Source organism: Crinia signifera, chromosome 3 (assembly GCF_055691185.1).
Source record: "Crinia signifera chromosome 3, ASM5569118v1, whole genome shotgun sequence".
NCBI lineage: Eukaryota > Metazoa > Chordata > Amphibia > Anura > Myobatrachidae > Crinia > Crinia signifera.
Genome location: NC_139219.1, coordinates 16,123,130 through 16,267,308, shown reverse-complemented (window position 1 = coordinate 16,267,308; position 144,179 = coordinate 16,123,130). Strand labels below are relative to the sequence as shown.

At 49.9% G+C, this 144,179-nt stretch overlaps 2 protein-coding genes and 1 pseudogene across 9 annotated transcripts; all 3 read right to left on the bottom strand.

Annotated features, from left to right (window-relative positions):
* Nucleotides 1–11,896: 11,896 nt before the first annotated feature.
* Nucleotides 11,897–12,116, bottom strand: LOC146066075 (U2 spliceosomal RNA; annotated as a pseudogene).
* Nucleotides 12,117–33,487: 21,371 nt separating this feature from the next.
* HSP90AB1 (heat shock protein 90 alpha family class B member 1) lies at nt 33,488–41,013 on the bottom strand. The gene is made up of 12 exons (XM_083175389.1): nt 40,860–41,013; nt 39,117–39,263; nt 38,828–39,034; nt 37,768–37,927; nt 37,447–37,580; nt 36,872–37,186; nt 36,629–36,794; nt 36,192–36,382; nt 35,255–35,402; nt 34,900–35,168; nt 34,445–34,778; nt 33,488–34,253 (listed from the first exon to the last, which is right to left on the bottom strand). Exons 2-12 carry the CDS (start codon nt 39,261–39,263, stop codon nt 34,141–34,143), a joined length of 2,184 nt encoding a protein of 727 aa, XP_083031515.1. The 5' UTR covers nt 40,860–41,013; the 3' UTR covers nt 33,488–34,140.
* A 19,564-nt stretch (nt 41,014–60,577) lies between these two features.
* SLC29A1 (solute carrier family 29 member 1 (Augustine blood group)) lies at nt 60,578–130,697 on the bottom strand. Of its 8 annotated transcripts, XM_083175381.1 has the most exons (14): nt 130,620–130,697; nt 129,117–129,240; nt 91,652–91,715; nt 87,378–87,459; nt 86,088–86,332; nt 85,483–85,622; nt 81,430–81,564; nt 77,568–77,665; nt 76,164–76,260; nt 75,619–75,671; nt 67,140–67,248; nt 66,456–66,541; nt 64,122–64,321; nt 60,578–61,485 (listed from the first exon to the last, which is right to left on the bottom strand). In XM_083175381.1, exons 3-14 carry the CDS (start codon nt 91,672–91,674, stop codon nt 61,374–61,376), a joined length of 1,380 nt encoding a protein of 459 aa, XP_083031507.1. In that variant the 5' UTR covers nt 91,675–91,715; nt 129,117–129,240; nt 130,620–130,697; the 3' UTR covers nt 60,578–61,373. The 8 variants fall into 8 exon arrangements, with proteins under 8 accessions (XP_083031507.1, XP_083031514.1, XP_083031506.1 ...); XM_083175388.1 differs by lacking the exons at nt 129,117–129,240; nt 130,620–130,697 and adding an exon at nt 118,583–118,855 and having other exon boundaries at nt 75,619–75,665; XM_083175380.1 differs by lacking the exons at nt 129,117–129,240; nt 130,620–130,697 and adding an exon at nt 118,583–118,853.
* Between the last annotated feature and the right edge of the window lie 13,482 nt (nt 130,698–144,179).

Genomic DNA, 144,179 nt, shown 5'->3' with positions numbered 1-144,179 from the left:
TGTAGAGGCATTGTATACAAGTATAGACCACGAAGTGGGAATACATGCAACGGAATATTTCCTAAGCATGGGAGTCCAAACAGAACACAATAATTTTTTGAGTGAACTACTGAGGTTCATCCTAACGAAGAACTTCTTCGTTTTTAACGGTCACTTCTTCCTACAGACCCGGGGTACAGCAATGGGCACTACGTGTGCACCAACATATGCCAACCTGTACCTCGGGTGGTGGGAGAAGGAGCATGTGTTCAGTGAACATCTGGAAAAATATACGAAACACATAAATGCATGGTACCGTTACATAGACGACCTACTAATATTGTGGGAAGGACCTCAGGCCCTTTTTAAGGAGTTCATCGAAATTCTGAACAACAATGCCTGGAACTTGAAATTAACTACAGAGATGAGCCAACGGAAAGTCACATTCCTGGATTTGACGATAGAAATTTCAGAGGAGGGGGATTTGAGAACTGACCTCTATAGAAAAAACACTGCCACAAACAGTATTCTCCATTTTAGTAGCTCGCACTTTCCAGCAACACGGAAAAATATCCCTAAAGGAGAGCTGCTCAGAATAAGAAGGAACTGCTCGAGTTTAGAAACATACGATCTAAGAGCAGAAGAGCTGGAGAAACGACTCCTACAGAGAGGTTACAGTAGGAATAACATCAGGAAAAGCAAAAAAGAGACTAGGAGGATTGACAGACAACAACTACTCACTCCAAAAACGAAAACTCCAAGAAGCGAGGATAATAAAGTCCGCTTCATTGGCACCTACTGCAACCAATGGGATGAAATCCAGACAATTTTACAAAGACACTGGAATGTACTACTTACAGATGAGAAACTGGCACCCATAATTGGGACAAAAGCCAATGTAAGCTGGAGAAAATCATCCAATCTGAAGGACAAACTGGTGAGCAGCCACTTCTCAAACAAACCAGAAAAAGATATAGCTGAGGGCAGCTACTCATGTGGGGATTGTCGAGCATGCAGATACATGGAGAAAACTAAAACCTACCAAGATAGGTATGGAAAGATCAATCAGATAAAAGGATACATCAACTGTAATACAGTTGGTGTCATATACTGTTTACAGTGCAGTTGTCAGAAGAAGTACATAGGAATGACTAGTAGGAAACTAAAGGTGCGCCTGTTGGAGCATGCCAACAACATCAGAAATGCCAAAAAGGATCGTTCGAATTTCAAACAATTGACGAGTGTAGCACGCCATTTCGAACAAAAACATGGATGTAACCCTGACCATCTGAAGGCATATGGCCTGGAGAAAATCAAGATGGGAATCAGGGGAGGCAACCTGAGCAAGGAATTGGCCAAAAGAGAAACAAGAATGATTTTCCAGATGGATACAGTAATACCCAGAGGCCTAAATGAAAACAACAACTTCATGACCTTTCTGGATGATTAACTTACCTTGAGAAAAAAAGGGAAAAAAACCAAAATCACGTTAAGAAGGAGAGATAAGAAGAACAATTCGGAAGAAGTGAGAAGACTAGGGAGCACAGTCTCACTGATACTTACCATGATATAGGATCTATCAGAGATGGAGGGCAAGAAGAACCTATGTCCACCTAGAAGGGAGAGTTAATACATACAAGACACCGGAATAATCTCTGTTGGAAAACAATCAAAAGATATCAAATGAAAATAATAGAACTAAGAATGAAAATAAAAAATAAATAAAAAATAAATAAAAAATAAAAAACAAAAAACAACTTAACAAAAATTCCAAAAATAGTTACTATGCAAAGTGTATGAAATTACATGCACAGTTGCATATGTTTAATACAGATTATGACGATACATGACCCACAAAGTGAATGCAGCAAGGGTACACTATATACCCTGGAGAAAACAAGAGTATTGAATAAATTACCATGCATGTGTACACCGAACTTATATTGATATAAGAACACAATGAACTATTGTAAATAGGCACATACAAATATACTGATCATTGAATTACACATAACCTATGTGAGTAGGTACGACAAATACGTACATTATAAATATACTGAATATTTAATCAATCAATAAGAAGCCAGTAAGGGTTTTTTTCACATGTTTTTTCACCTAAATATTACAGTTGCACTAATGATTTTTATTCACCATGAAAGGAAAGCAGTTTTTCCTCTCTCTTCATCACTGGACACGACCACACATAGGTCTTTATTAGTAGATCACATCAATGTAGCAAGTATAGATATTAATCTGATATCACTTGGATGTAATTTAGTATCACTACAATTATCACTATAAATATGCACACCTATACATCACTTATAATTCGCCTAATAAGTGAATTTTTCCCAGAGTAAAGATAAAATTTAAGATCTATTAAATCAATATGAGACGTATTCGAGAGTACAATAAATGAAATATTCAACAGAAATTGGCATAACACTTCATAAATCAAAGGAGATATTTCCCCGGAGGAAAGGGGGCACAGAAATTAATAAAATGATTCAAAAAGATTGGAATTGAACAAGAATAATTATGATAAACAGATAAAAAATACAGAAGAAAATATATATATAGCAAATGAAGATATATATATAAAAAACAAAAAACAAAAAATAGAAATAAGGAATATTATACAAACAACAAATAATAAATAAAGAATAAAAAATAAAAAATAAAAAATAATAAAAAATAATAAATAATAATAAATAATAAAAAATAAAAAATAAAGAACAAAAGGAAATTTATGCAAAAAAACCAACAGAGAATCATATATATATGTATGTACGATATTGCCCACAAACACTCACATATATAAAAAATAGGAATGAGGGCAATGTATGGCCATAGGAATAAGTGCCACCTTCCTTGTCATTAATAGCTATCGCTGAGACCAACTATAGAGAACATCGAACTGAAATCGATATAAATGATCATATAATAAATAGGAATAATAACTACAACCAAATTAATGGAACCAGCAATAATAACAAAAAAACAGGAGCAATAAAACACGCTACAAATGAATAAAGAACAATAAAACGGAGAATGACGACTAAGACCCACCCCATGACAACGGTAACTAAGGAAGCAGAATAAATACCTTGCAAGGAGAGTCACTCGGCTTGCCCTGAGGAAGCCGGCAAAGCCGGAGAAATGCGCATAGGCGCGTGATGTTGGATATTTAAATGTACCTGAATGTTCACCTAATGTCGCAAATGTTTTGAATGCACTTTAGAAACCCCCATGTTACGTGACACTATGTGATAGAGAGAAATATGAACCAGAACTAGCGTGCACTTACTAATACAAAGGAGCGCACGATCTCACTGCACGTGGCAGCAGACGCTGAATGCAGTTGAGAAATCATTAATACACAGTAACGCTGAAAATATCACCGGTCAGAGAGAGGTGTACAGCACTTGTAAGCAGCAGCATATATGTTGACTTAACAGGGGGTCCCAAGAGGTCATTGGAGATACCCCAGCGCTGCTTACATAGTGAGAACGAGCGTGCTCCCACGGCACAAGCCGGTGGATGCGCAGCTCTATAAGTAACACCACAGCACCTATTAAAAAACCTTTACCTCTATAACGACCATGTATTAATGATATTTCAGCGTTGTGACCTCTAATTAATATATGAAGGCAGCGATTCCTGAATATAAAAAACCCAGTAGTCGACACTCAACGTGTCAACCATAAAACAGTTGTTTGGGTGTGTGCCGATTGAGAGAGCACAATCTGGAAATATCCTAGTGTGTACCCAATAAAAGCAACTGTACCGCATCCTAAAGAGATAGCATAATAATAAAGACAATTGCATCTCGATTTGGAAAGAGACAGCGGCACACTCATTATATGATACTGGATTATTAAAACATTATATCAGGAAGTACAGGTGCAGCAACTGCCCATAATTATAATACTGTGATTTAGCACAGATTAATTATAGATCCTATCCTGACTATAGATGTTAACCCCTGGTGAACTAAATGTAAAATATCCATTACCCAGTCAGTAAAGAACATAAATATAACTGACAGCATTTAGTGAAAAATAAATGAATGTGTCATTAAATACATTTAATTGTATTTAAAACAAAAATATGAGTGGCACTCTTGGTACCAATGCCCGGCACCAGGGAGGACGCCAATGACAATATAGTACGGCAGTCCTATATAGTGAGGATACTCAACAGTTATCAATTATTCAGACATGAACCCACAATATAGGGACATGCACACAATTGATTGAACTGATTGTATAATTATTTGAGGTCACATACTGTGAAATTGAGAACAAGGAACTCTATCACACACTTCATATGACGGCATCACAACAGGTTAGAATATTAATTGAATGTTTATTGCATCAATGACCTTTATAAACCACCCCTAGAGGCTAGCAACAAATGTAACTACTCTGCAATATAGTAGATGGGAGCTGGCATATCGACACATTGTATTAAACAGAATACTCTGTGCCAAATAAATGATACATTGCTTGCAATAAAAAATGAATGGTGATGCACTGTAAATGAAGTTGTGTTCAGCGATATAAAAGCCTAGGGATATAATACAAATCCCACAGAACGAAACAGGGGTTTCACAGACATTAGAGTACAAAAATAGAAAAAATATTAGTATCCACATCCTGTTTTTAACCACATTTTCTTTTTCTTTATTTTGCACATCTTTACTATTGTCTTATATGAGAGGGTGTGAATTGCACACCTCTTTTTAAACGAACTAATAAAAGCTAAATTTTAGAAACTGTGGCAATATTCAGTTGGACGTCCCCTACAATATATTTCGGAGTGCACTCCACAAATCTCCTACCTTTACCCCCCTTTTTTCTCATAAATTGTCTACTATTATTAGGAGAGGGGTTGCACCACGCTCTTGACGAATATAAAAATCAGAGAAAGTACTCAGTGAAAAATAAAGAGTATTAGACAAGAATACAGAAATATAAAAGCAGGAGGACGAACAAATAAGAGCACCCAGTGCGGAATTAAAAAACTCTTTCTTTCAATTCACAATGTAGGTAAGACCTAAAATTTACATTAATTGCTAGTCTTGGGGATGGATTTGGGGCACGGATCCCCTTGGGTTCGTGTGGCTGAGTTTCCCTCGAGGTGGCACACCCTAACATTTATTTAGCACTATTTATTTTCCACTAATTTATTATACTTTCTAGCACTTCACTTTTTAACCTCTAGCTCCTGCTTCTTTCTTATTAATACACCTTTAGCTTAGTTTTTCACTTGTGTGCTGCCCTGGGGTGACTGGCCTATGCCAACCTTTTTGGGGTTCCGCGCCCCAGATTCAAACTTAGTATTAGGGACCCACCAGAAATTAGGTCACCGTTAAGCTACTTAATATACCAAGAACCTCTATTATTGATTAGTAATATGGAGTGTGCATCTGCACCATGTATTTTTCTGGTCATCGTATCTACCTGAGTATGATGGTTGGCAATGAAGGGAGTTATTATGTAACTATAATATTCTATAGCTTCTCTTATAACTATCCAAAGTATAAAGCTACATTCTAACCTGTATGACACCATAACAGCATTGCCAGAGGTATTAGGAAGAACGATAAATGAAGATCTGTAAATGAATCCAGAGGGATCCTGCGACCGTAACGCCCTTGCTAGGTTGGCACCAACTTACCATGCATCTGTAAAGTGCCACAGTGTTCAGCAGCGATGGACATCGGGGAAATATAAAATGATCATATTAGGTAGAAAATGTCAATTAAAGCACAGGGTGGGGAGGTACCTGCTCATGAGAGCTTGTATTTTATTTGGAAGAGGGCACAGGTGAAATAAGTGAGTGTGGCTCAGAGATATGATGCTATACCAGTTTTAGTGTGTACCAGTGTGAGTACTATAGGTGGGAGTAGGTTAGGTGTGAAGGGTGTATTAGTGGGGGTGGGGGAGGTGTGAGGGTGTAGCAGTGTGAGTAGAGTAGTATAGCTGGGAGTAGGGTAGGCTTGAGGGTGTATTAGTGGTGGTAGGGTAGGTGTGAGGGTGTATTAGTGGTGGTAGGGTAGGTGTGAGGGTGTAGCAGTGGGAGTAGTATAGTTGGGAGTAGGGTAGGCTTCAGGGTGTAGCAGTGTGGGTAGTACAGGTGTGAGTGGAGTAAGTGTGAGGGTGTACAAGTGTGTGTGCTATAGATTGGAGTAGGGTAGGTGTGAGGGTGTACCAGTGTGAATAGGATAGGTGTGTGTGTGTGTGTGTGTGTGTGTGTGTGTGTGTGTGGAGGGGGGGAGGTGGTAGGTGTGAGGGTTTACTAGTATGTGCTATAGATAAGAGTAGGGGAGTTGCGAGGGTGTACCAGTGTGAGTAGTGTAGGTGGGAGTAGGGGAGGTGTGAGGGTGTACCAGTGTGAGTAGTACAGGTGGGAGTAGGGGAGGTGTGAGGGTGTACCAGTGTGAGTAGTACAGGTGGGAGTAGGGGAGGTGTGAGGATGTACATGTGTGAGTAGGGCAGGTGTGAGGGTGTACCAGTGTGTGTAGTACAGGTGGGAGTAGGGGAGGTGTGAGGGTGTAGCAGTGTGAGTAGTACAGGTGGGAGTAGGGGAGGTGTGAGGGTGTACCAGTGTGAGTAGTACAGGTGGGAGTAGGGGAGGTGGGAGGGTGTACCAGTGTGTGTAGTACAGGTGGGAGTAGGGGAGGTGTGAGGGTGTACCAGTGTGAGTAGTACAGGTGGGAGTAGGGGAGGTGTGAGGGTGTACCAGTGTGAGTAGTACATGTGTGAGTAGGGCAGGTGTGAGGGTGTACCAGTGTGAGTAGTACAGGTGGGAGTAGGGGAGGTGTGAGGGTGTACCAGTGTGAGTAGTACAGGTGGGAGTAGGGGAGGTGTGAGGGTGTACCAGTGTGAGTAGTACAGGTGGGAGTAGGGGAGGTGTGAGGGTGTACCAGTGTGAGTAGTACAGGTGTGAGGGTGTACCAGTGTGAGTAGTACAGGTGGGAGTAGGGGAGGTGTGAGGGTGCACCGGTGTGAGTAGGGCAGGTGTGAGTGTGTACCAGTGTGAGTAGTACATGTGTGAGTGTGTACCAGTGTGAGTAGTACAGGTGGGAGTAGGGGAGGTGTGAGGGTGTACAAGTGTGAGTAGGGGAGGTGTGAGGGTGTACCAGTGTGAGTAATACAGGTGGGAGTAGGGGAGGTGTGAGGGTGTACCAGTGTGAGTAGTACAGGTGGGAGTAGGGGAGGTGTGAGGGTGTACCGGTGTGAGTAGGGCAGGTGTGAGTGTGTACCAGTGTGAGTAGTACATGTGTGAGTGTGTACCAGTGTGAGTAGTACAGGTGTGAGTAATACAGGTGGGAGTAGGGGAGGTGCGAGGGTGTACCAGTGTGAGTAGTACAGGTGGGAGTAGGGGAGGTGTGAGGGTGTACCAGTATGAGTAGGGGAGGTGTGAGGGTGTACCAGTGTGAGTAGTACAGGTGGGAGTAGGGGAGGTGTGAGGGTGTACCAGTGTGAGTAGTACAGGTGGGAGTAGGGGAGGTGTGAGGGTGTACCAGTGTGAGTAGTACAGGTGTGAGTAATACAGGTGGGAGTAGGGGAGGTGTGAGGGTGTACCAGTGTGAGTAGTACAGGTGGGAGTAGGGGAGGTGTGAGGATGTACCAGTGTGAGTAGTACAGGTGGGAGTCGGGGAGGTGTGAGGGTGTACCAGGGTGAGTAGTATAGGTGGGAGTAGGGGAGGTGTGAAGGGGTACTAGTGTGAATAGTATAGGTGTCCGTGTACCATGTGAGTAGTGTAGATGGGGTGAAGGTGGTGCATCACTTGGCAGTGAGGCAGGGACGGGGAGCAGCATGGCCCTCCTTACGATCTAGTAGAAATAGATTGTGCCATACATCGGTACTGCAAGCCCCTTACACAGTGCGATTATGGCTATTTTATCCTTACGATTCTGACTATACAGTCGAAATCTGCCATTGGGTAAATTAATAAGTGACACTTTTGAAAGCTGCCGCAGCTGGATTTAAAATAGAAATCATATTCAATTCCAAATCAGGTGTGTATTGTTACTAATGTTATTGCTCCAGCTGGTGGAGGTGGCGTGGCTTTGATAAATGTAGCTTGCTCCACCCCCTGCGGTGACATAGGCAACAGTAATGTTTTAGCTCTTCTATATAGTTACGGATCTCACAAGAATGTAACCAGATGCACTTGATCATTCGTAAGTAGGTGGGCAAGGATACTAGAACATGGGGTTTCCCGTATTGTTATAACTACAGTAATCATTTGCTACTGTAGAGGCCTCCATACCCTGGTGTGAGGTATCGCATGCAATACATTGTATGTGCTCACTTTGCATACGATGTATCACGTCTATCCCAATCCCTGCACCAGGGATACGATAAATCCTTGTCACAGCACTGACATCTTCCAGATCTGATGCATTTGGCAACCGCTCGTCGTCTCAAGTGATGTCCTAGGATTTGGCACTTTTTCACTTGATTTATTGGCTCATTGCATTAAAATTGTGTGAAAGAGGCCCAAATCACACTAGTATATAACGGGCCTTTAGTTTAGGTTTTTTTTCACAGTGCAATTGAGGTGATGTAGTGACCTCTTGTGGCCAAACATTAGTACTGCAGACTTATGTGAAATCCATTTACTGTGCATCCCAAATGTTTGAGATTTTAAATTGGAACAGGCTGTCTTGTTACATTTGTTAGCAACACCCCAATGTCAATGTCGACCTAGGGTACGTCAACCATTCTTGGGTGTTGACCATTAGTGGTTGACCTAGATTTTGTCTATCATTTATACTATAACCAAGCTGATGCTAGCTAGTTGCAGGGCCCATCACTATGAGACTCCACATGTGTGTGTGTCAGTATTATGAAAATCAACCATGGCTCCAGCATAATATGCGACTGCATCCGCCTGCAATGCAGAACCAGCCCCGGGCAGTTAAAACAAGCCTTGAATAGTTGAATATATAAATATATATTTTTTGTATCTGATGTGTGAAGTAGTAAATTACAGTTTCGCCACTGGCAGTATACAATATTTAATCACCCATACAAGGTAGCTGAATGAGGTGATGGGCCACCATGTTTATAGAGTGTCCCAGTGCCGTGCCACTAGTACTGGCTGCTGATGGGGCCATGATGTCCCAGAATAACCCATAAATGCTGGATTGGCGTCAGACTGGACAAGTTGCTCTGCTTCAGCGCTGCTTGGAGCATACAAATGATGTTCCAGGCATGCACCCTGCAGGGAGTGGCGCTGTCTTTAGTGTCCGTGCACCTCTCCACGGTCTCCTGTCGGTGTCCCTCTTGTGATGTCATTCGTTTGAAGGTGGCACAGGGTTACAAGATGTCGTGCTGACTGTCCTTGCCAGGAAAATGCGCTGACATCATTGCAGAACCTGGCACTGACGACCGCAGTTCTCCTTATGTTGGTCCTTATGATCACCTGTTTACTTTATATTTCGGGATATTTATATAGCGCACACATATTCAGCAGCGCTCTACAGACAATATTCCAGGCATTCAGTGAAGCTTACAATCAAAATGTCCAGTCAAACAAACTATGGTTAGTTTTGTCAGAAGCCAATTAACCCATCTATGTTTTTAGTTTGTGGGAATCATGGAGAGACAATACAAACTCCACACAGATAGGCACAAACATCTGATCATTGCGCCGCAGTGTTGTGCACACCCATCTGTGTGTTGGGATGGTGGATGTGACCGTATTGCCTTTCTCCACCAATCTCACAAATGCCTGGTGCGAGTTATTGGGGTACTGGCGTATGTTACCACTGACTGCTGTGGTCCTTTGGTGATGATGTTCTACTGTCCAGCTTCCATTTACACATCCTCTCCGGCATTGCTGCTAGGGAAGCGGGTGAGCTGTTCACTGAAGCCCCACACAGAATAATAATCTCCCCTCTCATAATAATAATAATCACAGGGCAGCATCTTATGTATAACCCTGAACCCGGACAGATTATATGTACAGAGGAGGGTGCACTCTGCCAAATAGGTAAATGTTAAAGCTCTCCCTCTTCTGCAAATTAAAAAACACATCCAGCCAGTGTATGCGCCTGAATCACCGTGCTAAATGAGCAAGGCAGGTCCAGGCAAGGCAGTGTATGCGCCCGCTTCACCGTGCTAAATGAGCGAAGCAAGTCCAGGCAGATGATAGTTAATCAAGTTCTACATCCACCCAAGAGCTATATTCCTCTAGGTGTCATAATTCAGTTGTGAAACTTTCCTCCCAAAGAGATCATTATTGTACTCAAATTGAGTGGTTTGCACAATTGTTCAACTCTACTCAGATGTCCTAAAGCAGTACTCTAAGGCTGGGGACACGCACAGTGCGATTTGGTCGCTGAGCTTCCTCAGTGACCAGCGATTTTGGCTGAGAATTGCAAGTTATTCTGTCCCAACCTCATTTTGACTAGAAATCGCTGGTCGCTGGTGTACAGTGCATTATGCACCAGTGACCAGCAATTTTTAGCCATAATCTGAGGAGCATGCTGCTGCGACCAGCAACCATGAAGGGCTGGCTGCGGGAGTGCGCTCCCGGCGATTTATCTCCCACAGAACATGAAATCCCTGGCAATATGGTCGCTCAGCGACCATAATGCCAGCGATATGTGCTGGAATCGCCCCCGTGTGTACACAGCTTAAGGCTGGGAACGCATTAAAAACCTTCTGCACAAAAAGGGGATTTTGTACTTACTGTTAAATCCTTTTCTCAGACTCCATAGGTGACACTGGAGAGTTACAGTGGGGAATAGAAAGGTGACCACAGGGAGCTTGGGCACTTTAGAATAAATTAAGTGACTAACTCCTCCCCTTCTACTTCCTCTCCTAGGCACTCTGAGTTTGAAAAAAAAAACTCAGGAGCCCGAGGTGTGCTCCCTACTACCAGTGCTGTGCCTAAACACGTGCAAAGGGGGCCGTGCGATCGAAGTGGGTCCATCTCCCGAAGGAGATAGGGCCCCGTTTTCCCCCTAACCCCTCTCAACCATAAGGCCGAAGAGGGGAAAATAGGGAACGGTGGGTCCTCCTCGCCGAAGCTTAGAGAGACCCTCATTCCTCAACCCCCGGAAGGGTTAGGACGGTGGGTCCTCCGCACCCGAAGGTTTGGAGAGACCCTCAGTAGACTTCCCTCCGCCTTGCGGCTTGGGATTGTCCTCGGGGGGCACGAAGCTCTCCCCAAAAGGCGAGAGCTTCGGCACATTGGGGAAATGGAAGGCCCGAAAGGGTCGACCACACTACCCAAAAAAAGTGACAAAACTACAAAAAACAAGGAACGTGAAAAGTGACGAACGTGAGAGGGGAAGAGAAATAAATAATAAAGGACCCTAGCCAGAAGGCCAGGGTGGGGGTGTGAAAAATTGTCCTACCCCATCCAAAAGGACAAGGTAAGGACGTGCAGCGCTAACCTAGAGGGAAGTGCGCAGTGCTAGTGCTTACTAGTGCATGGTGATTTTGGGATCACCCGTGCATGTTCGGCACCCCCGAGTTTCCCCGGGGGCACAGTGCAGCCTCGGACTCCAAGCAGCCAGCCAGTCAGTGTCCGACCAAGTGTTTCTCTGTCTCAACAGCAGGCACTTTCCAGCCCCTGGCATGGGAATGGGTACTCCACTGGGCTTTCCGAAAGACTCCCTTAGGGGCTGCACCCCCCTCGGAAGAGCAATCTACTCAGTCCCAGTGTTTCTCCGCTCCCAGGGTTAAGATACTAGGCTGAGCTTTTTGCTATGCCCAGGCCGGAGGCACGGTTCCCCCTGACCTGGACCAATCTACTCGGTCTCAGCTTTTCTCCGCTCCCTGGGAATGGATACTAGACTGAGTCTTTCGCTGTCTCATCCTTCGGGGGCTACGAACCCCGTCAAGAGAGTCAAACTACTAGGCCCAGTGTTTCTCCCCCCCTCTTACCAGTGGATTTACGGAAACAACACCTCCTACCAAAGGCAGAGGTGAAGGTACTCAGCCAGACTTTTCACCACTCCCAGGCAAAAAAGAGGGGTCCCACACCCTCCGCCCATCAGAGCAGCTACTCAGTCCAGCCTTTCTCTATTCTCTGCCAGAGGCCAGTCCATACCCACTGATAAGAACAGATACTACACTTGATCTTAGCCAAAAGGCCGAGAAGTGCTCTCCTAGGCACTCTAGGTATGTGCCCGGTGGGAGCTGGAAATAAGGAAAAACACACTTCCAAGAGGAGGTTAAACATAACATAAAAAGTCACACACACATTTACATAGAGTGAAAACATAGTTTGAAAAACATCACTCATAACAGAATGAACACAACATAATTGCTGAGAAAACTTAGAATTAAGGCTAAGTCCAAAAGTCTCATAACATCTGGTAACTGATCAAACCTGAAACAGCAATAAAAGAGAGACAGTGTCGGGTTGGCGTCCAGTGTCACCTATGGAGTCTGAAAAAAGGATTTAACAGTAAGTTCAAAATCTCTTTCCTCCACTAGGTGACACTGGAGAGTTACAGTGGGGATGTCCCAGAGCTCCCAACACGGGTGGGATGACGCTGAGAGCCCCTTAACACAGAACGGCCAAACCGCGAAGCAGTTTCCGCAAATGTGTCAAATTTGTAAAATCGGACAAAGGTCCTGCGGCCAGACCAAGTAGCCGTTCAAAAAGGAGTTTTTTTCTCGATTTAACAGCGCTAAACAAGACCGCCGCTGGGTCGCTAACCAGGAGCACCACTCCTAAAGATACAGACAAGAACAAATTATAGAGTAGCTTCCCAGCGCTGGTCTATTCTTCTAGGTGTTGTCCTGCAATCAATTTAGGATATATTCATGGGGTGTGTTGCCCATGGGACCACACTGACCTTGGTGTTGGTCCCTATATGCAAAACAAGGTTTCTTTTAAGCCTTCCTCAAATCCGATTCCTCTGTTATACAGTGAAGTGGAATGAGTTGTGAACCAACGTGACTGACCTGATAGTTATTCCCTATATGCACATCATGGTATCTTTTATATCTTCAAAAACCTTTCGTTTGTTCTGCTATCCACAATTAGTAAGTTAAAAACCGTACTGACCTGGCACCAAGGCCCTATGTTCCTATCAGGGTTTCTTTAGTGTGTCCCAGGATGCGAAGCAGGTATCCAACATCAAACGTCAAGAGGTTTCCAAGTATAAAGTGGTTTATTAAAACATGATATAAAAATTCCACAAAATCCAAAAAGTCCAAAGTCCAAAAAGAACTGATAAAAAGTCAGTATGGAGAGGGACGGAAAACTCCAAGACTATACCCAAAGACAACTCACTCTTCCGGATCAGAGGGGAATGTCCAGGGGTGGGACCGATGGAATAGGTCTTTAACAAGAAGTTGTCCGTACCTCACCCACACCACACCAACGCGTTTCAAAGTAAATTCTTCCTCAGGGTGTGTTAATAGCATCACTGTGCATGGTTTATATACCCTAACCACTCATTTGGGGGTGGGAACCATCCTGCCCCAATTCCGGGTGGGTGAAAAAACCAGGCTGGTACTACTTATTATGGATGCCAAAATAAATAATGTCTAAAATCCAAAATTCATCATAACAGCTTATACAGGGACAGTATAAAAATTGCATCAAGAATAACATATAAAACACATACAATCCAATAAAATACATATAATCCAATACAATAATGATGTGCAAACTTTATAACATGCAGGAGTCCACCGCGGATTTCTGTGTATACCCGATCATATCCTCCTCATTCCACTTCACTGTATAACAGAGGAATCGGATTTGAGGAAGACCAAGTAGCCGCTCTACATAGATCTTGAATAGAAACTCCACGGGCAGCTGCCCAGGAGGTACCCACCGACTGTGTAGAATGGGCAGAGATAGAAGACTGTGGCACTCTAGAGGAAGCCACATAAGCCTGACGAATTGTCAGCCTGATCCACCTGGCCAGGGCCTGCTTGGAGGCGGGCCATTCAGAACGCAGGGATTCATTAAGGTCAAAAAGTGCATCTGACTTACGCACAGACTCCGTTCTGGCAACGTATATGCGCAAGGCCCGGACCACGTCCAGCGCTCTAGACTCATCTGATTCCTCCCGAAAGGCCGGCACCACAATAGGTTGGTTAATGTGAAATGCCGAGACCACCTTTGGGAGAAAAACACTAGAGGTGCGCAGCTCCACTCTATCCTCGTGGAAACGCAAGAAGGGTGCCTTACAAGAGAGAGCACTCAGCTCTGACACCCTTCTGGGCTAGGCCAAAGCCAGCAGTAAGACTGTCTTCCAAGTGACAGATTTTAGGTCCACTTCCTCCATGGGTTCAAACAGGGAGGACTGGAGGAAGGTCAAGTCCCACGGTGCTGTGGGGGGCTTGAAGGGAGGTTGCAGCCGCAACACCCCTTGGAAGAAAGTCTGAACCTGAGGAAGAAGCACCAGCTTTCTCTGGAAAAAAGAGAGAGAGCGGATACCTGTACCTTCAAGGACCCCAGCCGGGGTCCTGAGGAAAGGCCCTTTTGTAAAAACAAAAGCAAACGGGCCAGTTTGAAATTCACAGGAGAGACCCTCCTGGTCTCGCACCAGGCCACACAGGCCCTCCATATGCGATGATAATGCACCGAGGTAACCTGTTTTCTGGCCCCTATCATGGTAGGGATCATTGCCTGCGGAATCCCTGCTTTTCTCAGAATGGACCTCTCAACAGCCATGCCGTCAAATGTAGATGTTGTAAGTTTGGACAGGTGAATGGACCCTGTGTTAGCAGGTCGTCGCAGAGTGGAAGAGGCCACGGCTCGTCTACTAACAGGCCTGTGTGTACCACGACCGGCGAGGCCAGTACGGGGCAATGAGCAGCACTGTTACTGACTCCCTGCGGATTCTCTGTAGAACCCGAGGGATGAGAGGCAATGGAGGGAAGATGTAGAGGTACTGATGCGTCCAAGGGGCGGTGAGAACGTCCACTGCCACTGCCTGAGGATCTCTTGTCCGAGCGCAGTACCGGGGCAACTGATGGTTGTGCCTGGAGGCCATCATGTCTATCTGAGGACATCCCCACCGACGAGTCAAGGTCTGGAAGACCTGGGGGTTCAGACACCACTCTCCGTGATGGACGTCTCATCGGCTGAGGTAGTCTGCCTCCCAATTTTCCACGCCTGGTATGAAAATGGCAGACACGGCCCCCGCGTGCTCCTGCACCCAGAGCAGAATACTCTTCACTTCTTTCATCGCTGCACGACTGCGAGTGCCTCCCTGTTTGTTTATGTAGGCCACAGCCGTGGCGTTGTCGGACTGCACTCTGATGTCCTTGTTCCGGAGAATGACTTCCGCTTGAAGGAGGCCGTAGTACACCGCTCGGAGTTCCAGCACATTGATGGACATCTGTGCTTCCTCCGGCGTCCACAGTCCCTGGAAGTGGAGACCCAGCGTGACAGCTCCCCAGCCCGAGGCTGGCGTCTGTGGTGAGGAGCGTCCAGTTGTGTATGGCGAACCTCCATCCCTCCTGCAGGTTGCTGGAGTCGAGCCACCACGCTAGTGATGCTCGAGCCTGATGGAAAAGGGTGATTCGCTGATGAAGAAAAAGATGCGAACCTGACCACTGGTGGAGCAGACACAGATGGAAGGGGCGAGATCGAAAACGGCCATACTGCACCGCCTCGAATGTGGCCACCATCTTTCCCAACAGCCTTGTGCAGAGTAGGACTGATACATTCCGATGCTGCAGCACCAGGCGAACCGATTCCTGCAAAGACAATATCTTGTCCCCTGGGAGGAAAACCCTTCTTTGGACGGTGCCAAGGTCATCCCCAGGAACAGAATCCTCTGCGAGGGGGGTCAGTTGCGACTTCTGGATATTGAGCATCCAGCCATGGGACTCCAGAGTCTGACATGTCAGCTGGATGTTGTGCAGCAGGATCTCCTTGGACGGAGCCTTCAACAGAAGGTCGTCCAAGTAAGGGACAATGGTAACTCCCTGAGCCCTGAGTATTTCCATCATGACTGCCATGACTTTGGTAAAGTGGCGCAGATGAGAGGCCAAAGGGAAGGGCTCTGAACTGTAGGTGACAGCTCTGAACGGCAAACCGCAGGTAGGCCTGGTGAGGCGGCCAGATGGGGATGTGCAGGTATGCATCTTTTATATCGATGGATACGAGAAACTCCCCCGGCTCCAGGCCTGCAATGACTGACTGCAGAGACTCCATCTTGAAGCGGGTGAACCGCAGAAACGGATTGAGCTGTTTCAAATTCAAGATGGGCCTTACCGAGCCGTCCGGTTAGGGAACCAGAATCAGGCTTGAATAGAATCCCTTTGACCTTTCCGAGTCTGGGATAACCACCCATATGTCCCTGAGTTTGTGAATGGCAGCCTGTAGTGCTCTGCGTGGCGAGCGCAGCGAGCCCGCAAGGGGGGGGGGGCGATCCAGGTCCCCCCTTGTCGGGATTTCGGCGTTTGGGATTCCGGCGTCGGGATTTTGAACGCCGGGATCCCGACCGCCGGTTTTTCATGCCGAATCCTTCTGTCAGATACATCCTTGAGGGTAGAGGCTCCTGGTATGGGCAGTACTGTCTTTTTAGACAAGCGTGATACCGAAGAGTCTACAGCAGGGGGTGTTTCACATGACTTCCTAGCATTCTTAGGAAAGGGATGGAAAGTGAAAAACCTTTGGGACACCTGAAACTTTTTGTCAGGGTGTAACCAAGCTTTTTGAAGGTGATCATCCAGCTCTTCTGAGGCTGGAAAGAATGCAGACTGTTTCTGCTTTTTAGCAAAAACTGAGGGACGCGCAGCAGGCCTCTCCTCTTCAGAGACATTGAGGGTTAAACGGACTGCTTGTATTAAGTTCTTTAAACCCTGAGAGGGGACATCAGTGTCCTGTAGAACTGGAGCCTCAGGCTCATTAAATTCGCCCTCCTCTAGATCTGGCATGTCATCATCTGTATCATCTAACAGAGGGACTTGAGGAAAAATCCTATTAGCAGGAGCCAGTCTAGGGGGAGGGGGTGCTGGGGTTTCTGCATGTAATGCTCTAGACAGACCCTCAACCCTGTTGATCCCTGGCTGCATCCCTGTCTTGTCTGGCTGCAGATAACTCAGAAGCCAGCTGAGAAATCACTTTGGACAATTGGGAAGCCCATACAGGAGTATCCTGCCCCGCTGTTGAAGGAGGGGGAACTGGGGCTGCAGCACATGGGGGACATAAAATGGTGCCCTCAGCGTGTGGGGTGAACTTGGTGCTGCACTTTTTGCAAGCAAACTTTTAGGAGCTCCACCAGCCATCATACACTCATCAATCATTCAATAGAGAGAGAGAGAGAGAGAGGTTAAGCACCGGACAGGAGAGGAGGTATACAAGGCAGAGTCTGCCACAAGCCAGAGATGCGCACTGTATATAAATATAACTTGCGCTGGCTAAGGGACCTTTTTGGACACTTTCCAAGCCGCCCTGACCGCCTATGTCCCGCTGTGACTCACTGTACCAGGGTCACCTGCACTTTTCAGCCGCCTGGAGAGAGCCGCGGATCACGCTGCTGTTTCAATGGCTGCCACACCTTGAAGAAGGAGGAAGCGGAAGTGCCCAGCATGCCGCGCGCCTATGCTCCGCTCCTCGTTTATGGCGCTGTATTTAAAAGTGCATGGCCGCATCTTTTCGCTGAATCCCCCGCTAACAGGGGATCAGCGTTATACTTACCCCTGCCTCGGCTGTTGGGTGCGGCGTGCTGACAGGTCCTGCAGCCGGGTACCGAGGCAAGCTGCATGCAGCTGCGACCGGACCTGCTGACAGCGCCCTCGTCGCAGGCAGGTAGGGACAGGGGGCTACCTGCCTGTCCTCCTGCTGATTGCAGATCAAGTAAATTTAAAAAAGCCCAGGAGTGAGCAATGAATGCACCCAGCTCCCGTAGGGCACATGCTAAGACTGCCTAGGAGAGGAAGTAGAAGGGGAGGAGTTAGTCACTGTTAATTTATTCTAAAGTGCCCAAGCTCCCTGTGGTCGTCCTTCTATTCCCCACTGTAACTCTCCAGTGTCACCTTGTGGAGGAAAGAGAAAGCAGAGTTCTCCAAAGCAAAAGTATCAAACGTATAAAACTGTAGAAATGGATGAGCAGATGACCATGTCGCCACCCTACAGAACTTTTCCACTGTAGCACCTCCATGAAGTATTTACTGATCTAGTAGAATATGCCCTCATTACAGTAGGATCCACGTAAGCATGGCGCATAGTGGAAGAGAGCTAGCGTGCAATCATCTGCTTGGGCACAGGCTGGCCCCACTTGTGGAAACCATATAGTACAAAGAAGGCATCCAACTTGCAAAATGTCCTAACACCTAGATCCACATTCAGAGGACTCCCCCGGAGAAGGGTCAGAACAGTGCCGAAATTAGACATTTTGGTGCCTTGTGCCAGAAATGGAATTGGTGCCCGACTTCCCCTAACATGAAAACCGGGATAGTGCATACCAAAATTTAGGGACATGGGGAAGGGTTTATTACATATTGTTCAAATTCACATTACACCAAACAGTAGTATCCTTTTATTCACATTACACCACACCGGTGCCAGGTAGACCCCCTAAGACACACTGCACCAGGTAAAGGTAGACAAAATGCCCAGAGGAGTAGCGCCCCTTACACACATAATGCCCACAGGACTTGGGCTGCTTATGCACACATTGCCCACAGGAGTAGCATCCCCCTTCCCCCAGTTATAGAATGTAGACAGAAAAACTGCACAGGTATTCGGGTTATTACTAGGGTTGCCACCTCAGCCATTATCGATTCCTGGAGACCCCCACCACCACCACAACAACAAGCGAGTGGGCGGAACCTAATTCAGTAAGAGGACGGGGCTACGATTGGAGTGCGCCCGCGATCAGACCAAAAAATGGCCATTATAATGCCACACACCATAATGCCCATTACACAGAACGCCACCTGGCTGGCATTAGCTATACATGGTGGAAATGGGGGTGGAACAATGCCGCTGGGTGTGAAAGAGTGTGTGTGTGTGTGTGTGTGTGTGTGTGTTGCAGATAGGTGGGGCTTTAGGGGTGGGTTATGGACGACGCCATCCAGTGTGAGAGCAGTGGGACAGAACAATGTAGCAGCCAGCTGGGGGGGGGGGGGGTTATGGTAATAGCACACACCTGGTGTTTTACTGCAGCTCCTATGTAAGTGCACTTATGGCTCACACCCAATCACTACTATGCTGTTACTATATAATACCTGGGGTTACATGGTGCCAGCTGCAGCACTCTACCTCCTGCCTGCCATGCACACCAGGAAGGAACGTTTCCTTGGTAACACAGGTCCTCCCACTCTGCCCCTGACAGAAAATAGTCTATGGCTACAGCTGAGGGGGAGTCTGAGAGCTGAGTACAAACCACAAGAAAATGGCCACCGCTGTATGAGGACACAGGGAGATCACTGCCGCATTGTTAGAGGTAATTGCCTGCGACCCGCTGTGGGTTGAATGCCGACGATGTACGCCGGGCAGCAGCAGCACCGAAGCGGGAGGCTGTCCAGGCTTTTCCAGTGACTGGAAAAGCCTCCTGGATTGTTGCCACCAAATCCGGGAGAATCCCGGAAATCCAGGAGCCCTAGTTATTACACATAGAAAGACGCGTATTGTATTCCTGGTGTGTACTGATTAAATAGTGATGTCTGGAGATAGCACACACAAATCCAAAACCCACAAAAAGGGAGTCAGATTTTCTGACCGTATTAGTAAGGTCAAGGTAAATGGTCAGAGCTCTGACCACATCCAGTAAGCGTTCCTCTTCAGAGAGATTTTCTGCCTTGAATGCTGGAACGACAATCTCCTGATTGATGTGGGATTTGGAGACTACCTTTGGAAGGTGAGATGGTTTAGTCCTCAACACTGCTCTATCTGGATGGAATATGAGGAGAGGTGTTTTACAGGAGAGAGCTGACAAATGCAAAACTCTTCTGGCAGAAGTAATGTCCAAGAGGAATACGGTCTTGGCTTTCAGCCATTTGAAATCCGCCGCTTGAAGCGCTTGAAAGGAGGCTTGATCAAAGCCTGTAACACGAGAGATAAGTCCTACGGTGTTGTAGGATGAGCATACGGGGGCTGAATATGTAACACTCCTTGTAGGAAAGTACGGGCATCCGGAAAGAAAGCTATTTTCCTCTGGAACCGGATGGATAAAGCCGAGAACTGGACCTTCAAAAACGTCAGTCTTAAGTCCCATGTCAAGGCCCTTTTGTAGGAATGCCAGAATTCTGGCTACCTTGAAAATGTTTGGATCGTACTTCCTAGCTGAACACCACGCAAAGTAGGTGTGCCGTAACCGATAGAAAATTTTGGATGATTCTGGCTTGCACGCCTGAATCATGGTCCTGGTTACTCTGGAAGAGAAACCCTTACTTGTCAGTAACGTAGTTTCAAGTGCCATGCCGTCAATGACAGGCGCTCAATGTCCGGGTGCAGGCAAGGTCCCTGACTCAGTAAGTCTCCCCCCCCCCCCCAAAGGGGTAAAGAAAGGGGTGGCTGGAACGACATTTGTTGAAGATCCACATACCAGTGCCTGCAAGGCCAGGCCGGAGCTATCAGGATGAGGTTCCTGCCTTCCGATTTGAAATTCTTGATTATCCTAGGAATCATGGATATTGGTGGAAAGGCATATGGAAGATGATAATTCCATGGAAACGATAGGGCATCTGTGAAGATGGCTTGAGGATCTATGGATGAAGCGACCATTCCCCTGGATGGATGTCATGACAGCTTAGGAAGTCTGCTTCCCTATTTTGAACTCCTGGGAGGAAGACTGGCGACAGAGCCAGAAGGTGCTGTACCACCCAGGTGAGGATCCTGGAGACTTCCTGGAGAGCAGCTGCGCTGCAAGTACCTCCATGGCGATTTATGTACGCCACAGCCGTGACATTGTCCGATCTGATCTGGACCGGTTTCCCTTGAAGAGCGGATCCGAGCGTTGCAAGCTGCCCGAAGCTCCAACACATTGATGGAGAGGCATGTCTCTGGAGTGATCCACATGCCCTGCAAGGATCAGGATTCTACTACCACCCTCCAGCCTTGCAGGCTGGTGTTGGTAGTGAGGATTGTCCACTCTGTGAACCAGAAGGGACGCCCCTGAGTCAGATGGTCTATTTGTAGCCACCATTGAAGAGAAGTTCTCACTTCTAGTCAACCAGAGAAAGGTAGGCCTGGTATGTTGAGGATGTCTGTCCTATTTTGCCAAAAATGAGGCGTTGGAGGGGGCGAGAATGAAACTGCACCCACTGTACCATGTCGAACATTGACACCTTCAGGCCCAAACCTTCATTGACCAATGGATTGAGATTGAGGGGCTATGCAATACCAACCAAATTCAGGATTGCAGGGAATTGCACTTGTCCCCGGGAAGAGACATTCGCAGCGACTGAGGAGAGCTCCCAAATGCCGCATTTGCTGTTATGGGATGAGTGATAATTTTTCCCCATTGAGGAGCCAACTGTGAAGTTGGAGAGTCCTGATTGTTATCCGTAGATGAGATAACAGGACTTCCTTGGACTTGGCCACTAATAGTAGGTTGTCCAGGTATGGAAACACTCAGATTCTCAGAAAGTGACCATGATTGCCATGATTTTTGTGAAAATCCTGGGGCAGTGGCTAGGCCGAATGGAAGAGCCCGGAACTGGAAATGACGAATTTGAATAGCAAACCTTAGGTATTTCTGGTGTGCTGGTAGGATTGGGACATGCAAATAAGTGTCCCGGATGTCTAGGGAGAGCATGTAATCCCCCGGTTCCAGGGCTAGGATTATAGTCCTTAAAGTTTCCATCCAAAATTTAGAAACCTTCGCCACCATGTAGAGAGACTTGAGGTTTAGAATTGGCCCGTAAGTTCCGTTTGTTTTGGAACCGGGAATAGAGTCGAGTAGTAACCTAGTCCCCTCTTTGTACTGAGGGACTCGAGACAGTAGCAGATAATTTTAGATTTTTGGGAATTGTTCTGCTTTGAATGGACCGAGGGGTAGACCCATGCAAACCAAGTTGCGTGGGAGAGGAGATCTGAACGGGATAGATTATCCCTGTGGGACAACTTCCTTTACCCCGGCCTCCAATTGTAATGGATAGCAACTGGTGATCTTACAGCACCTGGTGTTCCCCTGTGGGCTCCCATCTCCGTAATAACCAGGCCCAACACTGCTTATCTGCCAATATTGGACAAGATATGGCCTATCCAGTGTGGTATAGCTGTAGGTGGCAAAGTTGAAAAATCTGCCTCCCACTTAGGGATCCCCTTGCAGAAGTCCCGTCCTACAGAAAGGTTTGTCGGGCTTGGCAGTAGCCTGTGATGGCCTGAGCGGTCCTAGAATAGGACTGATGTCTGGCTGTGCCCTGGGAAAAAAAGGACTGAAGAGAAGATGAGGTATAGCTGTGGATAGACACGCCGATTTGGCAGTTGTCAGAAAGACCACAAACTTGTTAAGCTCTTCCCCAAAGAAATTCTCACCCTTAAAGGGGAAAAGTTCCAAGGTGTACTTGGATCCCGGGTCCGCTTCTCATGGCTTAGCCAAATGATGCGGCGGGCCTGAATGGCGCTGGTGTGGCAACTAAAGTGGCCACATCTGACCTAGCTTCTGTATATCAATAAAATGCTCGATTTAATGTGATATACACATAACTTGGCATCCTCAGAGGTGTCTAGGGTAACCTTGTAGGACCTGATCCATCGTAAAATGGATTTAGCCGTGCTAAGGCAGTGAATGGGGATATAGCCCCTAGGGAGTGTTCTAAACACCTGTCCTCAGGGTCTTTTAATGCTGAAGTGGTCCGGCAGAATTAAGTAACCAGGCCACATGAGAATGGACAGCTGGGCTTTTCTCACTGATCCCTCCTGATATCCGAGTGGTCAGAATGAGGGAATTGAAATCACTTTCTGCTTTTATTAAAACCATATTTGATTTTAGCAGTAGGTTCAGGCTCTCACCGAGTCTGACATTAACACCTCACGGATTGCATGAATGAGAGCTGCCACATCAGTTGTCTCTGCTTATGAGCAGGAGTGTCTGTAGGCATAGGATCAGAATCCTAGTGAACATCAATATTGATGTAATCCTCAGCATTTACAATTTGCTCCCAATCATGAACTGTGTAATCCTGTGCTGCAGAGAGCAATGGTGAGAACAGAGGCCTAGCAGGTAGTGCAACATTAGGTAGCAGCTTGTATACTACCGAAATCTGCTGCAAGTCTGCACCGTGGTTGACATGGCATCCACCCAAAGTGGAGGGGGCTGGACTACAGAGGATGCCATGGGGTGTGCTGAAAATTGTTGCGCAGGGTGGTTGTTGATAAACCATCGTTGCAGAGGACTGGCCAGGGGGGGACAAAGCAATTTACACTTAACCCGTCCTGGATGCATCCTGCTCAGACAGGTCTGCAGCACAGCTCCTGTATAAGGTAGGAGCTTTGGAGTCTGTCTGTATGCGCCCCCGTTTGGATATAATGCCCACAAATCCAAAGTGGGGGGGGGGTTACAGTGCACAATAGGTATATTCAACAGAGGACAACCTAGAGTGATACCACTGAGTGTATGTGACCCCAGAGGATGAAACCTGTCATCTTCCTCAGAAGATACGAGAGAAAAACAGTGCATAAGTACGGACAGAAAATGAAAGTAAAAAGCTAGCACATGGCAGTCACATACACAAGCATTTACATTGAGCCATTACTGCATATAAATGCTATCACACCATGTGTCGACCACTTAACTCTTTAAAGGAGAGTAGAGGGATTTAGGGTGGCTGTGAAAGAGACTACTTCGGCTGTAGCCCTCTCTCTGTGAGACATTTGTGCCTCTAAAATGGCGCTGGTCTTAAGAGAAGGGGGGCGGGCACAGGGTTAAAGCAGATAATGGACGACCATCTGCAGGGAGAATGGCACCAAAGCTGGGGGAGGGATTGCAGGCCAAGAGACACCTCCCCTGCTGGACTTCCCCCACTGGGGCAAAATGGAGCCTTGTTTTAAAATGGGCCCCCCAGCCCTGGCCTGCACTCTGTCCCTGGTGGTCTAGAGGAGTCCCTGACCGGAGCCTGTGTCCACGCCAGCTGCTGCGGCTGTCTCCCACAGCGTGCAGCATGGCAGTGATTTGCACTTCCTACGGGAGCCTTACCTGCTCCTGGTATCGGCCACGCTGCCGGGGGGGGAAGAGATATTTGGCAGTGCTAGTTGCTGTATGTCTCCCCCGCCAGGCAACCCCGCTTGACGATAGTCGTGGGTGGAATGTCAGCGACGCAGTAGTGATGTGGTAGCGCGCACCGCCATCCGTGATTGGCGGCGGGGGTTACCTCAGACACAAAAGCGTTTCTGACGCTAGAGCGGCTATGCCGTTTAAGCGGCAAATTCAAAAGTAAAAGATAGAAAAATATAGCAGCTTCTTACGGGATTACCTCACTGAGGTAATCCCTGCTGATAAAAGGTGCGTCTGCTTCCTGCAGGCACCAAACAAAAACTGAGGCAGGGTTGCAGGGGAGAGGGCCCAAGGCATCCTGTGAAATCTTCAACAAGCTTTGCTGATTGGTGCCTCGGACCCCCTGGATCCACCTACAACCCCGATGTCCCCTGTGGGACCCATGGACCCTGACAAGGAGACACACAATTTGTATTCCAGATACATCTTCAGATAATTCCATATCAAGGACCTTAAGCCAAGCCTTAACTGCCTTCGCAGCCCAGGATGCTGCAATATTAGGCGTGTTATTGACACCAGTTAGGCTAAACACAGACTTAAGACAATGTTCCAGTCGTCTATCAGTGATGTCCTTCAGGGAAGCTGCTTAAGCGACAGTTAAAACCAAGGGGTTAACCAGACGGGTCACATGGGAATCCATACTAAGTTTCCACACTAACCATCTTATGGATGGTTAGTGTGGAAATTCAGACCTAATCACTTTCAGTTTATCTTCCTTGGACAGACGCACCCCCTAATCACAGCCAAGGGGTAACTACCATAGGTGCAAGGGGTGCAGCTGTTATGGGACCCATCTTTGCTGTCTCACTAATATTTTTTACATACATTTATCACCATCAGTTGCTAAATAGGGGGCCCTTACAAACTTTTGCTATGGGGCCTATGAATATGTAGGTACGCCTCTGATCGCAGCTATCAACTCTGGAGTATTGACCATTACGGCAGATTTAGTTTCTTCTGCCTCAGATGTATCTCCCACCTCATTGTCGTCAGCCTCACCCTCAGAAGACTCCATTGTATCAGTCATTAAAAATGTTGTCTGGAAAGATGACACATTTTTCGGCCACTTTGCTGCCCCCCCGCATAGGAATTAAGTCGAGGGGGGGGGGGGGGGGGAGAGAGAAGAGTCTTGCCCAGTAGGCCTGGGGGCAGGACCCGCAACATGCGTTCAACAGTCCACCAACTGCTGTGCCCAAGGTGGCTCTTGAACCGGAGGGGCCGGGCCCACAGCAATTTGCAGTAGCCATTGTGGATAATGTCCTGATCAGACAGCCCTGCTGCGCATGATGTACATAAAAGCAGTGGGGGAGAAGCTGCCTGTGAGCATTTGTTTGCTAGAAGTATCAGCCACACTTGAGGTCCTATGCCTTGACAGTGACCCGCTTTATGAGTGGCTACAATAGACTGTACCCCTGGTCACAGATGACCTATAGTGATAGTTACACAAAGTATATTGGATAAATAGCAGTACAGTTAAAGGCTAGCACAAGCAGTCACACATACACAGCAGGTAAGTACCCTCCACTGTAATTAGACACGATATAAACTACACCAGTGGTTTCTGGTAACAGAGCTCCAGGAGGTAATTGATGCCAGCAGGGTAGTGGTAGCATAGGAGTAGATATGACTAAGAATAAAGCCCTTGGGGAGAAGGGAATATACCTGGTGCAGCAGCCACCAACAAAAACTGAGGGTCCCGTGCTAGGAGGCAGGGTTATAGGGGAGATGAGCAAGGCATTTGGGGAATCCTAAAAGCTTGAGAGGTGCCAGTTCTCTGGATCCACCTAAAAACCCCCGATGTCAACCCTGTAGGACCAGAAACCCTGAAGAAAGCACTGGTACAGATGCTGGGATGTGTAGTTCAAACACTGGAGTGTCAAGGTTAGCTATCAATGTCTAGTGCATGGGCAGCCAACTCCAGTCCTCGAGAGCTACCAGCAGTTAACATTTTACAGGTCTCCTTAAAGAATCACAAGTAAAAGTATTTCGCTCGACCTGTGGATCTTTTAAAAGATCCGAGTGCACCTGCTGGGTGGGCTGCAAATTAACTGTTGGTAGCTCTCACGGACTGGAGTTGGCTACACCTGGTCTGGTGTATGGCCATAAGTAGAATGCCGGTTTAACCAAATCTACAAATTTGTAAGAACAGTTTGGCAGAAGGTTGTTTAACGTATCTGTTTAGGACTTAAATAGTACACATCGCATGCCTTGTGCATGCGATAAACAGCTAGTACAAAATCTCATGGAACGGACCGTCTATGGGCACCTGTACACTTCCCGAATGTCCAGTTCATACAGCAAAAGCTTCAGTCAATGGGGCCAATCCTATTAACCCTGAAACCGGCACCTGAATTAACCCTAACTTGCACCCTACGCAGGGCCGAATTAGCTGAAGATTGCTCGCAACTCTATGGAGGTGCGAGAACTCTTCAGCGAATTCAGACCGTAAAGTGCGCCTGGTGTTGTGACAATTAGCAAACACCAGGCGCATCTGCACCCTTTGGGTGTAAAAGGATAGACCTCAATGTGACCAAGGCTATATCCCGAGACATGATTTGGGAAATAAATGCCTCCTGTTAGCATTTGAGGTCAAACCTCTCCTGCTGCATTTTGAACTTGCGTTCCTTACAATCATGAATTACGCCCAGAATTCAGTGTACACTGCTGCAGGGTACAGATCTTGCAGAAAGTTGTAAGAGGAATCAGGGAAGAGGGTGTGGTGTAACTCACCTTCATTATATGAATAGGACTAAGCTGACAAATGCCCTAAACAGGTGGCACAGAAAAGATTCTCCCACTCTACAAACACAGGGATCAACCCCATGATGTTACCAAGGAAGGACAAATTGAACAGTATAATGCAGTGAAGAGAATATGTAATACAGGAGGGGGCGAGGGGTAACAGGTGGTGTTTTGGGAAGCAAAGTACCAACCTAAATAATCACTGAAAGTAATATAGTTACGCAAGTTGCATGCAACAGGCCCTTTAATCATCAGCTCTCCCAGGAAGCCGCTACCTGTACACAGGGCTCCCAGTGCTTTATGTGTAGGTGCTACAAGAGGGATTCTCAACACCAGGACCGCATTAGCGATAGCAACTAGTTACTTTCCCAGCATATTGGAACTTCACTCTGGGGCAAGTAGACACATATGGTTTTACTGGGAAGTTTATTGGAACATGTCTCTACTGCAAGCAAGACTCAAGGTTATAGGCATTTACTACACCTTAAACTGGTGTATGCAGACCATGCCATACTACTAACATCAGAAGAGTGAAGCTTCAGAGTCAGATGGACAGGATCCAAGAGCACCTGGTTGATACTGCCAGTAGCATATGTTTGTCTCAAAGATTAAGCCATTCACGTGTAAGTACACACGGCCGGTACAGTGAAACTGCAAATGGCTCATTAAATCAGTTATGGTTCCATGGATAGTGATGTCTGCAGCACTAATTTGCCCAATGGGGAGGGGATAATGAGATTTATGTCTTACCTGGTAAATCTCTTTCTTCGAGGACATCAGGGGCCACAGCGTTACAGTGGGTAGTAAGGAGATGGGAGAGCACCAGCACCCTAGAGGTTAAACTTGAACTGCCTCCCAGGCAGCCAGGCTCCTCCCCTCCTCTACCCCGCCTCCAGGCCAGGAAGCTCAGTTTTTTTAACAAGCCAAGGCAGGAGACAAGATAGAAGGAAGAGAAGCACCGCACAGAAACACATTCTGAACATGTTAGTACCCTCAACCGAGGGATAATATAACATAATCATAACTTAACCATAACGGAAGTAAAGCAGGCGCGGCAGGGAGGGATCCCTGTGGCCCCTGATGTCCTCGAAGAAAGAGATTTACCAGGTAAGACATAAATCTCATTTTCTCCTTCGGGAGACATCAGGGGCCACAGCGTTACAGTGGGACGTCCTAAAGCAGCCACCTATGGGTGGGGACGCGCCTGTGCCGCAGCCAACACACTCTGGCCAAAGGCCGAGTCCTGGGAGGCAAACGTGTCAAAAGCGTAAAAACGCAAGACAGTAATGGCGGACGACCAAGTCGCCGCCCTGCAAATTTGCTCAACTTTAGCACCGCCTCTTACAGCCCAGGACACCTCCACAGACCTAACGGAATGTGCCTGAATCCCTGCCGGAACCGGGAGGGAGGTGTCCAAATATGCCTGCCAGAGCGACTCTAGCGGGCAGTAGTTTGCGTAGAGGCGGGCCACCCTCTCATCCGAACACCATATAGTACGAAGAGAGAGAGAGAGAGTCTGACTAGTGCAACAGCCTAGAACGGTGCACATAGCACATAAATACGCCCCGGCCGGACAACGTCCAAGGAGAACCAAGCCGTAGTAACAACAGACTGTCTAAATGCCGGAACAATAATGTCCTGGTTGACCTGAAAGCCGGACACCACTTAAGGTAGTTGAGAAGGGACGGTAGGAAAAACCGCCCGGTTATAACCAAGAACTTACAGGACAGAGCTGACAGGTCAGAGACTCCCCTGGCCAAAGCTATCGCCAACAAGGAAACAATCTTCCAGGCGAGTCAACACAGGTCCACCGACCGCAAGGGCACAAAAGGTGGGCCCTGAAGAAGTCAGGATTAGAGAGATCCCAGGGGGCAACTGGGGTAACTAAGGGAGGCTGGATATGCAAGACATCCTGCAGGAATGTACAGACATCCGTCGACAGGGCCACCCGTCGACAGAACAAGATGTGCAAGGCTGAAATCCGAACCTTTAAAGATGATCAACGCAACCCAGCCTCCAGACCCTTCTGCAAGTAGAACAGAACCCTAGCCAGGTAGTAAGTCCCGGAATCTGAAGCGTAGGGTTCGCAGCAGGAAAAGTAAGCCCTCCATATGCGATGGTACACCCCATCTAGGGAGGTTTCCTCGCCCTGAGCATGGTGGAGTGAAACCCGCTGGGTCTTACCCGGGAGGTCTCAACAGCCACCCCGTCAAAGCCAAGTGCCTCAAAGCCGAAAGAGAGAGGCGGACCATGAGAGCCTGCCTGTGTCCAGGGGTAAGCGAATAGGAGGGGCTACTGACTGCAGATCCGAAAACCAGATCCGTCTGGGCCAAGGTGGAGCAACCAGAATCAATGTGCCGCCCTCCGGCTTCAGCTTGCGAGACATTCGCAAAAGGAGGAAAGTGGTGGAAAGGCGCCATCAGTGTGGACGGCCACGGAGCGGACAGGGCGTCTACCAGGCAAGCCCCCCCCTCCGGGTCGCAAGACCAGGACCCGCACAGTGGTGGTTTGAGGGTATGGCGAGAGGCTGTCAAGGCCACCTCGGTTGGGCCCCACCGTTGTACCAGCATCTGAAACATCACTCTAAGGGGGGTCAAGTCGTCGGCATCACAGGTCTGACGGCCGAGGAAGACCGCCACCCAATTCTGGACTACCAGGATAAAAATTTCTGAAAAAGCAGGGATCATCTCTGAAAGATGCCGGATGCTTCTGTCATAGTGGGCTGACAACTAGTGCCACCCTGGTGGTTAACATATGCCACCCTTGTCGCAATGTCTGGACTTGCACCGGCCAACCCCTAAGTTAGGGTTCCGCCAAGCGGACTGCCCGGAAGATTGTCTTTAGTTCGAGGACGATGATGGAGGGCTGGGCCACTAGAGTGGTCCAGAGACCCTGGAACGACCTTTGAGAAGTGACCACCCCCCAAACACGGGAGGCTAGCATGCATGGCTCCAGTAGCGAGGTCCCGTCCAGAAGCCCCCAGGAAAGGGGGGCCCTGCTGGAGACCAGGCGAACTTCTGGGCATGGATATTGTGGGAGGAAACCGGAGTACCAGGAGTAAACCCATGCAAGTCTGGGGAGAATATACAAACTCCGCACAGTTAGGGCCATGGTGGGAATCGAACCCATGACCTCAGCGCAGTGAAGCAGTAATGTTAACCACTACACTATCCGTGCTGCTCCTTGGACAGTATTGTAGAGGGTTGGTATGGAACTGAGCCTATTCTGCCAATTCGAAGGCCGATCCACCAACCCCAGGGACCCCACGCAGGCATGCACAGACACCTGCCAGGGGGACAAGAGATGTCTGATCCTGGACTGTAGAGCCAGATGGCAATCCCCCAGAAGGGATATCCTCTGCCGAATGGTATCTAAACCGGCCCCCATATTTGGCACTGGCCCAAATAAAAAGGAACCCTCAAAAGGGACTTTGAGTTCAGGCCTTCCAAGAGCACAGACACTGGTATGTGTGTGCAGCTATGGCCGAGGGTGACCCTCTGGAGGCGATTGGTGTAATTTCCAGAGCCGTCACCCCCAGGTAAAGTGTCACCTGATACTCAATAGAAGGCAGCAGGGTTTCCTCCGACACCCCTTATGCAGCGTCCGCTGTGAGAGAAGTTGCTCACGCAACTAAGGCCTTAGCCACCCAAGCAGATGCCTGGGGCAGGAGTGCGTCCACTTTAGGGACAGTCTCCCAGGGGACTATGTCATCCTGTGGAAGGGGGTAAAAGGAAGGGAAACCGCCAATGGCAAGCTAAACTTCCTGTTAGGAATCTCCCAACTGATGACCTTAGTCGAGTTCACAGATTTACGGAATAAACCCAGAAAACACCTAGGGAGACACCCAAAGGTGTAGGCGGCTCAGCGGGGTCGTTAAGGACCTATTTGACAGCTGAGACCAAGGTCGGCACCTCAAGACGAGGTGGGGGGGGATTCACCTTATCACAGGCCCCCCATCTTCCATACCGTCGTCGACGGTCCCCTCTAGACAATGCTAATCCCAGGTGTCCTCTCTGTGTCTGCTGATGGAGGAGTCTGGATGACGGGGGTATCTGCGTCTACCTGCAGGTACAGAGCGCTTCCACTGTGCGGGGAGCTACACCCGCCAAGGATGGGGACGGCATTTCTGGGGACCTTGTCTGGAGGCAGATAAGCACTCAGCCAAGGGATGAGGCTGCTACTGCTACTAGCTGCACCGGCAACGGAGTAAAGAACGTGGCCCAAGCAGGCTCCTGTTTTCTAGAGGAGGCTGTACCTGTGGGCATCGCCCAGGCATTGTAGCAGCCTGCGTATAAGCCGTACTGTACTAGTAATGGGGGCATAGGCCAACATTACAGGATGTACAAGACATCCGCGCCGGAGCCCCAGAGTCACTGGGACTGGTACTCCTGGAAGACGTTGCAGTATTATAGCACTGTGAACCGGCTGCTAAAGCACAGGTAAGACAATGTACTACAAGTATAGAAGGCATACAATGCCATAGAATAGGCGGGTAGCCTATATGGTACCGCTAACACAGTATTCTCTGACCAACAGAGATAGTGTTCAAGCCATACACCGTAAGCTGGTACTACGTATACCTTGCGGTGGCGTAGACATTTGGCCCATATGTACGGCTAACACAGCATACTTCTGTTTTAAATTTTGCAATGTGGGAAGAAACCGGAGTACACGGCGTAACCCCACTAAAACACGGAGAGAACGTACAAACTCTGCACAGTTAGGGTCATAGTGGGAATTGAACCCACGACCCGAGCTGTCCCCACAGTACGCAGTAAGCTAGTACTAGGCACATATAGCAATCATTGGCAGGCAGCCTTTCTGACAGGCAGTGATAGTGTTACACAGTGCACAGCCAGCCTGTGATATACATACAATGCAGTGATATAGACAGTGCAGTGATATACATACAATAGACAGCTGCCGTGATATAGACCGGCAGTCTATACGGTACAGACAATGCAGTATTGAGCCAGCTTGTAATAGACATACAGTGCAGTTATATATACACAGGTGCAGTGGATATACTGGCAGTCTATATGATACAGACAACGCAGTCTGCATCTGACAGCCAGCTTGTATCTGACAGGCAGATAACTGCAGAGTTTGGGTCATGTTGGGAATCGAACCCATGACCTCTGCACTGTGATGCAGCAATGCTAACCATTACACCATCCGCTCTGTCCTTTATGCTTCCGACAGGCAGTGATGGTGTTAATTTAACAGGATACAATGTTGCACTTGGCTCTGCTGTGCCCACAGTTTGAACTCTGTCTGCTCTGTAACCTGACTCCTGGAGGAGATTATTACAGGGGAGCCCAGGCAGTGAAGGAGTGGAACCCCAGACTGGCTTGATAAGCTCTCTGTGTCCCTCCACACATGTTAAGTCAGCATGACCTAACCAGCAATACATGGCCATATAGTACAGTGTAACACAGATTAAACTGACAGGCAGCTAAACTGTTAACAAACAATGCAGCATACAAGGGCAATGCAATTAATGGCACAAGGCTCCTTTCAGAGCACAGTACTGTACAGTTTCCCGAAGGAGGGGTACAGGGGGGACATGCCCAAATGACCTGGCAGTGAAGGAGTGGAACTCCGGGTGGCTATGAGCTCCTCCGTGTCCCTCCTCACATGTTGCAGGCAGGCAGGAAGGGATCTCAGTGGCGGGAACTCTGTGTGATAAACACAGTTCCCTGCCTACTGTCCCCGGGTGGAGAGGCTGATGTGGGGGGAGCCTTCTCCCCCTGCTGACAAATGGCCCCCAGGGAGGTGTCCACATGCGGTGCAGGTAAAAATGGCAGGGGTCCGGCGCTACCGGGCGGCCCCGCATACCTGGCGCCGCAGCCCACAAACCGTTTCCCTGGTGGTCCAGCGGGAGCGGGTGGCGAACCAGCCGTCCGCTTGTCAGCGCAGTCGGCGGTCCCCCCCGCCGAACTGCTGCAGCCGCAATGCCCAGCAAGCGCAATCGCGCGCGCTCCCAGCGGGGAGCGCGTTACCTTTGTCAGGTCCCCGGCGTCCGGTGGCGGCTGTGGCTCCCCAGTGCCCGGGGGCCGCTGCAGGTCCCCACCCTCGAGTGGCGATGCAGCTCCGGACCCGGGTGATGGAGCAGCAGCGCAGGTGTCTGTGCAGACCCCCAGTGCTGCTGCTCTGTCACTGACACAAGTCAGTGTAAAAGAAAAATGAAAAATAAAATATAAAAATCAAGTTAGGCTGCTAAATAGCAGCCCCTCTATTAGGTGCATCTGGCTCCTGCCAGCACCCGAAAAAACTGAGCTTCCTGGCCTGGAGGCGGGGTAGAGGAGGGGAGGAGCCCGGCTGCCTGGGAGGCAGTTCAAGTTTAGCCTCTAGGGTGCTGGTGCTCTCCCATCTCCTTACTACCCACTGTAACGCTGTGGCCCCTGATGTCTCCCGAAGGAGAAATTGGGACAAAAATTAAAATCCTAAAAACACCTTATTACATTTGGCCCTATGATTGACTGCTAAGTGGGACAAGTTACTCAGATCATAGGCGACCTCCCCATTCCCACGGGTAACAAAGTCACAGTATTGTGCAGTCAGACTTTGACCAAGTAACACTTTAAGAGCAATCACTGTAAAAAGAACTTTATTCTGCATAACATTTAAGTTTACAACAAAAAAATATTGTGGACAAACACAACAACTCTGAGGAGACTGCAAAGGGTTAGTGAGCATTCAAGACTTCCTGAGGGCACTGCAGGGGGCAAGGGACCAGTCTGAACTCTGGGATACACTCACCAGGGTAATGGCTATTGGAACCAAGCCAAGAGAAAAAGTAAGGGAAAGGGCCATTGTTACAAGCGTGCACTGTACGATCCATGTTCTAGGACTTAACAATGCCCGATGGGGAAAAAAAAAAAAGTTCTAGCAGCTTATGAAATAAACACCTGCCTGCCATCTATAGGCCAGAACAGGTATTACATGTACAGGATTTTACTACAGTATGGAGCACCCACTCAAGTTACAAGATCAGATTCATATACGATGAGCTGGGAGCATCTAATAGACAAGCGAACGATAAATTACAGCCCCCACTGAATGGGTGTACCACAGTGCAAATAAACTATTGGCTTGCAGAAATTCTCAGCAGCCGTTTGTCTTGAAGCCTTCCCTCCTCGCCCCATTACATTTGGGAAGGGAGAAAGTCTCCCATTAATTATAATTTACAGTCCAGGGAATGAGCCGAAAGCTCACTGGGAAAAAAAGAAGCTGTGACCGGAGATTAATCCACCTCTTCCATGTGAGATGCTTCCTCATCACCTTCCAGAGGTGGAATCTCCTCATCGGTGGCAACTAGAGATGGTTCTTCTACTGTGGGCTCGTCTTCATCAATGCCTGCAAGAGATCATACAGTGATTAAGTCCATATAAACGGGAACATGCAGATTTATAAACTGGGTAGCATGTAACTGGTGCTGCTACAAGAACTCCATACCAGGACAAAATGTGCACCACCACAATTCAGAAGCTCTGAAAGCTAATTCATGGTTTTGAAGCCACCAAGAGTAAGCAGTGACTCATTCTTACCCAGGCCGAGCTTGATCATTCTGTAGATCCTGTTTGAGTGCGTCTGGGGGTCATCCAGGGAAAAGCCAGAAGACAGGAGTGCAGTCTCGAAAAGCAGAACCACGAGGTCTTTAACGGCCTTGTCATTCTTGTCAGACTCTGCCTTCTGCCGTAGAGTTTCCACAATTGGATGTTCTGGGTTGATTTCAAGATGCTTCTTGGCCATCATGTAGCCCATGGTGGAGTTGTCTCTCAGGGCCTGTGCCTTCATAATACGCTCCATGTTAGCTGTCCACCCATAGGTGCTAGTGACAATGCAGCATGGAGAGGACACCAGGCGGTTTGATACAGTCACCTGCCGAAGACAATCCAGAGGGGTTAAATACACAAGTATACCAAAGGTTTCCCACATTCCTGACAAATTCTATGCCACAATAGACCCTTTAATATTGCCCATGATTTGGACAGAACCTTACCTTCTCCACCTTCTTGTCCAAGATCTCCTTCATCAGTTTGCACAGGCTCTCAAACTTTGATTTGTTCTCCTCCATCTTTTTCTTCTCATCATCATCCTCTGGAAGCTCAAGACCCTCCTTTGTGACAGACACCAGCGTCTTGCCATCAAACTCCTTCAGCTGCTGAACGCAATACTCATCGATTGGCTCGGTCATGTAGACCACTTCAAAGCCACGTTTCCTCACGCGCTCCACAAAGGCAGAGTTGGCCACTTGCTCCTTACTCTCACCTGCAGAGTTTCAAGCAGTCAGATCATCCGGGAAACAAGCCAGCAACCAGCATCTCATGCAACTGTATGACTGGGGCATCACTCACCGGTAATGTAGTAGATGCTTTTCTGATTCTCCTTCATACGAGACACGTATTCTGTGAGAGAAGCCATCTCATCTCCAGTTTGGGATGTGTGGTATCTCAATAGCTCGGACAGCCTCTTTCTGTTGGTGGAGTCCTCATGGATCCCAAGCTGGATAGAGAACATACAAATGTAAAGACCAGTTATTTATCACCTAGTAGCAGCCTCTCTACAACCAATGTATCCACTTCTGTAGACCACAAAAAAGTGGTCTAGTATACCCTAAATGGTACAATATACCATGGTCAGAACCTGGCAGGAGCGGAGAGCATACGACACCGAATCCTATCAAACAAGCTGAAAAATATTCAGCATTGACTTTAGCCTAACCAAAGTAATATTACATTGGGTAGAGCTTTACATTATACCCCCTCATTTTTTTTAAATATACATTTAGTGTTCCCGCTAGGCTGTTTTAGCAGGGCGCTGCGCCCTGCCCGATTTTTAAAGGGCAAAATGCGCCCTGCCTCATTAGCAGCGCCCCGCTAAATCAGCCTGCATTCTGCCCGCCGGAGTGCCCGGGCATCGCTGAAGGGGGCTTGCCCGGCCATGGCTACGTCCCGGCAGCTCAGTGACGTAGTCATGGCCGGGCAAGCCCCTTCATCGATGTGGCGGCCTGGGCACGCCTCCTGGGGTGTTGCGGCGGCCCGGGCACGCCCCCTGTATGGATGCGGCAGCCCGGGCACGCCCCCTGTATGGACGCGGCGGCCCGGGCACGCCCCCGCGGTGACGTCGGCGTGCCCAGTCCGCCAAACCAGCGCCCTGCCCCCCATAATTACTAGGGGGACACTATACATTTAGCATATTCAGTAAAGAAATTCATATTTAAGGATACTCAAAATCGGATGCAGCGTTAACCAACCCCAAGGGTACAGGTCCACCATACTAATAAGCCCTCACCTTCAAGTTCTTGGAGAAAGCTTCATAGAACTTCTTGTAGTTCTCCTTATCCTCACACAGCTCTGTGAAGAGCTCGAGACACTTTTTCACTATGTTTTTACGGATGACTTTCAGGATCTTGCTTTGTTGCAGCATTTCTCTGGAGATATTCAGAGGAAGATCCTCAGAATCCACCACGCCACGGATGAAGTCTGGCAGAAGAAGAATGGTGGTGGTTTAGACATGCAGCTGTATTCTATTAAGCAGGGTAGGACAATTGAGCAACTTAAACTTATGTCAAAGTTTCAAATCAGGATTGGACTTAATGCTTTGAGTAGTGTTGTTGCTGGTTAAGTTAGCAGTTGCCAATGAATACAGGAGATTGCAACAAGTTTTTTTATGTACAGAGAGCAACAGAGATACAGAGAGCAATCAGACATCAATGATTGGAAACTTACTGAGGTATTCTGGGATGAGCTCATCACAGCTGTCCATGATAAACACCCTGCGCACATACAGCTTAATGTTGTTCTTTTTCTTCTTGTTCTCAAACAGGTCAAAAGGAGCCCGACGAGGAATGAAAAGCAGGGCCCGGAACTCAAGCTGACCTTCTACAGAGAAGTGCTGGGAATAGAACACAAGAGTTTCAGACAAGGTCCATGACCAGCTTCTTTAGTAGCCACATCACTCAGCAAGCTTACCTTGACAGCAAGGTGGTCCTCCCAGTCATTGGTCAGGCTCTTGTAGAACTCCCCATACTCATCCTGGCTGATATCATCAGGGTTGCGAGTCCAGATGGGTTTAGTCTTGTTTAGCTCCTCCTGGTCAATGTACTTCTCCTTGATTTTCTTGGTCTTTTTCTTTTTATCTTTATCTTTCCCCTCTTCTTCCTCATCGGAGCCCACATCCTCTATCTTTGGCTTTTCTTCTTCGCCTTCCTCATCTTTCTTCTCTTCCTCCTTTTCTTCTTCCTCTGCCTCATCATCACTGATCTCCTTCTCTCGTTCCTTTTCCAGCTGTCAGGACCATAAATCAGTTTAGAAGCCAGAGTGCATTTTACTCAGTTTGCATGCTTTATATGGGCACATGCTAAACCAGACTAATTGTGCCCATACACTATTTGCACCGTGCGATGCCTGCTCCTGCGGGCATCGCACAGTACAAAAAAAAAATGTGCTGCATATACTTTTGTACTGCCTACTGCAAATCGCATGCGATGCAGCCCATAACGGGTGTGATCATCACAGTGTATGGGCACCTTAAGGGAGGTACTCACATAGAGGGTAATGGGGTAGCCAATGAACTGGGAATGTTTCTTCACCACTTCCTTTACTCTCTTCTCCTCCAGGTATTCTGCTTGATCCTCTTTCAGGTGCAGAATGACCCGGGTGCCACGGCCAATGGGTTCACCTGGAACAAGTACAATTATTAAGCAATTACCAGTTACTTTACAGAGACTAATTGAACATTCACATCAGTCCCTGCCCCAGTGGAGCTTACAATAATGACCACAGCGCTGTGAGGCGGTAATGCTAACCATTTCACATCATGCTGCCCCCCCCCCCCCCCCCCCGGTTGCAGATACCCATCTACTCACCACTGTCTACCTTTACGGTGAAGGAGCCCCCAGCAGAAGATTCCCAGGCATACTGCTCATCATCGTTGTGTTTGGTAATCACCACAACCTTCTCTGCCACCAGGTACGCAGAGTAGAAACCAACACCAAACTGCCCAATCATGGAGATATCTGCTCCAGCCTGCAGAGAAGAAACATGGGAGACTTAAAAAGCAGCCCTGTATGAATGAAGGCAGATACAGCAACAAAGGATGTCTCTAAGGATGTCTATAAATTATCTGTAAGCAACACTTATGGAGAGGGAAAGCCATCCAGCAGAAGAGAGCACCAGTGGAGCTGGCCAGGCAAGACCGGCCATAGATCATGTGCTGATGCACTATCACCAGAGAAAAGGTCAATGCAGTTAGTTGGCCCAGGAATAAAGCTGAAGATCCATGAATGTCCAGGGTAATTGCTGGGTAGCCAACCCAGGTCAAAAGCTTAAGCACCAATTACCTGGATTGGCCAACTCAATTTAACCCAGGTCACCCTCTGTATAATTGGCAACCCATGTTCAATGTCAAAGGACCAACATGGGACCGATCAAATGATGTGAAAGGGGCATTTGTGGCAGCTCCAGAAGCTGTGCTGCAGCACTGCCCAAAATTCAAATATGGGAATCTAACAAACCTTGGACAGCTATGTTAAGTGCTTAGGGCATGCATGTCCAACCCTCCAGCTGTTGTGAAACTACACATCCCAGCATACCTTGCCAGTTTTAGCATTCCTTAATAGCAAAACTGTGGCAAGGCATGATGGGATTTGTAATTTCACAACAGCTGGGGGGCCATAGTTTGGACATACCTGGCTTAGGGTGACTGCTGATGTAGTACCCTATTTTAATTTGTGACTGCTGCAGCCTCACCCCTGGAACCACCAATAGTAATTCATCCAGGAAAAGATCATTTTCCATGATATGGAGAGTGTCACCACCTAGCCAAGATGTGAAGCAGGAAGAGCTAAAGCAGCACAATCTGAGGCCAATAACTACACTATGCTGCTTGTATGGGCCACTAGTCAGTCCCTTCCCAGCAGTACATACCTGCAGAGCCTCCATGAAAGCCTTTGTACCAGACTTGGCAATGGTACCGAGGTTGTTGATGAGGTCAGCCTTTGTCATGCCAATGCCAGTGTCCACCAAGGTCAGGGTACGCTCCAGGCGGTTGGGGATGACATCAATTTTAAGTTCCTTGCCACTGTCCAGCTTTGATGGGTCTGTGAGGCTCTCATACCGGATCTTATCCAGGGCCTGAGGAGAGAAGGACACAACTGATCAGCTGTTCCCAACATTGAATACATACAACCCCCCAGAAACTGACATCCTCACTCACATCGGAGGCATTGGAGATCAGCTCACGCAGGAAGATTTCCTTGTTGGAGTAAAAGGTGTTGATAATCAGAGACATAAGCTGAGCAATCTCAGCTTGGAAAGCAAATGTCTCCACATCCTCCTCGCCATGATGAACTTCTTCAGGCATCTGGAAGAGTCAGAACAATGGTAAACCACCATATAGTACAGATCCCACTACAGTTAGCTGTACATGTGAAATGCTGCACTGTAATAGTAATTACAGGTGCAGCAGTAAAACTCTGGTGTAGGGATTCTTGGGCACAGCGGGTTGTGGAAGTGGTGCTATGTAAACAAATCACTCCGATTATATAGTGCTTTGTGTACTACAAGATATGGAACCCAGCAGCACCAGTGAAAGCGATAGCTTTTCCCTGCAGCCAGCAGATGGCTGGAGAGCCTATTATGTCATAAGACAGCCCAGTCATTGTGTGGGCAACAGCTGCAGACAGGAGGAGGGCGCAGTGTCAGGAAGGGGAGGGCAGAGCATCAGGAAAAGGAGGAACATTACTCAGCACACACTGCGGACAATGGGAGTTTCATTTCCACAGGAGAAATTCACACTGAAGAACCTCAATATACCCCACCACTACAAGGGTTCTCCTACAGCGCTGCAACAACACTGTCCTACTGTATTCTTTTTACTACAGCACCCACTTGCACCAGGTGCAGTGTACAAAATCTGCCCCCACCTCATATTCCTGTACCCCAACCTGCCCTTTCCTTATCTAATTATACTCTTACATCCATCACCTGCAGGACTACCCCCCTGCATACAGTGCCCCGTTCATTACCTATAGCAACTCCCCCCCCCCCCCCCAATACCCAGCTCCCTACCTCATCAGTACAGACCTGATCCCCCCCCCCCTCATACAGCAGTACCGACCCCTAAACTGTACCCCAGCCTTAGTACAGCCCTTACACCACACCATAAACAAGGGCACCTGTGCAGTACCCCCTAATTGCTGCCTCCCCCCCCCCCAGTAAATCAGAAAAGCACCCCTGTTGCTCTTCCACCCCAGACATTACCCCTACCTGGTCTTCTCCCCTACCTCATATCCCACAATATCTCATAGGGGGCCCTGCTCCCCAAAAACTCATTCAGCCATAACACCCCCACAGTACCTCAGAAGGCCACCAGTGCGCAGTACCCCTACCTGTCCCCCACCTCATTCAGTCCTTACACCCCCACACAGTACCCCAGAAGGGCACCACTGCGTGCTCTGCCCCTTCCCAAACCTTATTCAGCCCTTACACCCCCGCACAGTACCATTACCTGACCCCCCCCCCCCCCCCCCCATTACGACACAGTAGCCTCAGACTATGCTGCCCCCCAACGCATGCAGCCCTCTTACACCCACGCATCGCCCTGGGAGAAAGACCCTGCCACCTCCATCCGTCCCCACTCGGACAGCCAGCCGAATCCCCCCACGTAATAGTCGGCGACGCAGAGGACCCCTGTACCGGTTACCGGGGTACTCGGTAACTGCACTGACGTCACTCCCAGAGGGTGCCGCACACCACGTGCCCCACCAACGGCCCACCCGGTCTAGAATGTTCCAGGGGGTGGAGCCACCCGTGACAGAGCACACGATGATCCCCGACACACCAAGTAATGACCCGGAGTACCCAAAAACCCGTCCTTCTGCCCCGTTCCAGGGGGCACCTCCAGTCCACCACCACCACCCCCCAATCCCCTCGCTGCGGCGGACGCTGGGCCCGGTACCTTGTGACTGGAACCTGCAACTCGCTGATTCTCCGGCGGCTGAAAGAAGAGGAGAGATTCTCTCAGCCGGCGCCTTATATACAGCGGGGCGGGGCGTGAGACGAGATCCCTCCGCCAAATCAACCGCTCACAAAGCTGCACTGACTGAGCTACATTCACACATTACCTCCCGCCACCCTCCCCGCCATGTGCCTGTGTCATCATTGGCCATCGTTGCCATTGCCATCGATGGTTGCCATCGATGGCAATTCTGCAACGTATAGCGAATACCTCATATATATATATATATATATATATATATATATATATATATATATATATATACACACACTGACTATAAGTATACACCCATGTTGTACTGTACCTCACAGCTCATACATAAAGGGGCCCAGTTACTATGGGACTCTTCAATCTAGCCAGGATCTACCACCCAGGATTGTATTGCAGTATGCAGTCCTTTTGGCTGAATGTATGCCCCAGCCGGCGCAGGTACAGGGCCTCTGAGGCTGGCCGTCCCTGCGATCTGCTCGCCAGGGGTCTGTGCATGCGCGGTTATCACTGGCCCGTGCCGACCGCACTGCCCGTAGGCTACAATGCGCTACCGCCATCTCAGAATGGACCTGATGCGATGTTGCCCGATATTGATAAATTCAGCAGCATCGCATCCTCCATACAAACCTATGAGGAAAGTGGCTGTGAGTGGTGCGGTGCAGCCGGCGCGATATATCTGTATAACGACACCATTCTCCGATATTTAGCTGGTACACACTGGCCGATGTCCCATCAATATATCGCATGGTCAGTCTGATACGGCTGATATATTTGCCAGTGTGTATCCGGCATTACTGTTACCCAATGCCCTCTCCTTTCTATGTGCCACTATCGAAGGAATTAGCTCGGAAGGATTGCCTTTACACCCATAAAGTCTCACATAATGAGGCATATGTACTAATCATTGGAGAGAGATAAAGTAGAGGGATAACCTAACAACCAAACAGCTCCTAACTGCCATGTTACATGCTGTTACAGGAGCTGATTGGTCGGTAGTTTACCTCTATAGAATCCTAGATTATATAATGATTACTGTAGTTTTAGATCTGTGGGTACTAAGCCTTGAAGGGAGATAAAGTGGAGAGAGATAAATTTCTAATCACTCAGCTTCTGTCTTTTGCAAAACAAAGCATGTGGCATGGCACTGACAAACTGATTGGTTGGCACTTTATCTCTCTTTTCACTTTATCTCTCTCCAATGCTAAGCGAGAATTTCCCATATCTAAAGCTTTATCACCCTAGAGTCTAGCATGGTTACCTTTAGATCTGTGAAAGTCTTGCATAATGGGGCCTATGTACTAAGCCTTGTAGAGAGATAAAGTGGAGAAAGATAAAGTGCCAACGAGCCAGCCAGCTCCTAACTGCCATGTTACACTCTAAAAGTGGCTTGAGCTGATTGATTGGTAGGTTATCTCTCTCCACTTTATCTCTCTCCAAAGTTTAGTAGTTCGGACCCCCCCATTTGTTAAAACATTGCATCACTGATTATAATTGTCACTCGTGCTAATGTACTAATGGGTTAAAATAAAAAACCAACCAGGATGCAATTCCCGACTCAGCTGCTTATAGGACTGATGTGAGGTAAAGTCTGTCTAATACAGCTTCCCATTCATTCTGTGTGCTGCTACATCGCTGCCACCCCCACAGCACACATGGGGTTAAACGAAGAGGCATTTGTGGGACTATTTGTTTAGTGGAAGGAGATTGCATGAGTGACGTGACTTTCTTTCTAGTAGTTTCTTGGTTGGTTCATCCCCTCTGTTTCCTGCCACGCCTCCTTCCCTGCCCCCTCTGCACCTCTTCCTCCCCTATTCCTGGCTGCATTCTATCTACCCCTCCCCTATTCCCGCCCCTCTACTCCTCTATTTCATTCTGCCCCTCTGCAGTAGCCCCTCCTCTGTTCCTGACTATTCCATACCCAGCCCTCCCCTATTCCTGCCCCTCTACTCCTCCCACTCCTCTATTTCATTCTGCCCATATGCAGCAGCCCCTCCTCTGTTCCTGACTATTCCATATCCAGCCCTCCCCTATTCCTGCCCCTCTACTCCTCTCACTCCTTATTCATTCTGCCCATCTGCAGCAGCCCCTCCTCTGTTCCTGACTATTCCATACCCAGCCCTCCCTTATTCCTGCCCCTCTACTCCTCTGTTCCTGCCTCTTCTGCACCTGTCCCTCCTCTATTCCTACCTACAATGCTCCATCTCTCCCTCCTCCTCTGTCTCAGCAGAAAGTCAGCACTGACTGTATGCAGAGAGTCAGTACTGTGTGGCAGGGCTTGTCTTATAATCTCTCTAGGATGGCACAGTGGCTGGCATTGCCCATATAGCATGGCATTGTGTTCAGCTTTGCTGCCTTGCAGCTCCGAGGTCTTGGCTTCTATTTCAACCAGGATATTGTATCTCTCTGCCCCTCTCCCACCTGCACTCCTGCTCCCCTCTACTTCCCTGTTATGGTTTAAAAGGTCGACGGTCAGTCAGTATGTTGACATCAAATGTTGAATATGCACAAAATCGACATAGACACGTGGGAGCAAGCAAAAGGTGAACATGGAAATGGTCTACGCGTGAAACGGTTGACATGGGTTTTTAATGTATTTTTGTGTCAGTTTGTAGATTGCATCATTCGGTCTACAAATTAGTGTAACGCGTGGCCCCCGCATGGATCCATTCGCTCACCAACCCCCATCGGAGTCCGCATCGATGGTGAAGTAAGATGAGGTACACAAAAAATACTCATGTCAACAGGTTTACGTGTAGACCTTTTGCATGTTCATTTTGGCTATGTCGACCTTGTCGACTATTTGGTAAGAGTTTCCTCAGCCATTTTCCACCTGCGCCCTCTGCTGGACTCACAGTCTGTTTTTGTGTCTCCTGTTCAGTCTCTTTCCTATGTCTGCCTCCTCTCACTTCTATTTACATTGTTTAGTACGCACTTCTTACGCAGCGCTTCTGCCCCCTACCTCTATCGCCTCTATTTTTGATTCTCTGTGATGAAGTGTGTCGGCACACCCCCTCGTATGGTTGTGAGGGGATACGGTGGTGCAAAAAAAAAAACACCAGGGCAAAACCTTGTTGGAGTGCAGGTGAAGTGCTGACGGTTCTCTGCCGTTCAGGGTCCCCACCGCCATCCAGGTCCCGGCACTTGTACAATTCAGTTGACAGGTGCCAGGCCAGCGCATGCGCAAAGGCCTGGCTGCTACGGGCTGCAGCATAGTAGCCAGCTAGGGCTGCACAGTAAGACAGGGAGTAGCTTCCTTCAAGAAGCCAGCTCTCTGCTTATCGTACCCCAGACTGGCAGTCCAGGAGGGAAGAAACACTTCCCAGGCTGTCATGCGGGTGACTGGCAGGTAGCAATAGGGAGGTCACTGCCAGTCACAGTGAAACCAGTACAGCCTCAAGGACTGCAACTAGATTCACAAATGCTGAGCACCGTGGCGGATTTTACTGGGGGGTAAAATCATCATCTGCTTATTGTTCTAAACTAAGGGGTCGATCCTATTAGGTGCGGATGATTCGCACTCGCAAATCATCACGGAACCAGGCGCACTTTGCGGCGGACTGAATTTGCATAAAAGTTTAAGCAAATTCGGCCCAGCAAAGGGTGTGAGATTGGCTTAAGTCGAGTGCCGTTTTCAGCGTTTAAAGGGCACTCAATTGGCAACTCGCACCCTTCGGTACTAATAGGATTGACCCCGAAGTGTGTGTTTCTGTGTGTGTACTTCCCCTAAAGCGCAGGATAATATGAACATTTATGACCGCTGCTTTTCAAATGCATTTGGTGTGTCTGCAACGTAGGTGTCTACCCTATGAGAACTGGACTGGGCAATCTCATTGTCCTCGCCCATGAAGGCATTGGCAATCACAGCTAGCGGCCTTTCGTCTGCCTGCACCATCCGTGCCTCCAGTGGTGACTGGAGGCAGTCTGTCGCAGTCAGTACAGGGTTTGGTACAGGTCTTCAGTTCCCTACAACAAGCTCTGGGTTCCATGGCCACACGTAAGACTCTAAAGACCAGAGACACCTCAGACCAAGGAATCCCAATTGGGTGAGTTTTCAGGGTACGACTCCCACATTGCTAGACTGGTTAAATCAGCCACCTTACCTATTCCAGTTGTGGGCGGATTACCTGGCAGAGGGGCTTCAGTCATGGGCTCATTGTTCTGACTTGTTAGCCTTTACATGATCTCCTGTAAAGTTTCAGCTTCCTCTGTGGCAGTTTGGAGGCTTTTTAGGCTTTTTGGGGTGGAATTCAACAAAATTGTATCTACAGTTGTGGCCTCCAAGATTGCTTTTCTCCCAAAGCCTTGACTACAAAGCCTTAGCTGTCCTCTTTTGGTTCATAGGGCATAGCAAAAAAAAGCAGTCCCCTTCCAGAGCCCAAGCATCATTGTCCAAAACGGTTAAACCCAGGGGTTGCCAAAACTGGACTGTCCGACAAGCCGTCATCATGACACATAGGGTCCACTCCTGGTTTCTTCCAGGGTGGGTGGTCATCTTCTTCAATACGCTGACGCCTGGCTGGTCTCTACATCCGACCCTTAGGTATCCAGCATTATATCTCAAGGATACATCCTTACCTTTCTAGACTGGCCGCCAGCACAAGTTTTTTCCCACCGGTCTGCCTGCAGACATCGTCAAAGCTACCACTCTACCTTCTGTCACTATAAATATAAACTACCTCCTTTTCCTGGCTCATGCCTAGGAGGTCCTCCAGGATCACCTTTAACTCACGGTGGACTTGTTGCAGTCGCACGGCTGGCTCATCAACTGGCGGAAGTCCAGTCTGACTCTGTGCTCTTGGGATCTCCAGAATCATACTAGGTGCCCCAAAAATGAAACACTACATAAGACCATTGAGTTAAAAAATAATTATACTTATGTAGGCAAAGTCACTTGCGCTCACTTTTCGTACACTTCATAAATGTCTTTAGTGTTGTATCCTTCCAGTGCAGAGTTTTTCAACCCCAGATCTAGAGATGCCCAAACCAGTTTACAGCCACCACCAGTTCAACTGTTATTTACTGGTCTCTTCTTTTCATGTAAAGGGCCAATGTATTTTATTTTTGTTACCTGTGGGGACCAATGTGATTGTTTTTTATGTGGGGTCAATAGGTTGTTGTTTTTTTCCTGTGGGGGCCAATGTGTGTTGCCCTGTGGGGATCTCATGGTGTGCCTTGGCAATTTTAAAATCTTATTTAGTGTGCCGCAAGGTAAAAAGGTTGAAAATCACTGTTGTAGCAAAACTGCGACTGCCACTGAACCGGCCCCTATAACGCAGTGTTTCCAGCACCAGCCATCTGAGTAATCCGAAGCTTACTCAGACTGGCAGCCTCCTCCCTGCTTGCAAGGCCAGGGGAACTGTATCCTCCAACGCATATACTGGCATTGGCACACAGAGAAAATGGGGGCGACACACCCTTGTTTCCGGGCCAACCATGCCAGGTGTGTCACAAAAATGGTTGTGAACTTAGACTCTCATCTGCTTAGTCTCTGGTGGAGAATCTGAACCTATTCTGGGGCAGGTACTAGTTTGGATGGTGCATCCGATGTAAAGATGCACAGAGTGGATGTCTAAGTACTTGCATATATATAACTGCAGGCCGGTACACCAGGGGAATGGCTTTTACTAGAATAATGGGGGTGATTCTGTTTGACTCACCGTATAGCGAATTTGGCCCCATCCCGATGTTTTGGTATGGTATATTGTGCATGTGCAGCTCCCCTTTGCGAATGGCTTCAGCGACTTGTGCATTGTCGCCAAGCCATTCGCAAGCATCGAGCCCGGGGCAGACGGCGGAGGGAAGGGGGCTCGCCCATGGGAACTGCCAGCGTTTTAGGAGCATCCCCAAGAACACACTTGGCGTTCCCATGGGTACCCTTGCGGGCCGATGCCAGACAGTCTTTGTCCTGGTGCTCAGTTGAGGCTGACTTTTATTTGCGAAGGCAGGACAAAGCATTTCCTCAAACTGCGGCCCTCCAGATGTTGTGAAACTACAAATCCCAGCATGCCTTGCCACTGTTTTGCTATAAGGGAGTGTTAAAACTGTGGCAAGGCATGCTGGGATTTGTAGTTTCACAACATCTGGAGGGCTGCAGTTTGAGGACCCATGCTTGATGGTTGGAGACCGTGGAATGACTTCTCCTGCTAGCGGCTCATGCGAGGGGATGTACTCATACAGATCCCCTCACATGTTACTGAGGAGATTCGGCGCAGGCAGGGGGGGGGGGGGGTGTAATTGTCCCCAGGTGGCGGTGGCGTCTCTGGCGCTCGGTAAGGTACGATGTTCGGTATACTGTCATTGGGCCACCAGTCCACCCCCATGTCGACCTAGATTCATGTCGACCTAATTGTGTCGATCTAATGACTGTTGACCAACATGCTGGTGACCGAATGTTCACAGCTACTGACGCTGAAGTGGTCGCAGCCTCATGCGACTCAGAATCTTGGATTTTTGCCAGATGGAGTCTAAAACCGCAGCCATCAGGCCGTGCCGGCGTCTCAGGATATTGCCATTTGGCCATTTTGGAGGTAATCTTTGGTACCTGCAGCTATTCTATGAAGATGCCGCCACCATTCTGTTCGGTTGTAGAATGAGCTCATTTTCTGGATCTCCATCCCGCACTTTCCTTGGTCAGGTATCCGCCTTGCTGCTGCCAGGACTGGGCCATCACATGACCTCAGGAGATTGGTTACCGTTGTAGTGATCAGATTTCCGGTGATCTCCTGCAAGCTCGTGTGACAAGTATCTGCACATAGTGATGATTCCCGGCTCATGGCTGACATATGCTCTATAATCGCTCGCTTTATCTGTCCTATGATAATGGAGCAGTCATCTACCCCTTTTTTTTCCACCCTGGAAAATCTATTGGTGGCTCATTGCCAGACCTTGGCTTTGCTGCCCCATACATGCCAATGCTTTCTTATATTAATGATTGTGCCCCTACCCGTCTCCAGCTCTCCCCTGTTTTACTTAAGGCTCCCATACATTAGGCCGACTTGTCCTAGGGACAAGTCGGACCCAATTTACCTGCGAGCCGCCCGGCAGCTCCCCGGGAGGCTCACATACAATTTGGCACTTGATGTGCCATTTTTTACATGGGATAAATCGCATGCGATTTATCCCATGTAAAAAAAACCCGGGGAGCTGCAGGGCGGTGAGGAGTAGTGGGGGCGGGCAGCGGCAGTAGTGCGGGCGGGCAGCGGCAGTAGTGGGGGCGGGCAGCGGCAGTAGTGGGGGCGGGCAGCGGCAGTAGTGGGGGCGGGCAGCGGCGGCCAGCGGTGGTGGGGGCGGGCGGCGGTTGCGGTGAGCGCTGCTGACCTGGCCGGGCAGTGTACTTACACATAGTAGCAGCGGGGACGGGACGCGTAGTGGCGGCTATTAGATTTTTAAAATACTTGTCAAATGACCGGCTGCTCTCTGATTGGCCGGAGAGCTCTCAGCCAATCAGAGAGCGGCCGGTCATTTGACAAGTATTTTAAAAATATAATAGCCGCCACTGCGCTGCCCGTCCCCGCTGCTGCTATGTAAGTAAGTACACTGCCCGGCCAGGTCAGCAGCGCTCACCGCACCCGCCGCCCGCACGCACCACCGCCGGCCAGGTCAGTCAGCCGGTGCTCAGGGACCCGCTGCCCCGGTGTCTGTATGCATATGCCTGTCAGGTGGCAGGCATATGCATACAGGGAGGTCGGACGTGATCGTATGTACAGACCGTCCGACCTCCCTGATCCGGTCCGATGCGCACGGGACCGCGCATCGGATCGGATCAGATATCACACACATACGATTTTGGGACGATTTCACCCAATTATCGGAACAAAGTGTCGAAATAGGATGAAATCGGACCAAAATCGCATAGTGTATGGGGGCCTTGTGACTGATACATATTAAATGGAATTGCTGCCTTCCTTCCAGCTGCTGACCACCCCACTGACCTGCCCCTTTCTTCTGGGCATTTTGCTTACTGTAGTGCCTACGTGTTACTATAATGGGGGTGATTCTGGTTGATTCGCAAGGCTGCGAATTCGCAGCCTTGCAAATCCACCAAACCCCGGCCGCCGAATGGCCGACCATCGAAAGTTGTGGAAGGTACACGCTCATAAAAGTGCACGCTGGGTCGGATATGGGCGGGCAGCTGGCATCCGGTGATGTCAGCTGCCAGCCACCGCCACCCGCGTCACCGCCTCATTACCAACGCCCATGGAACGCTGGGCGTTCCCATATGGTAACGCCTGGCGCCCCCCGCCCTTCTCTGCCCCCCCGCACGCTGTCTAGGGTGCGTGCACCCGGAGAACCGAAAGTTCGCCGTGGTTGCATGCACCCTACGTCTGCACATGCACAGATGCGCAACATCGGTCCTCCGTGCGAATGCACGGAAGACCGAATGAATAAGAATAACCCCCAATATGTGTTCTGCCCCCAAATAATAAGAAACCTCACCTCTGATCCCTGAAATAATGATTCTTTCTCTGCTGAAATGTACCAATAGCTGGGAGAAGTGATCACATATTACCTCTCACTGTAGTAACCAATGTGAAGATATCTGCAAAGCCACTCTGGGACCTCTGGCAGCCCACCAGAGAGGGATCACAAGATCCCTCCTCAGCAGTGCGGGCCCATTGCTGTTATTGCAAGGCATGTCCAAACTATGGCCCTCCAGCTGTTGTAAAACTACATATCTTGTAATATTTTTAGCATTCCCAAATAGCAAAACTGTGGCAAGGCATGATGGGACTTGTAGTATTACAGCAGCTGGAGGGCCATAGTTTGGACATGCCTGTTTAAGGCCTCAATCCACTAGTGCAAGGTATCGCATGCAAACCTCGCGTTACCCCGTACCCCGCCAACTCCCGAGATCGCATACAGTACACGTGGGGGTGATTCTGGTTGACACGCAGCGCTGTGCAGGTGTCTTCGTTTTGTGTGTGTCGTGTGGGAGGACAGGGTGGGCAGCTGGCATCCAGTGATGTCAGCTGCCCACCCCGGACACCCGTGTCATCAGGGCATTTGCATGAGGACGCCCATGAAACACTGGTTGACACATTTAAAAAAAAGATTGACGTACCTTAGGTCGACCTGGTGAAAATGTCGACAGAGTTAGATTATAATAGTGTGTACAAACATGACAACTCATGTGAGGGAACGTGGTACACTTCTTCGGTGTCCATATTGACGTATGTCGACATAGGCTCAAAAAGGGAAACACTCATGGGAAAGGTGGACATGAGTTTTTTTTTTAATTAGGTGTCAACAACTGTCGACATGGACCCCCAATAAGTGTAATACATACCCTCGCATGTCCTGCTTTGTTTGCTATGCTCGGCATACTGTTATATTCTCCCTCTATGCCGACACGGATGGTGAAGTAAGAACAAGAACAAAATCATGTCGACCTTGTCATGTGTCTACCTTTTTCATGTCAAAATTTGACCCTGTTGATCCTTTGACCTTGTCAATCTATTGCATGTCGACCTTTTGGTGTAGACCTATTGAATGTCTAGTTAGACACTGTAGATCCGGAACCAGTGCAGCCACCCCAGGATCTTGTAGAAGGCATTGCTCGCGTGCTAACCACCTTACCGTTACACCGCCTCAAGGTTTCCTGGAGTCTGTTGAAGACTTTCAGTTATGTTCTGTTTGGCCTTGGGCTGTACTCTCACACTACCACATTCGGTCACTAGAGGCCCTCAGCGCTCTATCAATTTCAGGTGCTTTATTCAAAAGTCAAACAAGTCCAAACCAGGACAGATCTCGCAAATATCTTCCACCTGTGCATGCACCCTAGACACTGGGCGGAGTCTGAAAGTGTAGACAGATTGATCCGTTTATTGACCAATCATTCTTCTTTCTGGGAAATGGGCATTTCTGAGTGGCTTCCATGCAATTGTGCAGAAGTCACAGTAGGGATGGCCATAGACACATCCCCCATTCATCGATGGCTCTAAAACATTCTACCACCGACCACCGATGGTTTCCGCCATCGCTTAGCTGCGCATGCGCAAAAGAACGGAGCTGAATGCCCCACCGGGAGGCGCGCACATGATAAGAAGAAACGGTACTTGTTTCCTAGCACGGCGCCACCGGTTTAAATTGTATGCAATCGGGTTGCAAAAATCAGGTCAATCGCATCGCATGCAACCAAATTGCATGCAATGCGATTGACCCGACCGACCCGATTTTTTACATTGGAACCAATGTTAAATGGTCCCTGAGACCCGATTTTACATTGGCCCCAATGTTAAATGCCCCCCAGACCCCATTTTTTATTGTATGCCCCCATTGTTATCGCCACTCCACAATCAACGTGAACCCGGAGCGTGACGAGCGCAGCTAGCTCGCGAGGGGCCGTGGTACCTTTTCATATCCCCACTATCCACGTCGGCGTGGAGTTGAATTTATATAGTGTGGCGAGCGCAGCGAGCCAGCGAGCCTGAAGCGTGGTGAGCGTAGCGAGCCCTGCGAAGGGACGCTTATTACTTCAGACGTATTACGCGTCCCCTCGCGGGGCTTGTTTTGCTCGCCGCGCTTCGGGCTCGGTGGCTCGCTGCGCTCGCCACACTATATAAAGTCAGCTCCCCGCCGACATGGATAGTGGTCGTATGAAAAGGTCGGGGGACGTGTACCGCCGCCCCTCGCGGGTTCGATGCTCTCGCCACGCTTCGGGTTGGCGTTCATCGTGGGGTGGCGTTAACAATGGGGGTGCATTTGACATAGAAATTACCCATCAGGGTGGGTATACAATCAAAAATTGGGTATGGGGGGCCATTTAACATTGGTTCCTATGTAAAATCAGGTCCATCGCATTGGTTGCATTGTATGCCATTATAATGGCATAGAATGGACCCGATTTTACATAGGAATTTAACATTACATTCAATGCTTACAATGTAAAATCGCGTCGGTCGCATCGCATACCATTATAATGGCATGCGATGGACCAGATTTTACATTTGTCGGGAAACCTCAAAAAAAAGCCTGAAATCGGGTCCGTCGGGTCCCATCACATACCTTAAGTTAAGGTATGCGATGGGACCCGATGGGCGCCGTGCTAGGAAACAAGTACCGAAGAAACTTTAACTAGATATCCATCTAGTTAAAGTTTCTTCTGCGCATGCGCCGGGCCCAGCGGCGGCATACTTACTGGTGAAGACATATTGGATCCATTCCAGTCCACTCTAGACTATACTGCAGAGCAGCAACTGTCACAGACAGAGGTGGACGGGGTCCGAGCAGCAGCCAGCGATGCCTACGCTGTGCAGGCACACAGACCCCGGTCAAACCATAGGTTGCCATTGCCTTGTGCTGCAGCGTTGGTGGAAGCCACAAACTGTGAGACCCGGACCGCATATATGACAGACCGAGACGTCGGAGATTGGTAGGCAGGAGACTGGCAAGAAAAAAAACAAAAACATCCCCATCAGATGCCATCCATCAATGGCATAAAACTATTCGAACCTTCCCGATCGATGCCCGAAACATCGAGTGCTAGGTCCCGACCATCAATGTTTTGGGCACATCGATAGTTGATGGCCATCCCTATCTCACAAGAGTCGCGTTAGCATGACCCGCGGGCTATGGTGGTGTTGGGGTCTGTTTCTACTAGCAGCAAGCGGACCAAGACCTGGCCTGGATTCCAACCAAACTGGAGTCCATTAAAAATTACAAGGAATTCAGGAAAAAGTGCAATTATATGATACATCTGCCCCAGAAACCAATTATATTACCATGCATCTGTCCCAGAATCCATTCTGACACCAGTCCCAATATATGTCTCCAACAACCCTGAAGAAGGGCAGATAATTACTGGAGGTAACTAGTATCGCTTTCAGATAGCAACCCTTGGTCTGACCCAGGATTTTGAACCCGGGTCCACTTCAGACCTTTTCACACTGATCCAGGATCACTCATTATACACACTGCGACCCACGATTAACCCCTTGAGTGGTGGGTTTTGCTGGGGCAGGACAAACCTACCAGGGCAGGTTTGTCCTGCCCCAGCAAAACCCACCATATGAAGTTGCAAGCCCCCCTCCCTCACCTCTGCTCCGGCGTTAGTACGCCGGCACTTCCCTGCCGCCGCTGTCCCAGCTGAGTTAGTCGGCCGCCTGTCACATTCAGCAGTGATGTCGGCGGCAGGCTGGGGGATGTTCGCAGCGGCTTGGGAGGAGCCTGAGCGCTCCTGAGTCCCCCCAAGCCGCGCCGACCATACCCAAACCTGCCGCCGACGTCACTGTAAAATGAGTGACGGGCTGGCTGACGGGCGGGTCAGGGATTCTCCGGCGTACCGATCGCCGGAGCAAAGGTACTGGGGGGGCTGGAGCTTTGTGACGGGGGGGGGGTGTCAGCTCTAGAGGTGCTGCGCCACTGGTGCACACCTGTACACCACTGGCGCACACCTATTGTATAATAGTGGTATTCCCGGAGATTTTCCGGGACAGCCCGCTGCGGCAGCGCAGCTGAACCCGGAAAATCTCGGGGCATAACACTCAAGGGGTTAACCCTTCTTTTAACCCAGGTTGAAATGTCGGGTTTTCTTGACTCAGGTTATTCACTTTAGGTCTTTCACACTGCACCTTGCCCATTCTGAGATGGCGGTAGCCCATTGGAGCTTATGGGCTACTGCTCGCAGTGCCGCTGGAGTTATTTCTTTTCCCTCTCACGTTTGTCACTTTTCACGTTTTCCGTAATTTTGTCACTTTTTTGGGGGCCGTGTGTTTGACCCTTATGGCCCATCCACTCCCCAATGTACCGAAGCTCTCATCCATTTGGGGAGAGCTTCGGTCCCTCGAGGGCGACCCCGAGCCGCAAGGTGGAGGGAAGCCTACTGCGGGTATCTCCAAACCTTCGGGTGCGGAGGACCCACCGTTCTAACCCTTCCGGGGGTTGAGGAATGAGGGTCTCTCTAAGCTTCGGCGAGGAGGACCCACCGATCCCTTTTTTCCCCTCTTTGCCCTTATGGCTGAGAGGGGTTAGGGGAGCAACGGGGCCCTTCTCCTTTGGGAGTGGGTCCATTCGATCGCACGACCTCCTATGCATGATTTAGGTCACTGCACTGGTTTTCGCCACCCTTTTACAAGGACACTGATCTGTTTCACACTTGCTGGATATGCAGAGAGGAAACTGTGAAGACAGATATTGGAGGTAGGAGCAGATAGGGACTGGGGGTGGGGTGTAGAGTTTGTGGGCTAAAAACTGTTACAGTTGAAAGTGAAAGTAAAAAATGTCACAGCTCAAAGTGAAAGTAAAAACAGTCAGAGCTCAAAGTGAAAGTAAAAACGTCACTGTTGAAAGTGGGAAGCGGTCATCTATTAGAATGAACTTAGGTCTACAGTCATTAGGTTGACCCCACTAGGTCGACTGGCAGGAAGGTCGACCTGACTTAAGGTCAACATGGGCCAAGGTCGACATGACTTAAGGTCGAATTTGCTTAAAGGTCGACATGAGGAAGGTCGACTGGTCATAAGGTCGACATGGGTTTTTCACTGTTTATTTGAGCCGACATGTGCCGACAGGCGTTATTTCATGCCCTACCATCCACTAGGGCGTGGAGGAGGTTATTAAAGCTGTGGCGAGCGAAGCATTGCGAGGGTCCAATTCTCATTGCCAACTGTGTCCATGTCGACTGTGTCGACATTTGGGTCAAAAACCAGTGAAAAACCCATGTCGACCATATGACCAGTCGACCTTCCTCATGTCGACCTTTATGCAAATTCGACCTTAAGTCATGTCGACCTTGGCCCATGTCGACCTTAAGTCAGGTCGACCTTCCTGCCAGTCAACCTAGTGGGGTCGACCTAATGACTGTAGACCTAAGTGTGGTCTGACAGATGTACTGATTCCATTTTACCATCCACAATGAGGCAGGTTAAGTGCAGTGATGCCGATAGGTACTAATTCCCCGAGCCCAGGCCTGATGGACGGGCCCGGAGGGCCCCCGTTTCCTGCAGCAGCTCTTCTCCACCCAGAACATGCAGCTGTGTGCTGGATGCAATGTGGCCAGGGAGGTGTTTTATTGTGAAGGTGCATGGCCACGCCTCCAGTGATTAGGCCACACCCCCTAATAAGTACCTGGGCCCGACCAGGTTCTCTACTGCCCTGGTTAAGTATAGAAAGTTAAGTAAGCCGCACGAGGGGGAAACTAATTTGGGGTCCAGGTGATGAAATCTACAAATTGACTCAAATAAAAACATGAAAAACCTACGTCAACCTTTTCATGTGACGACCATTTTCATGTCAACCTTTTCTCATGCATGTTGACTATTTGGTGTCGAACTATTGACTGTCAATCTAGATGTTGTCGACTCTTTATACCATAACCATAGGAGGTAGCCGACGCTTAGGTGTAAGTTGCTAAGATGGGAGTTCTATTATAGAACTTCTTCCCTCTCTCACCCCTGTACCTCTCACTCCTTCCATCTCTCACCCCTGCACCTCTCACTCCTTCCATCTCACACCCCTGCACTTCTCACTCCTTCCATCTCTCACCGGGATGCGGTCATTTGGTCTACTGCATTATGGTAGAAAGTCATTAGGTCGACATGCTAAAAGGTCGACATGACTCTAGGTCGACATGGGAAAAGGTCGACATGATTCTAGTTCGAAAGGTCATTAGTTCGACAAGGTCATTAGTTCGACATTGTCTATGTCGACATTCACAAGGTCGACATGGAGTTTTTCACTGTTTTTTTAAACCAACATGTGCCGACAGGCGGTATTTCATGCCCTACCATCCACTAGGGCGTGGTGGGAGAATAAAATAGTGTGCCGAGCGTAGCGAGGCACCGTGCCCGACGCATCGCGAGCGCAGCGAGCGATGCGAGGGGATGCAGTGCACTTTAAACTGTGTCCATGTCGACTGTGTTGACATTCAGGTAAAAAAACAGTGAAAAACCCCATGTCGACCTTGTGAATGTCGACATAGACAATGTCGAACTAATGACCTGTCGAACTAATGACCTTTCGACCTAGAATCATGTCGACCTTTTCCCATGTCGACCTAGAATCATGTCGACCTTTTAGCATGTCGACCTAATGGATTCGACCTAATGACTTTCTACCATAATGCAATAGACCAAATGATACCAACCCCTCTCACTCCTTCCATCTCTCACCCCTGCACCTCTCACTCCTTCCATCTCTCACCCCTGTACCTCTCACTCCTTCCATCTCACACCCCCTGCACCTCTCGCTCCTTCCATCTCTCACCCCTGCACCTCTCGCTCCTTCCATCTCTCACCCCTGCACCTCTCACTCCTTCCATCTCTCACCCCTGCACCTCTCACTCCTTCCATCTCTCACCCCTGCACCTCTCACTCCTTCCATCTCTCACCCCTGCACCTCTCACTCCTTCCATCTCTCACCCCTGCACCTCTCACTCCTTCCATCTCTCACCCCTGCACCTCTCACTCCTTCCATCTCTCACCCCCCTGCACCTCTCACTCCTGCACCTCTCACTCCTGCACCTCTCACTCCTTCCATCTCTCACCCCTGCACCTCTCACTCCTTCCACCTCTCACCCCTGCACGTCTGGCTCGCTCCTTCCATCTCTCACCCCTGTACCTCTCACTCCTTCCATCTCTCACCCTTGCACCTCTCACTCCTTCCATCTCTCACCCCTGCACCTCTCACTCCTTCCATCTCTCACCCCTGCACCTCTCACTCCTTCCATCTCTCACCCCTGTACCTCTCACTCCTGCACCTCTCACTCCTTCCATCTCTCACCCCTGCACCTCTCACTCCTTCCATCTCTCACCCCTGCACCTCTCACTCCTTCCATCTCTCACCTCTGCACCTCTCACTCCTTCCATCTCTCACTCCTTCCATCTCTCACCCCTGAACCTCTCGCTCCTTCCATCTCTCACCCCTGAACCTCTCGCTCCTTCCATCTCTCACCCCTGCACCTCTCACCCCTGCACCTCTCACTCCTGCACCTCTCACTCCTTCCATCTCTCACCCCTGCACCTCTCACTCCTTCCACCTCTCACCCTGCACGTCTGGCTCGCTCCTTCCATCTCTCACCCCTGTACCTCTCACTCCTTCCATCTCTCACCCCTGCACCTCACTCCTTCCATCTCTCACCCCTGCACCTCTCACTCCTTCCATCTCTCACCCCTGTACCTCTCACTCCTTCCATCTCTCACCCCTGAACCTCTCACTCCTTCCATCTCTCACCCCTGCACCTCTCACTCCTTCCATCTCTCACCCCTGCACCTCTCACCCCTGCACCTCTCACTCCTGCACCTCTCACTCCTTCCATCTCTCACCCCTGCACCTCTCACTCCTTCCATCTCTCACCCCTGCACCTCTCACTCCTTCCATCTCTCACCCCTGCACCTCTCACTCCTTCCATCTCTCACCCCTGCACCTCTCACTCCTTCCATCTCTCACCCCTGCACCTCTCACTCCTTCCATCTCTCACCCCTGTACCTCTCACCCCTGAACCTCTCACTCCTTCCATCTCTCACCCCTGCACCTCTCGCTCCTTCCATCTCTCACCCCTGCACCTCTCGCTCCTTCCATCTCTCACCCCTGCACCTCTCACTCCTTCCATCTCTCACCCCTGCACCTCTCACTCCTTCCATCTCTCACTCCTTCCATCTCTCACCCCTGCACCTCTCACTCCTTCCATCTCACACCCCTGCACCTCTGGCTCGCTCCTTCCATCGCTCACCCCTGTACCTCTCACTCCTTCCATCTCTCACACCTGCACCTCTCACTCCTTCCATCTCTCACCCCTGCACCTCTCACTCCTTCCATCTCTCACCCCTGTACCTCTCACTCCTTCCATCTCTCTCCCCTGCACCTCTCACTCCTTCCATCTCTCACCCCTGTACCTCTCACTCCTTCCATCTCTCACCCCTGCACCTCTCACTCCTTCCATCTCTCACTCCTTCCATCTCTCACCCCTGCACCTCTCACTCCTTCCATCTCACACCCCTGCACCTCTGGCTCGCTCCTTCCATCGCTCACCCCTGTACCTCTCACTCCTTCCATCTCTCACACCTGCACCTCTCACTCCTTCCATCTCTCACCCCTGCACCTCTCACTCCTTCCATCTCTCACCCCTGCACCTCTCACTCCTTCCATCTCTCACCTCTGCACCTCTCACTCCTTCCATCTCTCACTCCTTCCATCTCTCACCCCTGAACCTCTCGCTCCTTCCATCTCTCACCCCTGAACCTCTCGCTCCTTCCATCTCTCACCCCTGCACCTCTCACCCCTGCACCTCTCACTCCTGCACCTCTCACTCCTTCCATCTCTCACCCCTGCACCTCTCACTCCTTCCACCTCTCACCCCTGCACGTCTGGCTCGCTCCTTCCATCTCTCACCCCTGTACCTCTCACTCCTTCCATCTCTCACCCCTGCACCTCACTCCTTCCATCTCTCACCCCTGCACCTCTCACTCCTTCCATCTCTCACCCCTGCACCTCTCACTCCTTCCATCTCTCACCCCTGTACCTCTCACTCCTTCCATCTTTCACCCCTGCACCTCTCACCCCTGCACCTCTCACTCCTTCCATCTCTCACACCTGCACCTCTCACTCCTTCCATCTCTCACCCCTGTACCTCTCACTCCTTCCATCTCTCACCCCTGAACCTCTCACTCCTTCCATCTCTCACCCCTGCACCTCTCACTCCTTCCATCTCTCACCCCTGCACCTCTCACCCCTGCACCTCTCACTCCTGCACCTCTCACTCCTTCCATCTCTCACCCCTGCACCTCTCACTCCTTCCATCTCTCACCCCTGCACCTCTCACTCCTTCCATCTCTCACCCCTGCACCTCTCACTCCTTCCATCTCTCACCCCTGCACCTCTCACTCCTTCCATCTCTCACCCCTGTACCTCTCACCCCTGAACCTCTCACTCCTTCCATCTCTCACCCCTGCACCTCTCGCTCCTTCCATCTCTCACCCCTGCACCTCTCGCTCCTTCCATCTCTCACCCCTGCACCTCTCACTCCTTCCATCTCTCACCCCTGCACCTCTCACTCCTTCCATCTCTCACTCCTTCCATCTCTCACCCCTGCACCTCTCACTCCTTCCATCTCACACCCCTGCACCTCTGGCTCGCTCCTTCCATCGCTCACCCCTGTACCTCTCACTCCTTCCATCTCTCACACCTGCACCTCTCACTCCTTCCATCTCTCACCCCTGCACCTCTCACTCCTTCCATCTCTCACCCCTGTACCTCTCACTCCTTCCATCTCTCTCCCCTGCACCTCTCACTCCTTCCATCTCACACCCCTGCACCTCTGGCTCACTCCTTCCATCTCTCACCCCTGTACCTCTTGCTCCCTCCTTCCCTCACCCCTGCACCTCTCACTCCCTCTTTCCTTCCCCTCTCGCACCCTCCCTCACCCATGCACACCTCACTCCCATCACTCTCTTTCTAACTCCAGCCAGCCGCAGCTATTAACTATAGTTTCCAGCTTGTTCTAACAATTCTGACTGGTGCGCTGGCGGGAGGAAAGGTCAGAGTTAGGGGGCGTATGTAAAATCCCAGGTCCTGGAGGGTTGGCATCTGCAGCCCTCTCTCTCTTTCCACCAATAACAAGTAAGAAGGGCGTGGTCTGTATCCGTAGCAGGCAGACACTACAGCAATGGGTGCACTGAGCAGGGCTGTGAGGAAGATTCATAGCTGTGCCGGGGAACTACTGTGCCCGCTGCTGGTCATGGCGATATGTCACACCGCTGTATACCGCCCCACTCAGCACTGCGGGGTGAATTTACTAAGATGGGATGTTGTCCATAGCAACCAGATTCTACTTATTTATTTAGCAACTTCTACAAGATATCAAATAGAATCTGATTGGTTGCCATGGGCAACAGCCCATCTCCAACAGAACTCCCATCTTATTAACTTTACCCTCAGGAACTTGTTAGAGATTTAGACCCTCATTCTGGTCTATTCGGTTCCCAGCGGAGACCGAAGTGAACGCATAATCACATATGCGTATGTGCCGGGCTTCTGTGTAGATTCCTGCGGCGACTTGCCACCATGGCCTTCGCATGGGGGGGGGGGAATGGAGATGGGCATTCTGCGTTTCCTGGCCGTTCCCACAATAACGGTGGGTGTGACCAGGAAACCGCTGGGCGCCCCCATAGGATCTCAAGCGGGCATCTGAATTCCAGGGCGAGTGGCTGATGTCACAGGACGTCAACCGCCCACCCCGTTCTCGAACTAGGACGTCACAAGTCCAGACTGACTTAGATTTGCGAACAGGGTAAAAAAATCAGTCGATGATAGGGGACTATCGAAGGATTTCGGCCTCGTATGCTATCCAACGAATGGATGTATATGCAAAACATCGATCTGCAAAGTGACGGGGATATGCTGACTGCGGCGCGCGGGGGGGGCGTCTTTAGCACAGGCAGCATTAGAGAGCTCGCTAAGCAGCTATTTTTCGCTGCTAAGCGGTCCAGATCTTTTTGCCCGCCTCCTCCCCGGCTGGGCCACAGACCGCTCTACCACAGCGGTTAGCGGCCGCAGCGACCAACTCCTGTGGCCCAAACTAAATGTGGGAGCGGCTTTGACCGCAGTAAATATACCAATCCGCCCCTGTTTGCGAGTCAATCAGAATCACCCCTTACACCAGTATTTGGCATCTGTGTTACTCTGTACAGGTTGGTTACACAGAATTGTCATCACGGATGCAAAAAGACTACTGGTTTAGGAAAAAGGGTTTAATGCACGAGGCCTCTACGTGTAGCACTGTATTGTCTTACTATTGATTAGTCATAGCTTATAGTGCATGTACGGTAGCGCTACGTTTCCTACTTTGTATACAAAACGATTAAAGTTTTCAATCCAAAACTTAAAAAAAAAAAATTCATCCAAGTTGTGACAAACACAAACTGCGCTAATTAAACAGATTCGGCTTTCCCTTCAGTTAAACAATAAGTTTTAAACAGATTTTACTATGATATAAAAAAAAAAAACGTAGTAAATAATTCCAGAGCTTGATACATAGAAATCTGCACAAATATAACACTCCGAGCTGTAAACTATAATCCAGTGACCTGTAAAGAAAATAATGAAGCAGTTATACTATAATAATAAAAAAAACCTGACTCTCCGCCATCATGTCATATACAATGGCGGGCGTCAGATCGCCATTCCTCTGTTGGCACATGGGGAATTACTGCAACAATAGTCTCTGGCACTTTAATGATCACCCATGCCAGGTACAATAACGGATAAGGTTTATAGTCAATACTATACTGCATTCGGCAGTTAGGGGCCCCTCCACGAGATGGGGCCCGATGCTGTTGGAGCAGGATATCGCCCAGGCAAGAAGAGGCTTGGGACACTGTGATAGTAGAACCTCAGGGAATGATGCGGTGATACAGGAAGCTACATTGATCAGATCCTGGGTGCTATAATACTGAGGTCTTCATGTTCACTCTGCAGACTGAGTGCACGGATTACACACGAGGTAGTGCCAGACACCACGTTTCAGGAATATCAGACCAGAATCCTCAGGGGGAAGGAAAATGCTGCTCCCAGAGCCAGGCCCAGAGTCAGGAAGAACGCCATTATCGCACCACCGGTCTCAGCCTCGTGTACATTAACTTTCCTGTGGAGACAAGAGAGAGAGATGGGAGGGGGGTGTAGTGCAGAAATCTACCATTACTGGACATTCTAGCTTGTAATATACAAGTCTGTTCATTGTGGGGGCCAATATGTTTATTATCTAGGATTACATCACTCACCCCAGCACCTCGGTTTCCCTCCTTCCCTCACTCACCCGACACCTCTGGCTCCCTCCCCAACACCTTTAGCTTCCTCCTTCCCTCGCTCACCCCGACACCTCTGGCTCCCACCTGCCCTAAATGATCCCTACACCTCTGGCTCCCTCCCCAACACCTCTGGCTCCCTCCTTCCCTCGCTCACCCCGACACCTCTGGTTCCCTCATTCCCTCGCTCACACTGACACCGCTGGCTCCCACCTGCCCTAAATGATCCCTACACCTCTGGCTCCCTCCCCAACACCTCTGGCTCCCTCCTTCCCTCGCTCACCCCGACACCTCTGGTTCCCTCATTCCCTCGCTCACACTGACACCGCTGGCTCCCACCTGCCCTAAATGATCCCTACACCTCTGGCTCCCTCCCCAACACCTCTGGCTCCCTCCTTCCCTCGCTCACCCCGACACCTCTGGTTCCTGCATGCCCTCGCTCACCCCGACACCTCTGGCTCCCTCACGCCCTCGCTCACCCCGACACCTCTGGCTCCCTCACGCCCTCGCTCACCCCGACACCTCTGGCTCCCTCACGCCCTCGCTCACCCCGACACCTCTGGCTCCCTCCTCCCTCGCTCACACCGACATTTCTGGCTTCCTCCTTCCCTCACTCACCCCGACACCTCTGGCTCCCACCTGCCCTCAATGATCCCTACACCTCTGGCTCCCTCCCCAACACCTCTGGCTCCTCCTTCCCTCGCTCACCCCGACACCTCTGGTTCCCTCCCCAACTCCTCTGGCTTCCTCCTTCCCTCGCTCACACTGACACCTCTGGCTCCCACCTGCCCTCAATGATCCCTACACCTCTGGCTCCCTCCCCAACACCTCTGGCTCCCTCCTTCCCTCGCTCACCCGACACCTCTGGTTCCCGCACGCCCTCGCTCACCCCGACACCTCTGGCTCCCTCCTTCCCTCGCTCACCCCAACACCTCTGGCTCCCTCCTTCCTCGCTCACCCCGACACCTCTGGTTCCTGCATGCCCTCGCTCACCCCGACACCTCTGGCTCCCTCCTTCCCTCGCTCACCCCAACACCTCTGGCTCCCTCTTCCCCTCGCTCACCCCGACACCTCTGGTTCCTGCATGCCCTCGCTCACCCCGACACCTCTGGCTCCCTCACGCCCTCGCTCACCCCGACACCTCTGGCTCCCTCCCCAACACCTTTAGCTCTCTCCTTCCCTCGCTCACCCCGACACCTCTGGCTCCCTCCTTCCCTCGCTCACCCCAACACCTCTGGCTTCCTCCTCCCTCGCTCACACCGACATTTCTGGCTCCCTCCTTCCCTCACTCCGACACCTCTGGCTCCCACCCGACAGCTTTGTCTCTCTCCTTCCCTCACTCACCCCCACACCTCTGGCTCCCTCCTTCCCTCGCTCACAGCGACACCTCTGGCTCCCTCCTTCCCTCACTCACACCGACACCTCTGGCTCCCTCCTTCCCTTGCTCACAGCGACACCTCTGGCTCCCTCCTTCCCTCGCTCACACTGGCACCTCTGGCTCCCACCTGCCCCCAATCATCCCTACACCTCTGGCTCCCTCCCCAACACCTCTGGCTCCCTCCTTCCCTCGCTCACACTGGCACCTCTGGCTCCCACCTGCCCCCAATCATCCCTACACCTCTGGCTCCCTCCCCAACACCTCTGGCTCCCTCCTTCCCTCGCTCACACTGGCACCTCTGGCTCCCACCTGCCCCCAATCATCCCTACACCTCTGGCTCCCACCCCGACACCTTTGGCTCCCTCCCGCCCTCGCTCACCCTGTTACTTCTGGCTCCCTCATGCACTAACTCACCCCAACATCTCTGGCTCCCTCCCCATGGAACATCTGTCTCTTTCCTTCCCTTGCTTACCCCAACAGCTCTGGTTCCCTCGTTCACCCCACACCTCTGGCTGCGTCCTGCCCTCGTTCACCCCAGAACCTTGGGCTCCCTCCTTCCCTCACTCACCCAGGCTCTTCTCGCTCCTTCCTTCCCTTGCACACCAGGCACCTCCTGCTTCCTCCTGTGACCCTGGCACATAACTCCCTCCCTCCTAACTAGGATTATGATCTGGGCGTGGGTAAAGCCAGCGGCTCATTCCTGGTCACAATCCAGAGAGCATGTGCAGGGAGAGAACTTTCTCACAAGCTCTATCGCTGCAGGCGAGATTTCATACATCCTTGTCATGTATTTAACTATCACAATGCACATTTGGGTAAATTTATCCCATCGCATCTGAGATGTTGCTTGTGATAAACATGCCCCAGAAAGAAGGGGGGGGGGGGGGGGGTAATATGCACAATGGTGATACCTAGTACAGAAGGAAGGGTTACATTTAATATGGGCACAATAATGAGCGTCAGTGTTTAATGGGGTAATGATATTAAATACTCCTGAGTGTTTTCATCCCCTAAGGGGCACATCTAGAACACTGTGGTGAAGTGGCGCAGGGTGAAGGCCTGATTCTTGGTCAGGCTGGCGGGGACGCGGATACTTACTTGGGACCGAAGCACATGCAGAGACTGGCCAGGTAGCCATTGGATAATGCGAACACCACCATGATGCAGATATACCAGGCATCGTGTCCCAGTAAGACGGGCAGGTATTGGCGTGGCATCACGTTACAGAGCATGAAGAGGGGCAGGAAGATCACCCGAGCCGCCACCATGATCGGCAGCAGCTTACTGTCCTGTCCAGGCTGCAGAAGACACGACATACACAATGGTCAGTCATATGGGCAGGAAGCAGGTCATGTATTCAGACAGTAGTTCTTGTGAAGCAGAGGAAAGAAGCATAGGGGGCCAGATCTACAAAAAAGTGCTATAGCGGAGAAAGTGCCAGCCAGTCAGCCTCCAACTGCCATTTTCCAAAAGCAGCCTGTAACATGGCAGTTAGGAGCTGGTTGGCTGGTACTTTGGGCCTAATTCAGACCTGATCGCATGGCCCAACGATCAGGTAGAAGTACGCGGCTCTGGCAGAGGGGCGTCCCGCCTAGTGTCTGCCTGCGAAAAGCCGCTGCGCATCCAATGATTACTCCAGTGCGTGCAGTGTGTGCGTAGCCCGCGATTTACTCAGCGGCTGTGACAGAAACAGACTGATCGGGGGCGGAGCTGACGCCACGACTTCCCCTCAAACACCTTGATGCTTAGGGCCTGATTCACACCTGTTCGCAGCCTAGGGAACAGGTAACGCCACCTCCACACCATGCCCGCCCCGCAAATACCCACATTTGCATTCAAGGGGATGTGTAAGCTCTGGGGGCAATGATTTGTTTCCCCATTCGCAAATAAAAGTCAGTCTACTCTAGACTGACTTTTATTTGCGACGGAGATGGCTGAATTCTGGGCGGGTGCTGACGTCGTGTGACTCGACGGCATGTGCAGGGAATGCCCATATAACGCTGGCCGTTGCCCTGCACCGTCACCCTGTCTGCCCCCTTCCCTCCCCTGACAGCTCGAATGCACATGCACATATTGATGCATGAGCAGACCCCCCACCATTGGAAACTGTGCCGAATTCGTCCCAATCCAATCAGGTATGAATCAGGCCCTTAGTACATCTGGCTCAGGAAGGGTTAATGAATCCATTTTCCTGTCAAACACTGGATTCTGTGGGTTAATCCAGTGCTCTGTCACCTGACAGGCACACCGCAGGTTATTGTGCATGGGGAATCATGGAACACTGCCGCCATTAGTATTGTGTCCCCATTTGTGACAGCTCTCCTGTCTGGGAGAGGAGAGTTTAGACCTGGTGACTGCCCAGGAGAGAAATGAGCAGCGAGCGAGCAGAAGGTGACATCAGCCCTGCAGACTCCAGTCTTGATTGGTTGACTCAGCTACACATGTACAGTAACGTGATTGGACACTCATATCAACTAAACCTGTGATTGGTCCAGAGCTTCCTGTGCTTATATTAATTTATGGCTGAGGTGGAGCGTATGTCCAGCTGTACAATGTGGTGTTTACTGTGGTGGGCATCCATTACCATTAAGGGATCCAGGAGTCTACTGAGCAATGATCGTCATTAATACCACAGCCCCAGCCCCAGCTCCATCACCCGCCGTAACCTGCGACCTACAGACACTATAATCCGCTTAGTGGAGCTCATTGGGTGCAGCAGAAATCTGGATGGAGGGCCTGGGGATTTCAGTTGGGGTTCCTGGGAGGCAGCAAAACACGCTGAAAGCAGCAGCATCCTCAAAATGGGCAAAACCATGTGCACTGCAGGTGGGGCAGATGTAACATGTGCAGAGAGAGTTAGATTTGGGGGGAGTTGTTTTGTTTCTGTGCAGGATAAATACTGGCTGGTTTCTCTTTACAGAACCCACCCAAGTCTAACTCTCTCTGCACAGGTTACATTTGCCCCACCTGCAGTGCACAGGTCTGAATTAGGCCGAATGTAGTGCTCGCTACTCAGATCTCCTGCTCCTATGCAAGCGATTATGAGGACCCAGTCGTAGTTACAAGCAAAGAGGTGCTGCAGCAGCCAGATGCAGTGTGTCTGTTTAGGTCTCTGATGGATCTCCTGCACCTAACAAAGAGATAATACGAAGGATAATTTGCGCCTGTGGATGGAACAATGATGGAGGGATCCATGGTGGGCGGAGCTGCTTCCCGACGAAACTGCGGCAATCTTCGAATTAGCGCAACAGAAACTTGAACTAGCATTAAGTAGTAAATCTGGCGGCATCCCCAAACACCCCCGCTCTGCACCTGACTACACTCAGGCCAATATCAAACACCTAGAACTGAAACACTTCCTTTTCCATTTGTAATAGCGGAGACTCAGCGTCCTGTATAAACAATTGTACATGAACTGCATCTCATACTCACCCACATGACCAGAGCGGTGAGGCTCCTGCCGGCCCAGTCAAACAAATTGAAAAGGAGAAAGCAGGAGACCGGAATGAAGTATTTCCCTGCACATAGAAAAAGGAACAGATCATATAGTGAGCCTGAGTATGATACACAAGGAAAGGCTCCCCCCAAGGGGACAGGAGCGAGGCACCCCGTTCCGAGGGGACAGGAGCCAGGCAACCACCCCCACAGCCCCCGAGGGGACAGGAGCGAGACACACATCCCGTGGGGACAGGAGCGAGGCACACATCCCGTGGGGACAGGAGCATGATATCCAACGATGCTCTTCCTGACTTCCAGGTGTGTGGATGGGGTAATCAACAACATTGGGGGCTCTGGAATAACAATACCAATGGTTGCGGTAACTACCGGAGGAGACCTGGGGCAAATGACAAGTGGATTTATTATAGTGTACAGAAGTGGGGACCCCTCTATAAGCTTATATGGTACCCACCCAGACGGTATCCCTCCTGCGCAGCCATCTACATATTACAGGCAGATGACTTTTGCCGATGATGCTGCTAAATTAAAAGTTGCATTAATTTGGAAACCATCCTGACAACCAACTGTTACATCTAACCCCCCTCTTCTACATGTTTGGTGTCCTCTATCCACAGGGTTATACACAGACATAGATCCTCGCATGCCCGTCATACTCACCCCACTCAGACTTGCCAGCAATGGTGGATTTCACGTCTGCGGTAACAGAAGGAAATATCCCAATGGTGACTGTGAACACCAGGCAGACGGACAGGGCCAATACCCAAATCTAGGGCCAGACACAGCGAGTCACATACACAAGCCGGGGGCTCACTTGACGTACAGAAGATTGCCTAATAGGTGTATGGCCATACATAATGGAGGATTACTGTGCATGTACTGGGGACACATGGGTGTGGGGGAGCATGTACTGGGGGACAAGAGATGGGTGAGGGGAGCATGTACTGGGGGACACATGGGTGAGGGGAGCATGTACTGGGGGACAGGAGATGGGTGAGGGGAGCATGTACTGGGGGACACATGGGTGAGGGGAGCATGTACTGGGGACACATGGGTGAGGGGGAGCATGTACTGGGGGACAGGAGATGGGTGAGGGGAGCATGTACTGAGGGACACATGGGTGAGGGGGAGCATGTACTGGGGGACACATGTGTGTGGGGGAGCATGTACTGGGGGACACATGGGTGGGGGGAGCATGTACTGGGGGACACATGGGTGAGGGGAGCATGTACTGGGGGACACATGGGTGAGGGGGAGCATGTACTGGGGGACACATGGGTGAGGGGGAGCATGTACTGGGGGACACATGGGTGAGGGGGAGCATGTACTGGGGGACACATGGGTGAGGGGGAGCATGTACTGGGGGACAGGAGATGGGTGAGGGGAGCATGTACTGGGGACACATGGGTGGGGGAGCATGTACTGGGGGACACATGGGTGAGGGGGAGCATGTACTGGGGGACACATGGGTGAGGGGGAGCATGTACTGGGGGACACATGGGTGAGGGGGAGCATGTACTGGGGGACAGGAGATGGGTGAGGGGAGCATGTACTGGGGACACATGGGTGGGGGAGCATGTACTGGGGGACACATGGGTGAGGGGGAGCATGTACTGGGGACACATGGGTGGGGGAGCATGTACTGGGGGACACATGGGTGAGGGGGAGCATGTACTGGGGGACACATGGGTGAGGGGGAGCATGTACTGGGGGACACATGGGTGAGGGGAGCATGTACTGGGGGACACATGGGTGAGGGGCAGCATGTACTGGGGACACATGGGTGAGGGGAAGCATGTACTGGGGGACACATGGGTGAGGGGAGCATGTACTGGGGGACATATGGGTGAGGGGGAGCATGTACTGGGGACACATGGGTGTGGGGGAGCATGTACTGGGGACACATGGGTGAGGGGGAGCATGTACTGGGGGACACATGGGTGTGGGGGAGCATGTACTGGGGGACACATAGGTGTGGGGGAGCATGTACTGGGGGACACATGGGTGAGGGGGAGCATGTACTGGGGGACACATGGGTGAGGGGGAGCATGTACTGGGGACACATGGGTGCAGGGGAGCATGTACTGGGGGACACATGGGTGAGGGGGAGCATGTACTGGGGGACAGGAGATGGGTGAGGGGAGCATGTACTGGGGGACACATGGGTGAGGGGAGCATGTACTGGGGGACACATGGGTGAGGGGAGCATGTACTGGGGGACACATGGGTGAGGGGAGCACGTACTGGGGGACACATGGGTGAGGGGGAGCATGTACTGGGGGACACATGGGTGTGGGTGAGCATGTACTGGGGGACACATGGGTGCGGAGGAGCATGTACTGGGGGACCAGAGATGGGTGAGGGGAGCATGTATTGGGGGACAGGAGATGGGTGAGGGGGAGCATGTACTGGGGGACAGGAGATGGATGAGGGGGAGCATGTACTGGGGGACCAGAGATGGGTGAGGGGGAGCATGTATTGGGGGACAGGAGATGGGTGAGGGGGAGCATGTACTGGGGGACAGGAGATGGATGAGGGGGAGCATGTACTGGGGGACAGGAGATGGGTGAGGGGGAGCACGTATTGGGGGACAGGAGATGAGTGAGGGGGAGCACGTACTGGGGGACCGGAGATGGATGAGGGGGAGCATGTACTGGGGGACACATGGGTGAGGGGGAGCATGTATTGGGGGACAGGAGATGGGTGAGGGGGAGCACGTATTGGGGGACAGGAGATGGGTGAGGGGGAGCACGTACTGGGGGACCGGAGATGGGTGAGGGGGAGCATGTACTGGGGGACCGGAGATGGGTGAGGGGGCGCATGTACTGGGGGACCGGAGATGGGTGAGGGGGAGCATGTACTGGGGGACCGGAGATGGGTGAGGGGGAGCATGTACTGGGGGACCGGAGATGGGTGAGGGGGAGCATGTACTGGGGGACCGGAGATGGGTGAGGGGAGCATTAGTGTGCATGTACTGGGGGACAGGAGATGGTTGAGGGGGAGCATGTACTGGGGGACAGGAGATGGGTGAGGGGAGCATGTACTGGGGGACCGGAGATGGGTGAGGGGAGCATTAGTGTGCATGTACTGGGGGACAGGAGATGGTTGAGGGGGAGCATGTACTGGGGGACCGGAGATGGTTGAGGGGGAGCATGTACTGGGGGACCGGAGATGGGTGAGGGGAGCATTAGTGTGCATGTACTGGGGGACAGGAGATGGTTGAGGGGGAGCATGTACTGGGGGACAGGAGATGGGTGAGGGGGAGCATGTACTGGGGGACAGGAGATGGGGGAGGGGAGCATGTACTGGGGGACCGGAGATGGTTGAGGGGGAGCATGTACTGGGGGACCGGAGATGGGTGTGGGGGAGCATGTACTGGGGGACAGGAGATGGGTGAGGGGAGCATGTACTGGGGGACAGGAGATGGTTGAGGGGGAGCATGTACTGGGGGATAGGAGATGGGTGAGGGGAGCATTAGTGTGCATGTACTGGGGGACAGGAGATGGTTGAGGGGGAGCATGTACTGGGGGACAGGAGATGGGGGAGGGGAGCATGTACTGGGGGACCGGAGATGGTTGAGGGGGAGCATGTACTGGGGGACAGGAGATGGGTGAGGGGAGCATGTACTGGGGGACCGGAGATGGGTGAGGGGAGCATTAGTGTGCATGTACTGGGGGACAGGAGATGGTTGAGGGGGAGCATGTACTGGGGGACCGGAGATGGTTGAGGGGGAGCATGTACTGGGGGACCGGAGATGGGTGAGGGGAGCATTAGTGTGCATGTACTGGGGGACAGGAGATGGTTGAGGGGGAGCATGTACTGGGGGACAGGAGATGGGTGAGGGGGAGCATGTACTGGGGGACAGGAGATGGGGGAGGGGAGCATGTACTGGGGGACCGGAGATGGTTGAGGGGGAGCATGTACTGGGGGACCGGAGATGGGTGAGGGGAGCATTAGTGTGCATGTACTGGGGGACCGGAGATGGGTGAGGGGAGCATTAGTGTGCATGTACTGGGGGACAGGAGATGGTTGAGGGGGAGCATGTACTGGGGGACAGGAGATGGGTGTGGGGGAGCATGTACTGGGGGACAGGAGATGGGTGAGGGGAGCATGTACTGGGGGACCGGAGATGGGTGAGGGGAGCATTAGTGTGCATGTACTGGGGGACCGGAGATGGGTGAGGGGAGCATTAGTGTGCATGTACTGGGGGACAGGAGATGGTTGAGGGGGAGCATGTACTGGGGGACAGGAGATGGGTGAGGGGAGCATGTACTGGGGGACCGGAGATGGGTGAGGGGAGCATGTACTGGGGGACAGGAGATGGGTGAGGGGAGCATGTACTGGGGGACAGGAGATGGTTGAGGGGGAGCATGTACTGGGGGACAGGAGATGGGTGAGGGGAGCATGTACTGGGGGACAGGAGATGGTTGAGGGGGAGCATGTACTGGGGGACAGGAGATGGGTGAGGGGAGCATGTACTGGGGGACCGGAGATGGGTGAGGGGAGCATTAGTGTGCATGTACTGGGGGACAGGAGATGGTTGAGGGGGAGCATGTACTGGGGGACAGGAGATGGGTGAGGGGAGCATGTACTGGGGGACCGGAGATGGTTGAGGGGGAGCATGTACTGGGGGACAGGAGATGGGTGAGGGGAGCATGTACTGGGGGACCGGAGATGGGTGAGGGGAGCATTAGTGTGCATGTACTGGGGGACAGGAGATGGTTGAGGGGGAGCATGTACTGGGGGACAGGAGATGGGTGAGGGGAGCATGTACTGGGGGACAGGAGATGGTTGAGGGGGAGCATGTACTGGGGGACAGGAGATGGGTGAGGGGAGCATGTACTGGGGGACAGGAGATGGATGAGGGGGAGCATGTACTGGGGGACAGGAGATGGGTGAGGGGAGCATGTACTGGGGGACAGGAGATGGGTGAGGAGGAGCATGTACTGGGGGACAGGAGATGGGTGAGGGGAGCATGTACTGGGGGACAGGAGATGGATGAGGGGGAGCATGTACTGGGGGACAGGAGATGGGTGAGGGGAGCATGTACTGGGGGACAGGAGATGGGTGAGGGGAGCATGTACTGGAGGACAGGAGATGGATGAGGGGAGCATGTACTGGGGGACCGGAGATGGTTGAGGGGGAGCATGTACTGGGGGACAGGAGATGGGTGAGGGGAGCATGTACTGGGGGACCGGAGATGGATGAGGGGGAGCATATACTGGGGGACAGGAGATGGGTGTGGGGGAGCATGTACTGGGGGACAGGAGATGGGTGAGGGGGAGCATGTACTGGGGGACCGGAGATGGTTGAGGGGGAGCATGTACTGGGGGACAGGAGATGGGTGAGGGGAGCATGTACTGGGGGACCGGAAATGGTTGAGGGGGAGCATGTACTGGGGGACAGGAGATGGGTGAGGGGAGCATGTACTGGGGGACAGGAGATGGGTGAGGGGAGCATGTACTGGGGGACCGGAGATGGGTGAGGGGGAGCATGTACTGGGGGACCGGAGATGGGTGAGGGGAGCATTAGTGTGCATGTACTGGGGGACCGGAGATGGGTGAGGGGGAGCATGTACTGGGGGATAGGAGATGGGTGAGGGGAGCATGTACTGGAGGACAGGAGATGGATGAGGGGAGCATGTACTGGGGGACCGGAGATGGTTGAGGGGGAGCATGTACTGGGGGACAGGAGATGGGTGAGGGGAGCATGTACTGGGGGACCGGAGATGGATGAGGGGGAGCATATACTGGGGGACAGGAGATGGGTGTGGGGGAGCATGTACTGGGGGACAGGAGATGGGTGAGGGGGAGCATGTACTGGGGGACCGGAGATGGTTGAGGGGGAGCATGTACTGGGGGACAGGAGATGGGTGAGGGGAGCATGTACTGGGGGACCGGAGATGGTTGAGGGGGAGCATGTACTGGGGGACAGGAGATGGGTGAGGGGAGCATGTACTGGGGGACAGGAGATGGGTGAGGGGAGCATGTACTGGGGGACCGGAGATGGGTGAGGGGGAGCATGTACTGGGGGACCGGAGATGGGTGAGGGGAGCATTAGTGTGCATGTACTGGGGGACCGGAGATGGGTGAGGGGGAGCATGTACTGGGGGACAGGAGATGGGTGAGGGGAGCACGTACTGAGGGACAGGAGATGGGTGAGGGGGAGCACGTACTGGGGGACAAGAGATGGGTGAGGGGAGCATATACTGGGGGACAGGAGATGGATGAGGAGGAGCATGTACTGGGGGACCGGAGATGGATGAGGGGGAGCATATACTGGGGGACAGGAGATGGATGAGGAGGAGCATGTACTGGGGGACAGGAGATGGATGAGGAGGAGCATGTACTGGGGGACAGGAGTAGGGTGAGGAGGAGCATGTACTGGGGGACAGGAGATGGTTGAGGGGGAGCATGTACTGGGGGACAGGAGATGGGTGAGGGGAGCATTAGTGTGCATGTACTGGGGGACAGGAGATGGGTGAGGGGAGCACGTACTGGGGGACACATGGGTGCGGGGGAGCATGTACTGGGGGACAGGAGTAAGGTGAGGAGGAGCATGTACTGGGGGACAGGAGATGGGTGAGGGGAGCATGTACTGGGGGACAGGAGTAGGGTGAGGAGGAGCATGTACTGGGGGACAGGAGTAGGGTGAGGAGGAGCATGTACTGGGGGACAGGAGTAGGGTGAGGGGAGCATGTACTGGGGGACAGGAGTAGGGTGAGGAGGAGCATGTACTGGGGGACAGGAGATGGGTGAGGGGAGCATGTACTGGGGGACAGGAGATGGGTATATATTTATTTGGAGGGTATTTAAAATAGATCAGATAGTGTTACTGTGTATGTATTAGGGTGGGTATATAAAATGGCGCAGAAAGTATTATTGTATATGTATTGGGAAGGGTATATAAATAAATAGGATTACGATAGAATCTGGATCACAGTGTTAGTGTGAGTGTACATAGGGTGATATGGACAGGAATGGGGGTATATTGGGAAGTGTGAGATCTATGAAGCATCTGATGCAGAGTTGCCTTTTGTCGGAGCGCATATTATGTATATCTCTGGAAATCTACTCTCGTGACTGCAGAAGGGTGACAGGGCGTAATCACATAGGCAGTGATGGCGTATTGGTGCACCGGTGCGCGATGCAGACCTGGATGTATGGTTAACGACCCACTGCTTCTTGTATAGGCTGGTGCACGTGGGCACTGATAATGTCGGCTATCCTATACAGCATATACATAGGGGAACTGGGGCGCACTGCTGATGGCGGCTATCACATATAGAGTACACATAGGGGGGCGGGCACTGCTGTTGGCGGCTATCGCACGGTGTACACATAGGGGGCGGGCACTGCTGTTGGCGGCTATCGCACACGGTGTACACATAGGGGGCGGGCACTGCTGATGGCGGCTATCACATATAGAGTACACATAGGGGGCGGGCACTGCTGTTGGCGGCTATCACACACAGTGTACACATAGGGGGGCGGGCACTGCTGATGGCGGCTATCACACACGGTGTACACATAGGGGGGCGGGCACTTATGATGGCGGCTATCGCACACAGTGTACACATAGGGGGGCGGGCACTGCTGATGGCGACTATCGCACACAGTGTACACATAGGGGGGCGGGCACTTATGATGGCGGCTATCACACACAGTGTACACATAGGGGGGCGGGCACTGCTGATGGCGGCTATCACACACAGTGTACACATAGGGGGGCGGGCACTGCTGATGGTGGCTATCGCACACGGTGTACACATAGGGGGGCGGGCACTGCTGATGGCGGCTATCGCACACGATGTACACATAGGGGGCGGGCACTGCTGATGGCGGCTATCGCACACAGTGTACACATAGGGGGGCGGGCACTGCTGATGGCGGCTATCGCACACAGTGTACACATAGGGGGGCGGGCACTGCTGATGGCGGCTATCGCACACAGTGTACACATAGGGGGGCGGGCACTGCTGATGGCGGCTATCGCACACGATGTACACATAGGGGGCGGGCACTGCTGATGGCGGCTATCGCACACAGTGTACACATAGGGGGGCGGGCACTTATGATGGCGGCTATCGCACACGGTGTACACATAGGGGGGCGGGCACTGCTGATGGCGGCTATCGCACACGGTGTACACATAGGGGGCGGGCACTGCTGATGGCGACTATCGCACACAGTGTACACATAGGGGGGCGGGCATTTATGATGGCGGCTATCGCACACGGTGTACACATAGGGGGCGGGCACTGCTGATGGCGACTATCGCACACGGTGTACACATAGGGGGCGGGCACTGCTGATGGCGGCTATCGCACACAGTGTACACATAGGGGGTGGGCACTGCTGATGGCGGCTATCGCACACAGTGTACACATAGGGGGGCGTGCACTGCTGATGGCGGCTATCACATATAGAGTACACAAAGGGGGGCGGGCACTGCTGTTGGCGGCTATCACACACAGTGTACACATAGGGGGGCGGGCACTGCTGATGGCGACTATCGCACACAGTGTACACATAGGGGGGCGGGCACTGCTGATGGCGGCTATCGCACACGGTGTACACATAGGGGGCGGGCACTGCTGATGGCGGCTATCACACACAGTGTACACATAGGGGGCGGGCACTGCTGATGGCGGCTATCGCACACAGTGTACACATAGGGGGGCGTGCACTGCTGATGGCGACTATCGCACACGGTGTACACATAGGGGGGGCGGGCACTGCTGATGGCGGCTATCGCACACAGGGCCTTATTCAGATCTGATCGCAGAGAGAGATTTGTGCGAGTTATTTTGTTTCTGTGCAGGGTAAATACTGGCTGCATTATTTTTACATTGCAATTTAGATTTCCGTTTCAACACACTCCACCCAAATTTAACTCTCTCTGCACATGTTACATCTGCCCCACCTGCAGCGCACAATGATTTTGCCCATTTGGAGAAGAAATTTGTACTGCGATCAGATCTGAATAAGGGCCACAGTGTACACATAGGGTGCTGGGCGCACTACCAGCTATACTATGCATACAGGTGAATACGTGTATCTATTCCGACAGGCGTCCAACTCTGCATCAGACCCATTACATGTAGCGTTATTAGTGACATCACTTAGTTATAACAAACCTTCTTCAGGATTTTGAGAATAGACGGTTTCCCTGCGTTCTGGCCGCCTGCACCTGCCAAATACAAGCATGTTATTCAATAGGAATATCAGACGCAGATTCCCCTCATGTACATTACATACACAGGAAGATAGGCAGTGTCATTTCCCTGGTAGGAGGGCAGGAGAAGCCCGCACGGTGCTGCGATTGGGCAGGAGAAGCCCGCACGGTGCTGCGATTGGGCAGGAGAAGCCCGCACGGTGCTGCAATTGGGCAGGAGAAGCCAGCACGGTGCTGCAATTGGGCAGGAGAAGCCCGCGCGGTGCTGTGATTGGGCAGGAGAAGCCCGCACGGTGCTGTGATTGGGCAGGAGAAGCCCGCACGGTGCTGTGATGGGGCAGGAGAAGCCCGCATGGTGCTGTGATGGGGCAGGAGAAGCCCGCACTACCCTGTGGATGGCCAGGATATTCATACCCTCTGAATATGTAATGCAATGCAGGGACTTTCCCAGGTGTAAATGTAAATAGTTTATGCCAATATTGGGGTGTCCGACCTGGCACAACTCACCCTTTTCTAAAAGATCTTTCTTCAGCTCCACGCTGTCCTGTGCATTGCTGGTGGCGCTGGTCTTCAGGTTCTCTACAGTGTAGAATTGGTAGAATTCCTGCAATCCCACTTCATAGGTTAATGAGTCAGGGACCGTCCGAGCCCCCAAACATCTACATACACAGCTCTTCTGCATATATACACACCCACTGGCCAATCATTCATATCCATCCTCCCCCACTGTATGTACCAGCGCCCAATCATACACCACCAGCACCCCATCATACACATCCAGCCCCACTATAACCACCAGCACCCCATCATACACATCCAGCCCCACTATAACCACCAACACTCCATCATACACATCCAGCCCCACTGTAACCACCAGCACGCCATCATACACATCCAGCCCCACTGTAACCACCAGCACCCCATCATACACATCCAGCCCCACTATAACCACCAACACTCCATCATACACATCCTGTCCCGCTGTAACCACCAGCACCCCATCATACACATCCAGCCCCACTATAACCACCAGCACCCCATCATACACATCCCGTCCCGCTGTAACCACCAGCACCCCATCATACACATCCAGCCCCACTATAACCACCAACACTCCATCATACACATCCAGCCCCACTGTAACCACCAGCACCCCATCATACACATCCAGCCCCACTGTAACCACCAGCACCCCATCATACACATCCTGTCCCGCTGTAACCACCAGCACCCCATCATACACATCCTGTCCCGCTGTAACCACCAGTACCCCATCATACACATCCTGTCCCGCTGTAACCACCAGCACCCCATCATACACATCCTGTCCCGCTGTAACCACCAGCACCCCATCATACACATCCAGCCCCGCTGTAACCACCAACACTCCATCATACACATCCCGTCCCGCTGTAACCACCAGCACCCCATCATACACATCCAGCCCCACTATAACCACCAACACTCCACCATACACATCCCGTCCCGCTGTAACTACCAGCACCCCATCATACACATCCAGCCCCACTATAACCACCAACACTCCATCATACACATCCAGCCCCACTATAACCACCAGCACCCCATCATACACATCCTGTCCCGCTGTAACCACCAACACTCCATCATACACATCCAGCCCCACTATAACCACCAGCACCACATTATACACATCCTGTCCCGCTGTAACCACCAGCACCCCATCATACACATCCTGTCCCGCTGTAACCACCAGCACCCCATCATACACATCCTGTCCCGCTGTAACCACCAGCACCCCATCATACACATCCTGTCCCGCCATAACCACCAGCAACACATTATACAGTGTTACTGTAACCACCAGTGCCACATCCTACAGTATTATGTCACACAAACCCATTCAGACTGTTATCACCATTACATACTCACCAGTTTGCCAAGCACCACGTAAGACAACAGTGCCAGTAAAATGACCGCACAGGCTGTGATAAAATAGCCAAATGCACTGTCTTCCAGTGAGGAGCCACCTGAGAGGAGATATAAACTGGAATTACTGGGAGAGCAGGTTAGATTCTGTGGGAGTTAAGGTCATACAGGAGTCCCTGCAATAGCTGGGTTACTGGAAGACACTGAGACAGGAGGCCCTGCAGGTACTGCCCTAGCATACTGGGAGAGACACTGAGACAGGAGGCCCTGCAGATACTGGGCTACACTATAAGGCTGCATACTGGGAGAGACACTGAGATAGGAGACCCTGCAGGTACTGCCCTACACTATAAGGCTGCATACTGGGAGAGACACTGAGATAGGAGACCCTGCAGATACTGGGCTACACTATAAGGCTGCATATTGGGAGAGACACTGAGATAGGAGACCCTGCAGGTACTGCCCTACACTATAAGGCTGCATACTGGGAGAGACACTGAGATAGGAGACCCTGCAGGTACTGCCCTACACTATAAGGCTGCATACTGGGAGAGACACTGAGACAGGAGGCCCTGCAGGTACTGCCCTACACTATAAGGCTACATACTGGGAGAGACACTGAGACAGGAGACCCTGCAGGTACTGCGCTACACTATAAGGCGACATACTGGGAGAGACACTGAGACAGGAGACCCTGCAGGTACTGCCCTACACTATAAGGCTACATCATGGGAGAGACACTGAGACAGGAGACCCTGCAGGTACTGCCCTACACTATAAGGCTACATACTGGGAGAGACACTGAGACAGGAGGCCCTGCAGGTACTGCCCTACACTATAAGGCTACATACTGGGAGAGACACTGAGACAGGAGACCCTGCAGGTACTGCCCTACACTATAAGGCTACATCATGGGAGAGACACTGAGACAGGAGGCCCTGCAGGTACTGCCCTACACTATAAGGCTGCATACTGGGAGAGACACTGAGACAGGAGACCCTGCAGGTATTGCCCTACACTATAAGGCTGCATACTGGGAGAGACACTGAGACAGGAGGCCCTGCAGGTACTGCCCTACACTATAAGGCTACATACTGGGAGAGACACTGAGACAGGAGATCCTGCAGGTACTGCCCTACACTATAAGGCTGCATACTGGGAGAGACACTGAGACAGGAGACCCTGCAGGTACTGCCCTACACTATAAGGCTACATACTGGGAGAGACACTGAGACAGGAGACCCTGCAGGTACTGGGCTACACTATAAGGCTGCATACTGGGAGAGACACTGAGACAGGAGACCCTGCAGGTACTGCCCTACACTATAAGGCTACATACTGGGAGAGACACTGAGACAGGAGACCCTGCAGGTACTGCCCTACACTATAAGGCCGCATTCTGGGAGAGACACTGAGACAGGAGACCCTGCAGGTACTGCGCTACACTATAAGGCTACATACTGGGAGAGACACTGAGACAGGAGACCCTGCAGATACTGCGCTACACTATAAGGCTGCATACTGGGAGAGACACTGAGACAGGAGGCCCTGCAGGTACTGCCCTACACTATAAGGCTGCATACTGGGAGAGACACTGAGACAGGAGGCCCTGCAGGTACTGCGCTACACTATAAGGCTACATACTGGATGAGACACTGAGACAGGAGGCCCTGCAGGTACTGCCCTACACTATAAGGCTACACACTGGGAGAGACACTGAGACAGGAGGCCCTGCAGGTACTGCCCTACACCATAAGGCTACTTACTGGGAGAGACACTGAGACAGGAGGCCCTGCAGGTACTGCCCTACACTATAAGGCTACATACTGGGAGATACACTGAGACAGGAGACCCTGCAGGTACTGCCCTACACTATAAGGCTGCATACTGGGAGAGACACTGAGACAGGAGGCCCTGCAGGTACTGCGCTACACTATAAGGCTACATACTGGGAGAGACACTGAGACAGGAGACCCTGCAGGTACTGCACAATGTTATAAGGCTACATCATGGGAGAGACACTGAGATAGGAGACCCTGCAGGTACTGCCCTACACTATAAGGCTACACACTGGGAGAGACACTGAGACAGGAGGCCCTGCAGGTACTGCCCTACACTATAAGGCTGCATACTGGGAGAGACACTGAGACAGGAGGCCCTGCAGGCACTGCCCTACACTATAAGGCTGCATACTGGGAGAGACACTGAGACAGGAGGCCCTGCAGGTACTGCCCTACACTATAAGGCTACATACTGGGAGAGACACTGAGACAGGAGACCCTGCAGGTACTGCGCTACACTATAAGGCTACATACTGGGAGAGACACTGAGACAGGAGACCCTGCAGGTACTGCCCTACACTATAAGGCTACATACTGGGAGAGACACTGAGACAGGAGGCCCTGCAGGTACTGCCCTACACTATAAGGCTGCATACTGGGAGAGACACTGAGACAGGAGACCCTGCAGGTACTGCCCTACACTATAAGGCTACATACTGGGAGAGACACTGAGACAGGAGACCCTGCAGGTACTGCGCTACACTATAAGGCTACATACTGGGAGAGACACTGAGACAGGAGACCCTGCAGGTACTGCCCTACACTATAAGGCTGCATACTGGGAGAGACACTGAGACAGGAGGCCCTGCAGGTACTGCCCTACACTATAAGGCTGCATACTGGGAGAGACACTGAGACAGGAGATCCTGCAGATACTGGGCTACACTAGAAGGCTACATACTGGGAGAGACACTGAGACAGGAGACCCTGCAGGTACTGCACAATGTTATAAGGCTACATACTGGGAGAGACACTGAGACAGGAGGCCCTGCAGGTACTGCCCTACACTATAAGGCTGCATACTGGGAGAGACACTGAGACAGGAGGCCCTGCAGGTACTGCCCTACACTATAAGGCTACATACTGGGAGAGACACTGAGACAGGAGGCCCTGCAGGTACTGCCCTACACTATAAGGCTACATGATGGGAGAGACACTGAGACAGGAGACCCTGCAGGTACTGCCCTACACTATAAGGCTGCATACTGGGAGAGACACTGAGACAGGAGGCCCTGCAGATACTGGGCTACACTATAAGGCTGCATACTGGGAGAGACACTGAGACAGGAGGCCCTGCAGGTACTGCACAATGTTATAAGGCTACATCATGGGAGAGACACTGAGACAGAAGACCCTGCAGGTACTGCGCTACACTATAAGGCTACATACTGGATGAGACACTGTAATAGCTGACCAGGTGAGATACAAGAGAGGAGAGCTACTACAACACCTGGGGCCCCATTTATCGTTGATCGCATTTACAATGCGGAATATTACCGCCCAGGATCGCATTGTAAAATGCGAACATTTCACCCGAATGTATTACTTGCTAGGCGCAGGGACAGGGCTCCGAAAGGAGCCCGCCCCAGCGATGCCCGGAGCCGGAAGGTCTGCGCACGAGTGGTTACAAGCTGCCCCCCCCCCCCCCCCCCGCTGACCGCACTGCCGCTCGGGCAGTGCAATGTGTAGCCATTGGCTACAATGAGCTATTGCCAAATTAGAATGGTGACAGCCCAGGGCTGCGAAGCCGGGCTGCCCGATGTTGATACATCGGGCAGCTTCGCATCTCCCATAGAAACCTATGGGGGATGCGGCCGGCGGCGCTGCAGGGGGGGATCGCAGCAGGGATCGGAGCGGTCCCCTGTGATACATTAGGGATATACTTAATATTTGCGGTTAACCCCTGAAAACGGGTGTTTTCGGGGATTTAGCCGCAAATATTAGTTGATAAATGCGGCCCCTAGATAGATGTGGCCTGGGGCCGGCAGATACTACAGACTGGGATCCGGTAGAGAAATACTCACTGGCCAAAGCACAGATCATAGAGAAAGCAGCAAATGTTCCAGCTAGACCCTGACCACTCATTATCGGGGCAGTGTAGCTGGCCGGGAAGAGCGCGGCCAATCCAAACAGACTGCCCTGGAGGAGAGCACCAAACGCTGCATGGGAGAGAGAGATAAAGTAACGGTTATTGGCACATTGTGGTGCTCAAGAACACACTGCACAGTACTATCCCATTGATCGAGTATTCCAGAAGCAGAGACGGATGTAATATGAAGCAATACTATATATATATATATATATATATATATATATATATATATATATATATATATATATATATATATATATATATATATATATATATATATATATATATATATATATATATATATATATATATATATATATATATATATATATATATATATAATATATATATATATATATATATATATATATATATATATATATATATATATATATATATATATATATATATATATATATATATATATATATATATATATATATATATATATATATATATATATATATATATATATATATATATATATATATATATATATATATATATATATATTAAAAAGCGGTTACAGAGTAAGATGTACATTGATAGTGTGGAGGGTACAGTGACATTTGTGGGTGTGGGGGGGGGGGGCTGTGTGTGCATGTTGTTTAGGTGTGTGTGTGCAATAGTATAGTAGGGTGTTTCTGAGTCAGCGGCTCCCCACTGGCGGAGGTCACGACACAGGAAAACAGGAGGCTGGGCAGTGATAGGGGTGTGTGGGCATAAGGGGGACTAAAGAGGAGGGTGGGAGATACTGTTCAGCTTCTGCCAGTGGGTGAGGGTCCAGCGTGGCATTACAGGATGGTGGCCCTTAGTCAGTGTCTCCTCCTACTGGGTGGGAGTTCGGGTGCATGAGAGCAGGAGGCTGGGCTATGAGGCATGATAGGGGCATGTGGGCAAAACAGCGTCAGCGACTCCCCAGTGGTGGAAGTTACGGTTCAGGAGAGCAGGAAGCTGGGTAGTGATAGGGGTGTGTGAGTATATGGGGGACTAAAGAGGGGCTTAGGGGTGCCGTGAATTGCGGGAGGGGCGCGGGGTTGCCGTGAATCAAGGGAGGGGGGGCGCAGGTGTCGGCGAATCGCAGGAGAGGGTCCGCAAAGCGTGGGAGGGGGCGTGAATTGCGCGAGGGGGGTTGCGAATCGCGGGAGGGGGGTGCGCGGGGGGGTCCGTGAATTGCGGGAGGGGGGGGCATGGGGCGCGATGAATCACCTAGTTGGTTATATATTCTTGTAGAAGGATGGTAGGATGTTGCTGTCATTCAGAATGCATTTACATAAACAGTAATAGTAGCAGTAAAAGGTCTGACTTAAAACACCTACAGTAAAACAGAACAGGTGTTATATATTATACAAAGAATTGGTTGATGATGTGTAGGTTGACGTGCACATAGTTCATAGTTGTCACTGGAAAAAAATTGCTACAAGAAAAAATCAACACAGAAAGTTCAACACATGTAAATGTTGACATAAGTGTGGCACTTCATCGGTGTCCATGTCGACACATGAGAATGAATATGAAAACATTCCAAAAAAGAAAAATAAAACTTCAAAAACTCATGTCAACCTTTTTCATTGTCGACCATAGCCGTGCCAGTGTTTTGCATGTGCCATTTAATCCTGGGGTTGCCGTGAATCGTGCGCGGGGGTGGGGGGGGGAGGGAGGGGGTGAGGGGTGTCCGCTAATCACGGGAGGAGGGGTCGTGGGTGGATGCCGTGAATTGCGGGAGGGGGGGGGGGGGTCGCGGGGGGGGGGTGTGTGGGTGCCGCGAATTGTGGGAGGGGGGGCGCGGGGGTTGCAGTGAATCGCGGGAGGGTGGGTCGCGGGGTCGGGTGGTTGCCGCAATGACAGGAGGGGGGGTCAGGGGTGGGGAATCGCGGTAGGGGGCGTCGTGGGGGGCACCGTGAACCGCGGGAGGGGGGGCGGCGCGAATCGTGGGAGGGGGGTCGCGGGGTGCCGCGAATCGCAGGAGGGGGGGTGTCACGGGGTGGGGCCGCGAATCGCGGGAGTCACCGGGGGTGCCGCGAATTGCGGGGGGGTGTGCTGCAAATCGCGGGTGGGGGGTCGCGTGGGGTGCCGCAAATTGCCACAAGAAAAAATCAACACAGAAAGTTCAACACATGTAAATGTTGACATAAGTGTCCATGTTGACACATGAGAATGAATATGAAAACATTCAAAAAAAGAAAAATAAATCTTCAAAAACTCATGTCAACCTTTTTCATTGTCGACCATAGCTGTGCCAGTGTTTTGCATGTGCCATTTAATCCTGGGGTTGTCGTGAATCGCGCGCGCGGGGGGGGGGGGGGGGGGGGAGGGAGGAGGTGAGGGGTGTCCGCGAATCACGGGAGGAGGGGTCATGGGTGGATGCTGTGAATTGCGGGAGGGAGGGTCGCGGGGGGGGGGGTGTGGGTGCCACGAATTGTGGGAGGGGGGGGGGCGCGGGGGGTTGCCGTGAATCACGGGAGGGTGGGTCGCGGGGGGTTGCCGCAATGACAGGAGGGGGGGTCAGGGGTGGGGAATCGTGGTAGGGGGGGCGGGAAGGGGCACCGTGAACCGCGGGAGGGGGGCCCGGGGGGTTGGCACGAATTGTGGGAGGGGGGGTCGCGGGGTGCCGCGAATCGCAGGAGGGGGGGGTGTGTCACGGGGTGGGGCCGCGAATCGCGGGAGTCACCGGGGGTGCCGCGAATTGCGGGGGGTGTGCTGCAAATCGGGGGAGGGAGGTCGCGGGGGGTGCCTCGAATCGCCACAAGAAAAAATCAACACAGAAAGGTCAACACATGTAAATGTTGACATAAGTGTGGCACTTCATTGGTGTCCATTTCGACACATGAGAATGAATATGAAAACATTGAAAAAGTGAAAAATAAATCTTATCAACCTTTTTCATTGTCGACCATAGCCATGTCAGTGTTTTGCATGTGCCATTTAATCGTGGGGATGCCGTGAATGGGGGGGGGGGGGGGGGGGAGGGAGGGAGGGAGGTGCATACCTCCCAACATGACCCTCTCCAGGAGGGACACATTGCTCTGTTTCTGGACTTTCTTCTTAATTTATGGATTACCATCACCTGTGCTTAAACACCTTTCTTATCAATTACCCTGTTTAAAACAGGTGATGACAATCATAAATTAAGATGGAAGTCCACAACCCAGCGTTACAGCTCCAGACACACTTTGAGTGACAGATGTAGCCAAATATATAAGAGATATATATATATATATATATAGAGAGAGAGAGAGAAATACCTCGCAGAATGTGATGGCAGGTAAGAAACATTTTATTAAATAACTTTAAACTTTTAATATTTGGGTTTAGGGGAGGAACATAAACAAAAAAGCGGCTTCCAGTAACCGGCAGCAATATCGCCAGCTATCGCGACATATAGACGCACGTAGCCACCAGCGCACATGGTTACATTAAAGGGTGCCGGATGACTCACCGACAGTCGGGATTCCGACAGTCATTACTGCGACGTCCTTATGTATGCCCATCCCCCCCCCATGTTCTGACTGGCCAGTCAGTCAAAGAAAGGATTCTACTGTAGCTATGATCCTGTAGAAGCAACTAGACAAAATACTAAGCAGGCAACATCTCCCCATCTAAATTCCCAGAGCTTATTAAATATACCCCCTAGAGCAGGCATGTCCAAACTACGGCCCTCCAGCTGTTGTGAAACTACACATCCCAGCATGCCTTGCAATCATTTTAGCTTTCTCTAATAGCAAAACTGTGGCAAAGCATGATGGGACTTGTAGTTTCACAACAGCTGGAGGGCCACAGTTTGGACATGCCTGCTCTAGAGTAACAGACACACCCTCATAATGACATACAGGTGACAATGGCCTCCACAGACACAGAGGACAACCACTTGCGGCCCTTGTGACACTTGCAATCACAGGGACACATGACCGCTCTCGGACAGAGAATACACAAGTGGGCACAATGACAGACACCCCATTATCTCCGAGTTGCTTTTATCACTCACAGTTGATGAAGACGATTTTGATCATGGTTAAGGTGAAAAAAGTGACGGGAGAGAACTCAATCTTCACAAAAATGGCGGTCAGCAGGAAGACCAGGAAAATGGCCGCCAGACTGCCGGCAATCCGTATATTCTGAGATATCCTAAATACAGAGGAAGAAGGTAACGAGGGTTCAAGCTTTGCAGGACACAATCTGCAGGTAGTAAGGGGACATTTACTAAGATGGGGGTTTTTATTACAGATGGGCTGTTTCTATGGGCAACCAATAAGATACTAGCTATTATCTTCTAAAAGGTGCTAAATAAAGAAGTAGATTCTGATTGGTTACCCATAACAACATGTGGTCACAATTAGTGTCTGTAACCATTACTGAAATAAGACAAAATGGCAGCATGTCATGTGACACACTTACCACCAATTTTTTTAAAAATACTATAGACTAGAACTGATGCACCGGGAAATTCATATTTTGAATATCCCAACTTTTTTTTTCCATGACCCATTTCCACTTTTTGTTGGAATTGCCCAGGAAATGTTATATCCGTATATTATACCCCTTGGTATCGGTTCTCTCTGACGTGGGGTCCCGGTGCTGTAGGCCACTTACCTGCTGTGCAGGATAGAGTTCACGTACGTGAAGATCAACAGAGGCAGCATGGCGCACAGCGTCATCACATTGTTGAACTTGCTCTGTAGCAGAGTAGGCGGAGGCTCTAGAACGGTGGCGTTTGTGTCATTCATGAGTGCGGTGACATCGATGGCACGTGTAGACAAGGTAAGACTCTTATTTCCACCGATGCGATCTTCAGGCAGCCAATCGCCATCAGTCTCGGCTAGACGGCTGGTGAAATACTGACATGAGAGAAGGACATGATCAGTGAGAAGAATACAGAGACCGTCGGGGAGTCCAAGCGCTGACTCCCCACCGACCCCACTGCCGCCGGGGCAGTGCGATCCCATAGCCATAGGCTACAATGGGCTGTCGCCATCTCATAATGGCAAGAGTACAGGGATGCGAAGCATCCCCCATAGAAATCTATACAATCTACCACATGCAAAACTTGGCACATCAAGTGCATAACCGTATTTAAGCCCAACCGGGGAGCAAGTCGGAATAATGTATGGGGGCCTTAAGCATAAGAGTTAACGCAAATCATCTGATCAGGGTTATTTTCGGGTCCAACCCTGGTTGGCTGCAGTTTGGAAGGTAGACCCTGGTTGGTGATGATCCTGGGACTGCCATTCTAGACTGAAATAGCAGAGAAAGTGCTTCTCACAGGAAGCCACTTCCCTGTTATACTGTCAACCCTATCTGACTTCAATGGGCTGCAGCTGATGCAGTCCACACAGGCCAGCCTCTTCGGCAGCACCAGAGCTAAGCCCCACCCTTTCTCCATCTCCCAGTGACATCAGTCATCAATTAACAGGCGTTTAGGGACTGCAGCTGAGAGATCAGCCAATTACCTCCTTCATATTATTGGGGGATATTTACAGGTATCACCCGAAAAACATGCAGCAAATATTTATTGGTAAATAGGCCCCAAAGACAAACACCACTGCACCAATATCTCTGAAACTAGATTCTCCTATACGTACACAACCCCTGACCCCAGGCTTACAGTCTATGTGACTGGTTCATAAACGCTACCAAGCACTTTCCCCAATATGGCGGGACCCACATGTAATCTGTGGCACCTCATGTACCAAACCACTATTTTGCTATGGATTGGAATGGATAACCAGCCTTGGTGTATTACAGTGTTTGTTCTCTGTGGAATATAGTATGCTGGTGATGTATAAATAACAGATTATAGCAATATCCCTGCCTTGTCCCCAGGTGGCGCTATCTCTCAGAGGTCCTCAAAGTTGCTACAGGTTACAGCAGTCACAGACTTACCATAGTTGCAGTCATGAAAAAATTCCACGGCAGCAGGGTGCCAAGTCCCAGCATGAAGAATATCAGCCATACAGCTTTGTACCTGTGTAAGAGATACACGTGAGATCAGCTGCCCCATGCACACAGTGCCCACCATGCCCAGCCGCATTCAGCCTCAGCCTAGTCACATACTGCATGTGCCACCACCCAGCCACTGCATGATACACACAGTACCCCACATGCCCAGCCACTGCATGTGTCACATAGTGCCCCCACCCAACCACTGCATCATACACACAGCGCCTTCTGCCTAGTCACATAATACCCCACATGCCCAGCCACACACTGCATCTGCCTTATACATCCAGCCTCTGCTCCATGCACACAGCGGCCCCTGTTCAGTCACATAGTGCATGTCACCCCCATCCTGCGACAACTATAATTTGACTCATATAAACGAAGCAGCCCCCAACCTGCCACATCCAGCCTAACACAGCGACCTCTGTCCAGTCACATAGAGCATTTGCCGCATACATACTATGTTCCCACCCGCCACATATACATTGTGCCACACCACCCAGTCACATACAGGCTCTGCCCCATGCACACAGCGACCTCTGTCCAGTCACATAGCGCATTTGCCTCATACATACAATGCCCCCACCCACTGCATTTAGCATCTGCCTCATATACATTGTGCCACACCACCCAGTCACATCCAGCATCTGCCTCAAACACTTCATAAACACCCACCCAGTCACACCTAGCCTCTGCCCCATGCACACAGTAAATACCCACCCAGTCACATATAGCCTCTGCCCCACGCACACAGTAAATACCCACCCAGTCACATATAGCCTCTGCCCCACGCACACCGTAAACACCCACCCAGTCACACCTAGCCTCTGCTCCATGCACACAGTAAATACCCACCCAGTCACACCTAGCCTCTGCCCCATGCACACAGTAAATACCCACCCAGTCACATCCAGCATCTGCCTCAAACACTTCATAAACACCCATCCAGTCACACCTAGCCTCTGCCCCATGCACACAGTAAATACCCACCCAGTCACACCTAGCCTCTGCCCCATGCACACAGTAAATACCCACCCAGTCACACCTAGCCTCTGCCCCATGCACACAGTAAATACCCACCCAGTCACATCCAGCATCTACCTCTATTATTAAAAATAAAAATGATCTATCTCAAAAACACCGTAAACACCCACCCAGTCACATATAGCCTCTGCCCCACGCACACAGTAAACACCCACCCAGTCACATATAGCCTCTGCCCCACGCACACAGTAAGCACCCACCCAGTCACATATAGCCTCTGCCCCACGCACACAGTAAACACCCACCCAGTCACATATAGCCTCTGCCCCACGCACACAGTAAACACCCACCCAGTCACATATAGCCTCTGCCCCACGCACACAGTAAACACCCACCCAGTCACATATAGCCTCTGCCCCACGCACACAGTAAACACCCACCCAGTCACATATAGCCTCTGCCCCACGCACACAGTAAACACCCACCCAGTCACATATAGCCTCTGCCCCACGCACAAAGTGTCCTTCAGCATACTGCATGTGTCTCATACATATAGCACCCCCATCCTGAAACATCTGCCTCATATACACTAGCAGTCCCCACACAACCACACCTGGCCTCCACCCCATGAATAAAGTGGCCTTCACCCAGTCACATACAGCATCTACCCAACACAGTCACAGTAAACCCCCCACCCAGTCACATATAGCCTCTGCCCCATGCACACCGCAACCCCACCCAGACACTCTCTGCTTCGGCCCCATACACACAGCGGCCACTGGCCAGCCGCACAGTGCATCTACCCCACACACACAGCGGCCACTGGCCAACCGCACACTGTATCTGCCCCATATGCACAGCACCCACTGGCCAGCCGCACACTGCATCTGCCCCATACACACAGCGGCCACTGCCCAACCACACACTGCATCTGCCCCATACATACTGCACCCACTGGCCAGCCGCACACTGCATCTGCCCCATACACACAGCGGCCACTGCCCAACCACACACTGCATCTGCCCCATACATACTGCACCCACTGGCCAGCCGCATACACACAGCACCCACTGGCCAGCCGCACACTGCATCTGCCCCAAACACACTGCACCCACTGGCCAGCCGCACACTGCATCTGCCCCATACACACAGCACCCACTGGCCAGCCGCACACTGCATCTGCCCCATACACACAGCACCCACTGGCCAGCCGCACACTGCATCTGCCCCATACACACTGCACCCACTGGCCAGCCGCACACTGCATCTGCCCCATACACACAGCACCCACTGGCCAGCCGCACACTGCATCTGCCCCATACACACAGCACCCACTGGCCAGCCGCACACTGCATCTGCCCCATACACACAGCACCCACTGGCCAGCCGCACACTGCATCTGCCCCATACACACTGCACCCACTGGTTAGCCGCACACTGCATCTGCCTCATACACACAGCACCCACTGGCCAGCCGCACACTGCATCTGCCTCATACACACAGCACCCACTGGCCAGCCGCACACTGCATCTGCCTCATACACACTGCACCCACTGGTCAGCCGCACACTGCATCTGCCTCATACACACTGCACCCACTGGCCAGCCGCACACTGCATCTGCCTCATACACACAGCACCCACTGGCCAGCCGCACACTGCATCTACCCCATACACACAGCACCCACTGGCCAGCCGCACACTGCATCTGCCTCATACACACTGCACCCACTGGCCAGCCGCACACTGCATCTGCCTCATACACACAGCACCCACTGGTCAGCCGCACACTGCATCTGCCCCATACACACAGCACCCACTGGCCAGCCGCACACTGCATCTACCCCATACACACAGCACCCACTGGCCAGCCGCACACTGCATCTGCCTCATACACACTGCACCCACTGGCCAGCCGCACACTGCATCTGCCTCATACACACAGCACCCACTGGCCAGCCGCACACTGCATCTGCCTCATACACACAGCACCCACTGGTCAGCCGCACACTGCATCTGCCTCATACACACTGCACCCACTGGCCAGCCGCACACTGCATCTGCCTCATACACACAGCACCCACTGGCCAGCCGCACACTGCATCTACCCCATACACACAGCACCCACTGGTCAGCCGCACACTGCATCTGCCTCATACACACTGCACCCACTGGCCAGCCGCACACTGCATCTGCCTCATACACACAGCACCCACTGGCCAGCCGCACACTGCATCTACCCCATACACACAGCACCCACTGGCCAGCCGCACACTGCATCTGCCTCATACACACTGCACCCACTGGCCAGCCGCACACTGCATCTACCCCATACACACAGCACCCACTGGCCAGCCGCACACTGCATCTACCCCATACACACAGCACCCACTGGCCAGCCGCACACTGCATCTGCCTCATACACACAGCACCCACTGGCCAGCCGCACACTGCATCTACCCCATACACACAGCACCCACTGGCCAGCCGCACACTGCATCTGCCTCATACACACTGCACCCACTGGCCAGCCGCACACTGCATCTGCCTCATACACACAGCACCCACTGGCCAGCCGCACACTGCATCTACCCCATACACACAGCACCCACTGGCCAGCCGCACACTGCATCTGCCTCATACACACTGCACCCACTGGCCAGCCGCACACTGCATCTACCCCATACACACAGCACCCACTGGCCAGCCGCACACTGCATCTGCCTCATACACACAGCACCCACTGGTCAGCCGCACACTGCATCTGCCTCATACACACTGCATCTGCCTCATACACACTGCACCCACTGGCCAGCCGCACACTGCATCTGCCTCATACACACAGCACCCACTGGTCAGCCGCACACTGCAACTGCCCCATACGCACAGCACCCACTGGCCACCTGCACACTGCATCTACCCCATACACACTGCACCCACTGGCCAGCCGCATACTGCATCTGCCCCATATGCACAGCGGCCATTGGCCAGCCCCACACACACTGCACCCACTGGCCAGCCGCACACTGCATCTACCCCATACGCACAGCACCCACTGGCCAGCCGCACACTGCATCTGCCCCATACACACTGCACCCACTGGCCAGCCGCACACTGCATCTGCCCCATACACTCAGCATCCACCTGCCAGCCACACACATAACATTTGTTATATACACAACATGCCCCAGGCTATGGTCACACAGGGAACCAGCAGTCACCACAGACACTTACTTGTCCTGAGGTGGGTTAGTCATGGTCAGAGCGTTTCTCCTAATTTCATTCAAGATCTAATATTCTGCAGAGTAAGAACAGGGCACTGGGTCAGTGTGAGATTCATCACCCATCAGAGTCCAACACCCCAAACACCGACCCAGTCAGAGTATATTATACAGCAGACTGTAGACGACGTATGGATAATGCGGGACATCCAACAGGCCCAAGGCCATATGTACTAAGTCTTGGAGAGTGATAAAAGTGTAGAGAGAAGTACCGACCGACCAAATAGTTCCTAACTGCCATTTTCACGCAAAGCCTGTAACATGGCAGCTAGCGCTGACTGGCTTCTACTGTATCTCAGTCTACCTTATCTCTCTCCAAAGTTTAGCACATAGATCCCTGTGGCAGGAGCTGATTGGTTGATATTCCCATGTGATCTGATCAGTGGGGGACTTACAGGGAAGCAATGTACATTGTATAACAGTCTCCCCATACTATAGGTCTGTGCTTATTAGAGAGCTATGTAAGATATAATCCACAGAAACGTAACAATGGGGCACACAATTGGCTGCACTGCAGGTGGGGCAGATGTAACATCCACAGAGACAAACACGGTCCTCAAGGCACACTCACAGTCCAGGTTATAAGTGTATCCAGGCTTAGCCACAGGTGAGTGAGTCAGTTTGATTTACCATCTGTGCTGAGCTATGGAAAGGCTAATACCAAACTATCCATTTAACCCCGGGCACTGATAAACGACACAGGTTAAACGGCTGATTATAACCAGGTGACATGCAGCCACAGGACCTGTGTAATTCAAGCGTTTAAAGAGATAGGGCTGTATTCAATGTTTGCCGATATTTCCTCATCTATTCAATGCATCCGTTTCTGACCGCGTTGAAGAAATGCAAATCCGACTATCTACAGTACATCGGATCTACATTGTCCAAAAAGGCTGCCGGATTGGCGAACCCGTGGCCAGGTTCAACAATCCACGGCTGTTCTGACTGTCGGAACCTTTAGGACAGTCGGAAGATTGAATTCCAACTGTCGAATTGAAAGAGACAATATTCCGGCTGCGGGAAATGTTGCGTCAGTTGGAATGAAGATTGAATACCACCCCGCCATGGTATGTTAGGCCTAGATATGGATATACTTAAAACTTGGACCGTTGGGGAACCTCTAGGCTAAATCCCTTTTGATTTAAGCCACAGGTTCTCAAACTCGGTCCTCAGGACCCCACACAGTGCATGTTTCGCAGGTTTCCTCACAGAGTCACAAGTGAACTAATTAGCTCCACCTGTGGGTCTTTGAAAACGAGGCAGTGAGTAATTAGTGCACCTGTGCAATCAGTTTGAGAACCTCTGATGTAACCAATTTGCCTTGTCCATTTTTATACCATTTCCTGGTGTTTGGGAGAAAAAGCTTAACTGCAATTTGCTTCTATGCATTAACAGATTTTCGTTCCAACCAGCCCTCTAATTGGATGGTTAGAAAGAGGATCTTAAAGTGTATAGCCCACTTTAGATTCTAGTAAAGCTGTGCAGCATTATGAACTACATGAAAAAGCAGCCGGTATTTACTCTGCATGCAAAAGTAAAAATGTATTTGCCCCCCTTGCATTGCAACATGGTTTGTCCTGGTGCCAAGTTACTTGGTGTTTTTGTTTTGCTCCCAAATCGGGTAAATTTGCTAAGATTGGAGATCTATTGAAGCAGGGGTGTTGCCCATACTTGCCGACGTCTTCAAACTCCTCTCCGGGAGAAGCGGGGGGGGCGGGAAGAGGCTATGTTTTGGGGGCGGGGTGAGGCTGACATCACTAAGCCCCGCCCCCATGCCTGGCAGCTGCAACAATTTGCGGGTCCGTGGATGGTGGGAGGGGCTAAAATTACGTGAAATGCAGTGAAACGCTTCATTTTAGCCCCGCCCCCCTCCCCGTGGACCCACGAAATTAGAGGCGCTTTAAGAGAGTAGGAGGCCTCTGTGCCGCCCCCTTCACTCTCCCAGCCGCAGTGCAATACGGTCTGAGCGCTAGAGGGTTCAGACCCTACTGAGCATATGCATAACTTCGAAAAAATGGCACAGCAGCCATTTTTTCAGTGATTCCGCCAGCGCTGCTGCCTTCATCGCTGGACTTTGGAGGGTAAGTATTAAAAAATGGGTGCAGTGAGTGAGCCCCCCTGGTCCTGCTGTCCCTTCTGCAGGGTGCAAGGGGGAAGGTTAGGGGAGCCTTTGATCACTGCTGCTCTCCACAGCACCGCAAGGGGTGATTCCTGAATAGATGCCAAGCAAATTACATCTATAAAGTACAGGGAGGTGAGCATGGAGCGCGGGTCAAGCATCTAAAATGAGTAAAATGGGTGAATTGGAGTGAGGTCATAGGCAAACGCAGGGGGGTTCTGATTGCCCAGAACCACCCCCCCCTCTTGGCAAGTGCCTTAAATGAGACAATAGCACAGGTCTACAATAGAGCTGCCACCACATCATGCAGTGTAAGGGACAGGGCAGAGCTGCTGCACATGCCCAGTGTACCAGCTTCTTCTACCACATTTACTGTATGTGTGGATCTGAGCCCTCAAACATCACAATGGACCAGAGAGCAGCTGCCAGGAGGAAGAGACAGGAGCCTTGCCATGAAGTGGGAGATTGTGAACTTATAAAGTGCAGTACTGGTTCTATTATGTTTGTGTATTTATTTATTATATGGTTAACCTTTTCCTGACCACATTAATTGTTTGAAACAGCCTATATTACAGACCATCTGTACTGTTAAATATTAATATTGTATTCTATACAGTATTCAGTGTATACAAAGACCCATTTTCAGTCACCGCTCTCCCCAGACTTCCGCACTTACTCCAATGCACTGCAGCATGGGATATTGTAGATTACATTTGGAAACCCCCCTCTACAAATCCAGCATTTGCCACTGGAGGTCACACCCACCCACTCAGGGCCACACCCCCATTCAGGCAAAGCCGTGCCTCTTTTTTTTTAAGGAAGCTGCAGTCCCAACAGTTATGAGGTTTGTTTTGTATATTTATATACTGTATATTTAATGAGATGCACTTTGCAAAGAGCATTACTATACACCTACAGATGTAATAAAACTCATTTTCAATTTGGCTACAGTAAACCGTATTTTGGATAAAGAATAAGAGGGGGTGGGGTCCTTTGAGCTTTTTTTATATAGAACTTTTATAAACCTGCAAAATTAGGTGCCGACTGAAATCATGGGATCATTAGTAAATCGTCAATAATCTGTTCCAATATTAATTGCCACTCGCAATACATCATACATTGATTATGCCGCGATGCTGCGGGAATTGCTGCGGGAATTCCAGCGCACCATTAACCTTGATTTATGGATGAATTGCTGACACTTGTGCAGCGCAAGGGCAGGTTAATGTTTTGTGGAGGGGGGAAACGTGACCCTACAAATATGGTGACGGTGTGAGACTGCTCATGACTGCGCAGGAGATCGATGACGGAAACATAAATACAAAATGATAAATATATTGCTCTTTTTCTATTAGCATGTGCTAATCCATGTCGATTCACATTATCAACACAGGACCAACCTTTGTCCATCGTTTATTTCTAATGTCCGTGGACGTACGCACCTGGTGACTGCACTTACTGCACGTCCGCAAGCTGTTAATAAAGACCGCTGTGTGTATTACCATAAGCGTCAGCACTGGGCCTCTGAGTGATCAGCTCTCTTACGGATATCACTGGCTGATTACACTGATAATAGCAGCAAGATACCACCCTGAAGTGGCGTGCAGGCATTGCCCAGATCATATCAGCACCTAGCACAGGTAATTCCTACCGTCACCGGCCTTCTGTCTGTCCCAATAAGCTCTGGCATCTCCTGTCAATTCCCCCTGTCCCCCCCCCCCCAGGCCAGTCTCTATCACCATTGTGTAACAGGGAGGCAAATATCTCAAATCTGATATCACAGTTGAACAAAGTCCACCAAATTCCCCATAAAATATGATAATAATGGCGCTTGATGGCCAGGAAATGTAACTGTGGACGGAGTCCAGAGGAATCTCTGGGTGGAGTAAAGCACATTGGAAACGTAGTTCTATAAAAGAAAACAAGGACAGATGAGTCCTTTGCAGGCCCCGAATTGCAGCCATCTTGGGCTCTAAAATGAGATGACATAATTGGAGGGTTCCAGTCAAAGGATAGACACTGTCTAGTTAGACAGTCAATAGGTCGACACCATATAAAGGACATGGTCAAAAAAGACAACAGGTTAAAGCTCAACTGTGCCTAAGGTCAACAAGTAGAAAAGGCAGCCATGGCAACTAACCATTTACTTAAGGGAAAACCAATCAAAAGCCGATCAAAAACCGGACATTATAACATCGGACCAAATATGAGTGATTAAACATAGACCACTATTAAACTAGCCTGGGCTGGTATGGGAAAAACTGCGTAGGGTTCCCCCTATTTTCTTCTAACCATCAATGGGCTGAACCTGCTCGGGGGGGGGGGGGATACTCTTAGAGGTGGTTCCCCTGCCATATCATTAACCAGCCCCAAACTGGTCAGCCTAGGGCTGGAATTTACAGGAACAATGTGCGGGGCTATTTCCTGCACCCTTTTGGTGGCATTGGGTTCAAGATAATGTGTTGGAAAAAAAATGGAATTTAATATTGTATTTTTACAGGGAGAATACAAGTACCAGCTGCATCTGTGTCTATTGGCGGTCACCCATCTGTGTTTATATGCAATGCTGCTACAAGCCCATCCATGGTGTACAACCAAGCTTATGAGTTTGTAAGGACTGAGGCGCCAATCAAAATGGTGGGTGCAACTACCAGGGCAACTCAGCCAACCATTAGAGATCACATGCAAAGGAAACAGGGTGTGCAGGAACAACTATCTTCTCATAGAAACAAACTCAAGATCATCACACTCCAGTTCATCTATGATACCTGGAGGATGGGAGATGCCCTCAGGCAATGGGGCCCACCGGAAATTTCCCTATGTGTCTGGGGGCCCGTCCAGTCCTAGATACCACCACAACTCTCAACACAGCTACAGAGATAGGCTAAGTATAGTATCATTCTATAGATCAGGTTCAGCCACCTCCAGTCCTCGAGAGCTACCAACTGTTAATGTTTTCCAGGTCTCCTCACAGAATCACAAGTGAAGTATTTAGCTCCACCTGTGGCACCTGGGAGGTGAGCTGGAAAACGTGAACAGTTGGTAGCTTTCGAGGACTGGAGTTGGCTACCCCTGCTATAGAAGATGGGGTAGACAAGGGATGAGACAGTGTAATGGGAGCTGAGGGCAGGTAGCAGATAAGGAGTGGGAGGGATGGAGGAGGTAGGTGGGGAAGACTATGAAGTGACATAGGTAAGTGGTGGAAGCTATGCAGGTTGGGGGATAGCCTGATAGAACGAGGGTGATCATTACAATGATAAAGTGGGCAGCACAGAGGAAATCTTAGAGTGGAATGTAGTTATCGGGGCCAACTAAAGAGAGCAGGAGGGACTGTTTATGGAGGCGAGGTTGGGGATGAAGGGAACAGTGAAGTTGGAGAGGGCCTTGTAGATCAGGGAGAGGAACATAAGAGAGTTCTGTAAGGAAACGGAAGCCAGTGTTGTGATTGGCAGAGTGGAAGCAGATGTGTAGTAGGGATGGCTATTGACCATCGATGATTCAAAGTCATCGATGGTTTATGACCGATGTAGAATAGTTTTGCCATTGATGGGGGAGAGCAGACCATCGATGTCAAAGCATAACCGAATAGATTTTTTTTCTTACTGGGACATGGTTCATAGCTTTGTCCCTGACACCCATAAAGCCACACCCCAGGTTCTGATTGGCCCACAGGCAAATAAAAGCAATGGTGATCGATAGTTAAAACCATCAATGGTCATCCATGAAAGAGTATGCTACCATCGATGGCTATTCGCACTATCGCTACCATCGATGGCTATAGCGTTGATGGCCATCCCTAACGTGGAGCGGCTTGAGAGGAAGGTGAGAGATGATCAGAAAGTGGACAATGGTTTTTCTAGCAATATGGGAGAAGGGGTAAAAGTACTACAGTGAGAGGTCTCAGAAGTGTGATATGTTGCCATAGCAACCAAACAGATTCCATCTATAATCGTCTTGAAGGTGCTAGGTAAATACGTAGAATATGATTGGTTGCTACAGGCAACATCTCACACTTCTAAAAACTCTCACCTTAGTAAATTTACCCCCAAGAGTCTGAACGACAGGATTGGGCAAGAATCTGGATGTGGGGGCGAAGGAGAGGGAGCAGTAGAGAATAGCCAGGCGCCCATGTGTAACCAATACGCACTCCAGTACATTGTGAGCTGCAATCAGTCTTTGTTAATTGACCGGTCATTCTTGGAAGGGTAACGTGTTCCTTGCAATTTTGTGATGCAATATTCTTCACTGCAAATATTTAAAGGAATGTTCCTCCCTCTGCAGTATCCCCATAGTAGCTGTATATCTGTCAGACAGACTGCGGCTCATGTGTCTGTGCACAGCCCACTGGACATTTCTTACTTCTAATTTGCATTTTGGGGCTTATTCAGAGATGGACCCTAGTGTTCCCGTTAGGGCGGGGCATCCTGCCTGTTTTTTTTTTAACTCATTACCACGCCCTGCCGCTTTTAGAAGTAGTATTCTATGCCTTGTGCTGCCCTCCCGCGCTCTGATAGGCTGACAGCCACTCTCATCGGAGGAGGTCACCACTGAGCAGCTTGCCAGTGCGGCGGCGGGCAGGATATGGCTGGAAGAGCAGACACCCTTCTGAACTCAGAGTAGCATGTAAGCTCTTAAGCTGTGTACACACGGGGCAATATGATCGCTGGTAATATATTGCTCAGCAATCATATTGCTCAGTGTCCCGTTTTCATCAGCGAGAGATAATCGCTGATGAAAATGTCACACAGGGGAAGTCTGACACTAGGGGGCTGAAAACGGGAGCGCGCACCTGGCGATTTATCGCCGCTGCATACTCCAATTGCTGGCGACCATATTGCCAGCAATTTTTGCCCGTGTGTACAGCCACATCCCGCCTCCACCGCACTGACAGGCCTCTCACCTCCTAAAGGGCGAGATGTACTAAGCCTTGAAAAGTGATAAAATGGAGAGTGAAAAACCACCAACCAATCAGCTCCTACCTATGATTTTTCAAACACAGCATGGAGTATGGCAGTTAAGAGATGATTGGCTGGTGGTTTATCACTTTTCATCTTATCACTTTTGAAGCTTAGTACATCTGGCCCCTAGAGAGAGCTGCATCCCACCCCCCGCCGCTCACCTCTACTGAGAGTGGCGTGTCAGCTCTTCAAGGTGTCCCCTGCCGTAAGTTATTGGAAGGGAATGCCTGCACAGTAATGGAAAGTGGATCAATTCCTGTCTTCATTGATGTCATCTTCCGCCAGAACTTCCCAATATTATTATTGCTTATTTATAAGGCACAACAAGGGTTCCACAGCGCCTAGTATTAGTTTGATGGATAATTCATGTGCCATATTCCCCCTGCCTTAGCCTTGGGCACGTAGATCAGCAGACGGGGTCATTCCTGGCCGTGTTACAGATCCAAAGTATAAATAGACGTGTCTCCGTGGACATGTGACCACAGTGTGGGGCATCAATTACAGCACAGGGCCTGCTATTAATACCAGTACGTGCCAGGCTGGGGGCAAACCTACTCCCATCTGCTAAAACAGGAGATCACAACATGCCAGTAACAGCAGGATTTATAAATGATCATTTCCAGGTGACTCCCATTCCATGTAGCCCGCATCGTACTGCCAGACAGCAATGTGAGAGGACCCCACTTTGCCAGTCCCTATGTGTTACACCTTCTCCAGGCTGCACAGATCCCTACACTGACTAGACCGGCTCTGCAGTCTGGAAAAGCCAGATGGGAACAGGCAAACTCAGACAAAGGGGGTGATTCAGGCCAGCTCGTACCTCATACGCAGCCTAACAAACAGATTTGAATCAGGCCCAAACAGGATAACCCACATGAAGCCCCAAATCAGATCCCTAGGAACGGTGACAATTCTTCTTTAAGAAAACAAATGTCACACCCAAAATTCTTCCACTATACAGATGTTTGTTAACAGAACCCATCTGTTCTTCTATGTGCGGTGAATGGTACAATAATTCTCATTACGTGGCCTGGTTCTAAATATAACGCCAATATTCCAGGATTGCCTACCCTCCTGGATTGGCCGGGAGGGTCCCAGAGATCAGGTCCCCCTCCTGACCCTCCAGAAACGTTGGTCAATCCTCCCGGGCCCACCCACTCACCTTCGTCCTGATGTTTAAATACTGCGACGCAGTGTTTAAACATCGCAATTGGCAGTTTTTCGGTAAGGGCGAGGTTAAAATGACAAAATGTTAGCCCGCCCCCACTTGATGATGCTAATATCAAGCCCCGCCCCCGCAGTTCTGCTGGCAGTCTCCTCTTCGGGCTTCTCCCGGAGAAGAGACTGTAAAAGTAGGCAACCCTGCAATACTCATGCACGTATATCTGATCGAAGGGCTCTGCAAAGTAACAGCTCTGTGATCAGGTCTGAATAACCCCCTGTATTACAGCGAATAAAGATGCTCAAAGTGGGTGTCCAAACTTTGGGTCTAATTCAGACCTGATCACCTCCAGCCCTGAGCAGCCTGTTTCTATTCCCGCCACCGAGTAAGTCCTGGGCTACGCACAGTCTGCGCACATTGGAAAAATCATTAATCATCAACGGTGAGCGGCTTGTGAATGGATTTGCCGCTAGTCGCCGATCCAGCTGCTTTTCGCCAGCCGCGCTAAGCAATTCACAGGTGCAGGATTTCTCTCAGACTGGGCAGCGGCTATGTAAATGCAGGAAGCTGCTAAATCGCACCGCAGCGAGGTCTGAATTAGGCCCCTTGCAATTTTAGCTGCGCACCATACACCAGAGGAAGGGCTGGCACTGGCATTAGCATAAAGCCTTGTCAGACACACACATACCAGGGGAACCCTTTATATAAGCAATCTCTCTGCATACAAGAGACAGGCCCACCCCTCTCATAATTCACCTGACCAGATTCTACTCCCAGTGCAAGACAAAGGTCGGAGCAGCTTGCAGAGTTTATTCCAGCACGTTACATTCTGGCCCTGTAGGACCTCAGATAGTTGCTCACATTCCCACAGACTTTCCCAGATCATCATATCCTGTGCATATTTCTAAGCCCTCGGGGGCTGCTTCCAGCCCTTTGTGATTGGTCGGTTTGTACAAATAACGAGGGAGCGGCGGGCGGTGCATTGTGCGAGCGCTGTTCACAAGAAGTAATTGTACCCCGTTGGGGTGCCAGATACGGTGCATTCCAGGCTTATGTAACCATTGTTACTGTCCTCTCACCAATAGGTTAATGCTTTGTAGAATGTTTCTCCAGGATCTCTCCTGAGTGATCCAATACAATCCAAAACTCCGTCATCCACACACCACAATCTGCCCCAGCCCTAAATACAATGAGTGATAAAATAATGGGGCATGTGGTCCAAAATATAGGAGAGGGGTCAGAGACACCCCAATGCCTGAGGGACCTGCCCCTTACCTTAAGGTGGCAAGGCTGACCTTCTCTGTGCCAGCTGATGGCGGAGTACTGCCACCTGTCAGCACTATTGATCACAGCCATATGCTGCCTCTAGGTAATAGACTGAACTAAAGGTAGCTCACACCCGGAGAGCACAAAAGGCAGGGGGGGGGGGGGGGGGGCCTGTTACAGACAGAGTAGAGACCACTGTGTTCCTACCAAGGTACATGCCCCCTGTTCCCCACACAGTGCAGGACATTATGCTTGTACCCTGCCACCCACTGCCTCTTCCTGTCACCCTCTGCCTCCCTTGTCTTTTTGTTGTCACTGTTTTCCTCTATGTCAACCTCTCCCTGCTGTATGCTGTCACTCTTTGAATCTCCCTGTCACCCTGTGCCCCACCTGCTCCCTTGCCTTCTGCTATCAACCTCTGCCTCCCACTGCATTATGCGGTCACCTTCTGCCTCTCCCTGTCACCCAGTGTGTCCCCCCTGCCCCCTTTCCTTCTGCTATCCACCTCTGCCTCCCACTGCCTTATGCAGTCACCCAGCGGCGTAACTATAGTACCGCAGCCCCCCGCCACCACATGGGGAGGGGGCGCTGTGCATGTGGGTGCGCCGGGGGCTGCGGTGCTATAGTTACACACCCCCCCCCCAATCTTCCGCAGACTTACCTATCTTGCTGGTCCCGACGGCTCCGTTCTTCTGCTGAGGACCACCACAAAATGGCCGCCCCCATATAGCACACTGTTCTCTGAAACTGCCTGCTGTATGGGGGTGGCCATTTTGTGGTGGGCCTCAGCAGAACGGAGCCGCCGGGACCAGCGCGATAGGTAAGGCTGCGGGGGATTGGGGGGGCGCCCAAAACTTAGCTACGCCACTGCGGTCACCCTATACCTCTCCCTGTCACCCACTGGATCCCTTTGCCTTTCTTACACTACTGCTTTCCACTGCCCACACCAAGGTACATGCCCCCTGTTCCTCTCTCCATGCAGGACATTGTGTTTGTACCCGTCACCCACTGTCACCCTCTGCCTCCCACTGGAAACCTCTGACTCCCCTTGCCTTTTATTGCAACTGTCCTCCTCTATAAGTCAACCTCTTTCTGCCATACACTATCACCCTCTGTCTCCCCCTATCACCCAGTGCCCCCCTGCCTTCTGCTATCAACCTCTAATTTCCACTGCCTTATGCGGTCACGCTGGCCCTTATTCAGATCTGATCGCAGTACAAATTTGTTCGGAAAATGGGCAAAACCATGTGCACTGTAGGTGGGGCTGATGTAACATGTGCAGAGAGAGTTAGACTTTGGGAAGATATTTTGTTTCTGTGCAGGGTAAATACTGGCTGCATTATTTTTACACTGCAATTAAGATTTCAGTTTCAACACACCCCACCCAAATTTAACTCTCTCTGCACATGTTACATCTGCCCCACCTGCAGTGCACATGGTCTTGCCCATTTTCCGAACAAATTTGTACTGCGATCAGATCTGAATAAGGGCCACTGTGCCTCTCCATGTCACCCAATGGTTCCACTTGTCCTTCTTAAACCCCATCTTTCCACTGCCCCCACCAAGGTACATGCCCCCTGTTCCCCACACCATGCAGAAAATTCTGCTCAGTATACCTACCACCCACTGCCTCTCCTGATCATCTTCTGCTACAAATCACCCTCTGCCTCCCCTTTTGTTGTCACTGTCTTCCTCTGTCAACCTCTCCCAGCCAAACGTTGTCACCGTCTGCCTCTTCATGTCACCCAGTGCCCCCCTTCTCCCCTGCCTTCGGCTATCAACCTCTACCCCTACCAAGGTACATGCCCCCTGTTCCACGCACCATGCAGGAAATTGTTCTTGTACCCCTGCCACCCACTGCCTCTCCCTGTCACCCTCTGCCCCCCTTTCCTTTTGTTGTCACTGTCTTCCTCTATATGTCAACCTCTCCATGCCATATACTGTCACCCTCTGCCTCTCCCTGTCACCCAGTGCCCCCCTTCTCCCCTGCTTTCAACTTCTGCCTCCCCCTGCCTTATTCTGTCTCCCTCTTCCTCTCCCAGTGCTGTGTAGCACATTGTGAACTAGGGTTGGAGTATAGGAAAGGAGCCCAAATTATATTTTTGCACCTGGGACAACCACTGGCCGGGTCTCACAACCATGGTTATTTCAACTGGGAGAGTTTCCACCTGCCTAAAATCCCGGGTTTTGCGCGCTCCCGTGCAAAAACTCGCGATATTTAGGCCAGTGGAAAAGGGGTATTAGGAACATACACATACCCTTTGTTGGCATGGCCAGACCGATCCCATGTGTACTGCAGCATATACACCATGACAAGTTCCGTCAGCTGTGATACTTCCTCCATCTCCAATAATAGATCTTCTCTTTGTGATGCAGGTCATGTTCTGCAAAATCGCTGATCATGTGACTGGTGGCTCCCAAAGCTAGGCCGCAGCAAGGGGACAGATAACCTTCTGCGGCCTTATAGTGTCCACTCCTGCGATTTGTGCATGTGTCCCTGCAGAACGTGTCTACGGATGTCCCCAGTACTTGTATCGTACATGCTCTCGTTTCCTTATTGTGTGACCTTATCTGTAGCTGTGAGGGCCATTCTGGTTTTACTTTCTGTTATTATTTGTAAGTTCCTTACTCGGCGCTAGGGATGGCCATCGGTGCAGTCACCATCGATGGTGATACTCAAACCAGTCATCGATAGTAACAAACTATGTAAAGGAGGACCATCAATCATCCATTTTCTTGGACTGACTGGCCCATGGGTCAATCAGAATGTAGGAGCAGAGCTTCAGGGTTGTCAGGGGTGGCACCGTGGGAAAAAAATCAGTTCTGCTGTGCCATCGATGGAGATACACTATCTGGTTCTCCCCCATCGATGGGCAAAAGTATTCAACAACGGTCATAATCATCGATGGTCGATAGGCATTTCTACTCCGCGCTTTGTAGAAGTCATGTAAACGGCAAAGAGGAATAATTACCTTCATACAAACCTACTTTTAGGGTAATCCCTGACGCTATTTCTGATGGGGGAAATAGCGACGGGTACATATTCAATGCTGTCTCGACAGCATTGAAGCGGCATCTCGGCAGAACGGACCTGACTAAAAAATGTTGGGCCCATTTTGAGAACGCCTCTGGATTGTCGAGATTACAGCCGTATCTCGAAATCCACGCCCGTTTACATGGCCATGCCCCCTTTTTTACAAAAACACTATATAATCTCCTCATCCTTCCTCATTACTAGGAAGTGGGAGAGATACAGAATATCCGGCTTCTCTTCTGTAGGTGCGGGGATCTAAGCAAAAAAATTGTGGAAGCGTAGACAGGGCCGGTGCAAGGGTTTGTGGCACCCTAGGCAAAACTTCTGTGCGCCTCTTTGTTGGGCTGAAGAGGCGCCCTCCAGTGGCCGGCACCCTAGGCAGCTGCCTAAAACTGCCTAGTGGTAGCGCCGACCCTGAGCGTAGGCAAGTATGGGCAACATAGCAGCTCCGCTTGGTGCAAGTATGGTAGCTACGCTTTTCCCTGTGACATCAGTTAAACATCAGTTTTTTTGAATGAACTTTTCCCATTTACTCGGAGACCAAAATGCACTGGGACTTTCATAAATAACTTAATCACTACAATCTCAGCATCGGAGACAAATTAAATTGCAACAAGTGTTGAAATAGAGAAAAGCCAGTATATTATAGCTTGTTTAAAACCAATGACACAACAATGGCTATGCCTGGACAGACACACAGGGAACACAGGGTTATCCAATCAAGTCTATGGCATCAGTATGGAAATTAAGTAACAAGTAAAGGGATTGAATCATGTATTCTAATAGTCAACAATCCCTGCGTGATATCTGTGCGTGTCAGTACGCCACTCATTCCCTGATTACTACAACATGCCACTCATCAGCGAATCTGCCAGTTTCCTTTTCTGCGCCTCTTTTTCCTCTGTCAGTAAGAACAGAAAACCTGGATTTCAGCCAATGCTAAAAAAAATTTCAACGCTTGATAACCCGGGAAGAATATTTATCTGCATGTGCCAGGTCCTGGACCTGTGCAACAGGAGTTTGTGGCAGAAGGGGCTGTACCAAGGACAATATGACTATGTCAGTGTCACTGAGTTGCTGTATCCTGGCGAGCAGACGGCAATACCAGGTGAAAGCAGCCACAAGACGCTTCCCTGAATATATAATGGGAACACATGAAACCTGTCCAAGCACGTGACACTGACTATCCTACAATATCCTGCTCTCCCTGTGCCCGAGGCCTGGCATCGCAATGCAGCGAGCTCTCCGGGCCTCTGTCCGGCACTCACATGTACAATGTATTCAGCAGCTGTTTGCCAGACTGGATGATTAGGGAGATTTCTGTGCGGCCCCGGAATGTGCTAGCTCTTGCGTTTCGTACACAGCCCTTTACATATCTGAAAGGTGCGTCTGCCCTTGAGTAATACTGAGATAGCTCAGTATTACTGTAGGTCCGATGACCTCCAGCTCAGCGGGTGACATTTAATGGGATGCGATTTTTAGTAAAAAAATATGGACTATTTAATGAGATGCAAATTTGCCTCAAAAAGGTGCGATTTTTTTAGCGCAATTCAAATCCCATTAAGTTGTCGATTTCGGAAAAAAGTGCGAATTCGGACGCTTTTTTTTTTTATTTGCTAAAAATAGCAAAAAAATTTGCATCCCATCAAATGTCACCCAATATGTTCCATTCCTGGACTTTCCTCTTAATGTATGATTACCATCACCTGTGCTGAAATTCCTTTCTTATCCATTAACCTGTTCAACACATGTGATGGTAATCGTACATTAAGGGGAAAATCCAGGAGCAGAGCATTGTGTCCCTCCTGGAATGGGTCATGTTGGGTGGTATGGGTGCCGCCACTTTCACAGGACTCTGGGGAGGTAAGTATTGGAGATATGGGTGCCGTGTGTGCGGTGTGGGCCCCTCTGGACCCAGGAGCCCGTGTGCACTGCATACACTGCACCCATAGATAAAGCAGACATCAGCGTAGACAAGGGGTGTGACAGCACCACAGCTGTTTCCCCACAAAATAATTGTGTAATGAAGTGTCATAGTCACAAATGAGGACATTGTCTCACCAACAGTATTAGTCAATCCAAAAGTACATTGGGGATTATTTTAGTTCACTCTTTCTGACAAAATCCTTCTTAGATGGACAAAACCATGTGCACTGCAGGGGGGCAGATGTAACTTGTGCATAGAGAATTAAATTTGGGTGGGGTTTTACTTCAAAGTGAGATCTATATTGCAGTGTAAAAATAAAGCAGCCAGTATTTACCCTGCACAGAAACAAAATAACTCACACAAATCTAATTCTCTCTGCACGTTACATCTGCCCCCCTGCAGTGCACATGGTTTTGTCCATCTAAGAAGGAATTTGTCAGAAAGAGTGAACTAGAATAAGGCCCATTATATCACATCCTTCCACTTAAAGGGGACAATTCTGGTTCCGTACCGTATTCAGCCCCTGCCTCCATTGTCATGTGCACTACTGCAAACCTTCACTGCGAACGGCCTCTGCGATTTTCACTGTTGCAGCGGGATGGGACAGGGGCTGATGGGGGGGGGGCTGGCATTCCCATGGGAATGCGGGCGGGACGAAGTGTGCCCGTCTACGTCAGGGCAGCCGCAAATATAACTTAGTCTCCACTGACTTATAGTTACGAAGGCAGGAGACATTTCTCCTGCTGCGAGTACATGCAAGGCGAAAACAGCTGCACGCATGAGGGGGGGGGGGGGGTTAATTAAAATATCCACACTCCCTCCCGTCCTCTTTGCTCCGCATCCGACCACCACCTGACCTCTCACCTAATCACCGCCTCCAACTCCTGTGTCCAAGACTTCTCTCGCGCTGCCCCCCTGCACTGGAACAACCTCCCGTCCACCCATCAGGCTTTCTGATTCCCTTACCTCCTTCAAGCGCTCCCTCAAAACCCACTTTTTTCGACTAGCCTATCCCTCCTCCTAACCTCTTTTGATCCTCCTATCCTGCCTCTGTTCCCCTCCGTTCCTACTTATCCTATTGTATTTCGTTCGTCCACCCACCTATTTTTAGTATGTTAATTCTTATGAGTAGGGTCCTCCTGCCTCACGTACTCACCCTACCTCTTTACCTCACCTGTGCTCCTGTACTGTTCTTCCCTTCCTCTACTTCATCTTCAGTCTCCTCGACAATTTCCACATCTACTTCTGAACTGATGCTGATTTTAGTTCTACCAGCTATACCCCTATTTATGCTGTATTTTATCAACACACCCTGTACGTTACCTTGTAATTAGTTTTTTTGTTTGCTATGTACGGCGCTGCGGACACTTTGTGGCGCCTTATAAATAAACAAACTACTACTACTACACCCAAAGTGCATAGTGGTTCCGGTTGGTAGATCTACATAGACAGTAAACAGGTCTAACCCAATAAGTCGACCGGTCAAAATGTTGACAGGAATGACATGTCGACACATTAAAGGTCAACAAGCGATAGGTTGACAGAAAACGGTAGACACATAAATAGCTTGACATGTGTTTTTCACGATATTTTTTGAAACCGGCCTTGTGCTTATTTCACCATCCATGTCGGCATAGAGAGGGAGAATGTATCAGTGTGCCGAGTGCAGAGAAGCAAAGCGAGTCATTCCAGGGTACTCTAACTGGGGGTCCGTGATGACAGTTGTCGACAATGACACAAGAAATGAAATCCTCATGTCGACCTTTATCATGTGTCTACTGTTTTCATGTTGACATGAAACATGGCTTTTAAGGGAGACCATTGTGACTGTCTATCTAGACACCGTCTGTCTAATAATAACACCCAGTGCGCAGACAGCCAATCATATTCCACGTTAGTCATACTAATAAAGGTAATTAGGGGATGTGGCAATCAGGGCAGCAGAGACGCGACTCCTGACATGTGTACATGTGTCTCCATACTTGTTTACCTCAGGAAGGATTACATGAGCACCGCCTTATTGTACTCCGCCACCTCACTGCGCCACAGTGTAAGATGGGGTACACCAGGGGCATATACCACTGGTTCCTATCATACTATTTACTTACAGCTACTGTGACAGCCATTTTGGAGCAGACTGATGGAGATATGCGTGAAATGTCCAAAGAGCGGGTTAATGCACCAGAGGGTTGGGAATCACCGGAAACAACCCCAGAAAGGGTTAATATGGCAGCTGTACATAGGCAGTGTACCAGTAAGGGGTTAATGTGACTGAAGGATGTGCATGTATAATACACCTGAAACATCACAGGAAGGGGTTAATGCGGTGTGTATATATATATATATATATATATACACACACACACACACACACACACACACACACACGTGTGAGACACCCGAGTAAGGGGTTAACGTGACAGGGGGGTGGATATTTGTGTGAGATGCCCCAGTAAGGGGTTAATGTGGCTGAGAGGTGGATATACACCTAAAATGCCCAGTAAGGGGTTAATGTGGCTGGGAGGTGGGCCTATGAGTGTGACATCCCAGTAAAGGGTTAACATTTTCCCATAGAGAGGACATGAGGGAGTGTGAGAACAGCAGGGATGAGATCTGGACTGGCTCTGGGAGAGAACGGAGGAGGTGAAGTTGGCATTTTACCCTGAGTCCCCGTATGTGCCAGTAGAATTTTTCCTTTTTCTGTCACAGGAGAAACAAATCTCTTTGACACGTCCGCTGGGCCTGTAAAAAGCCGCACCCATGGGTGCCACAAACTGCACCGGTCTCCTCGTGACTTCAGCTCTGAGCGCTGGGGTGCTCTTTATAAAGCAGCACCTGACTCTCTGGTTCATGTAAGTGCTGACTATGACTCCTGCCAGGACAAAGTATAGATACAGAGAGGTGTTCTAAGGACAGGAATGATAGACATATATGACAATATATATAGTTATATACCGTAAGTGTGTATGCTGCAGTACATTGGACTCTAACCTCCACCGGGCTCCCCTGCCTCTGGCCGATGATAGGACATCTCCGGTGTACAAAGACAAAAAGTATATGTAGCATGTGTGTCATTGGGCACCCGTGCAGCACTTCCCTGCTCTATTCTAAGACTATTCACTGTGTGGGAAATAAAACCATAAATACAGGTTGGAACGCCAATTACATAGAGCTGCAAAGTTTGTATCGCCAACATCCCGCCATTAGGTTCGCATTTTACAGTGCGACCCTGGGTGGTAATATTCTGAATCTTGATAAATCATTGCTAAATGGGCCCTGTGGAGATCCAGGCTTTATTATGGCCATTACAAGCCCCTCCTCCTAGTGGCGGAGGAGGAGCTTGTCATGACTAGTAATTAATAATAAAACATTCCTCACGACAAGCCCCACCCCAACCTCCTGATGAGGTCATGCAGTAATCTTCAGGTTGGCCATTTATAAACTAGTACAGTGGTTCCCAAACTTTATAGAATGGCAGCATTCTAGATTAACAGTATATTTTCAGAGCACCCCTGTGACAAAAGGGTCTTACAGATCAATTTGAAGAAGAAAAAAAAACAATAAATGAAGTAAACTGGTCCCACCTGCCATCCGTAGGTTGAGTTATGTGGGGGGTGTACAGATAATTTGTTGTGGTCTTGGATCACCAACCCAAGAGCCGGACAGCACCCTAGGGTGGACGGGCATACAGTTTGGGAACCACTTTAATAGTATAACGGACACCTCAATCCCCCTCCGCCACACTCTTCCCCTGACAGGGCCGATTTTAGAACAATACTTTTACTTTTTTTTTCCATTACAAATGGAAAAACAAGTTTTTTTTTCACGATTATCCCCAGAGAAAAGCAGACAATAATTAATATCAGGAAACGAGGAATTAGTTGAGATTAAAGATAATATATCCCAGCTAATCTCATCCAATTACCCAGATGACGCTGCATGGAGAGAAGCCAGGACAGGTCTCACATGATGGGACTCCGAACTTCGCAGGGAGCCGCCATCCCTAAGGTCAGATCTGGAGTGGTGCAGCCAGTGACACGTGGAAACAGCTGGCGGTAACAGCAGAGAGACGAGAAGGGGGAAGAACCGCCACACCAGGATTTGGCCTCGGGAAGATCCATGTGTAGGTGCTTCCACAACAGAGACCAGGGATCATTGTCCCACAGGTGCTTGTCGCTACTGGTCAGTGTGTACAACGCATATAAACACTTCCGTCACATTCTATGACAGTTCATCTGCAACTCATCCATTGCTACCTATGTACAATACATATACTGTGCATCAGAATCACAAGCCTTAGGTTTGTGCGCATACACCAAACACATTTTTTTTTTTTTTCTGCACACACAGTAGCAAGGGGAAAAAAAATGGCTCAACACACTCAAAGACGTTTCATCGCAACGTTCCCAAGGGATTAGCCTAAGGGCAAGACAATAACTAATCCTTTGGAAGCATGAATGTCTACCATGTGGAGAGTAAGGGCCAGATGCACTAAGCTTCAAAAGTGATAAAATGGAGAGTGGTAAACAACCAGCCAATCAGCTCCTACCTGCCATGTCACAGACTTTGTTTGAAAGGAGCTGATTGGCTGGTTGTTTGTCACTCTATTTTATCACTTTTGAAGCTTAGTGCATCTGGCCTATATGTGTAACGACATACCCAGCAATGTGCAGTTAGAGTCACATGATAAGGGTTCTCCCGTCTCATTATCGGCCCTTTGCAGATGTCTCAGCACATGTTGTCTGAAAAGCAGAGAGCTAAGTCAACACTTCGTAGATTCTGTTCCCTATTCCAGATTACATCATGTCTCTATAACTTAACCCGAAACCAGCCCTGTATTGTGTCCCCGGTACACCCAGAGAAGGCTGGTGACAATGGGCCTGATTCAGATACAGCCAGCAGCTATTCAAACATTTGACAATGCAGTAGGTGGCGTACTGTGTAAGTAGATGTCTCCTGCCGGCTTCTGTGATCCGCTGTGGTGTCCTAAGAAGCAGCATTGGATCGCTCTGCGAAAACAGCCAACCGAGTGAGCCAGGGGCTACTTATATTGGTCATTGCAGCAAGACGCAGATATTGGTCTCGGCATTCCCAGAAAACAGGGACATCATGCACCAGTTGTCGGGAACGCTGGTCATTACTGCCCCCCCCCCAGCTTGCCCCCTGAATATCCGCAACCGGACGATCAGGATGCATGTTAGACAGCAAGTGCACGAATGCCAGCGATGATGTCATTTTTTTATCAGTGGTCAGAAATATTATGATGTAATTGTTTCCAAGTGCGAGTTTCTGGTGTCAGACATTACGCTTCCGATGCAAAAACTATACCATATCATATATGTATATATATATATATATATATATATATATATATATATATATGTTTGTTTTGGATAAGAGGCGCCACTTGTGCGGAATGGATGGTAACTCACAATAATATTCCCTTTTGTTGAAAAGGTGTCAGCCTATCTTTTAGTGAAAGTAATGGTACGTTACTTAGAGGTTTACAGGTAGCAATGTAAAAAGATAACGGCGACCAATTGTTGTAGATAAGATAATTTAGAGATAAAATATAAAGCATTTAATTTAGATTATTTATATATATATATGTCTAGTGTCAATGTGTCACCGAAACACTGCCATCTGTTGGCAGCAAGTGAAACTACATCTCTTTCTCCCAAAGAGACAATCAAGTACTATTCGATGCCTTACTAGCTTTCAAAGCATTTGCTTCAAGCGGGCGTACTAGTTACATATAATCTCCGAAATAAGCAAAGACCAGCAAAACATGCTAAAGGCAGAGTCTCTGCCTCACTGATAAATACAATATACAGCACCAACAAGTAAAACAGAATAAACTCAACTGAAAAAAAAGCATCAATGCAATCAATATAAAATAACCTAAGGAGACGGATCAATATAACCACAGTAACAAATGACGTAGACACATCTGTTACTGTAACGATCAGAACAGAGGCGCACCGACAGACCTGCAGAGGAAGACAACTACAGTAGCCTGCAGAGACCAAAACAAACCTATCAAACCTACTCCTCATTTCACAACATTTGCTATGGTGTTCTGCTGTCATCATGGAGAGATCAACAAATCCTTTGGCATCAAGTGCTAGCAGGGCATGTTTTCAGGATATCCCTGATGGTAGCCAGCAATGTGTCATTGGGGTTGATTTATCCAAACTTGGAGTGAGATAAAGTAGTAACAAATCAACTCCTAACTGCCATGTTACAGGCTGTGTTTGAAAAATGATAGTTCGGAGCGCATTGGCTGGTACTTTATCTGTCTCCACTTTGGGGTCTATGCACTAAGTCTTGGAGAGAGATAAAGTGGGTGGAGTACCAGCCAACCAGCTTCTGTCAGTTTTAAAACATAGCCTGTAACATGGCAGTTAGGAGCTGATTGGCTGGTAGTTTATCTCCATCCACATTATTCCTCCCCAGACAGAGAGGACAGGAGCTGATTGGTTGGTAGTTTATCTTTATGCACTTTATCTCTCTCTGTTCTGTGAAGAGGCCAAGGGAGGCTGCATGGACTGCTAGGAGAGCAAGGGGGCGGAGCAAGTGCAAGGTGCCGGGCAGAGAGACGCGTTAGCATTTGTGTTCAGATTACGCCATCCCGGGACAGCGGATCTGAACACACAGGAGAATCAGAAAGCGGATATCTCCTACCTTTTACTAAATCGCAATCACCATACTAGTATGGGGGCCCGGGGCAATTAATACAGGGGGGCCCACACCCCAATCCTCTGACCATCCTCTTCTTGTTAGCAATAGCTAGGAATAAGCAGCTGCCTACACTGCAACATTAATGGGGGTGCTGTCACTGATGTCACTTTCACACTGCACTCTGACCTGGGATCGACCCGGGAAAGTCCCATTCACACTGATCCCAGGAAATCCCTGAAAATACATATACATGTCATTAGAAATGGACTCCAGGGCTCTGAAAGATGACATCAGCATTTGTGAGCCCAATAAAGCTCCAATTAGCAGCTTTTTTAAAGTCCCGTGTACCCACTCCCGGGTACGGGACCAGTCACACTGACCACATCATGGGTCGATTCAGGAATCTATCCAGGTCAGGACCTGGCTAGCAATCCTGGGATGTTCATCCCGGGATATTCTTTCAAGACCCTTTCACACTGAGCTAAATCCCGGGTTGATGCGCGTTCATGTGCAAAAACCTGGGATATTTTTGTAAGTGTGAAAGGGGTATCACTGCTGCAAAGGACAGTGGTCACACATGGGTGTCATAAGAGCTTCCCTGTCAGGTGCTGAGGTGCTGCTGGGTCTCCAGGGATTTGGCTGGTGACTGCAGCGACAAAGGAGCACTGCCACTGAGCTGCAGCGAGAGGCCAGAGGTTGCGATAAGAATCCGAAACAGCTGATCCTGTAACTTGTGGGCAGTGGATAGGAGTGGTAGTGCGCGGAGGCTTCTGTGCAGTACAAGATGCAGTGCGCTTCTCTATGTAACAGTGCACAGTGTACTGCTCTGGCTGGGGAGGCCCCTTAGGGAGAGGGCCCCCTTGGTACAGTGTCCCTGCACCCCCCCCCCCCTCACCCTAGTCCGGGTGTGTACGAAGCAGGGGCCACACAGGACAAGTCAGGATCTTCTCCACAGAAAACCAGCTCTGTGAATGGCAGTAAGCAGAGGAAAGTCCTGTCTTCCGCATACAGGGTTTTTCTCTGCTCTATAAATAGACTCCTCTCCACTTTATCTCTCTCTAAGACTCGATACTTTTCCCCATAATGGTCAGGAACATGGAAGATCAGGGCTAGGGTACATGACAGGATTGTAAGTCAGGTGGGAGTACACCTAACATCCATCCCCATCATTTCTCTGGCCTCGGGATTCATTGACGAATCAGGGATTTAGAGGTCTATGTACCAGCCAATCAGCTCCTAGCTGCCATGTGACAGGGTTTGTTTGAAAAATGATAGTTCAGAACATGGTGGAATTGTACTAAATCTCTGTCCATTTTATCTCTCTCCAAGTCTTAGTAAATGAACCCCTCAATACAACGAGGAGGAAATGTCCTACATGAGAAGATTCTACATTCAGTCAGTAATTACTGTATATATATATTATATAATTACCACACCTGTTCTCAGACAGCGAGATCCCTTGGAAGTGACCCGCTGTGGTACTGTATAACCTGGCTGTAGAGGAGACGTGCTCCCAACTAGCAGTATGAGGAGATACAGAGTAATAGAGGATGAGGTGCACCCCGGGGTCAAAGACTCTTTTTTATGCTACACCCAGGAGACCTTGAGGGTAATTCAGCAAGCAGGTTAGTGCCGCACCGCCGGCCGAATCCCCTCATTACGCTGCACACGGATGTGTTCTCTTAACACATACGCTTGCAAGTGCCCGCACCGAGGAAAAATCCATCGACGGCTACTTACCACCGAATGATTTTTCCTTAGTTCGCAGCCAAAACATAGCCCAGGACTTGGGGGCGGGTGCTGATGTCATGTGACCTTATGGGCCGCCCCTAGCAGGTCGGGGGAACCCCTGCAGTCAATGGGGCCCACCCAGTGCTTCTCTGGGTGCGCACACCATTTTTGTGGGCACACTTATAAAACTCCTAGTCTCCTCCCCAGAATGCCCTCTGGCTGTCAATCAGTGAGTATGTCGTTGAAGGCGCTCGCTGCGGTGGGGTCCTGCAAGTGCACATTAACGCCAATGCGCATGGGCAGACCCCCACCATTGACAGAGGGGCCGAATCCGCTGCTCCGCTGCCCCCTTGTATGTACTCTCCAGATTAGACATGAAGATTCTAGAAAACATGAGGATTAGGCAACACAGGGAAGGAAAAGAGCAGAGCCCTCTGGCTGCATTGTCCTGCCCTGCACCCTGCAGGTGACTGGGCTGGGAGGAAGGAGGACTCAGATATGGAAGGGGTAGAGGGCACAGTTAGTGCTGCTGGGGTGAGCAGCAGATATGCGGAGGGGTGGGATTGGGTGTAGGAGGAGAACGTACTGGTCCCTATTGTGATGTGATGAGGGGGTGGGATAAAAAGGGGGAGACCAGGGTGGTGAGTGACAAAGAGGGATGGAGGCAGGGATTACCGCTGCTCTCTGGGGAGAACGTGGTATAGGGACAGGAGGTCAGTCTGCTGCCAGGAATATGGAGAATGTCAGCCACACTTGACTTGCCCAGTACAATACACTGAGTTGGTTACAGCCTCGGCAGCACGTTTGAACATACTATAATAAATGACCTAACACTATTGTGCATATCAACCTCTTAAAGTGGGCAGGTTGCATGTGTCAATTACACTTCATATTATGTACACAGCACTTTTCTCCAGAAGTACTCAAGATAATCAGATATAACAGCAACAAACACGCAGCCGGCGTAAGACATGTATCTCTGTACGGAGTTCCAGAGCGCCAGGGAAAGTCCTGCCAGATACAGGGCAGAGAAGGGACAGAATGCTATTATTGCACAGTGACACTTTATGCCAGATTCAGGACAGAGAGGGGACAGAATGCTGTTATTGCTGTGACACTTTATGCCAGACACAGGACAGGACAGAGAAGGGACAGAATGCTGTTATTGCAGTGACACTTTATGCCAGACACAGGACAGAGAAGGGACAGAGAAGGGACAGAATGCTATTATTGCACAGTGACACTTTATGCCAGATACAGGGCAGAGAAGGGACAGAATGCTATTATTGCACAGTGACACATTATGCCAGATACAGGACAGAGAAGGGACAGAATGCTGTTATTGCAGTGACACTTTATGCCAGATACAGTACAGGACAGAGAAGGGACAGAATGCAATTATTGCACAGTGACACATTATGCCAGATACAGGACAGAGAAGGGACAGAATGCTGTTATTGCAGTGACACTTTATGCCAGATACAGTACAGGACAGAGAAGGGACAGAATGCAATTATTGCACAGTGACACTTTATGCCAGATACAGGACAGAGAGGGGACAGAATGCTGTTATTGCTGTGACACTTTATGCCAGATACAGTACAGGACAGAGAAGGGACAGAATGCTGTTATTGCACAGTGACACATTATGCCAGATACAGGGCAGAGAAGGGACAGAATGCTATTATTGCACAGTGACACATTATGCCAGATACAGGGCAGAGAAGGGACATAATGCTGTTATTGCAGTGACACTTTATGCCAGATACAGTACAGGACAGAGAAGGGACAGAATGCTGGTATTGCACAGTGACACTTTATGCCAGATACAGGACAGAGAGGGGACAGAATGCTGTTATTGCTGTGACACTTTATGCCAGATACAGTACTGGACAGAGAAGGGACAGAATGCAATTATTGCACAGTGACACTTTATGCCAGATACAGGACAGAGAGGGGACCGAATGCTGTTATTGCTGTGACACTTTATGCCAGACACAGGACAGAGAATGGACAGAATGCTATTATTGCACAGTGACACTTTATGCCAGATACAGGGCAGAGAAGGGACAGAATGCTGTTATTGCACAGTGACACCTTATGCCAGATACAGGACAGAGAAGGGACAGAATGCAACTATTGCACAGTGACACTTTATACCAGATACAGGACAGAGAAGGGACAGAATGCAGTTATTGCACAGTGACACTGTATGCCAGATACAGTACAGAGAAGGGACAGAATGCAATTATTGCACAGTGACACTTGCTGTTATTGCAGTGACACTTTATGCCAGATACAGTACAGGACAGAGAAGGGACAGAATGCTGGTATTGCACAGTGACACTTTATGCCAGATACAGGACAGAGAGGGGACAAAATGCTGTTATTGCTGTGACACTTTATGCCAGATACAGTACAGGACAGAGAAGGGACAGAATGCAATTATTGCACAGTGACACTTTATGCCAGATACAGGACAGAGAGGGGACAGAATGCTGTTATTGCTGTGACACTTTATGCCAGACACAGGACAGAGAATGGACAGAATGCTATTATTGCACAGTGACACTTTATGCCAGATACAGGGCAGAGAAGGGACAGAATGCTGTTATTGCACAGTGACACCTTATGCCAGATACAGGACAGAGAAGGGACAGAATGCAACTATTGCACAGTGACACTTTATACCAGATACAGGACAGAGAAGGGACAGAATGCAGTTATTGCACAGTGACACTGTATGCCAGATACAGTACAGAGAAGGGACAGAATGCAATTATTGCACAGTGACACTTTATGCCAGATACAGGACAGAGAAGGGACAGAATGCTATTGTTGCACAGTGACACTTTATGCCAGATACAGGACAGAGAAGGGACAGAATGCAATTATTGCACAGTGACACTTTATGCCAGATACAGGACAGAGAAGGGACAGAATGCTATTATTGCACAGTGGCACATTATGCCAGATACGATACAGTGGCACATTATGCCAGATATGAAAGGACAGAGAAGGGACAGAATGCAATTATTGCACAGTGACACTTTATGCCAGATGACATCAGAAGACATAATTTCCAATCACTGAGCAAACAACAGACATTGATTAATGCATAACAGCACCGTGCCATTAATACCACTGTCCACCTAAATACTAGGTCCATTTCTACGGCACTACAACCCAGGTGATTCCCGGGTTGGTCCTGTCTCCATTGAACCCGGGTAAGCCCTGTGAAAGCCTATGAATGTCAATCAAAATTTACTTTTTTCAGACTCATAAAGATAAGGTCACAAAAGATCCCCCAGAAGCTCCAATGACCACGTTTCATCGTTACCCGCATTTCCACTAACGCATTACTCAGGTTCAACTCCGTTCGAGACCAGGGTAAGATTGCCGGTAAATTGATCTTGGTCATTTTTTGGGGAGCCATTTCCAATGCGATCCGGGTTATCTGAGTAGTGGAAAAGGGGTATAACTCATCTCATATGGTGGGGGGTGTTGGCTGTTCTGCAGATTAGCCAACTTTGCACTTGTAAATAAATTCCTTCCACCGTCAGCCACCTCTGAGCAGATAAACAAGAAGGAAAACATTGATTTCTGTAATCTTTTTGCTGACACAGAAGAAGATACAAAAACTATCAGGCCAAGGACCAGGGGACTGAAGTTCCTCCAGATAGCCCCGGTCTCCTCCTCCAAGTGACATGGAACAGTCTCTGGGGCACAGTTCCTTATTTCATCTGTATGCATAGGACTGCATGTACTCCCTGTTTATTTCTGTCTTTCCCAGGCTCGGATATGCACTGCCACATCTGCTGGTGGGACCAGTCCATGTATCTACCACTACTTCTATAGCACCGCCCTATAACACAACGCTGTACCCTCCAGCCACGATCATTAACCCTTTCATCCCTGGCTACCTGGGAGAGGGCTGCTGCACAGGAAAGCAGGGTTTGTAGGCTGCGATCTGTACATGAGCAGGCACAGAGACAGTCACACTTACCTTGCACGCTTAGTGTGTAGAGCTGCAGTTGTGTGTGTGCCTCATTCTACACGTTTCAATGAGTTTCTGTTTTGCTCTCTCCTCCCCTCTCCAGTGAGTGGCCATTCACCTCCTCCCAGGCTCCCCACTCCCATCTGACACACTGAGGCTTCGTCAGGATCCTCTCGTCTGTCCACAACTCAGAAAAAAACAAAACTTTTCCACATTACTTTCATAACCTCTGCCTGCAGTCCTTCCCAGCCTGTGACAGCACAACTGCCGCCAAGGGCCTGGACACTAGAGCTGGACCTGCTTCTTGTGTCCCAGAGACACCAGGGGGCTCTCACATCCATTACTAACAAGTGCTGCTGGGTAATCGCCTCTATAAACATTGCACAGGGACAAAACCAACCTGTTAATCCCGGCGGTGACAGCCAGGGCCGGTGCGACACAGCAGTACCGACTTTCCAGAACCTCGGGTGATAGTGTGGAGGTGGCTTCTTAGACGTTCAACACCTTTCACTTGCATTATGGGAGTGATACAGGTTGGTTAGCACAAGCAAACTCCTGCTTTAATAGACAAAACCGCGGGCACTGCAGGTGGGGCAGATGTAACATGTGCAGAGAGTTGCATTTGGGTTATTTTGTTTCTGTGCAGGGTAAATATTGGCTGCTTTATTCTTACACTGCAATTTAGTTCTCAGATTGAACACACCCCACCCAAATCTCTGCACAGCGGGGTGGGCAGCGCTATCCTCGCATGCGCAGGCCCCCAGGCGCCCAGCTCAGCACATTGCAGGGACGGACATAGCCCCGGAATACCTATCATCGCAAAGACCAACCCTTACCGCACAGCTGTCCTCTGGGATTTTCTACATGCATACAGTGTAAATAAATGCTGATATGAATGAGGAGAGGATGCACCACACAATGTCATGATGTTGACCTATAAAAGAGATCATATTATTAAAACCAGGTAGCGCCCCCCAAAAATGCATCGATTTTATTCCACCTGTTGTGGCCTCACGGGGATGCCTGTGACCACGAAGCCACGCCGCTGTTTTGCAGATAGTGAGGCATAGCCAGAGCTGTAAAAGCTGATGGCCATGCCCCCTGTCCCCTCTGACTCCCTGAATAGGTGCTGGGCACATGCGCACAGAATCTATTCACTGCACTGACAGGGGGGTCTCCCAACTGCACCCCCCACACACACACACTTCCACCGTGTTGGCCCTGCGTGAGACATGGGACGATCCCAAAAAATGGGACTGTCCCGTGAAAATGGGACAGTTGGGACACTCATTCACTGTGCTGCCTACTGTGCTGGCTGGTGCCATCCTTTCCTGTACTGTTGTCACTGCTGCCACTATGCCCTGCACCATGCTGTTAATTTGCCCCATACCCTGCTCCTTCTGCTTCTACTTACCCTGATCCCTCTGCTGCCACTCTGCCCTCTACCCTGCTCCTTCTGCTGCCACTCTGACCTGTACCCTGCTCCTTTTGCTGCCACTCTGCCCTCTACCCTGATCCCTGCGCTGCCACTCTGCCCCATACCCTGCTCCTTCTGCTGCCACTCTGACCTGTACCCTGATCCCTCTGCTGCCACTCTGCCCTCTACCCTGCTCCCTCTGCTGCTACTCTGCCCTGCACCATGCTGCCACTCTGCCCTGTACCCTGCTCCCTCTGCTGCCACTCTGCTCTGTGCCCTTCTCCTTCTGCTGCCACTCTACCCCATACCCTGATCCCTCTGCTGCCCTCTACCCTGACCCACCTGCTGCCACTCTGCCCCCCCCCCCCCCACACACAAACACAGAGTGCATAGGGTAGGGGGGGGGGGGCTTTCATAGGACCCCTTGGTCATTATCAGAGAGTCCGGTATACTATGACAACAGTGTAATACAGCTGCTGCCATCACAGTATTTGTTCTGCCAAGATCCTGGAAGCGGGTGGGGTTATTTATATATTTTAGACATAATGAAGCCGGCACAGTGCAGAGCGTCTGCCAAACGCGCCTGACAGGGACAGGATTCATTATTTCTGTACTATTCTGTTTCAAAATCAACACAAAATAACAAAATCCATGCCTGGTAAATGTACCCCTTTGATAATTAGCGATATATAACTCCACTTTATTAGCAGCAAGATAAAGGGTTGCATGAATATAATCACACCTCACATATCTTCCATGGAGTGAAGATATAAAACAGATGTTGTAAATACTAAACCCATATTTAAAACCTACGTTTACATTTTCTCGCTGGGGAAATCCAAACTGTGACATCATTAGGCCCCACCCCCAGTGATTCTCAGTCCTGCAGTGAGGGGGTGGAGCCAAATGGCTCAATTCCGATCATTTTGCCACACCCCCATGATTGATAATAATTACCACACCATTCTGCCCTCTTCCTAGGGGGAGCCATCTAACCTCCAGGGGCTGCAGGGTATTACCCCCAAAAATTGTGAGTCTCTTGCAGCTTCCGAAAGAAACTGACCATCAGTTTACCCCCTAGTTATTAGCCCCCAGTACCAATTTAGCCTTAAGTTCTCAGCCCCTTCCAACCTCTGCATTTACCCTCTCACCCACCCCTATGCTAATACCTCTCAGTCACCTCAGCCCCATCATTAACCCCCCTCACACCTTACCATACCCAAAATTAGCCACCTTCCCAACTTATCTCCCCCATTATTAGCCCCCTCCCACCTCTAACATGAGTTTTGAACCCCTTACAACTCTGTCTAGAGATGGACAACAGGAGCCAATGGTTGACAACCCTCGATGTTCCCAGCTCAACGTTCCATTCAATGTCGGGGTTGTGATGCTTGCCAAACATCAACCTCCTCCTTCCTGTGCTCATCCGATGGTGCGTATCCCCAGAAGCAGTGTCTGTAGCACAGCACGTTTTGCACATGTGTGAAATCCAGCATCAGCTGCAATTGCACAACAACCATCAAAGCTGTCTCACAATGGCTGCTGGCCATCACTGTCCAATGACCATACTCAACTCAGTAAAGCGCTATTAGCCCCGTCCACTAAGTCTACCTTCCAATAACAGCCCCTTGCCACCTTAGCCACCAGTTTAGCCTTCATACCCCCCCCCCCCCCAAGTTATTAGTGGCCTTCCATTTGCCCACTGCTAATAGCTGCCATCCACCTCAGCTCCCATTATTACCCCGTCCCACCTAAGTCCCCACAAAACTGACTTTGGCAATACTATCAGCCAATTTACCATCCTGTTTACTGCCCTGTATACCGGACCCCTTGGGCACGGATGGGATGAACTATCCCTGTCTGAAACAGACATAAATGTATTAGACTAAACCTGTGCGGAGGGGTGAGCAATTTCTATTGGGTCTAACTTGGTTCTTTGAAAACAAAAAAAAACACAGAAAAAAACACTGTAATAATGTCATAAACAAAAGGATCATCATATATCACAAATGGTAACCAAAAAAGAACACAGAAGAAACCAACAGGATATGGGAAAAATACCACCTTTTTCAGGTCACCACCTAAATTTCAAAGATTCAGACTGAGCCTGTCACCTATAGATTGCCATGACTACTATAATCTCCCTCTGCTTGATACAGAATTACTGAGTGTTGCTATGGGAATCACCAGTGTCCACAGACGAGCAGTCACAGTGGATGAATGAGGATTGTACGGATGAGTAGTACTGATAGGCAATGAGCAGTGTAGATATACTGTAAACAATGTGTAAATGACGTGTAGATATGTACAGTGTAGGAATGAACAGTATATTTATAGAAACAAATTGATAGCACAGAAGAACTACTACGGGTAGAGTAGTGTGAGAGTGAGTACAAAAGGGATGAGCAGAGTGAGAATGAAGGTTGGGAATGAGTAGACTAGGGATGAACAGTGTGAAGGTAGGAATTCAGATTATTGATGAGCAGTGTAAGAATGAAGATTTGGAATGGGAAGAATAGGGATGAGCAGTGTGAGAATGAAGGTTGGGAATGGCAAGTATAGGGATGAGCAGTGTGAGAATGAAGGTTGGGAAGGAGGAGAATAGGGATGAGCAGTGTGAGAATGAAGGTTGGGAATGGGAAGTATAGGGATGCGTAGTGTGGGAATGAAGGTTGGGAATGGGAAGTATAGGGATGCGTAGTGTGAGAATGAAGGTTGGGAATGGGAAAAATAGGGATGAGCAGTATGAGAATGAAGGTTGGGAATGAGTAGAATATGGATGAGCGGTGTGAGAATGAAGGTTGGGAATGAGTAGAATATGGATGAGCGGTGTGTGAGAATAAAGGTTGGGAATGGCAAGTATAGGGATGAGCAGTGTGAGAATGAAGGTTGGGAAGGAGGAGAATAGGGATGACCAATGCTAGAATAAAGGTAGGGAATTGGAAGTATAGGGATGAGCAGTGTGAGAATGAAGCTTCGGAATGAGTAGAATATGGATGAACGGTGTGAGAATGAAGATTTGAAATGGGAAGAATAGAGATGAGCGGTGTTAGAATGAAGATTGGGAATAGGAAGAATATGGATGAGCAGTGTGAGAATGAAGGTTGGGAACAAGGGATGAGCAGTGTGAATGAAGCAGAAGCAGGGTGGTGGGTTCTCTCTGATCCCTTCTCTGGAGGTGACCGTTGGCATGCCAGCAATGTTTATCTAGTGATCTGTGTTCCTCATTAATTCTGTGAATTTCTTATCATTCTATACAGGCGTCAGACCAGTGAGTAACTAGAGGCTAGGACAGGGGTTCCCAATCTTTTTTGATTCACGGCACCCTAGAGTATCAAAAAAATTTTCACGGCACCCCTAGGCCAATTTTTTTTTTATTAGATTGGGTTTATATGCAATTCTTAGGGTCAGTTATGTGGTAAAGGGCAGGCTTTGCTTCTGTTTATACACATTTTATAATTGGCAGCCACCAGCACTTGTTTTACTCATAAATAATTAGCCATTAATAATTTGAATTGGTCCTGGACCACCAACCCAGGGCACCCCTGCATGTGTACGGAGGCACCCCAGGGAGCCACGGCACACAGTTTGGGAACCACTGGGCTAGGAGGTGCCTTGCAGCCTCTCCAGATGGGCCTCCTATTTAGTTTCTATGAACCCTTAGGTCTACATGTACATGTATTTCTGTATCATGCATATTAGAACTACGTGAGGGGATGCGGCAAGATCATGCCATAGCTTTGTACGGGCTCTCAGCTGCTACCGGTACTCGTTAACATGCAGACCACACATAACATGGAAGGGGCGGTACCATTAAATCATATAAACATCACAACATTTAAATATACCTGACCAGTTGAGTTGTCAATCACTGGCGATCCCTGTGCACCAGCAGTTGACAGATCGCTTGTATACACAGCCACATGCTCCAATATATCAGGCATTTGCTGTGCTGCATAGCTAATGCAATATGTCGAGGTACACCTGCCGACGGGCTTGCAATACGTTTAGTAGGACCTCTAGTGTCTGTCTTCTAGAATACGGCGGGCCATGGAAACTGCAGAGATGCCCCCCCTCCCCCCACCCCACCGTGGCTTCCAGCCGCAGTGTCCCAGGCCCAGCTCTCCAGGCCACAGCCTCATCAGCCTATTGGTTGATCAGGCCCACAGTGATAGACCCTAGTTACAGTAAGTGAGAGGTCTTAGTTACAGTGGGAGACCCCCTAGTTACAGTAAGTGAAAGCTCTTAGTTACAGTGATAGACCCTAGTTACAGTAAGTGAGAGCTCTTAGTTACAGTGAGAGACCCTAGTTACAGTAAGTGAGAGGTCTTAGTTACAGTGAGAGACCCCCTAGTTACAGTAAGTGAGAGCCCCTAGCATACCCTCCAACATGACCCATTCCATTAGGTACAAAATGCTCTGTTCCTGGACTTCCCTGCCAGTGGCAGTTACAGATGTGAGCCTGCAGCACAGTCCAATATTCAAAAAGGGGAGCCACACCAGCTGCCATCCCAAACATCACTGAGAGTTGATGTGACCCCCCCTCTTTGAATATTGGACTGTGCTGTAGGCTCACATCTGTAACTGTCACTGGCAGGGAAGTCCAGGAACAGAGCATTTTGTACCTAATGGGATGGGTCATGTTGGAGGGTATGCCCTAGTTACAGTGAGAGCCCTTAGTTACATTAAGTGAGAGCCCCTAGTTACAGTGAGAGCCCTTAGTTACATTAAGTGAGAGCCCCTAGTTACAGTGAGAGCCCTTAGTTACATTAAGTGAGAGACCCTAGTTACAGTGAGAGCCCTTAGTTACATTAAGTGAGAGACCCTAGTTACAGTGAGAGCCCTTAGTTACATTAAGTGAGAGCCCCTAGTTACAGTGAGAGCCCTTAGTTACATTAAGTGAGAGACCCTAGTTACAGTGAGAGCCCTTAGTTACATTAAGTGAGAGACCCTAGTTACAGTGAGAGCCCTTACTTACATTAAGTGAGAGGCCCTAGTTACAGTAAGTGAGAGGTCTTAGTTACAGTGATAGACCCTAGTTACAGTAAGTGAGAGCTCTTAGTTACAGTGAGAGACCCTAGTTACAGTAAGTGAGAGCTCTTAGTTACAGTGATAGACCCTAGTTACAGTAAGTCAGAGCTCTTAGTTACAGTGATAGACCCTAGTTACAGTAAGTGAGAGCTCTTAGTTACAGTGAGAGACCCTAGTTACAGTAAATGAGAGCTCTTAGCTACAGTGAGACCCTAGTTACAGTAAGTGAGAGCTCTTAGTTACAGTGAGAGCCCTTAGTTACAGTAAGTGAGTCCTTAGTTACATTGATAGCCCCTAGTTACAATAAGTGAGAGCCCTTAGTGACAGTGAGAGCCCTTAGTGACAGTGAGAGCCCTTAGTGACAGTAAGTGAGAGCCCTTAGTGACAGTGAGAGCCCTTAGTTACAGTGAGATCCCCTAGTTATAGTAAATGAGAGTCCTTAGTTACATTGAGAACCCATAGTTACAGTAAATTAAAGTCCTTAGTTACATTGAGAGCCCATAGTTACAGTGAGTGAGGGACCTTAGTTACAGTGAGAGACCCTAGTTACATGAGAGCCCATAGTTACAGTAAATGAGAGCCCTTAGTTACAGCGAGGGCCCCTAGTTACAGTAAGTGAGGGACCTTAGTTACAGTGAGAGCCCCTAGTTACAGTGAGAGCCCCTAGTTACAGTGAGAGCCGCTAGTTACAGTGAGAGCCCCTAGTTACAGTGAGGGCCCCTAGTTACAGTGAGTGCCCTAAGTTACAGTGAGGGCCCCTAGCTATAGTGAGAGATGTCAGGCTACAGATATAAAAACACAGCTTGGGAAAAGTTGCACAGTACAAAATAACGCCATTTTGAGACGACCGTCATAACTGGAGTTAAGACTGACTCTGAATAAGGCCCTTCATGTGTCCTGTGTTGTCTGTCAGGTTCTACATCCACATTTTGGGTGAAATTTAATAGGAGTCAGAAAGTGTTTTTAAAGCGCCAATCATTTACACTTCAAAATGAAACTGGTTTTGCAGTGTAAATGATTGCCGCTTTAAAAAAAAAAAAAAGATTTCTTACCACATCTCTCACTTTCTGAATCTCTCATCCTATTACATTTCCCCCAGAGTGTGAATGTGTAAATGCCATGAGCGTGTTGATACAGTCACACACATCACACACACTCAGATGTTACAATGTGTCTGTTTCCTTAGATCCTTAGTACACAATGCCGTATCTTATCCAGCAGCACAAATACGTCTTTATTCATGCAGTTAGATATAGATGCCGCAACCCAGCCAGTGCCTCGCATTTGTTCTCTGTCACACATGCTACCGTCAGGTTTTCTGGGTAAAGGATCTGTTTCACCATCCTCGTCTCTTATGTTCATACTATGGGCCTGATTCAGACCTGACCGCAAGGCTGCTAATTTTCAGGGCTCATCGCCATAGAGAAATCCTGCCCCATGCAAGCTTGCAAATTGTTTAGCATGGCTTGCAAAAATATTGCCACGCTGCGAAGTGAAGCAAATCCATCTGCCAGCCGCTCATCGAATGATTTCCCAGTGTGTGCAGCCTGTGCGTACCCCAGGAGGACTTACTGGGCGGCTGCGATACAATCAGGCTGATCGGGGCCGGAGCTGACGCCACACGCCTTCCCCTAAGCTGCATGGTCACACCTGCGTTTTCCCTGGTGCGAATGCAATTTGCAATTAAAAATGTGTACAGTCTAATTGACAGGATGCCGGCACTAAGGGGGGTCACATGGCATTTTGTGGGTGTGGTCAGGGTGCTCAGGCGTTCTGAGGGCGGGTCTCTGACATCGGTGCTGACCACTTCCAGCCTGTATGTCTAGCAGGTTAGTGGAAGCCTCAGAACTTACTCGGACCTGCACCCATAGAGAGCACTCAATATCTTCAATGACGCGGTTTTTGCGAATGCATCGCAATTTGTGATCCATTCCCTAATTAGCTTGGGGATTTTTTTTTCTTTCTTTCCGGGCGGCAACTTTCCACTCGCAAACCACTTTGGTGATTCATGCTGAATTAGGCCCATAGCGGCCAATTTTTATATATATATATACCACAGTTTCACTTCTTCCTGTCTAATAATAAAGGGTTCCTGCTGGTTTATTTAGTAGCATGTGGAAACCCATTTAACCTTGTGATTGCCAACCTTGCTGACAGCGATCCTTAAAATGTCTGTTAAAAACGCCGGCGCCGCTCACAGCGACTGTTCTTGTCTCGGGCGCAATATTTAACTAAACGTCAATGAATGGACTCGGCTGTAATTGTATTTATTTATACTGAAGGAGCAGCCGCTGTGAGCGGCGCCGGCATTTTTAGCGGATATTTCGAGGATCGCTCTCCGCAACGTTGGCACTGAAAAGGTTAATTTGCGCGGCGGTAGTCCTACAGAAATCCAGGCTTCTGGATACTAAGAGGCCATGGAGGCTGCTCAGCACAGGCCTTCTCTGCAGTATTATTTATTTACTGCAGTCTATTACATAGCGCAGCACATTATGATATTGCACCTGACCTCCCAACCTTGTCTGAATGGTCTGCAACCAGTGGCCAAATTTCCCATTAAGCAGGTGAGGCAGGTGCCTAGGGGCGGCACTTTTTTGGGGGTGGCACTTGGATACTTTCCCACTAGATTTTAATCTCCTCAGATCTGGGCCCTATTCTCCTCACAATTCACTTACAGCCCTCTCCTATGCTGACTACTCCCTTGCCACATACATCTAAGCCGTAATATGTACTGAAATGTGGTTCTGTTTGTTACCTGGGGAGACGGGCATTGGGTCACCAGTAAGTTGTTAGACAGTCATTAGGTCGACATGCATCGACATGTGTCTAGATCAAACATGCAGGAAGGTCGACACGAGTCTAGGTTGACATAGGTTAGATCGACAGGGTCATAAGGTCCACAGGGGTTAGGTCCACAGTCAAAAGGTCTACATGGGTTTTTTTCACTGTGTTTTGAGCCGACATGTGCCGACAGGCGGTATTTCATGCCCTACCATCCACTAGGGCATGGTGGGAGAATAAAATAGTGTGCCGAGTGCAGCGAGGCACCGTGCCGAAGCATGGCAAGCACAGCGAGCCATGCGAGGGGACGCGGTGCACTTTAACCTGTGTCCATGTCGACTGTGTCGACATTTGGGTAAAAAAACAGTGAAAAACCCCATGTCTACCCTTTGACTGTCGACCTTGCCCATGTCGACCTAATGCTTGTGTCGACCTAAAGCCATGTTGACCTTGACCCAATGCTGACCTAGACCCATGTCGACTTAGTGGTGTTGACCTAATGCTTGTCGACCTAGTTGTTGTAGACCAAATAATCCACACCCTTTCCATCATGCCCAGAAAACAGGGTCTCTCACAGAAGTAGTGTTTGCCAATACATAGACCCCACAGTCACAGAGATATTTCGGGGTGACTGCCGGGTTGGGGTGGGGGAAGTGCTGCTGCGCAGAGCCTAGGGGGAGGGGTATACGGTTGTTTTATCGACCACAGTTAGGTCGACAGTCATCAGGTCGATGCTGTTGGGTTGACAGGTGGGAAGGTCGACACAGTTCTAGGTTGACGTGGGGCAAGGTCAACAGGTGTCTAGGTCGACATGGGACTAGGTTGACATGGGTTTAGGTCGACATATGTGTTAGGTCGACATGGGTTAGGTCAACAGGTCGTTAGGTCGACATGGTTTTTTTCACTGTTTTTTTGAGCCGACAGGCGGTATTTCATGCCCTACCATCCTCTAGGGCGTGGTGGGAGAATCAAATAGTGTGCCGAGCGTAGCGTGGCACCGTGCCCGAAGCATAGCGAGCGATGTGAGTGGTGCGGGTGACTTCCAACTGTGTCCATGTCGACTGTGTCGACATTTGGGTAAAAAAACTGAAAAAAACCATGTCGACCTAACAACCTGTCAACCTAACCCATGTCAGCCTAAAGCATATGTTGACCTAAACCAATGTCGACCTAGACACCTGTCGACCTTGACCCATGTCGACCTAACTGTGGTCGATAAAACGATCCACACCCGGGGGAGGCACCGTTGTTCTACATGGCACCTGTGTTTGGCATGAAGGATACCTTGATCCTAGAAATGTGACCAGCTTGTACCTGGTTCAATACCACCGGGAGCTCAGCCTCTCATCGGTCCCTCCTGGCACCGTGCACATTCTCATCCTTGTCATTTTGTCCTGTCATTGTGCTGAGATTGTTTCCTGCTGGGACGTGACCCACTCTGAAGAGGAAACACAGAAACCTTTACCAAGGGGAGACAAAAAACCAAGGGCCTTATTCTAGTTCACTCTTTCTGACAAAATCCTTCTTAGATGGACAAAACCATGTGCACTGCAGGTCGGGCAGATGTAACTTGTGCAGAGAGAATTAGATGTGGGTGAGTTATTTTGTTTCTGTGCAGGGTAAATACTGGCTGTTTTATTTTGACACTGCAATATAGATCTCACTTTGTAGTAAAACGCCACCCAAATCTTATTCTCTCTGCACAAGTAACACCTGCCCCACCTGCAGTGCACATGGTTTTGTCCATCTAAGAAGGATTTTGTCAGAAAGAGTGAACTAGAATAAGGTCCCAAATCACCGACTACAAGAGGAAAATGCAGAACGGAACCGCACAGCAGAGATCCAGGATGTATATGGAGGTATAGGAATGTCTCTGCATACATACAGGACTTCCGACCTCTCCTTGCATTATAATTGTTTCTTTATATAGCACTGCTAATTGCACAGCACTGTACATTTGTCCAGCACCGTAACTAGGTATGGGCGAGCAGTATGCTGCACCACTGGCCACAAAGTTTACAGAGTTTATGGAATGGCACCCTGCAGCCAGTACCACGACAGTAGTGTCCCTGCAGCGTTCTCCTGCTGTCTACTACATCGGTCAGGACTCCGGGGACTGCTGTAGTTTCCAGGTGCCAGGGACCTGCCCCCCTTAATGTGATGTCACACATTAAGGAGGCGTGGCCAGGAGCAATGGTTACTTTAATGTATTTGTCATTCACATCAGTCCCTGCCCCATTGAAGCCTGCACACACTGGGGTTCATTTTCGGACTGATTCAAAGACGTACGCTATAGAACCGCCACAAAGCTGTTCGTAATTATGGGAAAGCTGCAGGAGGTGTTTTTGGCCAAAGCAGGTTTCAGTGATCCGATGCTGCCTCTTTAAAGAGGCAGCATCGGATCATCTGCGTGAACATCGGACATCTGAGTAACCCTCAGGTTGTCTGTCAAAATCATGCTGCTGGGGCGAGTGTAGCTGCATCCAAGGACACAGTCATTGTCCTCTGCACCCCAAGAAAATAGGGCCAAAGTATCCCCATTTTTTGGAACACTCCCACATTGTCACGAAATGCCAGCAGCAGTCAGTCAAACTACAGCTTTTGGGGCACTGTGACCAACATCGCAGGACATGCACAGATCTTTAAATATCGGAGAGTTACATACATATCGGATTGATGTAAATCTATGAATCAGGCTTTTTGCAACCAATCTACAAGTATGGGAGGAAACTGGGGCACGAACAGGAAACCCATGCAGGCTTACACAGAACGTACCAGCTCTGCACAGGTGGGGCCCTCGTCAGGAATCAAACTCACCTCCAGAGCTGTGCACAGCAATGCTCCTACTGTGTCACTGCACACAGGAAACAAACAGAACTCAAAGGAATCGCCACGGACACAGGGCAAAAGCAGTGGTCCTGTATATACAGAATAAGAGTTGCATACCGTTATACAGAGAAGTGTCGCTGTGCAGCTGTCATATATAGATAAACTGAAAATTATATCCAGCAGCCACAACTAGAGAAGAGCAATCCTGCTCCCGGAACGGTCCTTATATACCTTCTGCCACACAGTATTGCTCCTTATCAACTATACGCCACACAGTAGAGCTCCTTATACCATTACGCCACATAACATTGCTCCATATACATGTTACCCCATATAGTAGTACCAGGGTTGGTCAAACCGGTCCTCGATGTTTACCAACAGTTCACATTTACCAGACCACTTAGCTGGTGCACAGGTGTAGTCATTAGTAACTGACACATTTTTAAACATGTGGTGTGTTCATTTCTAACCAACACACTATTACAGGTGGTCTGGAAAACATACATACAGATAGTGGTAGATGCTCAATTAGTTCAGTAGCATTTCCCAGGTGCATGAGGGAGGGGTTAAATACTGGGTAAGTAAAACAAGACATTTTTTCCCTCAACACACTGAGCAATGCTAGTAACCAATCTAGAACACTACATGGTAATAGAATTCAGAGATATTGGTTACATATACCTGCGCAGGTGTATGCTATGCCCCCAAGCCGCGTCAAGGCTTCTCTGTATATTGGGGGTCCCTAGCGCTATATCTAGGTGCAGGGTGCGGCACCCCAAAAAACCATCATAAGCTGGGAAGCCCAGTGCGGCATGCCAGTGATATACTAAGTGTTAATAATTAGTGATAGGAAGCCGAAGCTATATAAAAGGGAGAGATAAATGAATGTAATTAAAATAGGATAGAGATAGTGGTCTGGAAAACATGAACTGTTGGTAGATCTTAAGGACTGGTTTGGCCACCCCTGTCTTATTCACATTACACCACACAGTAGAGCTCCTTAAACATGTTACACTGCACATCAATACTCCTTATACACATTATGCTGCACAGTAGAGCCCCCCTATACATGTTACATTGCACATCAATACTCCTTATACACATTATGCTGCACAGTAGACCCCATATACATGTTATCCAACACAGTAGAGCTCCTAATACATGTAACACCACAAAGTAGTATTCCTTATACGTTACGGCTCATAGCAGTGATCCTGATAACTTATAAGCATGTTCATCAGTAGTGCTTCTTACACGTGGCCATTACCATACTAGTGCACAGCTGCTGCTTTCACAGAAACAGTGATGCCAGATCTATCCACATTTCAATTACGCCCAGTCTGCACAGAGGAACCGAACCAGGAAGCAGTGTGAATATTAATATTTAAATTGTGAATTTCAGTGAAAAATATTTATAAATTCTGAATTAAAAAATCAGTATTGTGTTAAATGTACCCCTTAGTAGCAGGAAATTGTGCTTACTGCCATGCTTAGGTGGGTATGAGAAAAAAGGGGCAGAGGCACAGCTGGGAAGAGGGCAGAGGCACTGATTGGAATAGGGCAGAGGCACTGATTGGAATAGGGCAGAGCCACTGATTTGAGGGGGGGGGGGGCGTTTGTCGGCTTTGCGGTGGTCGGGATTCAGGCGTCGGTATTTCGACCGTCGGGATTCCGACCGCCGGGATTTCATACTGATCCCAGCAGAGGTACTGATAGGGAAGAGGGCAGAGGCACTGATAGGGGAGGGGGCAGAGGCACAGAATGAAAAGGGAGCAAAGGCACAGATGGGTAGAGGGCAGAGGTACAGATGGGGAGGGGGCAGTGGCACAGAATAAGGAAGGGGGCAGAGGAACTGATAGAGAATGGGCAGAGGCACCGGTAGGGGAGGGGATGGAGGCACAGAATGGGGAAGGGGCAGAGGCACTGATAGAGAAGGGGACAGCTGAACTGGTAGGGGAGGGGATGGAGGCACAGAATGGGGAAGGAGGCAGAGGCACTGATAGAGAAGGGGACAGCTGAACTGGTAGGGGAGGGGATGGAGGCACAGAATGTGGAAGGGCAGAGGCACTGATAGAGGAGGGGATGGAGGCACAAAATGAGGAAGGGGGCAGAGGTATAGATGGAGAGGGGGCAGAGGCACAGATAGAGACAGAGCAGAGGCACTTATTGGGAGGTGACAGAGGCACTGATTGGGGGAGGGGGCAGCGGCACTGATGGTGGGGAGGGGGAAGAGGCACATATTGGGGAAGAGGCAGATGCATAGATGGGACGAGGGCACAGGCAAATATGGGGAGGAGACACAAACAGGGAGAGACTGCTGGGGATAGGGATACAGTAAGAGGCACTACAGAGGAAGGGAGTACGGCACCTCTGCGGTGTGTACAGCAGCAGCACACTGTCTGTGACTCACTCCGTCCACCGTCTCTTCTGCATGTGCGGTGCCATATTAGGAAGCAGGAAGGAGAAGAGCAGAGTTGGGGGCGGGGCTACTGCTGCAGAGCCGATGAAGGAAGGCAACTGATCAGGTGAGGGCCACTGAGGGGTTCCTACAGGGTTACCTGTCTGTGTTATGGGGCTTTTACAGGGCATTTTATTCCAATAATTTGGCCCTACAGCCTGCAGTAATGATTCCAGACACTTCCACAGATGCAGTCTGTGGTCATTGAAGCCACCTGGGCCCCTGCATGTGTCCGTACACCTTTCATGGCGGTCCTTTCTGTATCTCCCATGGGGTGTGAATCGTTAGGTCGACAAGCATAAGTTCACTATCGGTCGACATGGTCAACACAAGCATAGAGAAAACATGGAAAGATCAACATGTGAAAATGTGTACGTACGTGAGTTTTTCATGTTTTTTTTGGTGGCCTATGTCAACATAAGGTCGACATGGACATCATATTAGTGTCCTGCCTCCCCTGTCATTCCAACTGGGATGGTAATGTGTAGACAAGTTGGTTTATAAAAGAAAATCATGAAAAAAATCATGTCAACCCTTTTCATGTCAACCTTTTGCTTGTGTTGAACTTTTGATCATGCCGGCCTAATGTCTGTCAATAACACCCGGGAGGCAGTAGCAGGACCTTCCTGGCAGTCAAGTATAGTTGGAAGTCACCAGCCCTAGGTGCAAGACTAGGTTGCCTTGCGGTAAATCCGCCCCTGCCCGCAACCCCCTCTCAACAGGGTGGTTCCAGCGGATTTTGCCCTGCTCCTAGAGTAAGCCCCTCCCCCTGTCCATGCCGCGCTCTCCGTCCCCTGCAGAGCGGACTGTTCTTTCCCAAAGCTGGAACTCTGGAACTCTGGAGAAGAGGTTCTGAACAACTGTCCTTACACCATGCCTGCCTACTCTACCAGAACTGCAGGGAGGCCCCGAACAAATTGGGTAGTGTTCCCGATTCCCGGGAAAATGGGCAAGTCTACTAGAGCCGCCCACCCCCCACTACCGCTACATCCCAGCTACCCTCTTACAGAGTTGGCAAGCCGGGTGACTTATGGGGCAATTTTCACTAAATATAGTCATCGTAGCCCACCATTAATCTCTGCATTGTACAATGGGGTGGCTGGGGGGGTGTAGCTATGATTATGTGAATATGCGGCTATGCCCCCACCGAAAGCCTCCTGTGCAGCATCCCACCCCTTCTCTGCCCCCCCCTATGGCAAGCCCCCCCCCCCCCCCCCCCCCGGCACCACCGACCACTGTGCCGACCTGGTGATATAGATAATGCTAATTACACGCTGCAACTTCTCATGTATACACATACCTCCCAGCTGTCCCGATTAGAGTGGCACAGTCCTGTTATTTGAAAACTGTCCTGCTGTCCCTTTCGCGGGTGACAATGTCCCATGGGTGAGAGCAGCTGGGCGGAGCCGGAGATCCCTGCTGACCTGCTCTGTTCATTCAGAACAAGAGAACAAATACTCAGCAGTAGTCCTTGCATATAGAATATGAAGGAATTCGGTATGAAATACCGACGGTCAAAATCCAGACGGTCAAAATACCGACAGCTAGTGACCGACGGTCAAAATCATGACAAGGTCAAAATCCCGACATGGTCAAAATACCGACATTTAAAATCCCGACAAGGTAAATATTCCGACAAGGTCAAAATACCGACATTTAAAATCCCGACAAGGTCAAAATACCGAGATATAGAGTATAGAGAGGTGAAAAAGTCATGACATGACTTTTGGTCGACAGGTCGCGATGTCGACATGGTATTTGTAACTGTTTTTTGACCCGAATGTCGACACAGTCGACATGGACACAGTTGGAAGTCAGCTGCAGCCCCTCGCATCGCTCGCTTCGCTCGCAATGCTTCGGGCACACTATTTTATTCTTCCACCACGCCCTAGTGGATGGTAGGGCATGAAATACCGCCTGTCGGCATATGTCGGGTCAAAAAACAGTGAAAAAAACCATGTCGACCTTGTGACCTGTCGACCGATGGTCATGTAGACTTTTTCACCTGTCTACATTCTATATGTCGGTATTTTGACCTTGTCGGGATTTTAAATGTCGGGATTTTGACCTTGTCGGGATTTTAAATGTCGGTATTTTGACCGTGTCGGTATTTTGACCTTGTCGGGATTTTGACCTTGTCGGGATTTTGACCTTGTCTGGATTTTGACCGCATCCCATATGAAAAGATACTCATGATACTCATACATAGAGCCAGATAAATAGAAGAGGTACTGAGCATACAGAATACTGTAGGTGAGAATTACAGCCAGCAAACAGTAACACAGGATTGTCTACTTTTCAGCTGCCCACTCCAGGAGAGGGCAGCCAGCTAGCTGGAGAAGGGGGCGGAGCCGGAAGACATGCCGCGAAGGGGGTGTGGACAGAGGTGGAGCGGTAACTCTGTGCTGCATTTAGGGGCGCCACGCCCTTAAATGCAGCACAGAGTTACCGCTCCACCTCCGTCCACACCCCCTTCGCGGCATGTCTTCCGGCTCCGCCCCCTTCTCCAGCTAGCTGGCTGCCCTCTCCCGGAGTGGGCAGCTGAAAAGTAGACAATCCTGTGTTACTATTGCAATGATGGTATTTCAGGCATTGCAGAGCGAGGGACGGAGCCATAATGACGTGATTCACATCATTGGGACCCCGCAGACCCCCCGCCGAGTGGGAATTGCGGGAGGCTGGGGGATTTCCAGGAGGCTTGCCTGCCTTCCCAGGGGGCCTGGGAAACAGACCCGATTTCCAGGCCATTCCGGGAGGGGCAGCAACCCTGCAGTAAAAGCATACAAAAAGTAAAAAAGCCCATGTTATGTATCTCTATGGTCATATTCTATATCTCGGGTTGTGATTAGATATATTCCTTTTCTATGTCATTGTAGATACACGTTGTAGTGTAATCTGGCTTCTGGGGAGGACTATGTGTAACGAGATACGAGGGGCTACGTGTGGTGCTTCGGCAGACCATGTGACGCACACACATTCTGTGCTCGTTAGGTGATAATAGAGGTTATGTCTGGTCATAGATAAGGCTTCCACTGTCTTCCTACTCTCCCACCTCACCCCCACAGTCTTCTCTCACGCTGACTCCTGTTTTCCTGGACATGAACCAGAGTGTCACTTTCCAGCTCCCTGGGTCCGGTTGACTGATCTACAGTGTCTAGATCGACAGTCTTCAGTGTTCAAATATTCTCTGTAAAGCGCTGCGGAATATGTGTGCGCTATATAAGAAACTGTAAATAAATAAATAAGCAAATAAGTATGTTTTCAGTATATTAAATGTTAATTTATTATGAACACTGTATGCATCATGTAGGCCCTACTTATGTTTATTGGATGTTTTCTATACCATTATAGCAATAGCTAAATCAGTATGGACACCGGATTTGTGTTTAATTAAAGAAACATTATTCACAAAAATGACCCTCAGAGCTCAATATAAACAGCAACAGCGCTCTATGGATGAGTGCACACTGGCACAGATAAGGCTGTGTGGATAATGAGCATCCGTCTCTTCTGTTGCAACAAGGTGAATTATGAAAGTCCTTAGCAGAGAGTCCTGGGCTGCTACAGCAAATAACAATGATTACAACAAATTACTATCCTTGCAAAGAAACTCCCTAGTGGCACCTGTGACATAATCTGTAGAATCCAGGAGATTAGGTCAGTCCAGAGCAGCAGGAGATTAATGACTGAAATGAGAGCCTCCTGCAGATCTGTTAGGGTGGGCGTAGGTGTAGCGAGCCACCTCCATCCTGTATCCCCCCCAGGGCCGTTTCTACAGCCGAACGTGTAACTGCACAGGGCACCACACTGCGTGACTTCATGGCTCATCTGCTGAGTCATGTTATTGCCACCGGAGGGCCTCCAGTACAGCAGCCAGCTCCTCACCTCCTGCCTGTTCTGCTGACAGCGGCTCTAGGTGCTGATTGCTATTTCGCAGTTGGGCCCCGGGGAGCAGGAGGATGTAGAGGGAGAGCAGCCAGACAGCTGATTCCCAGCAGCCCCGCAGACAGCTGCGGCAGTGTCTGGAGCCGGTACCTGGCGCTGTAGGTGACAGAAGCTACAGTCCCTGGCAGAAGCTCTCACTCATCCAGTGTTCAAAGTGGATGTGGCCAGCGGTCACGGTAAGGGGGCGATGGAGAAGAGGACTTGGATCGGGATTGGGGCTCGGAGTAAGCCGGACAGGATGCTTCCGCGTTTGCAAAGTATTACTCCTTGGGCACAGGATGACTCTTTACTCCACCTGGCTTTTGAGCCTCCAAGACGCTGATGGGCATTATGGTGTGTGGCATAATATATTAGTGGTATTTTTTACAGAGAAAAAATGTAAATGTAAAAATGTGGTGGCCAAGGTCTGTTCGTGTAGAGAAAAACTGGGGTATAGAGTTTTCCTGCAAGGCCACGCCCCCTTTCATGAGGCCACACCGCCTTTCTGGGGGAGGAGGTACTAATTACCTGGGCCCATTTCTGATTGAGTCCCTGTTACCTGGCAGCAGCTCTTTTCAACCCAGCGCATTCTGCATAAAGCACCAGTGTTTTCTGTATTTTATTCTCCCATGATTAGGCCACGCCCTCTGAAATTTACCTGGGCCCGGCCATGCTCTCTACTCTACTACCCTCCCATGACAAGGCCATACCACTCCGTCTCCCATGACACGCCCATGACACTCAAATGAGATGGATCTTGCAAGATGTGAGAGATATGTATTTTCTCTACTGTACATGTAGCTTAGAATTACACCCTCCATATTTATTTCAATGGCAGCGCTTAACAATATGAGAATTATTATTAGAACAAGATGATAGATCAAATGTAACAGGATGTGAGAAGCAGAAAGTGAGAGAGTTTTCCCAACTTTTTTTTTTAAAGCGGCAATCATTTACATGGCAAACGCAACCTGTTTTTTTTTTCAGTGTAAATGATTGCCGCTTTCAAAAAGTTGGAAAATTCTCCAAAAATCTCTGACTTTTTGATTCTAACACCCTATTACATTTGTCTTGATATCTGTATATATCACCAGTTCTTATCCTCTGTGATGTTGGATGCAGTGACTGAGATAAATCTCCTGTTCTCGGTCCGCTGACACATTCATCTTTCCAGTGTTCCCGCTGAGTGCAAACATCAGAGTTTGTTTCCCTTTTTTAGACACAGATGTATCGGCAGAGAATGAAGGATCAACAAGAGGGAAAGTAAAGTAATAAATCCATGTAAAAGATGTCACCAATGTACCAGGAAAACAAGTCCCAGTACCAGCCAGGGGCGCCGGCTTACGTTTTTGCCGGTGGGTGCTCATGGGTGCTCAAGGGTACCCTTCCCCCCCCCGTCCTGGATGGAGGTAGACAGGGGGTCCTGGCAGCACCAGAGCAGGGTCCTGGCAGCACCGCAGCGGGGTCCCAGCAGCGGATATGCCGTCAGCAGCGGGGGTCCCTGCGGAAGATGGGAACTAGCAGCGGTATTCGGCACTCTACAAGCAGGGGTGAATCGGCCCCACAATAAACAATGGTAACAGTATGATATATAATAGCTTTTTTAATATTAGGCAAAAAATAATTACTTTTAAAACATATAAATACAGAGAAATGTCCATAACAGTCCATCTGTCTTATTACTTAGGTATTACTTACCCGTTAGCGCTATTTTAGCGCAGGTGCAACACGAACTGAGTCATTAAAAACCGTAGTGAGCGTACTATATGATTCGCGGCACTGCCGACATAACTGGACGTTACTGGACCAATGATCTAGCAGTAAAACACTGACATTAATGATATCGTTCAGTGACGTCACCGGCCCCCACTGAACATGCAGCCCTTGCTGATATAGGCTGATTTGACCAGGAGGTCAAGACCGGCAGGGTCTTTAACGACCTGTGTGAGCACATATCAGTAACGATATAGTGGGTGCACACTGGATGATATGCATTATGATATTGTTAAGGATATCATTATCTTGCAAAAATTGTAGTGTGGATCCAGCTTTAGTGTGCTCCTATACAATTTAGAGGGCATGTAGGCAGCAGAAACCATACAGCTTCCATGTCCAGCCAGCGCTGTGCTCGACCTCCCCAACCTGATATAAAGTCTCACTACTCAAGATGATCGTGGCTATCCCGGGTAACTGTTAGCTTTGTGCGTTCACAGATTTACAATTGCTATTGCAATCAGTGTGCATTCCATCTCATCTGCAATCCGTGTACAAGAGACCGCTGATCGAAGACTGCCCACAGAAGAGCATCCACAGGAGACCATTCATAGAAGACCGTCCACAGAAGAGCATCCATAGGAGACCATTCATAGAAGACTGCCCAGAGAAGAGCATCCACAGGAGTCCATTCATAGAAGACCGCCCACAGAAGACCAACCATAGGAGATCACTCATAGAAGAGCATCCTCAGGAGTCCATTCATAGAAGACCGCCCACAGAAGACCAACCATAGGAGACCACTCATAGAAGACCACCCACAGAAGACCAACCATAGGAGACCATTCATAGAAGACCAACCATAGGAGACCACTCATAGAAGACCACCCACAGAAGACCAACCATAGGAGACCATTCATAGAAGACCAACCATAGGAGACCACTCATAGAAGACCACCCACAGAAGACCAACCATAGGAGACCATTCATAGAAGACCAACCATAGGAGACCACTCATAGAAGACCACCCACAGCAGACCAACCATAGGAGACCATTCATAGAAGACCGCCCACAGAAGACCAACCATAGGAGACCATTTATAGAAGACCGCCCACAGAAGAGCATCCACAGGAGACCATTTATAGAAGACCGCCCACAGAAGAGCATCCACAGGAGACCATTCATAGAAGACCACCTACAGAAGAGCATCCACAGGAGACCATTCATAGAAGATCGCCCACAGAGGAGCATCCATAGGAGACCCCTCAAAGAAGCCTACAATCTTTGGCCGACCCACGTGAGACCACCTATTGAAAACCATCTATTGAAGATCAGCCATAAGAGACCACTCACAGGAATCTACACCCGAGAGACCACCCACAGAAAAACACAAGATCAAAAGATTTATAACCATAGTAAAAATAAATACCCTTTACACTACAAATAACAGTGTTCCAAGCTATCACGTTGCCCTCATATAGTGATCATCCATCTAGGACAATCATCCATCTAGGACAATCATCCCCATCTTCCCCTATTTTATTACTAGGTATTACAGCAGTGTCGAAGCCACATTTGTTCAGCAGTCCACATCTCCGCTCCCAGTGGATTAGGGGCTGCTTCTTGGCATGTGTAGTCCAGCACATGCCACTGGTTTTGAAAAAAAAAAAAGCAGGAATGGCAATCTATTAGGGATGGCCATCGACCATCGATGATTAGAAATCATTGATGGTATATGGCCGATGTAGAATAGTTTTGCCATCGATGGGTGAGAACCAGATAGTTTCCTACCATAAAGTTTCAATTAATAGTTTTTCCCCAAGGGACCAGGGCATGGAGCACAGCTCCACCCCCAACACCTGTGAAGCCCCACCCCATGTTTGATTTGAAAATGGATGACCATTAATATGTAAAAATTTGATGGTCGTCCATTGCACAGAAGGACCAGTTGCACTAATGCCATCGATGGCAATGGCAACAATGGCCATCCCTACAATAAATCAGATGGTTGGCTCCGCCTCTGTGGACATGGCAGGCTGATCACAGACGTGGCAAGGCTCATAGTAGCAATGGGAGGTCGTGCTAAGTGATGGGTCAATTATGGAAGCTTCTGGTGCTAATTACCGCAATAGGGTGGGGCTAAGAACACCGCCACCCACACTACAAGGGGAATGACTGCTACAATATTAGCAGAGAACCATTGGCACCATGCTATGCCTTCTGCAGCAGATACACTGGCCTTTGTCCAATGCTGTGATTGATGGTCACAATTAGGGCAGCCAATCCCGGGGCATTTTTTCAATCCCGGAATTTGGGATTTAAAACTGCCCAATTCCTGGATTCCTGGGATCCTGGGATTGGCTTCCCTAATAAATAAGAAATGCCCCGCCATTACCTTTATGGCAGGGTGCCGGCGGCAGTGGCATAACAATAGCTCCGCAGAACCCGCGGTCGTGGGGGGGGGGGGTTGCTGTGTAAGTGCGTGCCCCCGTGCCTTACTTTCTGCTGTCCTTCAGTGCCAGGGACCCGCAGCCGGCTCCCCTCCTGGCTTCTGCTGAAATTAACTATCATAAAATGTTCTCTGAAACTGTCCGCTCTATGGGGGCGGACATTTTGGTATGGACCGTTTTCATACCAGCAGAATCCAGGAGGGGAGCCGGCTGCGGGTCCCTGGCACTGAAGGACAGCGGAAAGTAAGGCACGCGGGGGTGGGGGGCGGTTGTGTTTTGTTATCTTTACTGGGGGGGCGCTGCCAAAATTTGCGTGGTTTTGATAGTTACGCCACTGGCCGGCGGGAGCAGCTGGGATCTGTGCAGGTGGACGGCCGGGCACTTTGTAGCTGGAAGCCCGGTGCCGGGTACCTGGGAGCCAGACCACCGGGAGCTGGAGGCGCGTCTGGCTGGGGCAAGTGCAGCTCTGGGCAGGCAGAGCGGCTGTTCGGCCTGCGCAGCGGGACCTTTGCCAGTCATGCTGGACCAGCCAGGCAGCGTCTGAGAGAGTGCATATGCCTAGTCTAATCCCGAAATCCCAGAAGCTCCAAATCCCCGGATCCCGCTGATCCCAGGATCGGCCACCCTAGTCACAATGTTGATCTGATGCAGCGTCTTCGGGCACAGCCAGTAGATCAGAGAAGCCGGAAGTGGGAGACTTTTTACACAAGACGTCTGCTACGGCACTTGAATATTTTTGCACAGCCACTGGGTATGAACAGTGCAGCACCGGTGACATTTGCCACACCCAGGGTTGTGGAAAACAAGGTGCAGGCAATCTAAGGGTCCGCAGTTATCTATAATTAGAGTTATAGGCTAAGAAACTGTTCTTCTTACATAACAGGAAGATGTTGATATAATGCTGGAGGGAACTCTATAAAATGATTACAGATGCTGAGGAAGTTTTTTTAGGAGAGAAGTTTTAGAGGCCTGTGAGAGGATTTAAGGGGGGGGGGGGTGCAGATCTTGTGAAGGATCAGACAATGTATTTCTCAGTAGTCTCCCTTGGGAAGCCCCCACCATACTGACAGACAGGGAAAGGCAGAAGTATACGATTCAGAGAAGGAGGAAGATGTGGCAGGAAATATTTGGTTTGGAAGATTTCTGTCAGCTCAGATTGAGGGGTGATGATATCAGTCCTGTCATATTGTTCTGTGCACACAGAGGCCAGGAGGTGCAAAGGAAGCAACCACCCAACATGTGGCCGTTTCCTGTGGTCAAAGGGTCTGAAGCAGTCACCACAGGACAGAACACAAACATTTCCATCCCCAAAGCTCTCCATCCTATCTGTGCCCCCGGCAATTCTATTTACAGGAACAGCAGCTCCCCCACCACATCCAACGATGGCAATGTGTAGTAACATGTGTCTAAAGCGTGTCAGACAGTCTACAAACATGGAAGCCCCTCTGGGGTCTGTTACGTGCAACAATTCTGAGGAGCAGGATGGGACTGGAAGGGGTGAGATAACCAGGAGCCTCTGTGACTAGGGTTGCCACCTCTCCAGGATTTCCTGGATTCTCCCTGAATTGGTGGCAATCCTCCAGGACGTTTTTGCCGTCTCCCGGATTCTGGGATTCTCCTGGAATCCGGGTGACTGAAAGCCACCACAGCCTCCCAACTGAGTGGGCACACTGTCAGGGACGTAGGGAGGGTGGTTTCGTCAGAGCACGAGCTCCGGGTGCCAGAAAGGCCACAGGGCATGCACAGTGCATCTCCAGCACTTGCGAGTTGCTGCCCGCCCCACAACTCCCTCCACCTCCAGAAATATTTAAACTGGGCGGCGGGAGAGGAGAGGATGGAGGAGCACTGTGCAGCCAACAGCTTAGGATGCTGCAGCAGCGCTTCCTTACAAACTGAGCCTCAGAGGAGAGGTAAGCCGGCTGCTACTGTGTATCAATCCCAGGGCAGAGCCGCCAGTAGGGCAAATGTGTTATTAAATGTAACAATAGGGACTTCAATACATGTCTGTATTAGAGGCCACGCCCACTTTTCCAAAGAGGTCACGTCCATTTACAAAGCCACGCCCAATTTTCCGGGAGCACGCGCGTACATGAGGGGGGGATCTCCAGGAATCGAAGATGCCTGAGGTGGCAACCCTATCTGTGAGCTCCACTGGGGCAGGGACTGATGTGAATGTTCAACTATACTCTGTACAGCGCTGCGGAATATGTGGGAGCTATATAAATAACTGGTAATAAGCAAAATAAATAAAATACCCGGTTTTCTGAAGCCACCTGGCTTTTCAGGGAGAGTAGGCGAGTTATAGACACAGTGGTCAGCAAGTTGCAAAAATACACCTAGAAGCTCTCCATCTCCCATGAACCGCCCCCTTGCATTGCTCGGTGGGGGGCATGGCTAAAATGATGCGACCACTCTAGCCAAGCCCCCAAACAGGGCAGCCCGCCCGTGGCTCTGCCCCTGAACCACCCCTTTTTGCTCCCGGTGATGACCCCGCCCCCTGCCTTACTGAGCTCCAGGAGAGGGCAGCCAAAAGGTCGGCAAGTATGTGCTACATTTGAGGGCCGCGCCACAAAATGAGTTACATCCAAATGTAAATGTGCCCCAACGCCACTGGTAAGAGGTACCGGACTTGTTGAAGAATAGACAGCGATATGTGTCAGGGCTTGTTCATTTATTGTGTAGTACAAGTGGCCATGAGAATCCTTATTTAAATTCATGTACACATAGGGATCATTGGGGCAGATGTATTAAGCCTGGTGACGTGATAAAGGAAAAGGTGATAACACATCAGCCATTCAGCTCACAACTGTCAATTTTAAAACCCAGTCTGTAATTTGTCAGTTAGGGTCTGAGTGGCTGGTGCATTATCACCATGTGCACTGCAGGTTTGGCAGATGTAACATGTGCAGAGAGAGTTAGATTTGGGTGAGTTATTTTGTTTCTGTGCAGGGTAAATACTGGCTGCATTTGTTTTACACTGCAATTTAGATTTCAGTTTCAAC

Excerpts from the sequence above, each read along its gene's own strand:
- HSP90AB1 (XM_083175389.1), bottom strand. The coding sequence starts at position 39,263 with ATGCCTGAAGAAGTTCATCATGGCGAGGAGGATGTGGAGACATTTGCT. Across the intron at positions 37,581-37,767 it reads CACCGTAAAGGTAGACAGTG|GTGAACCCATTGGCCGTGGC; the intron begins GTGAGTAGATGG and ends TACTTGTTCCAG. Across the intron at positions 35,169-35,254 it reads AAGCATCTACTACATTACCG|GTGAGAGTAAGGAGCAAGTG; the intron begins GTGAGTGATGCC and ends GAAACTCTGCAG.
- SLC29A1 (XM_083175381.1), bottom strand. The coding sequence starts at position 91,674 with ATGACTAACCCACCTCAGGACAA. Across the intron at positions 81,565-85,482 it reads CAAAATCGTCTTCATCAACT|CGTTTGGTGCTCTCCTCCAG; the intron begins GTGAGTGATAAA and ends TCTCCCATGCAG. Across the intron at positions 61,486-64,121 it reads TGCATGTGCTTCGGTCCCAA|GAAAGTTAATGTACACGAGG; the intron begins GTAAGTATCCGC and ends TTGTCTCCACAG.